At 35.8% G+C, this 144179-nt stretch overlaps 8 protein-coding genes across 12 annotated transcripts; 1 reads left to right on the forward strand and 7 right to left on the reverse strand.

The window, feature by feature from the left end:
• Positions 1-1401: 1401 nt before the first annotated feature.
• LOC142164112 (uncharacterized) lies at positions 1402-16025 on the reverse strand. The gene is made up of 6 exons (XM_075221292.1): positions 15102-16025; positions 4770-5256; positions 3374-3804; positions 2243-2435; positions 2020-2110; positions 1402-1543 (listed from the first exon to the last, which is right to left on the reverse strand). Exons 1-6 carry the CDS (start codon positions 16023-16025, stop codon positions 1402-1404), a joined length of 2268 nt encoding a protein of 755 aa, XP_075077393.1.
• A 10442-nt stretch (positions 16026-26467) lies between these two features.
• On the reverse strand, positions 26468-26968 carry LOC142164113 (uncharacterized). Its single transcript, XM_075221293.1, has one exon. It carries the CDS (start codon positions 26966-26968, stop codon positions 26468-26470), a length of 501 nt encoding a protein of 166 aa, XP_075077394.1.
• Positions 26969-30887: 3919 nt separating this feature from the next.
• LOC107773043 (uncharacterized) lies at positions 30888-34616 on the reverse strand. Of its 2 annotated transcripts, XM_075222369.1 has the most exons (4): positions 34464-34616; positions 32579-33317; positions 31682-32221; positions 30888-31126 (listed from the first exon to the last, which is right to left on the reverse strand). In XM_075222369.1, the coding sequence occupies exons 1-4, from the start codon at positions 34532-34534 to the stop codon at positions 31028-31030; spliced, it is 1449 nt and encodes a 482-aa protein (XP_075078470.1). In that variant the 5' UTR covers positions 34535-34616; the 3' UTR covers positions 30888-31027. The 2 variants fall into 2 exon arrangements, with proteins under 2 accessions (XP_075078470.1, XP_075078469.1); XM_075222368.1 differs by lacking the exon at positions 34464-34616 and having other exon boundaries at positions 32579-33459.
• A 1797-nt stretch (positions 34617-36413) lies between these two features.
• LOC142164114 (uncharacterized) lies at positions 36414-36893 on the reverse strand. The gene has a single exon (XM_075221294.1). The coding sequence runs from the start codon at positions 36891-36893 to the stop codon at positions 36414-36416; it is 480 nt and encodes a 159-aa protein (XP_075077395.1).
• A 5329-nt stretch (positions 36894-42222) lies between these two features.
• On the forward strand, positions 42223-46239 carry LOC107828915 (protein TRAUCO). The gene is made up of 3 exons (XM_016656307.2): positions 42223-43346; positions 45101-45340; positions 45826-46239. Exons 1-3 carry the CDS (start codon positions 42251-42253, stop codon positions 45924-45926), a joined length of 1437 nt encoding a protein of 478 aa, XP_016511793.1. The 5' UTR covers positions 42223-42250; the 3' UTR covers positions 45927-46239.
• Positions 46240-51070: 4831 nt separating this feature from the next.
• LOC107828914 (ABC transporter G family member 15) lies at positions 51071-62266 on the reverse strand. Of its 2 annotated transcripts, none has more exons than XM_016656304.2 (9): positions 61803-62266; positions 59581-59660; positions 58660-59124; positions 57565-57687; positions 55346-55480; positions 54063-54347; positions 52925-53197; positions 51991-52098; positions 51071-51538 (listed from the first exon to the last, which is right to left on the reverse strand). In XM_016656304.2, the coding sequence occupies exons 1-9, from the start codon at positions 62074-62076 to the stop codon at positions 51173-51175; spliced, it is 2109 nt and encodes a 702-aa protein (XP_016511790.1). In that variant the 5' UTR covers positions 62077-62266; the 3' UTR covers positions 51071-51172. The 2 variants fall into 2 exon arrangements, with proteins under 2 accessions (XP_016511790.1, XP_016511791.1); XM_016656305.2 differs by lacking the exon at positions 61803-62266 and adding an exon at positions 60120-60415.
• A 2182-nt stretch (positions 62267-64448) lies between these two features.
• On the reverse strand, positions 64449-71808 carry LOC107828913 (ABC transporter G family member 15). Of its 2 annotated transcripts, XM_075222131.1 has the most exons (10): positions 71370-71780; positions 69393-69523; positions 68945-69024; positions 67937-68398; positions 67713-67835; positions 67186-67314; positions 66486-66770; positions 65652-65921; positions 65441-65548; positions 64449-65155 (listed from the first exon to the last, which is right to left on the reverse strand). In XM_075222131.1, exons 3-10 carry the CDS (start codon positions 68999-69001, stop codon positions 64796-64798), a joined length of 1794 nt encoding a protein of 597 aa, XP_075078232.1. In that variant the 5' UTR covers positions 69002-69024; positions 69393-69523; positions 71370-71780; the 3' UTR covers positions 64449-64795. The 2 variants fall into 2 exon arrangements, with proteins under 2 accessions (XP_075078232.1, XP_016511789.2); XM_016656303.2 differs by lacking the exon at positions 69393-69523 and having other exon boundaries at positions 71370-71808.
• Positions 71809-74324: 2516 nt separating this feature from the next.
• Positions 74325-82626, reverse strand: LOC107811570 (exosome complex component RRP45A). 2 transcript variants are annotated; one of them, XM_075222129.1, is made up of 11 exons: positions 82371-82626; positions 80980-81189; positions 80467-80562; positions 80256-80370; positions 79604-79681; positions 79311-79499; positions 78586-78675; positions 78067-78206; positions 77696-77754; positions 75224-75467; positions 74325-74852 (listed from the first exon to the last, which is right to left on the reverse strand). In XM_075222129.1, the coding sequence occupies exons 1-10, from the start codon at positions 82505-82507 to the stop codon at positions 75253-75255; spliced, it is 1329 nt and encodes a 442-aa protein (XP_075078230.1). In that variant the 5' UTR covers positions 82508-82626; the 3' UTR covers positions 74325-74852; positions 75224-75252. The 2 variants fall into 2 exon arrangements, with proteins under 2 accessions (XP_075078230.1, XP_075078231.1); XM_075222130.1 differs by having other exon boundaries at positions 82375-82521.
• Positions 82627-144179: the final 61553 nt, after the last annotated feature.

The raw sequence follows: 144179 nt of genomic DNA on the forward strand, positions 1-144179 counted from the left end.
TGCTTGAAAAGTACAATTCCATCAACCGACTCGACTGGACAGATTCATAATGCTTATTGGGATCACCATTACTCTTTAAACCTGTGATAATACAAAACTCTGCAAGTTCAAAGCGCAACTTGGTGCTATTCACTTTAATCCATAACTCATCATCTTTAGGTGACACCACTTCCCTAAGCAATAGTGAATGGATAAGTTGGTTTTGTATAAAAAAATTCGGGCAAGTCCACAAAATAACCAAAACATGTTGTTCTTAACATCTCAATATGCTGATCATCCAAAGTATCTTTTAAATATTTCACTATACTGCAGTTTGTATGCACACTGATACGAGTACTATAATGATCACCCAAAGGAATATAGTAATTCCAAAGTTACAGACAATACAAAAATATAAATATATATAAGCTTCATAACAACCACAAATATGCACTTTAAACATTACGTATACACTATGTGGATAGATGATACACTTTATATACAAATTGCATATTACTTATTGACTTGATACAAATTATATACAATATAAAAAAAAATGATACATTTTATATATAAATCTGGAACATAACTGCTATATTGGATAAATTTTCTACATACTAAAATAAACTAAGCGCACACAAGTCAGATTTATATCATTAGAAAATACCTTCAAATCAGATGAGCTAGAACATTTCTGATCAACGTGAACTTTTCTCTTTTTTGATAGAACATCATCCCCATCCCTTTTAGCCTTCCTTTTAGAACCTTTACCCTTATCCTTCACAACATCCTTTCCCACCATTTTAATATTTATTTTTGAACTTGTGCCTTTTTCAACAACTACACGCTAAGCAGTTTGTGACCTCGTTACTCTATCGCTGGGAATCCCGCTATGTGAACGAGTCCTTCTATGAACAGAGGTACTTTGCATTCCTTCAGTAGGGGTATTTTGCATTCCTTCAACAGATTTAGGGGTTCCATGCCCCAAATCGCACCCAAATTCTGGTAAATCTTCAAAATCGTCATCATCATTCCTACTGAAACTAGGGTTATATTTCACTAATTTACCAGCTAATTTCATAGAATTTGGAGATGCCCTAAACTTTCTCTTTTTCTTCAAAGACTTCTTTTCTTCCATTATAGACTCGACTATGAACAAAAATCGGAAAACCTACTGAAATTTTGACTTACATTTAGAGCAAGAGTAAAAATGGAGAAGTTGTGTTTGAGAAAAATGGAGAAGCTGTGTTAGAGAGAACCGAGTACAATAGGAAAAATGTGAGTGAGTTAAAAGCGTGGGTGGGTCAGTGTATTATGGATTGGCTTATGAAATGTAATATGTTTGGGCCGGAGAGACATTTCGAGTTCATAGAGAAAATTATGGGCTATTAAAATTTTGAGGGGATATAGAGGATAGTTTACTCATAAATGAACGGCTGAAAAGAAACCCAATGGGCCGATCAAGCTATTATATATCTCATCTAGTTTACGCTCTCTATACTTGATTCTAGCCTTTTTGGATCCATCCTCATGAATTATGTCACTAACATTCACATCTATCAATCTGGAAAAAACAAAGAAAAAGAGAAAATGAATCCAAATACAAATTTCGTAGAGATTTGTAATATTTACGCAACAAGTAGACATTGAGTTTATTATTCAAATGGTCACTCAATTATCCAAAAATATCTTGTAAAGTCATGTTTTTTTTTATTTATAACAGAAAAAAATTACTTAACTATGTTTATTGCACTTAGAAGATCACTCCACCAGATTTCTCGAACTTTTCATGGTCAAATATATATTTTTACCCTCTAAATTATTAATTTTTTCTTTTTTTAATTTTATAATTTTTTCTCTTTTTAATCTATATGATGGACATACCTATACAGCAAAAAGTCTTATTTATAAAATATAAAATATAAAATAATTTTCAAGCATATATAATAGAACTTTCCGTTAATCCTTGACTGGTCAATGTTTGACAATAAGGTCATTTGTCGTTTTTTTTGTACTGTTAGTATATAAAGTTAAACTCACATAGAAATCTCTGAGAGATTATGGAAGTAAGAAAATATTACCTCAATACGTTTCATTGCTGATGAATAAACATGAATTTCAGAAACATACTCTGCAGAATAATTTCCAGCATATATACAAACAAGCTCCTACTGCTGGAGGCCGTGATCTAGTATATGTTGTATGAAATTCATTTCTCTGAATTTTCTCAATGGATTTGAAGAAACTGGAAATGTCCAGTTACTTGATCTTTTGTGGCATATGGTTTGTTGTAACATTCTTGATTGATCATAATTTGCAGCTTTTTGGTGGAAAACTGATTTTGCACGATCCATAGAGGGAAAAATTGGTTCTACCATGTCTAAATGGTGAAGTGACATTAATAAAGATTTTGGATGGGATGATAAAAATCCTGTTATATCACCATGTAGATCAATCTGCAAGTTAATATCCAAGTATATATTATATAAGTTAATATCCAGTTAGATTTACTGTTTATTTTTTCCTAGTCGGTATACATGAATTGTATACTAATTATACACGTTTATCTACATATTGTAAATGAATTATTCATATAGATATAGATAGATTATACACTAATTATACACAGTTAAATACACATAGTACACGAATATAAATATTCATATATTATAAGGCTATTTAGGTTATTTCTTCTATGTATTAGTAGTAAAGAAGAAACAAGATTAATAAATATAAATGATTGATAAAACATTTCTAGTTCAATTCTCAATCTATGCTAAGGAAAAGCTGCATGTAGTTGGGTAGCTTTCATTTCTTTGACCTTTGGATTCTACTTGTAACATATAAAGCTCACTGCACCTTCAATTAAGTGATATTATTGGACACCGTTTTGAGGATAAATTTAAGTAAATATGTCTATATGAAAATAATTAATTTAAAAAAAATTATACATACGTATAAAAGGTCGACACATTTTGAAAAATAGCAAACGTTAATTAGGATAGGAAATAAAGTTTAAGAACCCCATTAAACATAGATCCACGTTTGTGTTACGTGTATTGATGTAATTCACATAGTAGTGATTAAAGATTCAGAAAGATGAAGGAAGAAGAGAAGGGAAGATGAAGGAGATGAGGCACTCGTTTGCGAGAACAGAAATAAGCCAATGAAAGAGATTATTTCATTATTAAAAAAAGTGCATTGAAAATACAGTTTATTGTTGCCTTTATACACGTTCCATTAAAAGTGTATTTAAGCTTCTTAACTAACTCCTAACAATAAGCTTAACTAACTCTCTAACAGTAATTAACGGCTCTCTAACAGCTTCAATGTACAATGACAGTTATACCATTTATATCCCCCTCAAGCTAGGTGGTGAAAAAATATTGAATACACCTAGCTTGGATTTTAGATACTCATGTTGAACTTTGGCTAGTCCCTTTGTAAGAATATTCGCAGGTTGATCAGTTGTTGAGATGTAATTTGTAGTAATAAGTCCTTGTTGAATTCTTTCTCTCACAAAATGATAATCGATTTCAATGTGTTTGGTCCTTTCATGATATAGTGGATTTGCAGCTATTTGTATAGCTGATTTGCTGTCACAATAAATATCAATAGGCAACTTAATTTGAGTATCAGCTTCTTTAAACAGTTCATAGAGCCAAATTAGCTCCGCTACTTTTGTTGCTAAGCTTCTATATTCAGCTTCTGCAGAACTTCGAGGAACAGTAGTTTGTTTCTTTGACTTCCAAGATACCAACGAGTCACCTAACTTGATTAAGAAGCATGAGATAGATTTTCTAGTCAAAGGGCATGCAGCCCAATCTGCATCATAGAATGTAGTGATTGTATTAATCTGAGTACTGGATAGTAAGATTCCTTGACCTAGCTGATTCTTAACGTATTTGACAATTCTCTAGGCAACTTTCATATGTAATTTTTGGGCTGTTTAAGAAATTGACTAAGTGTTTGAACTCCAAAAGCTATGTCAGGTCTAGTTACAGTTAGATATAAGAGTTTTCCTCTCAGTTTCTGATAGGAAGTTTGATCAACCGATGGATCAATGTCTTCTGAGTCTTTCATGGTCATCATACTGCTATGAGGTTAGTTTGACATTATTGTCAATAGGAGTTACTGCTGGTTTTGCTGCAGCAAGTCCAACCTCTGAAATTAGCTCCAAAGCATATTTCCTTTGATGAATAGTGATTTCTTTATGTGATCTAGCAAACTCAATACCTAAGAAATATTATAATTTTCCCAGGTCTTTCATTTTGAAGGCATTCTACAGTGATGTTTTTATTTGCTCAATAAGTTGTAGAGTCTCCTATGATTAACAAATCATCCACATACACTAAATTTATAGTGATTCCTTCAGCAGTCTTTTTAATGAATAGTGAATGATCAAATTGACTTTGTTTGAAGTTGAATTTCGGTAGAGCCTCACACTGTTTTATATTCCACTATCTAAGAGCTTGTTTAAGTCCATATAGGGATTTAATGAGCTTTCATACTTTATTTTCCCCCTGGCTTCTAAATCCATGAGGCAACTCTATATAGATTTCATCAAATAAGTCACCTTGAAGGAAAGCATTATACACATCAATTTGGTGTATATGCCATTTATTTGAAGCTACAACACTTAAGATAGTTCTCGCTATAACCATTTTCACCACTGGTGAGAATGTTTTTTGGTAATCTATCCCTTCTTTTAGACTATATCCTTTAGCTAATAGTCTAACTTTAAACCTCTCAACATTACCTGAAGCTTTGTATTTGATTTTGTTTCTTACCTTCTGGTAGTATTACAATATCCCATGTATAATTTTTCTCAAGGGCTTTTATCGCTTCATTCATAGCTTCTATCCATTTGGGATCTAGGATAACTTCAAAGTAATTGGTAGGTTCAGCAATTGGGGAAGTTACAGCTACGTATGCTTGATATTTAGGAGATAGTTTGTCATAACTTATATATTGATCTAGTGCATTGGGCATATTTTGATGAATATTTAAAGATACAAAATCCTTCATCCAGATAAGAGGATGCTTATCGCTGCAGGACTTTCTAAGCTCAGGTTGTTGTTGATTCTGAGCTTTTGTAGATGTTTGAGAAGGCCCAGGTTGTTGCTGATTTTGAGCTTCTGTATTTATTTGAGTAGGATCATCATGAACAATATGATCATTTAGTTCAGTGTACATGTAGTCTGCTGGTATGTCTGAATAATTTTCTTCTCTTATGTCTTGATTTGCATTGGATTCTGCTCTTTCAATTCTGTCTGACTAACTATTGCTTGTGGTAATTTCTGATCTTGTTTCAAAAGATGTTTCATTTTTGTCAAACAATACTCTTGTTTTTTATGTGTTATCCACAAACACAGGCTTTGAAATACATTCTTTATTTGTCACGACCCAAAATCTAACTAGTCGTGGTGGCACCTAACCCAACCCGCTAGGTAAGCCAACTTTCACTTATCCAATTCCAATAATAATTATTAAAGCAATGTAAGTAAATAAAGATCTTAATCTTATACATTCCCCAAGAACTGGTAGTACAAATCATGAGTTTCTAAGAATAGAGTATACAAAACTGGTATGAAATAATACATCATCTGTTTGAAATGTACATGAACATATTTTTATAAATCTAAGGCTACCATGAACAAGAGGCAGCTACAACCGGAACGCTATTACATCTTCAGATCCAGCTCCCAACGAACACGGCGACATCAGCAGTCAACATCTGCACACAAGGTGCAGAAGCGTAGTATGAGTACAACCGATCCCATATACTCAATAAGTTATAAACCTAACCTTAGGTTGAAAGTAGTGACGAGCTTATACCAAGGTCTGGTCCAAGACAAATAGTACACAACAGTCCATAACAACGTAAAATAATAATACAAGTAACTCAGAGTCAAAATGCTCAGCTAAATTATTATTTCTAAAAAAATAGTTCTTCCTTTCAAGTACATCAGTGAAAATCCAAATTGTTTACCAAAGTTGCCAAAAATATGAATAAGTTTAAAAATAATAATTTTCCCAAAAAATTCTTTCAATAATAAATAAGATGTTTCATTTTTTTTTTCATATAACCAGTGTAAAACAAATGCATCACTATGCCTATCTACCAACATGTGTCAGAAACCAGCAATGATGTAATATCGTACAACATGAGGAAAAATACATCTCTATGCATGTATGGCATGTGTGCATGTCAATGCAATGTATCTCAGAGATGAACTCATATGCATACTCTCATAGTATCAATTCACTCAGTCCTCCTCATCACTTAGTCCTCACAGTCACTCAGTCCTCACATTAACTCAATCCTCCCAATCGCTCGGCACTCGCACTCAGTAGGTACCTGCGCTCACTAGGGGTGTGTACAGACTCCAGAGGGGCTCCTTCAGCCCAAGCGCTATATCAAGTCAATCATGGCATAAATCAATAAAATATGTTGCGGCGTGCAGCCCGATCCATAAATATCCTCACAATCAGGCCCTCGGCCTCACTCGGTCATCAATCTCTCCAGTCTCTCTCTCATGGGCTCACAATATCATGAAAATAGCCCAAAAATAATGATATGATATATCAATAAATAATAACAGAGACCTAGTATGTGCGTCACCACCCAGAAATTCACATAATACATATATTCAAGGTTCATACCCTCAGCTTCAAGATTAGAAGAGTTACTTACCTCGAACAAGACGAATCCAATTTCGAGCAAGATCAAAAATGGTTCAGAAATTCCATTCTATGCGTATCAACTCCTGAACAGCTCGAATCTATTCACAATTAATTTGATTCAGTCCACACAATTATAGGAATTAATTCCATATCAAAATACTAATATTTTCCCACAAAATCCAAAATTACACTCCGAAAATCGCTCGTGGGTCCCCACACCTCGGAACCCGACAAAAGTTACAAAATATAAATGCCCATTCAACCACGAGTCCAACCATATAAAATTTACTCAAATCTGACATCAACTCGACCCTCAAGTCTTCAAATTAAACCAAGAGGGTTTTCACAATTTTCCAACTTAATTCACCAATTAAATGTTAAAAACAAATATGGATTCGGGTAATTTAACCAATATTGAGTTAAGAACACTTACCCTATTTTTTTCTGGAAAATCGCCTCTTCCCGAGCTCCAATCCGTCAAAAATGGTCCTATTTGCAGAACTTAAACTCACTTCCCGGGCTTTTCTTCTTCGCGAACGCGGTCAGTGCCTCGCGTTCGCGAAGCACAAAATTATTCCCACCCAAATTCCTCCTTCGCGAACACGACATCCCCCTCACGTTCGCGAAGCACAAAGTGACTCTGCCTCAATGCCTTCTACGCGAACGTGTTCAACCAATCGCGAACACGATGCTTCGTTTCCCCTCACTACGCGAATGTGACACCCCCTACGCGAACGCGTAGACCAATTGCCTGGGGTCCTCAGTTGCTTCCTCTCTTCTTCGGGAACGCGTAACACCTCTCGCGTTCGTGATGCACACCCAGTCAACCCTTCACGAACGTGAAGAGAAAATATTGCCAGCCTCTCAGTTCCTTTTCGCGAATGCGAGACTCCACTCGCGAACGCGATGAATGAATCCAGATGGTGCATCAGAAAACTTTCAGCAGAGTTCCAAGACAAAAATCCAACCCGTTAACCATCTGAAACTTACCTGAGGCCCCCGGGACCTCAACCAAATACACCAACAGGTCCTAAAACATCATACAAACATAGTTGAATCCTCAAATCACCTCAAACAACATCAAAACTACAAATCGCACCTCAAATCAAAATCTATGAACTTTAAACTTTCAAATTCTATATCTTGTGCCGAAACACATCAAATCAATCCGGAATGACTTCAAATTTTGCACACAAGTCATAATTGACATAACGACCCTATTAAAATTTCCAGAATTGAATTCTGACCCCGATATAAAAAAGTCAACCCCCCGGTCAAACTTTCCAAAAACTCGACTTTCGCCATTTCAAGCCTAATTCCACTACAGACCTCCAATTAATTTTTCGGACACGCTACTAAGTCCAAAATCACCATACAGGGCTATTGGAATCATCAAAATTCAATTCTGAAGTCGTTTACACATAAGTTTATATCAGGTCAACTTTTTCAACTTAAGTTTTCAATTATAAGACCAAGTATCTCATTTCACTCTGAAATCCTTTCGGACCCAAACCAACTAATCCGATAAGTCATAAATCAATTGTAAGTCATAAATTGAGCAGTAAATTGGAGAACTGGGTTATAATACTCAAAACGACCGGGCGGGTCGTTACATTCTCCCCCACTTAAACATACGTTCGTCCTCGAACGTGCCAAGAGTTGTTTCCAAGCCATCACATCACTATTCTATATTATCACGCACGTACCCGGGGGTGATTCCACGTCACCCTATTCCACATAGGACTAACAACACAATACAACTGAAAATCCTTAATTTAACCTTTGCCCAAAAACCTTGGAATTCAATTCCCAACCTTCAGAATTTCTTTTCAAGACACGAATCTTACATTTACACACTGTATAAGTCTGAACAAGACGTATCGAGCTATAACTATAATCACAGATATAATTACCCAGCATATTACACAACTCGCTCGCTCGAAGCACCATTCCTGATCACAGTAACTTACTCCAAGCCAACCAAGTACTAGCATTAAATCCCATATCGAACAAAACCTCATCCCAACACCTTCGTACACTGTTGATAATAAAAGAACATGCAGAAACTTGTAACCATTCATCAGATCCACCAGTTGTGGAGCTCCCTCTCCTTCAACAAGAACCATTGCAAATTTCTAAGCCGACTTTTAATATTACCCTTCCGAATGTACTATAATCAAACATGATAGTACCCATTCTAGGTCCGATGACCTTATATTATTAAACACAACTGTCCCACCGACATGCCACATCAATATAACTCCAGCCACCACTGCGAAATCTGTGTACGCAAATATGGGATATATCTCAAGGAAGAGAACCATATTGCAAGTTCAACAAGCACCACCACAACCATAATGTTATAACCAACTCCTCAAATTTTGTGAAGAGGATAAACGCAGGCGCATGTGCACAATTGTAGAGGAAGGAAATTAATGAATCAGATAAATTATCATAGAAATAAAATTCCCACACATTGCACGGATAACTCACGTGCCAATAATATGAATCGCCTGGCATGGTCACAGGCCTCCAGTCCCAGCAGACCATACAGGAGCAATTAAACAAGTACACTTGTATATGATAATGAAATAAGATTCTCATGCTCCTCGATTGGTATAAATAACATGCCATAGTGTAAGCATGTGCAAAGTCTGCTATCACACTTCAAATCGGCAATTTAACACAGAAATAGTAACTACCCTGTTTATTCAGGGAATTAGCCTTTTTGTAACCTCAAGAGTAGCCCAGATAGTTCTCAACAAAGTTAAGAACACGAGAAACGCTATAACTTTACGCTTAACAATCAACTCTAAGTATATCATAGCCTAAGTATTCTTTCGAGTATAAATACCTGCTCCAATGCCCGCACATTGGCTCAAACCTCACATATATGCACACTTATAGCGCGTAGCTATCACAAATAATTAACGCAACTAGTGCCTCCACTGAGTTAAAATAAAATACTTACCTCAAATAGGTCGCAACCCGAAACAATATACTTCTGAGAACTCCCAGTCTCCAAATTCATCGAACACATGAATCACCGTAACTGATCCCAACTCCATTACTAGAATGACTAACACATCTTCCATTTACGATAATCCCATGAGGAATACTTTAATAATTCTTTCGTTCCACATAGCAATAATTTGAATATCAGCAGTCTATCAACCAAGCGAGTATTGCAATACCGATAAACATCCGTAAGTCAAAACACAACGCGCCTTCTGAAATGCGCACCCTTCTCAGGAATTATCGAGCAATTATAACATTTATCGAAATGTATGAAACTGATCATGATGTCTAACATTTGTTACCTTCTCTTCAAGACTGAACTATCACCTTGTGCATGTAAATCCTAATCCCGCACAACACACCATATCTATTATGCCATCATGTGACAAGCACAAGAATCTCATTATCAACTATGGGTCACCAGCAAAGTACATATCCAGTTAGTTAGAAACCTTCCTCTTGCTTCCTTCCAGGAGGAAATCACAATAACAACATGTTTCCCACACCAGTAGAAAATATCTGGTTCAAACCATGGTAGAAACCATTAAGAACACTTTGAAATCCATCTACACATAACCAAGCTATTACAACTAAATTCCTTTAACTCGACCAAACCACGTAGGTCATCAAAACCCAAGAATATTGCCACCAAAACATCTATAGAGTCTCACCACATCATAATTACCCCTATAAATACTACAACCGAAACACCCACTCTGAAAATACCTTATTTGAGTCTAAGGCCGTTTCATTCACCTTCCTGATACCGAAATATAAAATTCATAATGATATACAAAAATGCCACAAGTCTCGACACCATCCAACTTAAATCTCAGATTTTAGCCATAAATAAATCCGCCAAAAATTCTCAATTGTTACATATTAATCTCGAATCCATTAGAACTTTCTCGAGAGTCACCCACTTTGCTAAAATCTAAATTGCACTGCCCAAATAGTCTGAAAGACACGTGCCCCATTAGCACAGCAACACTCAAAGAGGTAATCCTGCCTTAACACCACTGATCAAATTCAAACTCTATGTGCACTACACTATTCACAAATAACAACTCACCCACTCCGTGATTTTCGTATACTCATAAAGCGCAATATAACCCGTATCTAGAAATTTCCTAACTCGAGTCATTCTCGAACTCCACCTCTGCAAGTAATCACTGATTCTCAAGTATACTTCAAACCAAAACAAAAAAATGACACATACCCATGAATTAATTTGTCCATAGCAGACTCTCCCACTTGGCTCAAAGCCATAGATTTAAACACTCCATAACTCACAATACCCATACTTTATTACTGTCATAATACCACAGTCAGTTCAACGAAAATTCTTCTCAGGCCCATGCAACACCAACCATAAAATACCTCAATCATCCGCTAATATCGCATTTATTCTCTTGATAGTCAAGTCAACTTTCTCAACTAGATTCAAATTCAAATCTCAACACATATAACCTGCTGGTATAAAAGAAACTCTCTAATCTACATTATAAGAAACACACCTACTTAGCCTCAAATTGGAATCTTGTTATACCCTTTCGCATCCACAATTACTACGCAATCACTTAATCTTTCTAAGTCCAAACTCATTTACCAGACACGAGAATTTAATTTGCCCCAAAAATTAACAATGTGAAAGATCTTTCAAAACATTCACACTTGAGACTGTACGTCACATCAAAATGAAAATCAAGCACCCAATGGACTTCCTTTACACTTCAAGGAAACACTTCTCGCCACATTCACATCGTCTTAACACATCCCTCAGTTACATCATACTCATCACAAAGTCATTTCACCACTCATCGAGCCACAAATTTCACTCGTAAGGACATTACCGGACATATGAGTCCAAATGTATAAGTTACAATTGAATCTATCGAGCTTAAGTTGGGGTTCAACCATAGCCTCAAGTCCTCTAGACTGGCCCATCACCAAAACATAGAATACACATCTCGCACATCATCCCTGAAATCACAAGCCGGCGATGCACAGTTGATACCGAGCGCTCATGTGCACATACGAATGCGTGGAAGGAATTCAAAGAGTTATGTCTCAAGCTAAATCAATTCTGCACGATAAGGAAAGAAAGATGAGAAGTATATATCCTAAATGTCATGTAGCATCTCGAAGATAAGTATAGACGTCATCATACAGATCCACAAGACTCTACTAGACACTTGCTCATGACTCGTAAAACCTATGAACTCAAAGCTCTGATACCACCTTGTCACGACCCAAAATCCAACTAGTCGTGATGGCACCTAACCTAACCCGTTAGGTAAGCCAACTTTCACATATCCAATTCCAATAACAATTATTAAAGCAATTTAAGTAAATAAAGATCTTAATCTTATACATTCCCCAAGAACTGGTAGTACAAATCATGAACTTCTAAGAATAGAGTATACAAAACTGGTATGAAGTAATACATCATCTGTTCGAAATGTACATGAACAGATTTTTATAAATCTAAGGCTACCATGAACAAGAGGCATCTACAACTGGAACGCAGGTACATCTTTAGATCCAGCTCCCAACGAACACAGCGACATCAGCAGTCAACATCTGCACACAAGGTGCAGAAGTGCAGTATGAGTACAACCGACCCCATGTACTCAATAAGTAACAAACCTAACCTTAGGTTGAAAGCAATGATGAGCTTATACCAAGGTCGGGTCCCAAACCAATAGTCCACAACAATCCATAACAACGTAAAGCAATAATACAAGAAGTAACCCAGAGATAAAATGCTCAGCTAAATTATTATTTCTAAAAAGATAGTTCTTCCTTTCAAGTACATCAGTGAAAACCCAAATCGTTTACCGAAGTTGCCAAAAATATGAATAAGTTTGAAAATAATAATTTTCCTAAAAAATCCTTTCAATAATAAATAAGATGTTTCATTTTTTTCTTTCCAGATAACCAGTATAAAGCAAATGCATCACTATGTCCATCTGCCAACATGTGTGAGAAACCAGGAATGATGTAATATCGTACAGCATGAGGAAAAAGACATCTTTATGCTTGTATGTCATATGTGCATGTCAATACAATGTATCTCAGAGATGAACTCATATGCATACTCTCAAAGTATCAATTCACTCAGTACTCCCCATCACTCAGTCCTCACAGTCACTCAATCCTCCCAATAGCTCGGCACTCGGCACTCGCACTCAGTATATACCTGCTCTCACTGGGTGTGTGTATAGACTCCGGAGGGGCTCCCTCAGCCCCAGCGCTATATCAAGCCAATCATGGCATAAATCAATAAAACATGTTACGGTGTGCAGCCCGATCCGTAAATATCCTCAAAATCAGGCCCTCAGCCTCACTCAGTCATCAATCTCTCCAGCCTCTCTCTCATGGGCTCACAATGTCATGAAAATATCCCGAAAATAATAATATGATGTATCAATAAATAATAACAGAGACTGAGATATGATATGTAATGACATGAATATGACTAAGTATGAAGTTTCAATTTAAAACAAATAATTTACAGCAATATGACCTCTGTGGGTCCCAGTAATATTGGCACATAGCCTCAACATGACTTTTAATATGATTCTCAGCTCAATGTCTTTAGCACATAAAACTACATAGAAAATGCCAAGATTATTTGACTACAAAATTCCACAGAAACAATTATGTCACAATTTCTATGGTGCACGCCTGTCACCTAGCATGTGCGTCACCTCCCAACAATTCACATAATACATATATTCAGGGTTTATACCCTCAACTCCAAGATTAGAAGAGTTACTTACCTCGAACAAGATGAATCCAATTCCGAGCAAGATTAAAATGCTCCAGAAATTCCATTATACGCGTATCAACTCCTGAACAGCTCGAATCTATTCACAATTAATTTGATTCAGTCCACACAATTATAGGAATTAATTCCATATCAAAATACTAATATTTTCCCACAAAATCCGAAATTACACTCGGAAAATCTTTTGTGGGGACCACGCCTCAGAACCCGACAAAAGTTATAAAATATGAACGCCCATTCAACCATGAGTCCAATCATACAAATTTTACTCAAATCTGGCATCAACTCGACCCTCAAATCTTCAAATTAAACCAAGAGGGTTTTCATAATTTTCCAACTTAATTCACCAATTAAATGTTAAAAACAACCATGGATTCGGGTAATTTAACCAATATTAAGTTAAGAACATTTACCCCATTATTTTTCTTGAAAAACTCCCGAAAATTGCATCTTTTCGAGCTCCAATCCGTCAAAAATGATCCCATTTTCAAAACTTAAACTCACTGCCCGGGCTTTTCTTCTTCGCGAACGCGGTTAGTGCCTCGCGTTCGCGAAGCACAAAATTGTTCCCGCCCAAATTCCTCCTTCGCGAACGCGACATCCCCCTCGCGTTCGCGAAGCACAAAGTGCCTCTGCCTCAATGCCTTCTATGCGAATGCGTTCAACCAATCGCGAATGCGATTCTTCGTTCCCCCTCACTACGCGAACGCGACACCCCCTACGCGAACGTGTAGACCAATTGCCTGGGGTCCTCAGCTGCTTCCTCTCTTCTTCACGAAGGCATAACACCTCTCGCATTCGCGATGCACACCTAGTCCACCCTTCACAAATGCGTCCTTCTCTTCGAGAGCGCGAAGAGAAAATATTGCCAGTCTCTCAATTCCTCTTCGCAAATGCGAGGCTCCACTCGCAAACGCAATGAAGGAAATCAGATGGTGCATCAAAAACATTCCAGTAGAGCTCCAAGTCAAAAATCCAACCCGTTAACCATCCGAAACTTACCCGAGGCCCCCGGGACCTCAACCAAATACACCAACAGGTCCTAAAATATCATACGAACTTAGTCGAATCCTCAAATCACCTCAAACAATAACAAAACGACAAATCGCCCCTCAAATCAAAATCTATGAACTTTAAACTTTCAAATTCTATATCTTGTGCCAAAACACATCAAATCAATCCGGAATGACTTCAAATTTTTCACACAAGTCATAATTGACATAACGGACCTATTAAAATTTCCAGAATTAAATTCCGACCCCGATATCAAAAAGTCAACCCCCCGGTCAAACTTTCCAAAAACTCGACTTTCGTCATTTCAAGCCTAATTCCACAACGGACCTCCAATTAATTTTTCGAACACGCTCCTAAGTCCAAACTCACCATATGGGGATATTGAAATCATCGGAATTCAATTATGAGGTCGTTTACACATAACTCAATATCTGGTCAACTTTTCCAACTTAAGTTTTCAATTATGAGACTAAGTGTCTCATTTCACTCCCAAATTCTTCCGGACCCGAACCAACTAACCCGATAAGTTATAAATCAATTGTAAGTCAAAAATTGAGCAGTAAATTAGGGAACGGGTTATAATACTCAAAACGACCGGCCGGGTCGTTACATTATTGGCAAATGGAAATATATCTTTACTAAAAGTGACATCTCTGCTAACAAAGAAAGATTGATTAGAGAGATCATATAAGATATTGCCTTTTTGGATTTCTGAATAGCCCATATGGACAGATAGTTTTGCTCTAGGCATTAACTTGTCATGCTCCTGAATAATTTTTGCAAAACATAGGCAACCTAACACTCTAAGGTATTGTATAGAAGGCTTTCTTTTATGTAGCTTCTCAAATGGAGACATATTTCCAATGACTGAACTAGGCATTCTATTTATCAGATAAACTACAGCTAATATGCAATATCCCCAGAACTTGATAGGTATTTGAGCTTGGAATTTGATAGCTCTTGTAACTTCCAGCATATGTTTGTGCTTCCTTTCAGCAACTCCATTTTGCTGAGAGGTATAAGCACAGGTTCTTTGGTGTATAACACCCAAGGTTCTGAATAGATTTTCACATACATAGTTTACAAACTCTGTTCCATTATCTGTTCTGATGATTTTTATTATCTTCTCAAATTGAGTTTTGACAAAGTTAAAGAAGTGCTGAAGTGATACACACACATCAGACTTTTGCTTTAGCAGGAACACCCATGTCATTCTTGAAAAATCATCTACAATAGTCAAGAAGTATATATTTCCATCCATAGTAGCTATTTCACATGGGGGCCACAAATCTACATGTATTAGATCAAAACAACTTCTACTCTGAATACTACTTGTAGGAAAAGACAGTCTAGTTTGTTTGGCACAAGGACAAACTATGCACTTATTTATTCTACTCTTGATAGTTTCTAAATCTACTTGAATCAACTTCTTTAAAACTTGTGTAGATACATGACCACATCTTCTATGCAACAATATTACATCTGATTTTTCAGCTTCAATTGTCTCATTACTTCTTGCAGTTAGTGCCTCCATTTGTCTATTTTTCTCTTGTATCAGTATATAGTAGGTAAAGCACACCATCTTCCTTAACAATCCCATTCACCTTCCTAGTGAAAAGCTCTTGAAACAGACAAAAATCAGGGAAAATGGAGTTGTGCACTGTAATTCTTTAATTAGTTTATAGACTGGCAGTAGATTATATTTAAATTGAGGAACATAAAACACATTTGTTATAACTTAGCTTTCTAATATTGAACTGGACCTTGTATGAGTGTGTGATGACCCAATATGTTATCTTTAATTTTAAATATTTATTTTTGTATTTTGAGACCTCAAAAACTACTATTCATCATTCCTCGACTTGCATATACAGTCTTTAAATTTTTCTGAAAAGTTTTAATATGAAAAATTGATTAAAATGTGAAATAGAGCTTTAACACTCAACTAAGTTGACTACGGTCAACATTTTGAGCCAACGAACCCGGATAAAATGTTTTGACAGTTTTGGTAGGTCTGTCTCGTAATTTGGGACTTAGGCATATGCTCGGAATTGAATTCGAAGGTTCCTAACTCAAATTATCGGCATTTAACGAAAACTAAAAATTTAAAGGTTTAAGAATTCCTAAATTTGATCATAATTGGGCTTCTGTTGATACCGGGTCCCGATTTAGATTCCGAAAGTTCAATCAGCTTCGTAACAATATTTATGACTTATGTATAAAATTTGAAGTTATTCCAAGGTACGTAGGCACATTTTCCGTTAGTTTTTGAAAAATAAATAAATAAAAGGTTTGATTTTATAAAGCTTGAATTTTTAAAGTTTGACCAGAGATTTGACTTTTGAGCAAACGACCCCGAAATAGAATTTTGATCATTTCAATAGCTTCGTATGGTGATTTCGGACTTAGGTGCATGTTCGAATTTGGATTTGGAAGTCCGTAGGACAATTCAGCGCATTTTGGCAAAAGTTGAAAAATAAAGAGTTTTTGAAAGTTTAACCGGGAGTTAACTTTAATGATATCGGGGTCGGAATTCGATTATAGAAATTGTAACATCTCCATTATATCATTTATGACTTGCATACAATATTTGAGTTCATTCCGAATTGATTTGGCATGTTTCGGCACGAGTTATAGAATTGAAAATTTCATAAACTCATAAGTCTGAATCGAAGAACGATTTGTAGTTTCGCCGTTGTTATGTGTGATTTGATACCTCGAGTAGGTCCATAATATATTTTGAGACTTGTTGGTGTGCTCGGGCGGGGTCCCGAGGGGCTCGGGTGAGTTTCGGAGTGGTTTCGGACTATTCTTAGGTCATTTTTAACTGCTGATTTTTGACAGCAGTGTGCGAAATTTCTGATGCACACAACTGACTTTGGAAGCTTATATCTCGCAATATATAAGGAATCTGAAAATTATCAAAACATGAAAGTTGAAGTTCTTTGTTTCTAGTTTCCATAAAGATAAACCATTCATCATTTAGATATTTGTACAAAAAGTTATGACCGATTGACTGAATGCTGGTAATGCAGTTTTTGTTTGCCTAGCAGTGTGCATCGCCAGAAATTTTTGATGACTGGGCTGACTTTGGAAGCTTATATCTCGCAATCTATAAGGAATCTGGAAATTATCAAAAAATAAAAGTTGTATCCATTTGATTCTAGTTTCCAGAAAGATAAACCATTCATCATTTGGACACTTGTATAGAGAGTTATGATCGATTGACTGACGGTCGGTACCACAATTTTTGGCTTGAAAATTTTCAGACAAGTCGCATCTCACAAATGCGACTTGCCTGGAGAGAATATATATGTCCGGAGTCCGACATTTTTGTTCATATTTATAGTTTTAGACCTCAGTTTTGGGCGATTTCAAAGGCATTTTTTACGAGTTTGAGTTGGGTAAGTATTCTTTATCCGAAATTAGTTATATTTCATGATTCCATACTCATTTATATCATAAATCCAGGAATTTATGTAAGAAAAATCATATTTTTATAAAATCTTCCAAAAACGAAAATTTAAGATTTGAAAGCCAATCTGATGTCGGAATTCGATAATTTTTGTATGGTTGAACTCATATCGGAATGGGTGTTCGGATTTCCTGAGTTTTTTTCGGGATTTGAGACGTGGGTCCCATTATCGGTTTTTGAAATAAATTTTAGATTTTAATCCGGAAAATTAGTAATTTCATATGGAATTAATTCCTACAATTCGTGTTGAGAATATTGAATTGTTTATGACTAGATTTGAAGCTTTCGGACATCAATTTGCGAGGCAAAGGTTTATTGGAATCTTGAATTTGGTTGTGAAGCAAGATAAATGTCGTGGTTAACCTTGACTTGAGAGAATAGAACCCTTAAATTATTTTTATGTGAATTTCATGTGTAACGACGTATAGGCGAGGTGACGAGTGCCTATATGTCGTCAAATTAATTGTTTGCACATTTATCTGGAAATCATAAATTATTTTAAATCATGAATTAATTATTATATTAATTATTTCTCTCATATTCCTTACTCAATATTATGCCTTGAATCCATGCTATATTTGCTACATGCTTATTTGATTTACGTGACTTAATTGTTACTTGATATTTAGCATACTAAATAATAAATTGCCTATTTTCTCCTTAATTTCCACAATTAATTGCTACTTGTTATCACTTGTTTCTAAATAAATCATAATTAGTATATGCTCTTTGTCTTACAATTTCATATTAATTGTAGCATTTATTGGAATAATTTCTTTTATAAGAATTGGTAAATTATATTATTGAGGAGCGAGTTACACGCCGCAATAGAAATGAAAGTGCATATAATAGAGGAGCGGGTTGCACGCTGTAACAGAATTGATTGAAAGTGAATATACTGGAGGAGCGGGTTGCACGCCGCAACAAAATTAATTGAAAAGATATATTGAGGATTGGGTTGCACGCCGCAACAAAATTAAATAAAAATAAATATATTGTGGGATCGGGTTGCACGCCGCAACGGAAAGTGATTTAAGTAATAATTGGTTATGACTGCCGAGTTGGCTTGATTGTTGATAGGATTTACCAGTTTAATTTCTATTCATGTTCTCCTATATTGTTGTTATTATTATTATTGCGTACAGGTTAATGTAAGTGAACTGCCTTAGTCTCGTCACTACTTCATTGAGGTTAGGCTCGACACTTACTGGGTACATGGGGTCGGTTGTACTCATACTACACTCTGCACTTCTTGTGAAGATACCGGAGTTGGTCCCAATGACGTATAATAGATTTGCTCGAATTCAGCTATCCACAGGAGACTTGAGGTATAGTTGCACGACGTTCGCACCTCTGAAGTCCACATCTACTTTATTTTAGCTGTCTATTTCTGTCACACAGCTTTATTTTCATTCAGACCTTTATTTATATTATTCTAGTAGCTCGTGCACTTGTGATACCAGTTCTGGGATGGTATTTAGACATCGCTATTATTATGGTTTACTCACTTTATTTCAGATTTTATTCCAGTTATTAGTTTCTTTATTATTAATTAAATTAAATTGTTAAAATAAATGGTTAAAATTATTCTAACGTTGGCTTGCCTAGCAAGTGAAATGTTAGGCGCCATCACGGTCCCGAAGATGGGAATTTCGGGTCGTGACAAGTTGGTATCACAACACTAGGTTACATAGGTCTCACGAGTCACGAGCAAGCTTAGTAGAGTCTGAAGGATCAGTACAAAAACGTATGTACTTATCTTCCACAGGCTATGGAGTTTAGGAACAATTTCACTTCTATTCTACTATGTAGTGTGATTTTATTCTATCATGAACGATTGAACTCTTCTATTCTTGTCCTCTCACAGATGGCGAGAACACGCACTGCGTGTACAGCTGGATAGGAGCCATAGCCTCCAGTGATAGCTACTACTAGGGGTAGACGCCGAGGCCGAGGTCGCGCCAGAAGCCGAGGTAGAGGAAAAGGCAAAGCTCAATATAGAGCTCGAGCAGCAGCATGTAGAACCTCGGGTGGATTTAGAAGCAGAGGTTCTAGCTCAGACGGTACCTGTTGGACCAATTTAGGTTCCGGAAGGATTCATAGCTACTTTAGTACTTTAGGACGCTCTAGTCCGTATGGTGAGTCTTATGGAGGGTGTGGCCCAAAATGGTACATTTCCAGTGGCACCAGTCGTCTCACAGAGACAGACACCTCCCCAGTATTAGGCTCCAGTAGCCCATCCAGTTGGGGTAGTTCAACCAGTTGTTGCATCACAGGCATGTGATAGGCCTGCTTTGTCTTCTAGGGCTTTGTTGAGGTTGGACAATTTACCAAGCTATTTCCAATCCATTTCAGTGGTACACCTTCTGAGGACCTACAATATTTTCTTAACCGATGCTATGAAGTATTGCAGAACATGGGGATAGTCGAAAGCAATGGGGTTGATTTTGTTGTGTTTCAGATGACTGGTTCCGCTAAGAGGTGGTAAAAAGATTACGTATTTACTAGACTAGTTGGTTCGCCTGCAACTCGTATTGGACTCGGTGCAGTATTGATACAAGATGGCAGGGTGATTGCATATGCGTCGCGGCAGTTGAAAATTCACGACAAGAATTATCATGTTCATGACTTAGAATTGGTAGCCATTGTTCATGCGTTGAAGATTTGGAGGCACTACCTTTACGGTGTATCATGTGAAGTATTCACTGATCATCGTATTCTACAGTATCTATTCAAAGAAAAAGATCTCAATTTGAGGTAGAGAAGATGGTTGGAGCTGTTGAAAGACTATAATATCACTATTTGTATCACCGGGGAAAGGCCAATGTGGTGGCCTATACTTTGAGTAAAAAGGTTGTGAGTATGGGTAGCTTTGCATATATTCCAGTTGGTGAGAGACCGCTAGCTACAGATGTTCATACTTTGGCCAATCAGTTTGTGAGGTTATATGTTTCGGAGCCCAGCCGGGTTCTAGCTTGCACAATCACTCGGTCTTCTTTATATGAGTGCATCAGAGATCGATAGTATGATGATCCTCATTTGCTTGTCCTTAAGGACATGGCGCGGCACGGTGGCGCCAAGCAGGTTATTGTGGGAGATGATGAAGTACTGTGGATGCAGGGTCGTATTTGTGTTCCTAATGTAGATGGGCTTCGTGAATTAATTCTTGAAGAGGCCCACAGTTCCCGGTATTCTATTCATTCGGGTGCTAAAAAAATGTATCAAGATTTGCGGCAACATTATTGGTGGAGAAGAATGAAAAAGGATATAGTTGCATATGTATCTCGGTGTTTGAATTGTCAGCAAGTTAAGTACGAGCATCAGAGACCTGGTGGTTTGCTTCAGAAGTTAGAAATTCCTGAGTGGAAGTGGGAGGGTATCACTATGGATTTTGTTGTTGGACTCCCACGGACTCAGAAGAAGTTCGACGCAGTATGGGTCATTGTGGACAGGTTAACCAAGTCAGCACATTTCATTCCAGTGGTAATTACATATTCTTCAGAGCAGTTAGCTGAAATTTACATTCATGAGATTGTCCGCCTTCACGGTGTGCCCGTGTCTATTATTTCAGATCGAGGTACGCAATTCACCTCGCACTTCTGGAGGGATGTACAGCGTGAGTTAGGCATGCGGGTTGAGTTGAGTACAACATTTCATCCACAGACAGACGGACAATCAGAGCGCACTATTCAGATATTGGAAGATATGCTTCACGCTTGTATTATAGATTTTAGAGGTTCTTGGGATCAGTTCTTGCCACTTGCAGAGTTTGCCTATAATAACAACTACCAGTCGAGCATTCAGATAGCTCCGTATGAAGCAATATACGGGAGGCGATGGTGTTCGCCAGTTGGCTGGTTTGAACCGAGAGAGGCTCGGTTGTTGGGTACTGATTTGGTACTGCCTTGGATAAGGTCAAGGTTATCCAGGATCGACTTCGCACAACTCAGTCTAGGCAAAAGAGTTATGTCGACCGTAAGGTTCGTGATGTTTCATTCATTACTGGAGAAAGAGTATTGCTCCGGGTTTCTATGAAAGGAGTAATGAGATTTAGAAATAAGGGCAAGTTAAACCCTAGGTATATCGGACCCTTTGAAATTCTTGAAAGGGTGGGTAAAGTAGCCTACAAGCTTGCACTACAACCTAGTTTATTAGCAGTTCATTTGGTGTTCCGTGTATCTATACTCTGGAAATATCATAGTGATCCCTCCCATGTGTTAGATTTCAGCTCAGTCCAATTGAACAAAGATTTGACTTATGAGGAGCCGGTAGCTATCCTAGCCTGGCAGGTCCGACAGTTGAGGTCTAAAAGTTATCCTTCAGTTCCAGTGCAATAGATAGGTCAACCAATTGAGGCAACTTGGGAGTCCGAGCCGGACATGCGGAATAGATATTCCCACCTTTTCACCAGCTCGGGTATTTTTCTAACTCCGTTCGAGGACGAACGTTTATTTTAGATGTGGAGAATGTGATGACCCAATATGTCATCTTTAATTTTAAATATTTATTTCTGTGTTCTGAGACCTCAAAAAGCACTATTCAGCATTCCTCGACATGCGTGCGTAATCCGTAAATTTTTCAGAAAAGTTTTTATATAAAAAATTGATTAAAATGTGAAATAGAGCTTTAAAACTCAACTGAGTTGACTTCGATCAACGTTTTGAGCCAATGGCGAATCAGTATTTTGACAGTTTAGGTAGGTCCATATCGTGATTTGGGACTTGGGCGTGTGCCCGGAATCGAATTCGAAGGTCCCTAGCTCAAATTATCGGCATTTAACGGAAACTAAAAATTTAAAGGTTTAAGAAATTCTAAATTTGGCCATAATTGGGTTTTTGTTAATACTGGGTCCCGATTTAGATTCTGAGAGTTCAATCAGCTTCGTAACAATATTTATGTCGTATGTACAAAATTTGAAGTTATTCTGAGGTACGTAGGCATGTTTTCCGTTAGTTTTTGAAAAATAAAAAGGTTTGATTTTATAAAGCTTGAATTTCTAAAGTTTGACCGGAGATTTTACTTTTGAGCAAACGACCGTGGAAGAGAATTTTGATGATTCCAATAGCTTTGTATGGTGATTTCAGACTTAGGTGCATGTTTGGATTTGGATTTGGAAGTCCGTGGGACAATTCGGCGCATTTTGGCGAAAGTTGAAAAATAGAAGATTTTTGGAAAGTTTGACTATGAGTTGACTTTATTGATATCGGGGTCAAAATTTGATTATAGAAATTGGAACAACTCCACTATATCATTTATGACTTGCATGCAAAATTTGAGCTCATTCCGAATTGATTTGGCATGTTTCGGCGCGAGTTATAGAATTGAAAATTTCATAAACTCATAAGTCTGAATCTACGCGCGATTTGTAGTTTTGCCTTTGTTATGTATGATTTGAGATCTCGAGTAGGTCCATAATATATTTTGAAACTTGTTAGTGTGCTTGAACGGGGTCCCGAGGGGCTCGGGTGAGTTTCGGAGTGGTTTCGGACTATTTTTAGGTCATTTTTAACTACTAGTTTTTTACAACAGTGTGCGAAATTTCTGATGCGCAGAGCTGACTTTGGAAGCTTATATCTCGCAATCTATAAGGAATCTGAAAATTATCAAAACAAAAAAGTTGTAGCCATTTGTTTTTAGTTTCTATAAAGAAATACTGTTCATTATTTGGACATTTGTACAAAAAGTTATGACCGATTGACTGAAGGCTGGTAATGTAGTTTTTGTTTGCCTCGCAGTGTGCATCGCCAGAAATTTCTGATGCACCAGGCTGACTTTGGAAGCTTATATCTCGCAATGTATAAGGAATCTGGAAATTATCAAAACATGAAAATTATATCTCTTTGATTCTAGTTTCCAGAAATATAAACCATTTATCATTTGGACATCTGTACAAAAAGTTATGATTGATTGACTGACAACTAGTACCATAATTTTTGGCTTGAAAATTTTGAGACAAGTCGCATCTCACAGATGCGACTTGCCTGGATAGAATATATATGTCCGGAGTCCGATATTTTTGTTCATGTTTAGAATTTTAGACCTCGATTTTGGGTAATTTCATAGTCATTTTTTACGAGTTTGAGTTGGGTAAGTATTCTTTATCCGAAATTAGTTATATTTCATGATTCCATACTTATTTACATCATGAATCCGTGAATTTATGGAAGAAAAATCAGATTTTTATAAAATCTTTCAAAAATAAAAATTTAAGATTTGAAAGTCAATCTGATGTCGGAATTCGATAATTTTTATATGGTTGAACTCGTATCGGAACGGGTGTTCGGATTTCGTGAGTTTTTTCGGGATTTAAGACGTGGGTTCCATTGTTGGTTTTTTAAATAAATTTCGGATTTAAATCTGAAAAATTAGTAATTTCATATGGAATTAATTCCTACGATTCGTGTTGAGAATATTGAATTGTTTGTGACTAGATTTGAAGCTTTCGGATATCAATTCGCGAGGCAAAGGTTTATTGGAATCTTGAATTTGGTTGCGAAGCGAGGTAAGTGTCGTGGTTAACCTTGACTTGAGGGAATAGAACCCTTAAATTATTGTTACGTGAATTTTATGTGTAACGACGTATAGGCGAGGTGACGAGTGCCTATACATCGTCAAATTGATTGTTTGCACATTTATCTGGAAATCATATATTATTTTAAATCATGAATTAATTATTATATTAATTATTTCTCTCATTTTCCTTGCTCAGTATTATTCCTTGAATTCATGCTATATTTGCTATATGCTTATTTAATTTGTGTGACTTAATTATTACTTGACATTTAGCATACTAAATATTAAATTGCTTATTTCCTCCTTAATTTCCACAATTAATTGCTACTTGTCATCACTTGTTTCTAAATAAATCATAATTATTATATGCTTGTTGTCTTACAATTTCATATTAATTGTTACATTTATTAGAATAATTTCTTTTATAAGAATTGGTAAATTATATTATTGAGGAGCGGGTTGCACGCCGCAACATAAATGAAAGTAAATATATTAGAGTAGCGGGTTGCACGCTGCAACAGAATTGATTGAAAGTGAATATACTGGAGGAGCGGGTTGCACGCCGCAACAGAATTGATTGAAAAGATATATTGAGGATCGGGTTGCACGCCGCAACAGAATTAAATAAAAATGATTATATTGTGAGATTGTGTTGCACGCAGCAACGAAATTGAATATGAATATATTATGGGATCGGGTTACACGCCGCAACGGAAAGTGATTTAAGTAATAATTGGTTATGACTTCCGAGTTGGCTTGATTGTTGATATGATTTACCAGTTTAATTTTATTATTATTATTATTATTATTATTATTATTATTATTATTATTATTATTATTATTATTATTATTATTATTATTATTATTGCGTACAGGTTAATGTAAGTGACCTACCTTAGCCTTGTCATTACTTCGTCGAGGTTAGGCTCGGTACTTACTGGGTACATAGGGTCGGTTGTACTCATACTACACTCTACACTTCTTGTGCAGATATCGGAGTTGGTCCCAGCGGCGTACAGTAGATTTGCTCGGATTCAGCTATCCACAGCAGACTTGAGATATAGGTGCACGACGTTCGCACCTCTGAATTCCCCATCTACTTTATTTTAGCTGTGTATTTCTGTCAGACAGGTTTATTTTCATTCAGAGCCTTATTTGTATTATTCTAGTAGCTCGTGCACTTGTGACACCAGTTCTGGAATGGTATTTAGACATCGCTATTATTATGGTTTACTCACTTTATTTCAGATTTTATTCCAGTTATTAGTTTCTTTATTATTAATTAAATTAAATTGTTAAAAAAATGGTTAAAATTATTCAAACGTTGGCTTGCCTAGCAAGTAAAATATTAGGCGCCATCACGGCCCCGAAGGTGGGAATTTCGGGTCATGACAGAGTGACTACTGTAATGTCACCATTTGGTAACAGGATTTTCTTTGGATTTTCTGTTTCAGCAACTGTTTCTTTCTTTAACAAGCTGAAATCAGAAACTATGTGATTTGTAGCACATGTATCTATAATCCATTGTCTAATGCAATCAGTAACTAGTAAAGTTGTGTCAATACATGCTACATTAGTTGCGGAGGTAGTGTTATTTGGCACAGTATTTTTGTTCAGCAATTGAAGAATCTGCTCATATTGACTCTTTATAAGTGCATAATTTTCCAGCTAACTCATAGGAATCTCAGTGGTTAAGTTGTTACCACTTCCAATAGTCTGTTCATTCACATTAGTATTTTTTTCCCATAGTTAAATGTAGGCCCTTATTGGTGATCTTGAGCAGCTAAACTATACACAAAATTATCATTTTTTGTTAGAAGATTGACATTATAGGCTGCATTTGTACGTATACCATCATTTCCTCTTCTTTTGTTCTTGAACTCTGCAGGGTATCCAACTATCTTGTAGTAGCTTTATTTGCTATGTCCCTTCATCTTGCAGAATTCACAATATGCATTATAATTTCTTCTAAACCTTTGATTTTGATTCTAATTTCCTCCAATCTTAGAGTACATTGCAGCTTCAAAACTTCCCATTTGACCTGTTGGATTAGCTCCCAAGATTCCTGTAGTAGCAACAACAAATTTTTGTCCCTCATCACTCAAAATTAAGGCATATGCCTGATTAACAGTAGGAGTGGGACTTCTCATTAGAATCTGACTCCTAGCTTGAGAATATGAATCATTTAATCCCATCAAGAACTGATACAGCTTTAATTTCTGTAAGTAACTCACAGACTCCCTTGATTTTGGACAGTCACACCCAGATTCTGGCACCAAGGCTTCAAATTCTTCCCATAGATCTTTCAGTTCTGAAAAGTACACAGACATTGAAGTTGTACCTTGTGATAGAGTAGCTATTTCCTTATTTAGATTGAAAGTTCTTGAGCCATCTACTTTGTTAAACCTTTTTGCTAGATCTTCCCAGACCACTTGTACACTAGATGCATATATGATTCCTCCAAGAAGACCTTTTGCCACAAAATTCATGATCCAAGAAAGCACAATCGCATTCACTCTTTCCTAATGGTTCCACATAATTTCTGAAAATCTTTCTTTCTTGCATGTGCCATCAACCATACCAAGCTTGTTTCTCCCTAACAAGGCAACTCGCATAGACCTAAATCAGATAAAGTAGTTTTCAATCCCAGTCAATTGAAAAGATATGATCTGAATTCCACTCACATCTACCGGAGACAGAAATAGGAGATGATTATAATCAATCCTATTAGCTTGATTCCCGATAGATTGAGTTGCATGTTCAGTAGTAAACTGAGTTCCTATATTTTGACCCAACGAATCATCAGTTATTGCCATTTTCTTGCTAATTCAAGACTTGAACAGATCTGATACTAATTTTAATAGAGGAAGAACATAGATAGGAACTAGTAGTTAGAATCGATATACAAGCTATGAATTTTAGCTTGAAATCTCTGATACCATGATGTAATTCACATAATAGTGATTAAAGATTCAGAAAGATGAAGGAAGAAGAGAAGGGAATAAGAAGGAGATGAGGTAGTCGTTTGAGAGAACAGAGATAAGCCAATGAAAGAGATTATTTCATTACTAAAAAAAAGTGTATTGAAAATACAGTTCATTGTTGCCTTTATACACGTTTCATTAACAATGTATTTAGGCTTCTTAACTAACTCCTAACAATAAGCTTAACTAATTACTCTCTAACAATAATTAACGGCTCTCTAATAGCTTCAATGTACAATGACAGTTATACCCTTTATATTATTTAATATGTATAATACAAATTGTCATTATATATGGCAATAGTTAATACTGCTCGTAAAAAATCTTACGTATACCACAGATAAAGCCCGTTAATAACATAAGGATAATCATGATGTCCATTAATTCATAGCCAACATTTTCAGTACGGAGTTGAATGTGCACGAGGGTTTCCAAGAATAAAAGAAGATCTCCTATTTTATCTATTGGCGAGATACAACTATTTATTCTTGGTTTATTATTCGAGGTTCAAGAGGAAGGAGAGAAATCGGCGTCTAATGATGATGTTTGCGAGAAAACTTACCGGATGAATACCCTGAAGAGGAGAAAGATTGACTCCAATATCAGCAATGCAAATCTTTATAGTTTTATCAGCAGATTTCAAGTGAGAATATCTTTTAAGGTAAGACATTATATTTTTTGTGAATGCTTTAGCCCGAAGGATAACTCTATACTTCCAACTCCACCAAAAGCTTGATTAAATGAGAATAAATAATTTGCCAATATAAATTCTGAGTGTCCTCCTATGTAATAGTACTTCGTATGATCATACTGTGCAAGAATATCAACCATATTATCCATGAAAAATATCGAGTCATCGTACCCCTTCATGTTTCTCTCTAAATACCTCCATAATCCCATGAACCATTCTTAAACTCTTGAATCAACATGTTTGGTTTCTTCAACTAGTTTTGGAACATTATCAGATATTTTATAAGGAGGTGAATTTATTTACCATGGTAAAAGATCATCTTTAGGAGGAACATCTAGTAAAAGATATCCTTTTGTAACATTTGGTCTCCAGCAAGATTCAATATAGGGTTTTCTATTATGCCATGCTTTTCCTGACCCCAAAATTCCAAAAACAAGATGACTAATGTTAGTGGCATTGTTGGTTTTTGCATCATTTGATAATGTACTTGTTTGAGAATTAGGAGGAGAGGTTGTGATTTTTAAGTAAGAGAAAAGATCAGAAGATTGGACATTCAGAATTATTGAAAAAGATAATGTTGCCAATGTATTGGACTAAACCACAAATTAGCACTGTTTTGCAAGTGCTAATCACAACAGATGTTTCAAATCTAGACATTTTGAGAGTATTGAGAATTAAGAATGGAAACAAGTGAACCAATGCTCATTTGATTCTTGTACCCCAATATGAGTTATATCTTCTTTTCAAGGTTTTAGGCAGAGAGTAGAAACACACACACACCCAACAAAAAAAAACTCGCCAACAACACAGAGAATCTTTTTCCTGTCAGGAAATTAACAATGATATACTCCTTCTTTCACTTTTAGTTGTCCATCGTGCACTTTAACGCCCCTTAAAAAATAATAAATAAACTATTCCATATACTTTATAATTCTATCCATAATAATGATAGTATATTCAAATATTTTGGGAAATGATTTGGGAAATAAGTAGTTAATGATGAAGATAAAACAGGAAAAAAAAAATATTTTTTTCTTGATTTAGATAGCGGACAAGTAAAAGTGAAAATACATTTTTGGTATAGTGGGCAAGTAAAAGTGAACGGGAAAGATGTAGTACCATCAAAAGTTGTTGTTGAAGTAATATATATTTATCCATTCTTAATCATACATTTTGGGTTCGAGAAATTATTTTTGATAGGACTTTTTAACAAGAATTCGGATTAATGGGACCTCAAAATAGTTACCGAATAACGAGTGAAAAAACAAAAACAATTGTCATAGCATAATTTGACATGTTTTAATATCTTTTCTTAAACACATTTTGGCTTTCCAAACCCAAACTTTAGAATCTTCAATCCCTATAATTATCTATTTATAGGGTAATTAGTTACATAATCATATTACATCTTCAACTATATATATCAAAACTTTTCATATTCTAGACCTTTTAAAAGAACCAAGTTCCTAATTCCATGTGAGCTATACGTTATGTCAGATCTCTGCATAAGAATTAATTGTATCTCGGAATAGCAAGTTGTGTTTTATTTTGCACGAGGAGATACATTTTTTTTAGGAGATACATTTAAGACTCTACAAACTCATATAAATAAAAAATATTACTGTAATTAATTACCACACATGAGTTGTATGTACCATATTTAGTTAGAGGTGCCAAAACTAACAGGTTGAGTTATGACTAGTTTATTGACTTGACCTAGCCATTTGAAAAATCTAAAATAAAATTACATAATTAGAGGTAAGTGCACAAATAGCCGATTTTGGGATCACTATCTTAGCCATAGTCGCAATGTACAAAACTTTATAAGTTTAGCCACTTCAGAATTAGTTCAGACATACGCAACTAAGTAGTATTCAACAGCAAACTTTCGATATTTTTGTCTGAAGTTTGGTTTGACAAGGCCAATTTTTTGACATTTTTGCCTGAAGTTTGGCTTGCCAAAATCAAACTTACAATAATTTTGTCTGAACTTCAGGCACTTATGCATGAACTCCCGATATTTTGTCTGAACTTTATGAACTTATGCATGAAATTCACGCATAAATGTGTGAAGTTCAAGTAATAATATATGCTTAGAAATAATAATTTGCGCTTCAAATTTTAATCATTCAATGTATGATTCAACTTCCAAATCTACTCCAAATGAGTTCAAATTTAAAATATAAGTTTTAAATATCATAAAGAGCAAAGACCAATCATCAATTTGTCAAAACAACAAAAAATTTAAAAACCCCATTTTGTAACCTTCAACGGTGATTAATTTACTCCATTAGATCATGTATATAACAACTCTTGGAAGAAGAAAATAAGTTTTTCCAATAACACTCATAACACCCACTTAATTTAAACTCATCTTTCACATTTGAAATTCAAGACCCACTTCTTCAATTTTGAAACAATAGTGATCTTAATGGTGAAAACCCTTAATTGGCTACAGATGCAAAAAATTTAAAAAGATGGTTACGCCTTATATGATGCGCACAAATAGGCTGCCTAGAGAAAATTCTCCCTTCAGAATAGGAATTGGGCTTTTGATAAACGGACCGGGCTAAAAAGAAACTCAACGGGTCGCAAACAATTATGGTTGAGTATTTTCAGTACAGATTCTTTTTGTTTCTTCTATAAAATTGAAAGGAAAATATCAAAGCTCGATATTTATTAACTAACAATTTCACTCAGTTAATCTTTCAATAATTCTGAAAATCCAAATTGGAAATTTTAATAAAATGAATGGAATAACATAAATACATCAATGATGGTATGCACAAAGCAATCAAAATTAATTAACCCAAAAAGAAATATAATAACTATCTAAACCCAAAAAGAAAAAGAAAAAGCGTTATAATATTTCACTAAGCAATTATCTCATCCATATGACATTCCCTGAGTTTAACCTTTGCATTGCTTGTGCCACTTTTGTGTGTCACATCACAACACTCGCATCTATCCATCTGAAAATAAAAAATATTAAAAAGCACAACATTAGATATATTTTTTTTAATTTTGTAGCTTTACAGTATCTAATTATTTAGATGGTCATCACCCCTCCCCTACAATTTCACGATCATGGATTTGAGTCATCAAAGGAACAATAACTCTAACTAAGGGAAATCAAAGGGGAGGGGAATAATTAAAAAAAAAAGTAAAAGCTTTACAAGAGTTTGTATGGTTTGGATCGTATATATATATATATATATATATATATATATATATATATATATATATATATTTTATTTTTTTTATTGCATTTAAGTTGACATAACAAGGCAATCTATAAAATCTTTTGATACAAAAGTAAACGCAAACATTGTATCTCAATATGATTTAGAATATATATTATGAGTGACCATTTAATTGGTTATAGCATGTTATTATTTAATTTTTTTAAAAATTATCTTAGTAGGTATTTTTGTGCGTCAACTTAATCTGATAGTGTACAAAATCTATATAATGTCGATGCACATAATTTAAACTATTTCAAATTAAATAGATGAGAAAGAACTTACGTCTATTCGCTTTCTTCTTGAAGAGTAAACTTCAATCTTGGAGATATCATCTGCAGAATGGCTACCACTGTAAGAACAAGCTGGCAATCCTCGAGGCAATGATCGCGAAAACATAGTAAGAATTTCATTTTTCCTCGTTTCAACAGATTCTAGGAAAAAAACATGAGGAGCTTGACATGAATCATTTGTAGGCAACCTTGTATTTAACAAGTAATATGGAGGGTCTTTAGGTGTAACTCCCCATGGTTGAAATGTTTCAATAGGGATTTGTAAATGGCTCCTAGGCAAAATGTTCTCATAAATATGTATTGAGTAACCCCATGAAATAGAAAACGACCAGTTATTTGGCCTGTTGTAGCAGATAACTTGTTGTAACATGCGAGATTGATCGAATTTTGCCGCATTCATAAGGTGGTGTACAGATTGAAGTCTTTCCATTGAAGGAAAGATTGGGTCTGCAGCATCTAGATGATGAAGAGACATTAATGGAGCTTTTGGATGAGACGATAACAAACCCGATATATCACCGCGCAAATCTATCTACAAGTAGAGATAAATATACAAATTTTGAGTCAGTAAATTCAGAACGAGTGTAGTCAATACTGGCTAAGACTTGATCATATCCAACCATTTGGCCATAAATAATATTTTAGTGTTTGCAGATACTAGTTCCCGCTATGTGCGGGGTCCGGGGAAGGATTGGATCACAAGAGCCTATTATACACAGCATTACCTTGCATTTCTCAAAATGTTATTTTCACGGCTCGAACGAGTGACCTTCTGATCATATGACAGCAATTTTATCAGTTATACCAAAGCTCTCCTTCGTCATACTAGTTTTGGAAATCAATGATTTTGTCATACTAATAACTTTACTATTTGAGAAAGAAAATTTACCTGGTGGCTACCTTTAAGAGGAGTAAGATTGACACCAACATCAGATATGCAAACCATAGTTATTTGATCAGCAGATCTCAAGAATGGATATCTCCTCAAGCAGCTTTCTATATACTTAGACATTGCTTTTGCCAATGGATAACTCAAAATAAATCCAGCTCCACCAAAAGCTTGATTAAATGAATACCAATAATTCGATAAAAGATACTCTGATTGACCCCCCAAATAGTAATATTTCGTATGATCATACTGCGCAAGAACATCAACCATATTATCCACAAAAAATATTGAATCGTCGTCCCCCATTACTACCCATCTCACCCCTTCATGTTCCTCTCTAAACACCTCCATTATTCCATGTACCATTCGTGCCATAGTTGGCGCGACATGGTTAGTTTCTTCAATTAAGTTTGTTATGTTATCGGATACTCTATAAGGCGGGGAAGACGAGGACCATGGCAAAAGATCATCGCCCGTTGGAGTTACATCAAGAAAGAGATAACCGTGCGTTTTATTTGGTCTCCACCATGATTCAATATATTCTTTTCTATAATGCCATGCCTCCTCAGAGCCAAGAAGTCCAAATAGTAGATGGCTAAGGTTGGTAGGGTTAGAATCATGACCAAATTGTGGGGTTTTAGATCTTGAGAAATATAAGAGATCAGAAGATGAACAATTGGAATCATTGAAAAGGAAAATTGAAGCAAAGTAAAGAACAACACCTGAAATCAGCACCACTCTGCAAAGATCAGTAACAAAGAACTTGTCAAATGAAACTCTAAGCTTTTCTTTGATTGTATTTAAGAAATTGGAAGCCAATGCAGATGCCATTGTTTGGTTTATTTGAGTAAAATCAAGAGGGAACTTTTATATCTGTAGCTTAGTCCAAAATGCAAAGAAGTAATAAATTGAAGAATTAACCCTTCTCTCTCTCTCTATATATATATATATATATATATATATATATATATATATATATATATATATATATATATATATATATATATAATATGTATATAACTGTGTATAATTAATGTATTATCTATGCATATCAGCTAGAAAAAATAAACACTAAATTTGATCAGCTATTTGTGTAACAATAAATTTCTTCTGTGTTCAAAGTATTATTGACAGGCAGGTATATTTGTCATGTTGCAAAAAAACAATCAGTTTCTTTACTGTGTTAGAAGTATTTTATTGACTAATCATGTGACAATTAAGATTAAATAATTAATTAAGATTTTTGTTAGTTTAAGTCCTTCAAGAGCACACCTATGGAATAGGCTATTAATAATAGTGGCTGCTAAACTCACCCTGATTTACTAATTTTTTTATTTATAACAGTGGTATACAGGCAGTTTGCGTACACATTTATATTTTACCGGATACTTACTGTCTCTTATCTTATCAGCACAAATAACATATAACTTTGAGCACAAAAGCTTAGGCAAAAAGGAAGAAATCAAGTACTCGGTGACCCTAAGTTACTACTCCTTAAAAGAAATATTCCACTTTGTTCCATTTTGTATGACACCTTTATATATTTAGAAACTCTTTAAAATTTAAATTTCTGTTTTATCCTTAATGACATGCTTTTACAGACATAAAAATGGCATGGCATAACAAAAAACCATAAGTTCTAGGAAATATTTATGGTATGTGCAAAAAGTTTATCCTTCTTTGTTAAACTCCATATTCAGTCAAACACGATTATATAAAATTAAAAGGAGGGATATTAGAGAAATCATTTTCAAGCATATCATATTCATCAAGTCGAGGCTAAATTCCAAATTTAGTTTTTGTTGGTATTGCGTAAAAACAAAAAAACAAGAGGAAAATAATAACTTTAGAAACAAAGTGATAGAAAGAGAGGGAGTAACCAGACAGGGGAAGAAGCGATATAATGGAGCCAACGATCTTCAGAACAGATAATTTCAACGTATTGTTCGAAGCCATGATATTAATCCATCATTTTCTTTAACTTTCAGGGGAGTTTCTGAACTTTAGAGCAAAAAAATAAATTAAAGAAAGAGAAGAAAGAAAAAAAAAGATTAAATTTTGCACATAATGAAGAAGAATATGACACAAATCATTAACTCAGTCAAGAGTTTGTTATGGAAATCCAATGATGTACCTTAGTAATCGTGTGGTTAGCACTAGAGGCGGATCTAATATCCTATAAATTAAAGAGATAATAGTAAATTTTGTCGCTTAATTATCGATAAAATTTTGATTTTTGTTCATGTAATATATGATTAAGTACGTTTAAAATGTGTGTTCTTGGTCATGCTATTATATTTAGTCTATTTTGGTTAGAACTTTTATTGCTTTTATTGGTTGTTCAAAACCTCAAGTTGATGAATGTTTCAAGTTAGGGTCTCCTTAGGTAGTTAGGTCGGAGTTTAGTGTATTTAATCTGAGAAAATTACGCTCAAGAATATGATATTTATTCTCCTAGCAGACTTAAGCTTTGTAACTTATGAAAGATATTAAAGAATTTATTTAGTTTTTCCAATGTGCCAAAAAAGAGTATGACGGAAAATAATAAATAAACTGTATTCTATCGAATTATTGCAAGTTGCAAAAAAAGGAATAATTTGGGATAAACAAAAAAACGCAGAATTATGTATAAAAAATAGTTAGTAAATTAATGTAAGAGACAGTAAATTAGTGTAAGTTGTACATCTGGGTTGACGTATTAAAGGCACCTCTTTCCTAACCACGGCGCAATATAAGGATCTGAGAATCCCTTCCCAAATCAAATTGTAGTAATTAATTTAATACATGATTAACAGAAATTAATTAGGTTTGTAGCCTTGTGATGAACCAATTAGTCTCCGGTTCCCTTGTTATTATCCTTTCCAAAAATAGTAAAGAAAACAACCCACTAAACAATAATGTGTTTAGCAAATTTCGACTTATGAGTTACTCCCTCCGTTCACTTTTACTTGTCTAGTATTCTAAAAATAGATTCTCACTTTTATTTGTCACTTTTCGCATATCAAGAGAAGACAATTTATTTTTTCATGTTATACCCATAGTATTAATTATTTATTTCAAATCATTTTTTCAAATCTATTAAATATATGCATCGATTAATATTGGTATCATGGTAAATTATACAATTCATTTATTATTTTTAAGGGGCGTGCAAAGTCCATAATGGATAAGTAAAAGTGAATGGAGGGAGTATTTAATAAGAGCTAGACAAATTTGAGTTACTTCTTTTTTTTCTATTCTAAATATTATGCATATAAAAACTATTTTTTGGGCGATCAACCAACCCAACTTCAACACTGATTTAGCTTTAAAAAAAGTTTATGTATTAAGTAAATAGAAAAAAAGAGACTTACTTGTGGTCCATCGGTTGCTTACGATATTAAGGAGACACTAATAAAATATAGTAGCTAACTGCTCGTAAGATAGTAATAACTTAATTACAACCCTACCCACCAATGGTTATAATATCACACTACACTAGTCTTATTGATTTAATTAGCTTATCATTCGCGGCGAATTTCGTGTATGTAAACTAAAAAGGGATCTTTACACAAATAGCCGGTCAGATTATTTATTTTTTCTAATCATATATATAGTTTATACATTGATTAGACACAATTATACATATATAATACATAAACTATACATATATTATACCTTTACCGGCTATTTTTAATTTAAGCGGTTTGGTGGACGGCTATTTGGGTTAATTTTTCAACTAAAAACTGCAATTGCCAAACAAATATTTTCACTTGCAAGTTATTTGAACATTAAAGAATTTCATATATTTCTTGTATATATGTTTTTTTTTGTAGAAATACGAAATTTTCATTCATTAGCTAATTCTATTACATAAAGCTAGAGTCACATTGCGCTCATTAGTAGATACGGACACTGTGTTGTTTTCATTTGGTTTACAAGTTACAAAAGAATTCCCAAGTTCAGCCAAGCTAGTAAGTACATTACTAGATACAAGCCTAGGTTCAGTAGAGCCAATTTTGTCGTCATGGACTATTTTCAAAAAGGCATCTGGTGGTTGCTCCCAAAGAGATAGAGGGATGTTGTTTGCTTGCTTGGATCCTTGGGTGGACAAAAAGTGAGCAACCTTGTTTCCTTCTCTGAAGTTATGCCGGATCGGCGGATTCTCCAGTTTCTTCAGTAGTGACTTGCACTCAGTAACCAAGTTAGAATACATCGAACAAGTATCTCTATCATGCATGTGAATGATATCTGTAGCATCAGTTTCAATTTCTAAGCTTAAAAAGTTTTTTTCACAGGCTAATTGTAGCCCAGTTTTGAGAGCTAGTAGCTCCATGTAAGCAGGGGTATAGGCAACGGCTTAGGTGCAAAAGCCCAAAATCCAGTCCCCGTGATTATTTCTAAAAATTATGTTGATATCCCCTTTCTTATACTTACCCTTGGAGGCACCATTAATGTTGAGCTTAATGAAAAATGTTTCAGGCGAAAGCCACTTTATTGTGATGGTTGTAGTAGGAGGGGTGTAACTAGGAGAGTTTGTACAATATTTGAACTCTTTGCAGCGCATGATAACCATATCTAGAGACAGTTGGCTGCATAGATTGTTAAACGAATTGTTATTTCTATTGAGCCAAAGATGCCAAATAGCAAATGGGAAGAATTCTTCCCATGAGGTACCCAAATGATCCGATGCTATGTTTGTGTCTTTTAATAAGGTGAGCCAATGCTTAGAATTTTGATTAATGGGAAGAAAGTTTAGGTGCGCATCGTTCCAAAATTTCATGGCTATAGGACATTCAAAGAAAATGTGGGTAATTGTCCCCTCTGCCCCTTTGCATATTGAGCAAGTAATGTCAATGTTAAAGCCAATGTGATGGAGATACTTTTTTGTAGGAAGCTAGTTATGGGAGCATTGCCAAAGAAGGTATTTAATCTTATGGAGAATTTTTAGCTTCCAAATCCAATAAAACTTATAGTTAGTAGGTGTTAGAGCGGAGAAAAGATTGTAGGTAGAGTTCGTAAAACAAATACCGTTTGGGATATGTGCCCAAGTTGGGATGTCTCTAGTATTGTTGGTAGTGGCGTAGTTAATGGAAAAAGTTTTGTTCCTTATATCCGGAGGAAGAAAAAAGGACAGTTTGGAGAGGTCCCAATTATTAGAAATCCAAAGATCCTTGACTTTGAAGGTTTGGTCAGATTGGTTCAGCGGCCCTTGGATAAGAGTATTTAAAGGTGAGAGACCAAGTATCCATGCGGAGAGCCAACAACTAACGTTTCCTGGACCAATTATCCATTCAAGACCCTTACTACAGATTTTTCAGCCTGTCAAAATGTTATTCCAAATGAAAGAGTGGGAGGTGGGGTTTCTCTTATGCTATATTTGCTAATTAGTGTGTGGACCCATATAGAACCTGGGTTGGTGAAGAGTCTCCAAGAAAAACTGGCAAGCGAGACTATATTTTTTTCAGCCGCTTTCCAAAGTCCCAGGCCCCCAACGTGCTTAGGCTGAGTGACGGTGGACCATTTGATGTAGTGATTTTTTTTTTCCAGAGTGGCGGTGCCCCAGATAAAATCTCTTTGGATTTTGTCAATTTGCTTGAGTATGGAGGAGGGGAGTAGGAGATATTGCATTGCATGATTTGGGATATAGTTGAGAGTTGATCTAACTAGGGTTGTTCTCCCTGCGATTGAAAGAAATTTTTTTTTCTAACTGGCAAGCTTAGAGTTCATGTTGTCAATGATGTAGAGTAAGTCAGAGACCTTAGGCTTACATGTGAGAATAGGGAATCCCAAGTATTTACAAAACTATCACTGATTTTAATGTTAAGAATATTTGCGAGGTGAGTTTTGGTTTGAGTGTCACAATTTCGGGAGAAGATGATTTTTGATTTGGTATTATTAATTTTTTGTCCTGAAATTTGAGAGAAGAAAAGAAGGCTACCCTTTATTGTGTGGATTGACTTTAAGTTGGCATTAGCCGAAAGAGTTAGGTCATCCGCATAGAACAGATGCGAGAGTGATGGACCAGTGGGGTTGAGCTTGATTGGATCCGAGAGTCCAATATTAACCCGATGGTTAATATATTTGGATAGTAAGTCCATACAAAGAATAAAAAGGTATGGTGACATTGGGTCGCCTTGTCGTATACCTCTTGATGGATGAATTTTTTTTGTTTTAGACCCGTTAACCAAGATAGCAATTCTAGATGTATTGATGCAGCTCATAATAAGCTTTGTGATTTGTGGGGAAAATTTAAAGAAGAGTAGAGCACGGTAAATGAAAGACCATTCAAGCCTGTCGAAATCCTTTTCCAGGTTGATTTTTAGTAGGACCTTCCCTTGGCGACCCTTAATTTTTTAGAAATGGTTAGTGATATCTTGAATAATAATGGCGTTGTCACTAGTTCTTCTACTTTGAGAAAACTAGATTGGTAAGGGTCAATCAGTCTATCAAGGTAGGGCTTGATTATGTTAACAATAATCTTAGTAATAACCTTGTAAATAGTATTGCAAAGTCCTATATGGCGAAATTTATTGAGAATATTCGCATTGTGAAATTTTGGGATGAGACAGATATAGGTAGAGTTTAGAGCTTCAGAAATTGAGAGATTCTTGAAAATATTATTGGCAAAAAGTTAAGACAGAATTTTTAACTACATGCCAATATTTTTGGTAAAAAAAGTGGATGATTCCATCAAGGCCCGGGGCCTTAAAGGGTTTAAAGGAAAATATAGCACGGGTAACTTCAAAATCTTTTATCGGGCAGTCCAGTTCGGAAAGATCTATATTTTCGAAGTTAGTTTGTGAATTAAGGATATTTTCCAAGGGTGTTTCTATATGGTCAGTTTGAAAAACTTTTTGGAAATATTGAGTAGTGTGATTAAGGATTTGTGCTGGATCATTGATCCAATTACCATCACTATCTTTGAAAAGGGAAATACTATTCTTTCTTCTACGATTTACAACACTTAGGTGGAAGAATTTTGTATTTGCGTCACCATCGTTGTAACTGGTCCAATTTGTATATATGTAACTGTTCCAATTTCATAAGTTTCTTTAGTTATTTTACCTTTAAAAAAATAGAAAAAGGGCAGGCTGGACGAACCTCAAGAAACTCATCTATGCTGAAATTATTTAAAGAGTTAACCTAAATAGTTGTTTATCCAATTGCTTAAATTAAAAATTGACGATCAATATATATGTGGATAACCATGCATGATCAATGTATAATTTATGTATACCGATTAAAAAAGTAAACAGAGTATATTAGCGGCTATTTATGTAAAGATACCAATTTATTTCTCTTCGTGTTTTAGTTAAAGGAGTGTTACACAAATATCCAAATTCACTATTTTTTTCTAGCCGGTATACATATATTATATATAATTATACATATATTATACGTAAATTATATATTTATTATACATAATTATACATATATTATATGTAAATTATATATTAATTAAACATCCGTCGGCTATTTTTAGTTTAATAAATTAGGTGGACGCTTATTTGGGTTAATTCTAGGAAATCTTACCGAAATGTCCCAAATAAGTTCCAACTTACTACCCTCAAGCCATTAATCATAGACTTACTAAAACTAGTCAAACACATATAAATATTAAAAACCTAAATAAATAAGGTTCTTTCTCTCCAAGAATCACAACAAAGATCTCCTTCTATAATATTAAGCATGATTAGGAACATTAGATACAAGACGGAAAGGAAATTTCATGGATTAGGTAGCAAATAAGGTGATGAAATACGAAAATATATATATACAATATTCCAAAAATATAAGCAAAAAGGACTTTTTTCATTGGATATGATTGAAATTCATTGAAAACATATAAATGAATCAATATACAAATTTTGAGAAAGATTGGAGTTGATTTGAACTGATTTTGTATCAAAATTCGTAGTTAAAATCACGTTCAAAAAATTCCTCTGTGACACATGTACACGCATGTATCTCACACACATGTATACATGAATATACATGTGATACATTTGATATAAATATGATACATATGCGATATACAAATGATACACAGTGTGATACATATATCATTTTTTTCATGTTCAGCTTCTACTACTTCGAATTATAAACTCAAACCACCTCAAAACTCCACCAAATCATTCCAAAAATGAGATTCAAGCTACTTAAGATGTACCAAATCTATTCTAATAACATCCACTCAAAAAAAAAGTAAAAAATTGACCTTTTTAGCTACAAATAGCGAATTGGCTAATATTAGTAATGTTTTATGAATTGACCAATTTTTGTAATAAGCTACTTATAAATGTACGTAGTCGGTAGTTTCCCTTAATTCTATTTGGGTTAATTCTTGGGATCTTTACACAAATAGCCGGTCATATCCATTATTTATTTTTTATAGCCGTATATAGAGATTATACAATGATTATATATATATACCTCAATCGGCTATTTTTAGTTTAAGCAGTCGGGTGTGCGATTATTTGAGGGGATTTTGGCATAGTATGACAATGTGCCCACATAATTAGCAGAAAAAAGCCCCATTTATAGATATTGGCATTAGATGACTAATAAATGTATATCACAACTTTATTTCCTTCTTTGTCTATATCAAAATATATATTAAAATTTTATTTTCCTTCTCTGTATATCTAAAATATAAAATTATAAAAATAGTTATTTAAAATTTATTGTTGTCTCTATATCAATGTATATCACAATAAAAATAATTATATTATTCCTGTATATCGTAATGTATAACACATCAAATAATGTGTATACCAAAATGTATATCACAAGTTTATTTTCTTTCTTTGTGTATATCAAAATATATATATCAGAAATTTATTTTTCTTCTTTGTATATCAATTTTTTTCCCTTTGTATATCCCAGTGTATCACACATAAGTTCTTGTGGATATACACAAATATATATGCTAGAAATACATTGATATATAAGATGAGAATTAGAACTATTTTTTAATTAAAAAAATAATAAAGAGGACAGAAAAAAGAATGAGGATGAATTCACCCATCAACACCAAGATTTGGCCGTGTGACAAATAACATAAGAAAATTCACAGGAAAACATCTATTTTTAAATTAGTTTGAGGAACTTTTTATTAGTTCAATTTGGGTTGTACTAGAGATACGAGAAATCAAATGGGTTCACACTTCACATTAGGATTGTGTGTATTATAGCAGTGTCAATCGGTCCCTTTACTATTCGCAAAAGCGTTCGCTCTCTGCTTCTCCTCATCTCCATGAACCCATAATATTTCTGAAAAAATTATCAACCATTACAACTTTCCGAACATTATCAAAGAACATATGCCCTTCTAAATCCAGATTGAAGAAAAAAATTTGTTAGATTGAAGAAGAAGAAAAAGAAGAAAAGATTGGAGAAGAAATACGGGGAGAGAGAATAAATAAGAAACTAGGGTTATTTAGAATTTGGCTATATAATGCTAATTTTTTGGAATTACCTTTGCCAAAACTAATATAAGGCTAAAATATTGCCAATTCTCTACGTGTATGTCATGCCATTCTTTCTTATTTAAGTTGATTCTTCTTAATTCTTCTAGTTAAATGTCTCGTCGCGTTTGGGCTATATAATAAGGCCCACAGGAAATTGGGCCTACAAAATTATCCAATCTATTTAAACACCATCCAGATTCTGCCATCTCAAATCCTAACAATGGAGAATCTCATGGCCACTTACCAAGACGACGACGAAGAAGAAAGCACCGCCGCCGTCGAAGCTCCACCGTCCGCCGCCGAAGCTCCACTAATCCCCGTCGAAGCTTCACCATCCTCCTCCGAAGCTCCACCATCAGTTGCCGAAAATGGCAGTGCGAATACTCCAGAACCCGAACCCGAATTGCCCATCACCGACCCGAAAATTCCCCCTAAAGAAGAAGAATACGACGACGACGATGATGACGTGGACGAAGATGAAGAAGAAGAGCCACCACCGAAGAAGCAAAAGCCACTTTCCACTTTAACCCTAACACCACCAAAAGTAGAAGAAGAGGAACAGCGAAATGGTGAAATGACCAAATTGCCCTTGTCAACACCCACAATTACAGCAGCAGCAAAGGAAACTCCGACCCCCACAAGCAGCAAGAAAGCAAAATACAAGAAGAAAAACAACAACAACAACCTCTGGACAAAACCCAGTTCACGCAAAGGCAAAAAAAAGAAGCAAAACAACAACAACAACAACAGCAGCAACACAAAAAACAACAAAAACGGCGCCGTTTCAGCACAAGAATCTGAAGACAAAGTTTACATTACACCGATCCCAAGATTCCCTGACAAAAATGACGACAGCCCAGATATGAAAATCTGCCTTTCAAAAGTTTACAAAGCAGAAAAAGTGGACATAAGTGAAGATAGATTAACAGCAGGGAGTATTAAAGGTTACAGAATGGTGAGAGCAACAAGAGGAGTATTAGAAGGAGCATGGTATTTTGAGATTAAAGTAATGAAATTAGGTGAAAGTGGGCATACAAGACTTGGGTGGTCAACTGATAAAGGGGATTTACAAGCACCTGTTGGATATGATGGGAATAGTTTTGGGTATAGAGATATTGATGGTAGCAAGATTCATAAAGCTTTAAGGGAGAAATATGGGGAGCAAGGGTATGGTGAAGGTGATGTTATTGGTTTTTACATTAATTTGCCTGAAGGTAGTCAGTATGCCCCGAAACCGCCGAGACTTGTTTGGTATAAGGGACAGAGGTATATGTGTGCTTCTGATCCTAAGGAAGATCCCCCCAAAATAATTCCTGGTATGTCACTGACACCCAGCTCAAGTGCTAGATCTTTTTTAACATTTCTTGCTGTTGTTTTGTTAAAGGTTCAATTTTTATGTTGAATGCTTTCACTGAGGATTCATATAGCTGACCCCAACTTGTTTGGGGCTGAGGTGTAGTAGTTGTTGTTCTGAACTTCTGATAAATGTTCAATTTTTATGCTTAATGCTGCTTGAAATGATGAACTATGATTCATATAGCAGACTTCAACTTCTTTGGAATTGAGGTGTTGTTGTAGTAGTAGTAGTTGTTGTTGCTGTTTCGATAAAGGTTCAATTTTTATGTTGAGTGCTGCTTGAATGCTGTCATTGAGGATTCATATAGCCGACCCGAACTTGTTTGGGACCGAGGAATAGTCATAGTTTCTGTTATTTGAATAAAGGTTCAATTTTTATGCTGAATGCTGCTTGAATGCTGTCAGTGGATTATATGGACAATCCAACTTATTTGGGATTGAGGCTGAGTAGTTCTTTTTTTTTTTTGGAGTAAAAACTAGGTTGTTTTTGTTGTTGTTGTTTGCTGCTTCTGTTTTGATAAAGGTTTAATTTTTATGCTGAATGCTGATTGAAATGATGATTTAAACTTTAGGATGGTCTAATTAAGAGTTAACTTGGACAACTTAGGTTTATAAATGAGGAGCTGATGCTTTGGTACCTTTAGATTGCTGTTGTTTCAAGAGCTGATCACAAATGAATAAGAAAAAATTGATGTGTTTTGGTGCAGTTTTGTTTTTTATGCAGGGAGTGCCAGAACTTATGCTTTAAACTCCAAAGAGATCTAATTAAGAGTTACATTAAGGTAAGATATGTGTATAAGAGGAGCTAATGCTTTAAGGTTAATAAACTTGGGAAGAATGTGTGGAAACTACTCAAATATAGAATCATAGCAAACCTCTTCTGATAAGTTAGGATATCAAAAAGTCTTATTACCTTGTGTCTCAGTCAAATCACCCACAGGTCTTCTTTTAATTGATTGTCTTCTTCATGTATCTACTAGTTTTATAGGTTAATGGGGTTTCTGAAGGAGTCTGGTCAAGGGATTAACTTTTTGAGAGTGAAGATGAATCACCATGTTCTTCGTCCAAATTTGCTAGTGTTAGAATTTTGCAAAGACTTTAGTAAAGCTATTAACTTATTCAGAATTCAAGAAGAAGCGCACTACTATCTCACAGTAGTGATGGAGGGGGTCTCATTACTCCCATCTCCTTCGTGTCAGCATCAAAGAGCAGACCTTTGGTGTTTTTGATGGTGATGGTGGTATTGGGATATCACAATGACAAATGTGAATGTTCAATTGTTTAGATAGTATGGGTTGCTTAGTTGCTGCATTTGTGAACTATTATGAGCAAGAACGTTGTTCTTTTCTTACAGTTGTCAATCAAAGATGTGAAGTTCTAGTTCTTATGGCGGATTTGATTTAGCAATTTACATTACATGTATTGGTGCGCTCATCTTTGTATATATGCGTGTGCTGACCATCTCAATGAGTAGGATCTCCTTTGGTGTAATATTCAAACTCTATTTCACTATGTACTCCCCATACCAAAATGCTGAAAAACACGATCTACTTACAAAAGATATGTTTGTAAAGGTATCTCTGGGGAAATCAAGTTTGAGAAATTCCAGTAACCCCTGTTTCCTCCTTATGTGTTTGGCAAATTCTTTTTCTTGTGCTGTCAAATTGTCATGTTCATTAAGCTGTGTACAAAATATTGTATTTTGTCTGAGCAGGGAGTGAGATGTCTTTCTTCAAAAATGGAATATGTCAAGGTGTTGCTTTCAAGGATCTTTATGGTGGTCGTTACTACCCTGCTGCTTCAATGTATACACTTCCCGACCAACCTAATTGCATTGTGAAGTTCAATTTTGGCCCTGACTTTGAATGCTTTCCTGAAAATTTTGGTGGGCGCGCTGTTCCGAGACCGATGGTTGAAGTTCCTTATCATGGCTTTGATGGAAGAGTCGAGAATGGTGTGTCCAATGAACAAAAGAATTAGCTATTTCTCTTTTACCATGTTGACCAATACATAGAATACTGGTTGTTTGACTCCGATTTTCACTGTAATTTTTCTGATTTTACTGATTTAGACTGCTACGCGACAGTCAAACCTTGTAAAAGATTCTTTCTAAAAATTGGAATCGTTGAATTTATTTATTCAATTTTGACACGTCATGATTAGTTTTACAGCTATCAACTTCAGCTGTTCCTCACTGCAGCTGAATCTGTCACTTTTATTCTCAAGCAAGATAATGTTGTTGCCACACAGTACTAAAATCAGACTCATACTTCTTTTTTCCTTTTTAGCTCGCAAGTTTTAGTCCATCCTACTATTTTACATCAAAAGTAGTTTAGGAAGAGAAAAACAACTACCTTAAGTAGCAGTTGCATCTGCCTAACTCCATTTCATCTAAGCTATCTTGGCAGATTGAACATGATTTAAACTTTCTGATTACAGGTGATTCATGGCATTCAACTAGGATGTGCCCTATGCTCAAAGTGGTAAAAGAGCACGTAAATAAAATTGGAGAAGCTGCTGAAATGGTCAGCAAAGCTTGAGCAATGAATGCACTCAGGTTGGTTATGTTCAACTTCTGTAAATAGAATGTAGAGTGCTACTTGGCGTGATCTCCTAGTTGTTCCAACTTTTGTAAGTGGTAAACTGTTGAGTGCTGGAAAATGGGTGATCAATTTCATTTGGGTAGCCTGCTGTACACTTTCTACTTTGTTGTTGTCTTCTTGTAGTTGGCTGAGACCCCGATTCTAGTCTTTAGTAGCTCTTTAAGGTATTAGAGAAATGTGCTGTCTGATGGAAGAAATTTCTGGTTGATGAATTTAGCGGTTAGTGCCGTGAGACTGATGCTTGACCTCATGTCCATTTTCTCGTATTTAATTGTGCTCTTTATGTTTTGAGTTAGGAAGCACGGACATAGTTGGATATGATCACGTGGGTATATTTGTTGTTGTTGTTATTGTCTTTATCGTATGGACACGCGCATGCCACTCTTTGGATAGTTGTAGCATTTAAAGGAACACAGTATGGATACTTTTGTGGCCACGCAAAGAAATTAAAAAGAACAAGTACCAAAGAAAGGTATGGTGTACTTAAAGAGTCTACTTGTAACAAAAGAAATTTTAGGAATTAAAGATCCACAGGGTGTTCCATATAATTATAATGTTGGTGGACTTCAGTATTCCAACTTATGCAAATTTTAAATGCAGTTGACATTCAAATTTATATGCTACATTAAAATTTTTGTTGTTCATTGTTTGTGATGTTTATTCATAAATTTAAATAAAATGTGTTTTTGCATGTCTTTTTAATTTGTGATTTATGGAGCTTGAATTTGTCATGAGTGACTTCTTGGGAAAATAAAGCAAGGTTTTGGAATGGCTGAAGGTCAGGGTGGGAGAGGTTAGGGAGGAAGGAGTTGTAGAAGGGGTATGGTGGAAAGGGCAAGTTGTAGCAACGACGCAACTGGGCAACTGCACATGATAGGGTTACCGGAGGATGGGACGAGCAAAGAAGTTGGTTTTAGGTGGAAAGACGAGGCAGTGCAGCAAAGTGGTTGGGATTACATGATTAAGATCATAAAGGAGGGTTTTTAAGGGTGCGACTTAGTGGTTAATAAAGTGGGATGAAAACAATGGGAAATCAGGGTTCAAATCTCACTAAAGACAAAAATACTAAGCGATTTTTCCAATCTACCTAAATCTTGTTGGCAGATTTACTCGATATTTGTGTTGGTGGAGATAGTAAGTGTAACAGCTCAACCCACTAGTGTTATTGTCCGCTTTGGGCCTAGGCCCGCATGGTTTTAAAATGCGTCACTAGAGTCTAAGGCCTCTCTACTTATATACCCAACATCTCTCACGTGTTTTGTCGATGTGGGATTCGCCTATGGTGTAATATACAGCCCCCTTAGGGACTCAGTGTCCTCGCTGAGGTTTGCCTTACCACAGTTAAAGGTTGCACGCAGAGTGGCTCTGATACCATATGTAACAACCTAACCCACTAGTGTTATTGTTCGCTTTGGGCCTAAGTCCACACGGTTTTAAAACGCGTCATTAGAGTCTAAAGTTTGTTTATATACCCAGCATTTCTCCTTTGTTTTGTCGATATGGGATTCGCCTAGGATGTCACATACACCCCCTTAGGGACTCAATGTCCTTAGTAATGTTTGCTCCACCACCGTTCAAGGTTGCACGCGGAGTGACTCTGATATTATATGTAATAACCCAGCCCACTAGTGATATTGTCCGCTTTGGGCCTAGGCCCACAGGGTTTTAAAGCGCGTCACTAGTGTCTAAGGCCTGTCTACTTATATATCCATGATCTATCCCGTGTTTTATCGATGTGGGATTTGCCTAGGGTGTCATAGTAAGTACTTGGTAGATTAGTTGAGGTGTATAAGTTGGCCTAGCAGCACCATTATATATAAGAGTGTTGGTGGAGATAGTAGGTACTTGGTAGATTTGTTGAGGTGTGTACAAGTTGGCCGAGCACTACTATTATATATGAGAAGAAGAAAAATGATGAGGGGTAAGGGCTAAGTAGAGTGGAAAACGAGCAAGTCGGGACGGATATGGACAAGTCGAAAATGGGTAATGCAAAAATAGATAAATTATTCGATCCAATCCATATTTAATATGGATACAAAATGGATAAACCAACAGATAATCTGGGTATCCATGGTTTCTTGAATATGATCACTTTTGGGAGAATTCCTAGTCACCCAAACTTGAAGTACCCCCAATTTGAGTTTTTACAAATATAAAAGTTAAAACTCATTAATTATTCATTGGTTATCTATTTTCGAAGTGGATAATATAATTCTTATCTATAGTTGACCCGTTTTTTAAAAAGTTCATAATCCAATTTGTTTAGTAGATAATATGGATGGATAATTTTTTTTTTTTAATCTATTTTGCCACCACTAGAGCTAAGCATTGTCATTAAAAGCCATCGCTTCGTCGATTAAAGTGATTCAAAACGAGAGGTCATTGCTTTATGGATGAAGTCGTGCGCTTTTACAAACAATGACGCGGAAAGTGATCCAACAACGATGGTTGATTCTTTGAATCTCATTAGGAGTTCTATTAATATCAGCATTATTGTATATTAGAAGACTAATCATTTATAATTTAATTGAAATTTTATTATTATAGTACTAAAATCATATATGTATTGTACTTTTAAATTGTGTCAAACTATGTACTTCACTGAAGTGTGCGCCTCACTTCTCGCTTTCGCTTCAAGCTTCATTAATCTTGTTGTTTCCTAACTTTCACTTTTAGAAACATGAGGGCTAAGGGATGATTAGCATTTAGAGTTTGTAGTGCATGGATGGCACCGATGATTGGAGATGATGGTCGGTGTTGGGCAAGGGTAATTTAGGTTTAAGGTTAGTCTAATCTTTCTTCTATTTTTTAATACATTTGTTGTCTCTTTATATGGTCTCGGACTCATGAGCTAAATTTTGGGGTTGAGTTAGATGTCCGCTTCTTGTCATGGTATCAGAGCCAGACCAATTGTTATTCTTGGTTTATCCAATATTAGGTCGCAATGTTATGTTGTTCATGCTCCAAATGTCTAGTCTTGGACATCGGGGGAGTGGAATGTCAAGTATTTCATATTGGTGGAGGAAATGAGTTATAAGGATCTTGGACAACTTCAATAACTAAATCGTGAAGTGACGGTTGTCCAAGAGCTTATAGATAATAGACGTTTGGAGCGTGGACAACATAACATTGTGGCATAATATTGGATAAACTAGAATAGGGATGATATTTGCTCTCATAGTACGTTGAATTGTATAACCATCTATAAACTTAAATTATTAGAGAGTATATAGTTTTTATTTAATCACGTATATCTTCAACTCCCTCTTAACGCTTTCGATGTCCATAATGTCACATGTATGTTGGATGTGATCATTTCTAATTAAGAATTGTCTGCTTTAGACGTTGCAGTATTATTTAATCTTGTTACAACTTTATTTTTGTCTTAAGGGGGGTTAAACTTGTCCCGTAACTTGCAGTGTATATACTTTTACCCTTTCATTAATCCGAAAGAGAGTATCAAATATAGAAGAGTTTTGAATTTTCGTTCTGGTCCTTCATTGATAGTTGAGGCTCTTTTGTGTGATTTTCCAGAATAGTTGACATCTGGATCTTTTCATATTGAGTTTCCATTATAGACGTCTTTGACTTTGTTTGGTATTAAGTAACTAGTTAGTCATCCTTCATATTTGAATTATTTTAATTTTTTTCCTCGTCTTCTCTTATGTTCAGATGCTATCTTGCTAATTTCTATCAAACTTAAATCCTTGCAATTTCATGTCAAGTACTTATGCCATCTCAACTATTGAAACAATAATAATGGTGGTGGTGGACATTCTTATGCACAATTTTTAACGCATTTCGTCTAGCTCGGACTATATATATGCGAGTGTGTCTGGAAAAAAGTTCAGCACATATTTAAAAGCAAATTCCAATGAATCTACTACATCATCGATTCGCTACTGTATCGGGAGGATACTAAGTTCTGGCCCTCATAATGGTGCCTTGTTAAATGGTTGTCTTGGTTGGGAAGAAGGAAAATCATGGTTTACTTGATTTAGAACAAACTATACTACATTCACTTTCTTAAATTTTTGTTACGTCGACAGCGCATACAACGTATAAGCTTATTCCGACTAAGTGATTCATTGGCGAAAAGAGGGCCTTCCTCCTCCTTGCTTGAATCTCTGTCAAAGAAGTATTCTATTCCGAAAAGGATTAGGGCTAGGCTAAACCTCCCTCAAAGCCCCCATAGTTCTTATTCCAAGAACCGGTAATATTTGCTTAACTGTAGATTCAATAGCACCGGTTATGAACCCCAAAAACAACAGGAAAAAGAGCACATCTACTAAGACTATATATATATTTATTTATTCCATAAATGTGTATTATAGAAAGGAGAGCACATGCCTTGTAAATTCATCTTAGAGTTGAAACAAAGGAAAAATATCAAAACTTCACTATAAAATAAATATATATATTATATTGAAACTATTTTCTACATAGCCATACATAAATCACCCAAAAAGTACACGGGGAAACAAAAGAATTGTATTACACTGACTACTAAAATCTCTTTTACGAATGCCTGTGGGAGAAGGGGAGGTTTTACGGAGGAAATCTCCCATTTTTCCTTCTCAAAACACTAATATTACATAGATATCCGGAGCCCGAGTTTATCCCTTGCACTTCAGACAGTCGTCCGTAGCATCATAGCAAGAACTCCCTTTCGAGGTACAAAAAGAAATCAACGGGTATTGATAGATTTCCACTAGCACAACGGTACTTCTGTTACAACTTGTTTGGATTGTTTTTACGTGTGTCGTTTCATAATGTATCGTATTGTATTGTTTGATGAATACAACGTTTGGATAGATTGTATCGTTTGTTGTTGTTTCATGGTGTTACGCACCAACAATATAAAGAATAAACTTGCAATATTACTAAGAAAAAATAGGATATAGAGTAGAATTATTATATAAAAAATAGGGTAAAACATAGGATATGATTATTTAATATTAAGAAAGGACAAGATGAGAGAAAAGCAAGGTAACGATGCTATCATACCAAATTCGCCGTTCCATAAAGTGACACTTTTCGTCATTACGTAATGATGGATTTAACGATGCGATACAATAAAATTTAAGTAACAATCAAAACAAATATTATATTTAAAATAACAATACGATACAATACAATAGATAACAACCATCCAAACAATATATTAAACTCTGATAATATTCTCAGTGGAGAGGAGAATTAAGGCCTTCTTGAGAAGACAATGAGTGAACATTATAGTGTCTTTTTGATGGAAAAGGTGGTGGTGTTTTCCTAAATGAAGGCCTTTTACTAAGATGTTGAAGAGTTTTCTTGGTGTAAAATGTGTGCAAAACTGGTAAAGCTCTCTCCTTTAGCTTGAGAACTATGTAGAAAAGCAATCTGTATGATATGAGAATAGCTATTACAACACCCAAATCCCACCATTTTGAATGCTTTACTGAAAATCCAAGCACTGAGCTTATGATTACTTCACCCTTCAGCTTCATAGTTTGATCACCTGGGATTATACCCTCAAACTCTAATCCTATTAAATCGTTCTTATACGCGCCCTGCCATTGCAAAAACAAGAGGAAATATCGTTAAAACGAATATATAGAAAGAAAGCGTCTATAACTTATATCCACAGTCAAAAAGGGCAGTCCAATGCATTAAACATCTCACATTCATGTAGGGTTCGGGGAAGGTCTGCACACCCCAAGGGATGTGATATAGATAGCCTAACTTAACGCAAGTACTAGTGGCTGCTTCCACAGTTCGAACCCATGACTTATTGGTTACACTGAGACAACTTTACCGTTTCTCCAAGGCTCCCCTACAACTTATATCTATAGTCAAAGTTATGACTTTACAGTAAAGGTTACGAATTTCACTTACGATTAGTATTTACGGACAATTGCCTTTTGGATATTGACTTAGATATTTAGGAGATGTGTATTGGACAACTAACTAATGTGTAATCTTAACTAAGTTATTGTATAACTTTATGATTTAGAAATTTTACCTGTAAGCCCCATGACATGTAATTAACATATGAAACAGGATATTTCCAAAAGACTGTTGGAAGATCAGGGATTAGCCTGAAAAAGCCAGCTGATGCCATCATAGTTCCCTGCATATAACAAATAATTATACCAAACGAAAGAAATCAAATCATAACCTTTGGTATATACAGAAGGAATTTAAGTTATACACTAATACTTTAAAGACTTTTTCACTATCAGTGCAATTGGATGTAACAAGTTCTCATTCTAATTTCTAGGTTACCATATCCGACTTGATATGAAGAGTTAGCTACATTATTATAAGTCAGTTTTACCAAAATGGTATAAAAATTTATGCACTGTCAGTAATTTAGAACTTAAATTTTTCAAGAAAAGAACGGAACAAAGAAAATGAAAAGTTAGCTTTTATTGTAGGTCAATTCTACGTGATGATGTAAAGAGCCTATAAATTATCTGTGAATAGAACTTAAACGCTTTCAGGAAAAGATGGTAACAAAGAATTTTTACATTATTCATCAAATATACTATCAGTATAGGTTGTGATAAAATGGTAAGTATTCCTCCATCTAGTGGCGGAGCTATGTTTAACTAAGGGGTGCCAACTGACACCTCTTCGCCGGAAAATACACTATGTTGCTAGGTAAACTTTTTTATTTTATGCATATATATATCTCGAATCCCCTTGGCTCTTTTATATGTTTAATTATTTATATTTTAACACCCCTGAGTAAAAATCATGGTTCCACCATTGCTTTCATCCGAAGGTCTTGGGTTGGAACCTTAGGTATGGAGTCGCTTTGGTAGGGAGCACTTTATCCCAAATTGAGACTTCCTGACGCGAATCTGAATCAATCAGACTCCAAAGTGGATACCGGATCCCGAATACCGGATAAAAATAAACTAAAAAAGCAAGATAGGATACTTGATACTTACAAGAAGTCCAGCACCAATAACAAGTCCCAAAGTGAAATTGGGAACAAAGCAAGCCACAAGCATCATACAACTTTCAACAACAGCAATGGAGCTCAAGAGATCAATGGCAGCATACAAAAAATGGAAGAAGCCAGGGTGAAACTTCACTAAGTTGTATGTAATGGCTGCTGAGCACAAAGACATAACAACTAGGAATGGGAATGAAGAAATGAAGTTTGAAAGAATGAAAACCCCAACTCCATAGTGTCCACTCTTCCTTTCTTTGCTAAATATCTACAAAAAATTAATGAATTGTTAATATTCAAATGATACATAAACATTCAAGAATGCAAAAAAATGAAAATATTCTTTTTCCAATATTTAAGTATAGAAAGTCCTTAAAAATATATAATCCAACATGGCGTTCTTAAGCACTAACAGTTAGAATTTTGTTACTATGAGTATCTTAATCTGTTTTTTGTAACTAGTAATTTGCCTTATTTTTCTGGTTACTAATTTCATTTTTTTCGGACAGTTACTTATAATTATCTTTTAAGACATGGTAGCTCTTTTACACTATTGGGATATAAAAGCTAAATCCTACTACTATTTATGGTTAGTAGTATTTCTCCTTTTTAACAGTGTCTTTGATACAAAAACTTTTAGTTTCATGCATAAAAAGGAAGAAGAGAGCAAAATCACAACATAGTTGTACTTAAGTATAGAAAAAAAAGGCAAATATTGTAAGACCAATGTCTAGCTAATTAATTACTGTTCTAAATTAGATTGTAATCTATGTTGCTCGAACTCTTCAAAAATACAGTTGAGAACGTATTGAATCCTTCAAAAGTAGTGTATTTTTAGAGGATCCGACAGGGTGCAACAACATTTTTGGAAAGTCCAAACAAGAATATCAACAACAACAATCACAACATATCCAGTGTAGTCCTACAAGTGGTGTCTGTGAAGTGTAAAGGGTACGCACCTACCTTGCAGATAGGAAGACTGTTTCCGATAGACCCTCGATTCAAGGTAATCATAATCATAGTATTACTTTATAAAAGAAATACGATCGTGAAGAAGCCATAAAAAAAACAATAACAACAAGATAATAAGAAAACCTCGGAGCAACAATATCGTAATAAGGAAATGTATTTACCTTCATTTCTTCAATGAAAGATGGGAAGCCTCCAATGGACATGAAAGTCATGAAACCAGAAATGAAACCAGCACAAGCTCCCCTTGCCAATATTGCATTATGGCCAGTTCCAACATCATAAAACACAGTACCAACACAAATAGATAGTATTATATACACTATAATCCTCAACCAATAATACCCAAAATCTCTACTCATATTTTTCAATGATCTCTTTATCAATGTACACAGTTGTTTTAACCATGTTGCTTGGCTCCCTCCACTTTCCTTAATCACAACATCCTTCTGCCCAAAATAGAAATTCAATAGTTAAGGATTAATGCTATATTCTACAGCTTGAAGCTTAAAGATTAATATAATTTGTTGAGAAAATAACAAAAATGGTCCTTTAAGTATATTCCTGAGCAATTCTGGTTCTCTAAATTTGTCAAAAGTGAGCAGTTTTGATCTCCGTAAAATATTTAACAGACTATGGTTGTTAGAGTTCACGGGAACTGTGAAAAGTAAAACAATTAACCAGAAGCAGCAGGAAAGTCCCATCAAATTCTAGAATTTGCAATACCAAGAATTGTACCCGACACCAGAAATAGATATAAAAAATACTCCCTCCGTTTCATATTAACAGTCGTGGTTATTAAAAAAGTTGTCTCAAATTGTTTGTCATTTTAGAAGTTCAAGACAAAATTGATTATTTTTTTCCGTTTGTACCCTTAGTAATAATTGTTCTTGAAGATGGAGATAACACATAAATAGAATAAATATTCAATGAGGAGAGATTATATCTTAAGACATAAATAAGGATAGAACAGTCAAATCTCTTTCCTAATTAATATTTCTTAAGGAGCGTGTAAAAGAGAAATACGACACATAATATGAGACAAAGGGAGCAGTAGAAACTACATCTCGAATAGCTGCAGAATTCATAAATAGACCAAAAGTAGAGTAGTAGAAACCGATATAATTGTACCTCCAATTATGAGTTCGTGTTAAATCCTACTCTTTTTCACAGTTCTGGTTAAATCTAATAGAGTTCGTTAAATGTTTGACGATAGTACCAAAAAGCTCGTTTTTGATATATTTAAGGATCAAAACTGCTCAAGAATATATTTAAGGAACCATCATAAACTTAACCCCAAACATAAGGAACCATTTTCGTCATTTTCTCATAATTTGTCAGTCAAACTTTGCAGCTCCTTAAATGTATTAGTAAAGTGATTTTGAGTCTGAATATTATTTTGAATACTAATATTAAAGAAAAGAAAGAAAAGCTTGTGAAAACTTACAATATTTGCGAGTTCGAGAACCCTAGCTTTTGCCCTCAATCTATGTTTAGAGCATTTGTATTTTTGAATAAGCCTTACTCTACACTCTGCTGCTGTTGGAAGATAAACCAGTGAACCCGAGGACTCTTTGATATCCTGAATAGAAAGAATAACATATATATTTCCACAATTATCATTTTTGATTAGAAGGTTTTGACCTGTATTTTAAGAGTACATATTCTTTGAAAAATAAATTACAACGTCGAAAATTTAAAATCATACAAAAAAAATTCAAATGTAGGAGATTATTAATAAGAAATTATTACAAGAATTAATTGGAAGGCAAAAGCCAAAAAGTACTCAAGTTTCTACTGGATGTAATATAAAAACTACAACGGACCCGGTATATTCCCAACACGTGGGATTTGGATAGGGCAGTCTAATATACAGAAACTTATTGAAAGTAAAGGGGAAAAAAAAGAATTAGTTGAAGGATTCCAAGAAAAATGTTTCATAATCCTCCTTACCAAAATAAATGTCCTAGAAGTTTTTTCATTGTATTTAATTAACGGAAAAGGGTCGAGAATGCTCTTAATGTATTAGAAATTGTTCAAAAATGGCCTCCTTCCACCTATGGGTTCAAATTTGCCCTTAATGTTATTTTTAGACTTAAAAATGTCCCTCTCTTAACGGAAAGATGACATGACATTGATGAGCATTTTAATTAAACATGTAACATTTATTTAGTCCGGAAAAAGTGAACTTTTTTTTACTAAAAACTAAAAAAACGAAAATATTTTTTTTCTAGTTTTTACAAAAAAACTGCTTAAAAAAAAAGCTGAAAAATATTTTATATTTTCTAAAACTATATTTTTGTAAAAACTGAAAAGCAATTTTCTAAAGCAATATTTTTGTAAAAACTGAAAAAGAAGAGGAAATATGTTTTTTTACTAAAAACTGAAAAAAAAACGAAAAATATTTTTTTTTCAAGTTTTTACAAAACACTACTTTAAAAAAAGCTGAAAAATATTTTCTAAAATAATTTTTTTGTAAAAAATATAAAAAAAAACTAAAAAGTAATTTTCTAAAGCAATGTTTTTGTAAAAGCTGAAAAATATTTCCTCTTCTTTTTTAGCTTTTACAAAAATATTGTTTTAGAAAATTATTTTTCAGTTTTGTTTTCAGTGTTTACAAAAATATTGTTTTAGAAAATATTTTTCAACTTTTTTAAAAAAATATTTTCGTTTTTTTTCAGTTTTTAGTAAAAAAATAATATTTCCTCTTTTTTTTTCAGCCTTTACAAAAACATTGCTTTAGAAAATTATTTTTCAGTTTTTTTTTCAGTTTTTACAAAAATATTGTTTTAGAAAATATTTTCCAGCTTTTTTAAAGCAGTTTTTTTTGTAAAAACTGGAAAAAATAATATTTTCGTTTTTTTTCAGTTTTTAGTAAAAACAAATTCACTTTTTCCGGACTAAATAAATATTACATGTTTAATTAAAATGTCCATCAATGCCATGTCATCTTTCCGTTAAGAGAGGGCATTTTAAGCCTAAAAATAATATTAAAGGTAAATTTGAACTCATAGGTGGAATGAGGGTATTTTTAAGCCATTTCTAATGCGCTAAGGGCAATCTTGGCCCTTTTCCGTTTAATTAAATTGAAGATTTTATACATTTTAAATACAAAAGAAACTGATTGGACTCACTTTTACTCTTTTCAAGACAACAATATCATAAAATACATTACTCTTTAACATAAATAAATAAATATGTCCCCACATGATAATACTGTATTCAATAACTTGTACTCCTATCCAGTTTGGCCAAGTTTTGTTTTGCTAAAAGTAATTTTTTTTTTCTAAAAATTGTTTAGTTTTTGATAAACATGAAAAAATAATTTCTCCGCTTTACACTTTTTTGAAAAATACACTTAGTAGTATTTTTAAAAATTTGATCAAATACCAATTGCTCCTCAAAAATATTTTTAAAATTAATTAGACAAAGACAAATTGTTTCTCACAAAAAAATACTTTTTTAAAAAATACTTTTTTAAAATAAGCTAATTTTAAAAGTTTGGCCAAACATACTTATAATATAATCTTTTTTCCTTGAAAATGTTATAAACAATAAAAGTAAAACAACAGAACACCGTAAGAACGAGTGAAAAAGATCTGCTATAACATGTAAAAGTAAATTAATAATGCTAAAAACATTTATATTAACGATGCATATACGTACATTTATTCTCTGCGACCCAATTAAAGCGGCGGTAACATCGTCAAAGTCCGAATTAATGCATCGAAGAAAATGGTCAGCAGGATTTCTTCTTGTTGGACATGGAAATCCTGAATCAGCATAGAACTGCAAACATAAAATCAAATAAATAGTACAACTTTGACCTATATACAGTTTAATCGTGATTTTATTCTTCTTTAAGGTTCTCACCACATTTACTTTTCGGATTTAAGTTATACTCTATCAGTTTTAATTTATGTGAACCCATTTGACTGAGTACGAAGTTTAAGAAAAGAGAGAAGACTTTTGAATTTGTGGTATAAAATGAGGCACATATATTTTTTGTGGCTATAAATCATTGGATAAATGTAAATTATTTCTAAATAAGGAAATAGGTCATTCTTTTTGGCACAGACTAAAAAGAAAATAAGTTCACATAAATTGAACCGGAGGAAGTATACATTAAAAAAAAAAATCAATTGTCAGTGCAATTTTAGCGAAATTTATTTGCGTTTACCTTATAATTTTGTACAAAATTTTTTACACTGTTAGAATATAGACTTATACGCCTAATTTTAATGAGTTTTAAGTTCTACGCATTGAATGCCTAAAATACAGTACACAATCATGTCACTTAAAAGGACAACTATATATAAACCCTAGCTATAAAAATAATTGATTGTGTAGAGAAACGGTAAGTAACCTGCTATAATCAATTAGAGTACAATGACGGTGTATAACAACAATAACAAACTCAGTGTAATTTTACAAGTGGGGCATGGGGAGGGTACACTACTAAAAAAATAGGAAATAGTAACGGACAAATTCTGTAGCTAAACAAAAAAATATTTAGCGACAGAATATCAAGAAACTGTGTTAGCTACGAGCAATTTAACGACAGATTAGCGACGAAATTCCTAGTTAATTTCGGTTTTTTTTTGTAGTGGTAGTGTGTATGCAGACGTTACCTCAACCTTGTGAAAGTAGAAAGGTGATTTTCGATAGACTCTCGGCTCAGAAAACGCATAATCACAATATTATTAAAAAGAAATACAATAATGAGAAAGGACATATAAGAGTAAAGTCAGCTTGTCCTACCTCAACAGCCATTTTAGCTTCTCCAAAATATAACATTTCACCGGAAGATAGCAAGAAAAGGTCATCAAATAGTGCAAAAACTTCACTACTTGGCTGATGAATTGAGCATATTATTGTCCTTCCACCACATAATGCAATGTTCTTAAGAATTTGAACAACAAAATAAGCTGAAGCACTGTCAAGTCCACTTGTTGGCTCATCTAGAAATAAGAGTTGAGGTTTTGTGATAATTTCAAGTGCAATACTTAGTCTCTTTTTTTCACCACCACTTATTCCTCTCAAATGCCAATTTCCAATCAAATTTTCTGCACAATCTTCTAACCCCATCTCTGATATAACATTGTCCACAATCTTGTTTAGTTCTTGTTTGGTCATGTTGCTTGGGAGTCTCAATTGGGCTGAGTATTGGATAGTTTCTTTCACTGTTAGAGTTCCCATTAATACATCTTCTTGTGTCACATAAGACTGGTAACAATCTATGTTGGTCGGACTCTTCGAAAATGTCACCGGATGCGTGTTGAATCCTCCAAAAATAGTGTATTTTTGGAGGATTAGATACGGGTGCGGCAACATTTTGGAGAGTCCGCGCAACATAGCCCACAATAACATGAATTAATCAGTGACGGATTCAAAACTTAAACGACGTTGGTTTTGAAACTATATTTATTTATAAATTTCATTTATTTTTCACAAACACAATTAACTTAAGTGGCTTGGTCAAATTGTATTGTGATTTATTAACATTAAAATATTACAATTTGATCTGCGCCACTTAAGAAAGTACCAAAATTTGCTTAATTTATGTATTTGTATGGAGTACAATATTTTTTGGTGCAAATGATAATGGCTTAGTTAAATAATTCAAAGTAAATAGTAGAGTCAATTTAACCAAATTTTCATAATATTTTGGATAGCACTTACGAAAACACCATGGTCAAGCCTTCTCTTCTTTCCATTGAGAAGAATATTTCCATTCATTACGAGATTTGTCGAGAGTCTACCTGCTAAGTAAAACCAAGTTCAGTAAATATTTCTCCATCTTATTTTCAAAAATACAATATTACACAAGTAATTACTCGTACTATTATTCAGCCATCCAAGAAAATCCTTGGCAAAATGGCTATTAGACTTTTGCATAATATATAATGTGAATAACATACAAAAATAAAAACAAAAAACAATTGATCTTTCATAACATGATTCCAAATATAAAAACTGTATAATTTACTCTACGTATTATAGCTGTAGATAACTAGACAAGCGGAAATACTATCAATTTACTATTGTACTACTTTACCAGCAAAAGTTGTGGTGTAGTGGTGACCGGTGAGTATTATTTCATCCTTAACTAGAGGTCTCGGATTCGAGCAGTGGCGAAACCAGGAATTTCCTCAAGGGTGTTCAAACTTGAAAAGTAAAAAAAAATTTCCGACAAAGAGTGTTCGATATATGTTATGTACCTCTAAACCTGATATATGCAGTGTAATTTTCCGACAAAGGCTGTTCAGTTGACCACCTTTACCAAAGTGTGGCTTTGCCCCTGTATTCGAGTCATGAGTATAGAGTCGCTTTTGTTAAGAAACTCTTTACTCTCAAAGAGAGATTTTCTTGTGCGAATCTGGATTTAGTGGGAGCGTAATACGGGTACCGACAACTGACCGAGAAACAAAAATTTTTACTATTATACCTAGAGGGATTATAAATACGCATAGGATTGAATATTAGCTAGAGTGTTAGCTAGATGAGGCATTTATAATATTTAATTAGGTGACCTGCTGCATTTATAATATACGCCTTATTTATCTCTTTCTATCTACCACCTGTCCTATAATATTATTACTAGTCAGAGGAAACAATAAAACTCACTGCTACATATATTAATGCACTGCTTACACTTACTTTTCAATCTCCTATTTTTGACTTTCCACGTGTACAATGAATTGGACTAAAAGAAAATGACATATACAACATTGTGTTACTTCATTAAATTTCCAACAACAGATTTTACCTACTCCCCCCATAGCCCTATGGAGCCCCCCATGCCATCTTCTGTTTCTCTGCATGTGTTACTATAAAGAATTTGATTTCTGCATTGACAGTATATAATTTGGAGAGGTTGTTTCCGAAACATAGGCGGATCCAGGAATTAAATTCTATGGGTTCAAATTTTAAGACTTTTAGTATTGAACCCATTATATTTTTAAAGTTATGAGTTCGTATGTACTATTTTTATAATTTTAATAAATTTTTACATACAAATTTTTACCCCACGTCGAAAATTATGGGTTCAGTTGACCCGTCGGTAGAATACTACATCCGCGTCTGTTTCGAAAGATCCTCAGCTCGAAAAGAAGAATAGAAACAAGTAAATATAAACAACAAGGCCAGAAAAATGATATCAACAATGAAAGAACTGCAAAACATATGGAATAAAGTAATAGCAATAGCAATAGTAATAGCAACAAGCAGAAGATAGTACTAAAAATAACCCTAATACTAGCACTATGATAATCAATGACAAGGTACTAGCGGGCTACCCCTAATAAATCCGGAACGGATCCGAAAAATACCCTACAACCTATTATCCTTCTACCCTTCTATCAATGGCTATGTTCTCGGTAAGCCGAAGAAAATAGTACATGCAGATTCATATTGATTAACATTTTGCATGCTCAAATAATTGAGGCAAATTTATGTAATGCTTCAAACACCATAACCTTGCTTTATTTCCATAAGTCGGTGTTTAGTTACTTCAGATATGGTTGTTTATTCATACGAGGGTGTATTAGAAACAACCTCTTTACCTCACACAAGATAAGGGTAAGGTCTGCGTGTACCTCACATTCCCGAGACCTCACTTATGAGAGATCACACTGCGTATGTTGTTCTCTGCGTATGTTGTTCTTGTAGATATGGTCTTTTATATCTTGTGAACATCAAAACAATCATTTCATATAAAAAATTTACACTATAAGTATATAAGGTAACTTGTTGTAATAAGAGTTAATTTACCTTATTTTCCAACTTACTAATCCCACGCTATATGAACGGTTACCGGTATATATTTTAGATAATCTGATAGTGTAAAAATTCTTCTAAACTGTCAGTAAAGTAGTTAAGAGATATGAGGGACAGAGAAAGACCTGCTAAAGAATCAAGAAGGGTGGATTTGCCAGAACCAGAAGGACCCATAATAGCCATGATTCTACCTGGTTCAGCATAACCAGTAATCCCATTTAATAATCTTTTTGTTGGTCCATTCCCAAATTTTGGCAACATTACTGTTACATCTTCCCAAACCAAATATGCAGCATTTTCAATTCCAGATAATACAGTATTCTCTGATAATGCCACCCCCTTTTCAAGATCAAGACAATTTTCACCACTTGCTGCTGTACTTGCTACCTCTATCTCCATACTCTTTGTTAAAACTCTTTATAAGAAAAAGAGAATGTGCTACTAGAGTTTTGTGTAGCAGAAGTCAAGACAGTATTGATGTCTGAAATATCTCATTTTGTTGAATATATAGCAGAAGATATGTACAGTTGATAGGGACGTACATACTGTGGATGATAAAAACCAGCTTGATGAATAGGCACGATCAAACGCGTGTAATTTCTATGTAATTAGGCTACTTATAATGTAAGGTAAATCTCTATGATAAGTATAGTAACTAGTAATCTGACAAAATAGTAACTTCACATTATAAATTTGATACTCATCTTACTATAATGTTTAGTAAATAATATACATTACCCTTAAAAAGAAAAACTTTAGCCAGAGCACTATAATTGAAGACATATTCTGTGACTAGGGTGGTTTAAAAAGTTATCACCAAACAATTTTTTAATGCAGTTGCCATTACGAGGGAGTTGAGAAGTACAAGATTTGGATAACCTAATTGTTTCAACATTTTTGCAATTTATTTTCTTTGTCCTCCTTTGCTTGTTGAGCCGAGGGTCTATCATAAACAACCTCCCCATCTTGCCTGTCACAACATAGGGGTAAGGTCTGTGTGCACCCTCACTTTCAAGACCTCACTTATGAGATTTTATTGGGTATGTTATTGTTGTTGTTTTTCTTACTTGTAGGGGTGTCAATAGATCTTTAAAAACCGACTAAATCGACCGAACCGAACTGTACCGAACCGATTATTAGGTTTCTTTCAATAACCTGTAGGTTTTATATAAATATATAACCATACCAATAATATGGTCGGTTTAAAATTTTATAAACCGAAGGAATACCGAATCGTACTGAATAAATTTATATATAAAACATATATTTTATATATTAAGTTTAAAACTAACAAAGCATTAAATTTTTTCCTTTGAGCGTTGGAATTATGGAAATGGCTATAAGTGACCCAGTAATTAACACCCAAAAGTCCCAACTTTTAAATATGTTTTGCTACTCTTATTGAAACTAAATTAGTTCTAACATCTTGAGTTGCAAGCCACGGGATATTGGATGTCTTTCATCTTGTATGATGTAGATTTCTCTCGTCGGATGCTAATCTTCTAATAAATTCTGTTCTTGAGTCCCAACATGATTAGTATCTTTCCACTCTATTTTTTTTATTTTTGCTTAATTTATTTTATGCTACCAAAGAATAGTGGGATGAATCTTCATTATGGACATCTTAATTCATCATTTTTTTAAAATAATAAAAATATCTAAAGAGTTTTGCCAAAGTCCCATGCAAGTACACATTTATCCCATTCTAACTTCTACTAGCGATTGTTACATGACGTTTTAAAAAAATACCGAAAAATTAACCAAACCGTACCGATATCGAAGAGAAACCGAGATGATTGGGACGGTTACGAAAAGACTAATTTTGGTTATATGAAGTGAAAAAATCAAAAAATAAGTATAGCTCAAATTTTATAAAATAACCGGCCGAACCGAACCACTGAAACACATGCTTGCTTGTATGCCCCTCTCTTTTATTTTCTGTTTAGCTATATATGGATGATAGAATCATTTGAGAATAAAGTGGGAATAAAGGAGACAAATAATTCCACTCCCTTTTATGTTTTAGTAAAATTTCTGCGTTTTATTGCAGTTCAATTATTTCCATTCTAAACAGCACAGTAAGTCTCTATCACTTCAGTCGAGACCCTTTCAACCAGAGACAAGGTAGAAGGAGCCGGCGTTCTCTTGATTCTATTTTAGAAAGATCTCTTCTTGACAAAGAGAATGTTGAGTTTGTTTTGTAAATAATAAAAAAAATAATTGAGGGTATTTACAGTTTTGAACCTAAAGCAGTGGCGGGGTCTTGGCGGGGTCACATAAACTCAAAAGTAGACAATCGAACACTACTATCGAAAATTATAATGTGCATATAGATCTAATATTATTTTCTCGAAATATATATTAGAAGGGCAGTTCGGTGTACTAAACTCCCGCTATGCACGGGGTCCGAGGAAAAGTCGAACCACAAGGATCTATTGTACGCTCACTTACCTTACATTTTTGCCAGAGGCTTAAGTTTTAAATTGTTAAAACACACTTAGCGAAATTCTAAATGGGAGGATATCAGCATTTGTTCCCTTAAAATTAAGCTATGGAAGAACAAGGGGTCCGACACCCTCGGGCTGGGCGAAACCCAGCCCTTTAACCACTAACCAAGAATCAGGGCCGTTCCTTTAATGGGCAGGTTCGGACCTGGGTTAGACTATACGTAGGATAAACCCATTAAGAATTTCAATCATGCCACTATACTCCTATATATCAAAATACATCAAGACAACAAAACATGCTTAGTTAAGCAGTAGTCACTTCAATTTAGTTAACAGCAAAAGAAAGGACACTTCTTTTGTATATATATTTGATAATACAACAATTTGTCTGGCTCTTTAATGGAAGCAAATTTATTGCAATGTTCAACAAATGAAACCTCAAGGACAATGCAATTTACCAGAATTCTATTATCTTATGAGATATTAACAGTAGTATATGTTGAGAATCAGGTAAGAGCCAGATCGAGGCGGATCTAAAGCAGATTCAATTGAACCTACAACTTTCAGCTTGATTCCCTAATTTTCATATAAAAGACATTACATTGATTCTGAACCCATTGACTCCAACTCCTGTACTTGCTTCTGGTGCAAGCATTTGAGATTTATCGTTTCTATGGGATTGGAGAGCTAAGACCCTCTTGAGAAGACAATGACCTGAGAGTATGTTGCCTACTTGAATAAGATAAAGATGGTTTCCTCTTGAATGAGGGCCGCTTTTTGAGTTGATGCATAGTTCTCTTGGCATACATTGATCGGAAAAATGGCGTTGCTCGCTCCTTTAACTTGAGAATAATAAAGAATAGAAGCCGATACATCAGAATGAGGGCGTATAACGCAAGTAAATCCCACCACTTGGAATGATCCAATGACAATTTGAACATATTTGTGATGACATCTTCCCCTTTTAGTTTCTCTCCACCTGGAATTAGTGGATCAAATACAAGTCCAATCATGTCATTCTTATATGCTCCCTGCAATTGCATCATATATCATCTTCAATGTATTTGTCAAAAATATTCTTTAATACGCGTAGAATATGCTACTAGTCTCCAACATGGACATAGCAATATAATTGATCAAAACCTCTATGGTACAACAACAACAACAACAAACTCAGCATACTCCCACAAGTGAGGTCTGGGAAGGGTAGATATACGCAAACCTTACCCCTACAGTGAATGTAGCTATTTCCAATGGACCCTCGGCACGAGGAAAAATGAGAAAAGAGAAGTAGCAAATGCATCTTTATTTGTTACCTGTAAACCCCATGCCCCGTAACCAAGAAATGAAATCGGATAGCGCCAAATTGGCTTTGGAAGATCTGGCAGCAAACGGAAAAATCCAGCAGTCATCATCATGAGTCCCTGTATACAGAAATATGGTGATGAGTGTAATTACTCGACAGCTATAGCCTATAGTGTGATAAAATAAGATGAGAAGTAGTAGTATTAAGCAGTTTGGACGTACAAGCACGCCGGCTCCTGTTATGATTCCCATTAAGAAGTTTGGAACAAGCGAAGCTACAATCATCATGCAGCTCTCAACAACAGCGATACAACCAAAAAGATTTAGGACAAAAAACACATAACGAAAGAATCTAGCCCGAAACACCATGTAGTAGGTGATGGTTCCGGTGAGGAGTGAAACCGCAACTAAGAATGGAAATGAAGAGAGGAAGTTTGCTATTATGAAAGCTCCAACACCATAGTGCCCGTTAAGCCTTTCTTTGGTAAAAACCTGTAAAATGAGATATAATGTCAGTCCTAAATTGTTTCAAAATTCGCAACACAAAAGAAACAACTAATTGCCCCTGCAGGCGCGAAATAGCTGTCCTATCTTGTACTTAGTAATCAAATCAAATGATCTTTTGCTAGCTGAAATTTTAATTTTTGTTTTCGAAAGACAAATTTAATTGAAGTTCAGTTTGTCGTAATTGAGAATCATTAATTAAACTTGTATAAGCAATTTAGGACTATCTACTTTCAATAGGATTCCAGTGTTATAAGTGGCAGTCTTGCATTCTAATATTGTAGATCTCTATCATTGTATGTTGTTTCTTTCGCTTCGTTTTCTTTTTATCTTGTTCTCGTTACGGCTTGTTGCTACTGCTCTATTTTCATTTTTTTTCGTGCCGAGAGTCTACTGGAAACAACTTCTTTACACTCACTGTAGGGGTAAGGTCTGCGTATTCACTACCCTCCCCAGACCCTACCCGTGGGATTATATTGGGTTTGTTGTTGTTATTGTTGCTACTTTCAATAGAATGTTAAGTAGTTAAGATAGTAGTAAATGGTTGTTTACCTTCAATTCTTCTATGAAGGAAGGAAAGCCTCCAATGGACATGAAAGTCATGTAGCCGGTGACGAATCCACCACAAGCTCCTCGAGCCAAGATTGCTGTGTAACTGGTGCCGACATCATAGAAGAGGGTACCAACAGCAATAGATACAATGATGTAAATTACTATGCGAGACCAATAATATCCTTTGTCTCTTGACATGTTTACAAATGATCTTCGCGTCAATGTTGAAAGTTGCTTTCCCCAGCCAGCTTGACTTCCTTTTACTGTTTCAATCTCAACTCCTTGCTGCGAACAAAGGATGCATTAGAGCGGCTTTAAAAATAGAACAGTTTTAAAGCATGGACCTAATAATTCTAAAGTTATTGTATTTCTTGGAACTCTTCTCTTGGATATGCAACAAAATTAGTAAAATGTTCATAGTTTAGCAGCTTTTAATGTCACTTTGCAAGTTTAGTAGCCTATATTGGAATGGTAATCATTTAGAAGCAAGTATTTACATATTTTTTGTGATCTATACATGCTTGTTGACAGAATCCTACAGCACATTATTCAACAAATAAAATTGGATTATAAGAAAATCAAATCAAAATACAGCACTCTTTCTCAGTTTGCACGTAGTGTAGCCAAACTTGCAGTTAGAGGAAGATATCAAACTACGGAAGAAAAACACATATGAAGGGTGGGATGAGGAGGAACTAACAGTGGCCAAGAGTTCTCGCATACGTGACCTGGCCCTTGTAGCATATGCTGAGTGCTTATATTTGCTCGCAAGCAGTTCTTTAATTTCCGCTGTTGCCATATTCATTAAATAGTCACTCTTATGTGTTTCCTGCATCAGAAACATAGATTATCTTTCTTGAGTATAAGCTGTTGAGAAAAGTATACACAATCTATATCATCCAAAACATGGATACTACTGTCGAAGTTCTGAAATTACAATACCGGAAGTCTTAACTTAAAATTTTCCATTTATATGACAATGAACTAGTTTGAGAATGTGGAAAACATAAGGCGAAGGCTTTATGTGCCGGTGCTTCAGGTCCTCAGATCATCAGAAAAACTACTGTCACAAAATCTAAATCCTTATACCTAACGGAAATAGTCATTTTCTAATTTGAAGTAAAACTTGACATAAAAATAACATCCATCAGCCACAGCAAAAGGACTAATAACTAGTAATAAGAGTGATTATAAAAGGAGACAGCATAGCTATAGTAGTAGTCATACCCGGAGTCTTTGTGAGCCTTTCAGTGTGGCTGTCACGACATCAAAGTCCGAATTAACACAGCGTAAGAAATGATCGGATGGATTTCTCCTACTTGGACATGGAAACCCCGATTCAGCAAAGAACTGAAATATCAGTATGTATAGATTAAATTCAATCTCATTAGATAGAAAGCAAAAGACTTTGTAAATCATGTTGTAGTTATACAAATTTGATCACTCCATACCTGTACTGCAGATTTTGCTTCACCAAAATATACAGCCTCTCCACCAGACAACAGAAAGAGGTCATCAAACAATGCAAAAACTTCACTACTCGGCTGATGAATAGACGAGATAACCGTTCTTCCATCACGGGAAATATTCTTAAGAGCTTGAACAACAAAGAATGCTGAGGCACTGTCAAGACCAGTGGTAGGCTCATCAAGAAAAAGTATACGAGGTCGCACAAGGATTTCAAGTGCAATGCTTAGTCTCTTTTTCTCCCCGCCACTTATTCCTCTTAACTGCCAATTTCCTACCAGCCGATCAGCACAATCCCCTAGCCCCATTTCCATTATTGTTCCCTCCACAATGTCGTTTACCTCTTCTTTTGTCATGCTAGTTGGAAGTCGCAGATGTGCTGAATACGTAATTGTTTCTCTAGGCGATAGAGTTCCCAACAGTGTATCCTCTTGAGTAACATAAGCCTGTAAAATTCCAGCAGCTCATCAAAAATATAAAGAAGTATATAACTTCTGCATTCAAATATGTACACATTATTTTCACTCGGACGATGGTGTTCTTATCACATTCAAATCTGTTATCTACAAAATGTTTCTGATAACGAAAATGTTGCTTTAGAAAGGGACAGTTCGAATATTTGTGTAATATCCTTATGTTTGTTGAGCTTTTTGGAGATTTCTGTAACATCGACATGTTTATTAAGACTCCCTCGTGACAAACTGATAGAAAGCATAATGTTTTTTTCTAGAAAATGAAGAAAATGCCATAGTATAACAAATTTTCGCGAATCTTGAGAAAACGACATGCTAGCTTTGACATCTTTTTTGGCAGGTAGAAAATTTCCATCTATTTTGGAGCAAAAGGAAGTAAGTACATATATAGGAAATAGCACAAACTTCTACATGTCCTGCTTAAGTGAAAAAGGACACTTTTGGCGAAGTTCCAACGCGCAAATGCTAGTGCCTAAAATGTGGTGTGCACAAATTAAAGGCTCAATCAGAGTAACTTACAACAACACCATAGTCCAATCTCCTCTTCTTCCCATTGAGAAGGATATTTCCAGTCATTACCACATTTGACGATAGTCTACCTGCAGTCCAAACCAAGCATATGATTTAGCAAAGTGCAGATGTTATAATCACAAGAAGTGAATTGTCATTCTCAATTTTTCCCCTCTTTTTACATTCAGCAATAAACTAAGTATATGCATTAGCGATGATATCAAATAAAGGTTTAGATGACAATTTTTACAGCACATGACTACCTGACTAGCATGCAAAACATATTCTACGAGAAACATCTTTAATTTATACCTATCTTGAATCACATTGGTATGACAACGAAAAGTATAAGTCAAAGAAGGAATTAGAGAAGACGGAGATGAAGGGCAACAAGGTATATGAAAAGAATTCTCAAGACTAAGTATAGAGATCAAGACATGACCAAAAGAAAATATACCTATTATTCAGAACCAAGGAGGTTAACTTGGCTGCAGTAGCCTTTTGACACAGAACCAGCAATGCGCAGACACCTCAAAATATAAAAATAGGGCAGCTCGGTGCATGAACCATCCCGCGTTCAAATAGGATCTGAGGAAGGGCCGCAAAATATTCATAGTCTGTTATTTTGAGATTATTTCAAGCCGTTAATGGAACGACAAGAACTTTTGAAAACATTAGGTCCCTTGACCATGAACACCAATATTTCTAAGTTTATGTTCATACACTGGTTTTACCTTTCTATCATCAAAGACATCTAAACTCACAACACTACTAATTCTATCCTCTGTATTTCAGCAAAGATCATAGATTACTCGTTCAGATTATCAAATTCAAACCAACTTCAGATTTTATTTGATATAAACAACTTCAGGTTTTATTTGATATAACATAATCAATACTTCATTTTCACTAGCTCACCAAGCCAATTGAATACTTGCAATGAAAACCTTGCAATCCAAAATTCTATTTTGTTAAATGTAACTCATAAGAAAAAGGGTAATTCAAGCCGTTTATTGGGGTTTTAACCAAATAACGAATGATGAATGGAATGAATTCCACATCTGAGATCCCTGGTCTCCTTATAAGGCTTGGGCAATCTTCCTCCCTTCGAGCTAGCTTTATGGGTGTGAGTTAGGGCCCAAGGCTTATTTTGACACGGTATCAGAGTCCGGCCCGTGATCTATGTGGGCCCTCAAAAGAGGGGGCGGAATGCCCCAGGACCAATTGAAGGGGCGTGGAAATACCCCAGTTCATGATTGAGCATGTTCCAGACCGAGCATTGGACCCCCTAATAAAGAATGTCCGGATCTAGGCGTGAGGGGATGATGAATGGAATGCATCCCACATCAGTCCAGGATGAGATCCCTGGTTTCCTTATAAGGCTTGGGCAATCCTTCTCCCTTAGAGCTAGCTTTTGGGGTGAGTTCGGCCCAAGGCTTATTTTGACAATGAACAAACTAAAAGTTTTCCAGCAATGGAAATGTCCATTTTTATCTAGCATGACTAAACCTAACACAAACAACATCATTAAATGTGAAAAATACAGGTTTCCACTATTCTTTTTTTCCAGATAATCTGAATATAAGACCCACTGTAAATAGAATTTTGTCAATTTTAAGTATAAAACAGAGTTATAAGTATGTGCCTAGCTAGAAACAAAGCTTAATGAACTGTCCCTCTCTACCTAACTACCCTTGCCGACATTTAATTAAAGCTATCGTTTACTTTAAGTGAATACATTATTTACATACAGATCTGCCATAATAACCCAATAATAGACAGGTTTATTCAATTTTTTTCACATTCTTGAATAACGACCTACAAATCACGGGTCGAGTCATGGAAGCAGCCACTAATGCTTGCAATTGGGTAGGCTATCTACGCCACATTTCTTAAGGTGCGGATCTTCCCCGGACCTTACATGACCGCGGGATGCCTTATACACCAGGCTGTCCTGGCCTTTTCTTGAACAAAACATGGACAGGCAAGTGAGCAAGAAAATAGAAAACAAAATAGGAAAATATTTTAAAATAAATACAAACAAACACAAGCAAACAAAAAATCCCAATCATATTCAAGAGAAGTGGAGGCACTCAAATCTATGGCCTAAAAAACAGATTTCTTCCTACCTCCCTAAGTCTTGGCAAGCAAAGTTACCTAATGCATATACTAACGAAAGACAACAAGTATCAAGTAATATAGTCGATATACTGGACCGGACATCACCAAAAGGTAGCCCGTCGCACTAAGCTCCCGCTATGCGCGGGTCCGGAAAAGGGCTAGACCACAAGGGTCTATCGTACGCAGCCTTACCTTGCATTTCTGTCATGACCTCCCGGTCACATGGCAGCAACTTTACCAGTTACGCCAAGGCTCCCCTCCTGGACCGGACACCATCATTATTATTAAAAGTTTAAGAAGTTGGAGTAAAAACCTGCTAAAGTATCAAGAAGTGTAGATTTTCCAGAACCAGAAGGACCCATAATAGCCATAATTCTACCAGGTTCAGCATAACCACTTAAACCATGTAGCAACTTCTTTGTTGGTCCATGTCCAAAATTTGGTAACATTACTGTTAAATCTTCCCATACTAAATATGCAACTCCTTGTTTATGCATTACCCCTTTTTCAATATCTCCACCACCATTTGTCACTTCTATCTCCATCCCATCCATTTCCAAAAAACAAGAAAAGAAAAAAAAAAAAGTACCCTTTGGACTATATATATATAGACAAGATTGCTTTGCTATGAAATGATGACTCTAATCAGTACATATATTTTTTTTTCAGTTAAACTTCCCAAAAAGTGCAACTCTCTAATATGTTTGCATCTCTGTGTATATATGGTTTTGAATATATTTTTGGAGTTAGATAATGGACATTATTGCAAAGGTTTATGTCAAAGAGATAGGTGGGAAGTGAAGGGAATTAAATGTAATGGGGTCCAATTTACTACTAGAACTACTACAATGCATGCAGGTTACAGTTGCAATAAAGAGATGGTTGCCGCCTAGGCTATGACTTTATTATTAATATTTTGATATTTTTATTTTGGTTCAAAATAATTTTTTTTTTTACATAATCAAGAATGAATTAACTTTAGTTTGTCAAATTTGTACTTATTTACGTATCTCAATGTGTCAAGTTAACCATATATAAATTGTAACTAAGAATAATATGGTCAAGATACTTTTTTTAAGAGTTAGTATTTTATTAAGGAGTGCGACAAAGGCAAAAAAGTTACTTATCGTGGATAGTATTATTTAGGCAAAAAAAATAAAAGTAGTACTATTATTTAGTTTTTCTTTTGAGTTTATGAATTTTGAGATTGTTTTCTTACTTGTCCATTCTTGGACCATTATTTTCCGTGATGTGTGCTTGCAACTACAATTTTAAATGAAATATAAATGCTGCCAATGACTGATGAAAAAGATGGCACGTGTCATTTCGGTGGATCTAGGAATATCTTTTTCATGTTATAATACGATATATTTTGTTGATATTTCTTTAATGCTTAATATGTGTACCCTTATTAACCTTCATTATTATAAGTAGAATCAGAAAAGAAAAAAGAAAAGGAAGAGAAAATGATGCTTCCTCTTATTTATATTACTTACTTTTTAAATTTTTCTCATAGTTTTTTTAAAAGAAATTTAACAATCTTAATCATAAAAGTATTTATCTAACGAATTTGTATTTCTCCTTGCATGTTTCACTTAATTAAATTGCGGTAATTAGGACAACAAATCACAGGTTTTAAAAATAATAATAGATGACTTTTTATTTTTATAATACGTCAAATGTTTCAATACAAATTTAATTTGACAAAACAATTATATTTTGGATGGAAGAAAATGATAAAAATGTATTTTCTAAATTGAACTATGTGAAATGAATTTAATTTGGGTCCAACACGTATTTCTGACTTGAGCAAAGTCAGACCGAAAACTCAACTTAAAAAGGCTGTCACAAACTTATTCAGATAAATTCTTCTTGATATAAATTTTTGAGAGACATATAGATAGCAAGTCAATTTTTTTAATGAGTAAAACAACTTCCTTATAAACTTAATAAATAGAAAAATATACTTCCTCTATATTGGGAAATCTGGATATCTCTACCAGTGAGATGATAATGAAACAAATTGAAGAGAAATGAATTTCTTACTTCATGGTTTTATAATTGAACTATTATTGAATTTCTATTGTTTTGTAATAGCTCATTCTCTATTTTTTTTTTAATGCTCAATCTTTCATTTTTCCTTTTTTCAGTCTAAATCTAGTCTCCCTTTGCTTTACATCTTTCTTCTGGATTTCATTAGTGTTCCTATTTTTCCTATGATTGTTGTGATGATACTAACATTGTCTCCTTTTGTCTTCTTGAGCCGAGGGTCTTTCGTAAATAGTCTCTCTACTCCTTCGGGGTAGGGGTAGGGTCTGCGTACACACTACCCTCCCAGACCTCATTAGTGGAATTTACTGGGTTGTTGTTGTTGTAGTCTAAATCTAATGATAGTCAGGAGTGCTTAGTCTCTCTCTCTCTCTCTCTCTCTCTCTCTCTCTCTCTCTCTCTCTCTCTCTCTCTCTATATATATATATATATATATATATATATATATATATATATATATATATATATATATATATATATATTTGTAAAAAATATTTGTTAAGAAAACGAGCCTTTCAAGTAGGACTTGAAATACTCTTTTATTTTAATTTCACTCTATAAGTAGGTATCGGCGGGACCTGCCTAATATAATTATAGTTAAGATTAAGGAATTTTTAATTTTATAATATCTATTGAAGTACCAAAGACAAACGGGGATTATGTAAATAGAAAATGTCTATTTGCCCACCCTCAAAATGCTTTTTAATTTGATAAAAAATTTGGTGAGGTGATGTCCTAATTCTAGTGATGTTAAAGAAGTTAAAGATATCAAAGCTGTAAAAGAATTATCAATTGACTCTATTGTTTCTAGCCATTAATTCATTAAGTACCTCTAAAAAATTAATTGTTGCCTAATTAACTTTTTTTTTAACTTATAGTTTATGTATGACTAATAAGTATTGCCCCTATCTGCTAGGCAAAAGCATATATCCTCGTTGTTTTGTTAGGACCTTTCAACATTCAAAGTTAATTTAAGGAGCAATATTTCTTGCACAAATATGTGTATATTGCAACTTGCTATTTTGAAGCTTCAATTGGACTTTGACATTTTTATATAAGAGGAAGAAGAGCAATAGGCACATAGAGCTGAGAAGCCTTTCTGTTAGAAAGCAAGGTATATGTACTTCAGAAATCTCATTCCAATTATTTAAAGGTAAATAATTGGATGATCCGACACACAATCAGCGATATTAGCTCTGGAACTGGTGTAGAAGGGTGAGAATCCAATGTCTCGACTCGTATATTTTGCCATGTCTAAGTATAAATTCCAAGTGTTGAAATGACAAGCTTAGGTCAATCAAATACAATTGCTGCATAAATAGTTTAATTAGCTGAGTGACTCAAGTGAGCCTCAAATCCAGAAGAATGATTGTCCTTGCTCTACAACTATAAATAAAAATCTTCTACATGGTCAAAGAACACATAGAAAGCTAAATAGAAGCTAGAGAAAACTCTAAAGAACAAAGCATTCTAAGTCTTCCTTCGCGGCCTAGTTCAAATCAAGATTCAAAGCGAGGATGCCACAAGTTCTGGACACGATCAAGTAATTGGAACTCAAGCTAGGTGACTTTACAAAATCCAGCATTCTTTAATCCTCCATTCACATAGAACATCGATAGGAATGCCTTCAACTCAGGATCTTCAACTTGAGGACAGAGATTTAGGTGCTACTATCAAGAACTTCATGTGCTGCTCCAACTTTGCAATTAGACACAGAATTTACTTATGCCAGGCGGACAATTTCAATCTGAGAGAAGACAGTGAATGTAGTTAGATGTATCTTATTTCGTAAAACGGATATAACAGAATGGTGATACAGCAATGCGTATTAGCATCCAAGTTGTTTACAATATAAACTTCCCCCAGCTTAATGCGAGAAAATGGCAAAAAAAGGGCTCTTATGTTCGGAAGTAGGTTTAAAATAATCCCTTAAATATATACTCTTGAGCAGTTTTAGTCCTTGTAAAAATAACTGGTTAATCTCCGTCAAATATTTAACAAACTTTGAAGGTTAGATTTAACGGGAACTGTGAAAGAAAGATCTAACCAGAACCACCATGAAAGTCCCGTCAAAATCAGAAACTGCAACATCAAAAACACCATACATCAATCACGTACCTAAAAAAGACAGATGACACATGCATTCTCTAAACTGCAGAATTAGACGATTTCTTCTTTCGCCGTCTGTTTTTAGGCTTAACAGCATCTTGTAAAGTCTTCTCTCTGCTTGTTGCCATTTCTTTTCCAGCTGACTCAGTCAATGATGATACTGGACTAACATCTGAAAGTGGTTCATCTGATTTTCTTTCGTCTGTAATATCATCACCTAAATTGTCTAGCTTCATAGGCACTGCTGCTGAACCTATAAAGTATAATCATCAATATATCAAGCCAGCTTATTCCCAATCTTTCATATTTGTTTCAAGAGAGAATGATCAAACTTTGACACAATTTTCATGTTCTCACAAGCTCCTTACTTTCTTGGTGGTACCCATTTTCATGTTCAAAGATCAGGATCATAGAATGACAAATCTAAAATTTGGCTCAACCATGCAGGGACAAAGAATTGAAAAGATGTATCCTTCAAAATAATAACATTCATGCAATAATTAGGTGCTAAAAAGAGAAATAGTCAACACCAGACGCATAACCTCCTATGTTTATTTGTAAACATATCACAAGATTGATTAGAAGATCAATTTCAAGGCAATACACGCCACTGTGCTGTCAAATGCCTTGATTTTCAAATTCCAGGCATCAAAATTGTAAATGGCCACCACCCTCCCTGCCAGAATCCCTCAACGAACCTTGACTGACCTCTCTACTCTACTAGTCCAGGTATCACTGACACTTCTAAATCTCTCTCAAACATCTATTTAAGAATTTAGTCTAGATTTAAGAGGGTTCTCAATTGTGATGTAGTTTCCTTCTACCTCTTATGGATTCACCAGCTTCACATCTCCTAACGGTCATCCTTTAATAGAAACAACTCGTGTGAAGGACAAAACACCTTCTCTTACCCTAAATTCCAAAGTTTTAACATTTTGTGAGCAATTTCCCATCCAATGTCATGTACAATCTCCTGAGATGATCTTCTTCGATCCCCTGTACCATCTTTATTCTTATGAAGTGGTTGTTGAATTTTTCAAACATGTAACTGAAGATCCGTTCCTCTCCACCTTTTGCATATTTAGCCAGCAGCTTCTGAGGCCAGCTTCAAAATAAAACACCACCACCCAGTGATGTTACTGAAATGAATGTTGCTAGCTAAGTTCTTCTCTTCTCTATCAAATCAAACCATCCTATAGAATTCCTGCTATTTTCTCTCAAGTCAACGGATTTTCCACTTGCTGCATAAACAGTTCTCCGTTGATCAGCGATAAATTTGAGCTATTATGGTTTGAATTACATTTCATGTTACTGTATCACAAGACTTTAGTTATTCTGTAAACCAACGCCGAAGCTCTGTATTTAATGGAAAGACGGGGCTTATCCAGTAGAGTTCTTAGCTAAAACAATGTGAAATATTGGAGGAACTAACTTTGGGTAGGTCAATATTGATTAAAAGGATAAGGAAATCAAGAAAAGTTGGGGTCATCAGAAAAGAGGAGCTGATTGGGGAAGATGTGATGATCGACAAGGGAAGGTTTTTTAAAATTCAAGATAGAACAAAGAGCTTCTCTTTAGCTCTTGAGTAACACAATGTTGAAATTTTTTTATTTTTTATTTTTCATTGTTTGATTATAATGTCAATTTTTTTTTATTATTATTTTTTTATATATTTTGACTGATAATGTTGAATTTTTTATGTTAAGCCATGTTAAATTATTTGAAAATTCTTATGGTTTATAATGTATGCTTTTTCTTATAAGCTTAATATAAGCAATTTTTGTTACTTGGGGTCATTTCTTTAGCAAGTACTAACTGACACATGAAATTGATGGAATGTGATTTGTATAGCTGACAACATACATAAAATTTCATATCTTCCTATCTAACATTGTTTGCATGCCACAGAGAGTTTTTTGGATAACCGAGAAATCCCTAAGACAGTGGCGCACAGTTCGAAACTCGGTGGATAATGAGCCTGCCGCTCTACCCTTCTCTACTTAAATACCAAGCTTTTGCTTGCGTGCGGGTTCGAACCTGTGACGTGCGCCTAACAAACACATCATGTGTTGCTCTCTTACCGCTAGAACAAAGATAGTTTTCCTTATCCGCAAATCAAGAGACGTATCAGACTGACATTCTATTTGTAAGCACTTAGATTAAATTAAAAATTGTTTGATAGTCCTCGTATAATTTCTAAATTTCCTTTGACAAGTGAAGCTGGACAATCCCACAGAAATAAAGTCTCTCCCTGTTACGAGATTAGCAAAGTCTTTGAATCTTTAACAAATGTATAATAAACCATGCATACAAAGAATACATGAATTATCCAAAAACTATACACAGTTCAGATTATCAATATCCATAAAAGCTCATTTAGTAATTCACATTCAGTCCTGTTTGCAGTATGTTGAGCCAGAGAACAATCATAGCACACAAGGAACTCCAAGCTTACACTTAAAACTAAATCATAAAACTCACCACGAGAAGCAAGAGTAGCTTTCAATTCATCTGTGTTAACACCCTCTGAATATGGATCCCTAAGCAAGAGAAAGGAAATTTTTGCAGTGAGTTAGCAAAATCAACTATTAACATGTCCAAACAAGTTTATAAGTGCATTTTAAGATGGAGATATGCATTAGTTCTTTCAAAGCAAGAATATACGAACTGCTTCTCTGAATGATAGCTTTGGGTTTCCATGCTAGATTACACTTGTGCATGTAAAGAAGCAAACCTCTTAGCCCAAAGACAGCAGCCCGGGGCATTTTGGCAACTTATATATGCATTAATTGCACCGCATATGAATATTTTTCTGGTAAACAAACTCAGAATAAGACAGGACCAAGATTTACCAACTGGAGGGCCCGCCTGTGAAACGCTGGTTCTTATCACTCCTCTTCTTGACTCTACCTTGCTCAACATCCATGTCATCGCTCTGACTAACACTGCACTCTTCTGATTTTAATTTTTTCCCCTCCAAGATTTGCTTAGCCTTATCAGTAAGGAGATGGAAATAAGAAAACAGAACACTGAAGTCTTAAGACTGAAATTCAGTTGACTGAAAAATCTTAGTCAAAATTCTAACTGCTGAAAATTAAGTTTGCTTCAGCTAAAGACTGAACATTGTAATGAAACACATACTTTCTAACAATTTACTGGCAAATACACGATTTGATAGAATTGTGATTTCTTTTCCTAGCAATATACACCATTTTTCAGATTTTGGTGAGAATGGAACTTGATTTCAAAAGATAAACCATTTTAACTAATCGTCACTACCCTTATTGAATAAGTCTAAGGGTAATGACTCTAATCAGTCAATACAATGGGTTCTACACATACATTTGGCTAATGAAAATGCCTCCATGTACCTTTTGATCTGGTTCATTGACATCAACTGCATTAATATTTGTATGTCGCTTGACCATTTTGAGAGCTCTCTCTGTGTTGTAAGATTCAACCTACAAAAAGAATACATTACAACCTATTAGGCATCAATCTACCAACCACTTGTACAGGTTGGTCAACACAAACTTATCCCAACTCATAAATGCATCCAACATGTAACAAACTAAATCATACTTTCGCCATTCATGATAACACTAACTTGAATATTTTTTATTTTTTGACTCCATTTCAGAAAAAATAAAAGAATAAACAAAAAGAGAAACAAAATTGAATTGCCTTCTTCTTCACAGAGCTTTCATCCAAATACAAAACCAAATTTATGTAATTCCAAATAAACCAAAATATAGTAAATTATAACAAAGATATTTTCACCAATTTAAGTGTAAGTTCTTGATAGTCTCAGAGAAAATGAAGTGGCACATGGTAGTGGCAAGGGCAAAGCAGAAAGATAGACCAATAGTAGCTCTAATTGGGAAAAGAAAGGGGCTACGGATTTAAAAAACCAGTCATCATTCAGCAGAAAAGGCATGAAGATTACAGAACCAGACTCCAGTAGCACTTGAAAATTAGTCTGCACTACCATATACTTACAGCGGTTTTAATTTTGCTAGTTATTAGTCTGCACTACCATATACTTACAGGCGGTTTTAATTTTGCTAGTTATTAGTCTGCACTACCATATACTTACAGCGGTTTTAATTTTGCTAGTTATATCTCCGGCCTTCACTGAGGCTATGCGTAGACACTGCATGACAACACTTTGCATGGTACCCTGTCCTCCAGGCTTTTGAAATGCACAGACTTCGCCATTTGTGTTAAGGGTGACGGACATTCTTCCTCCCATAACAGCTTCTTCATGATGTGTTGGATCTATAACCTACCAATACTAGTTGATTAGAAGAAATTTGCATTTGATTTTTTAATACCATGCAATTAAACAGCATAAAACAATTAAAAGAGGAAATTTTAACAGTTGCATACCAAATTCTCGTCTCCAATAAATGCAAAAGTTACTGCTATAGGTAAATGGTGTATAATCAAAGGAAGTGGCTCCCTCACCTGCCAAAATTCAAGAAGCACTCAAATAACTCAACATGTAACATTTTCTAACAAACATTTCAAACACATCAAGTAATAGCAACAAAATAGAACATTTCCCATTACAAGCAGATACGGAATAATGCATAAGTCAGTGATACTCTGGAGGAGCAACATAGAAGCGGACATAAAAAGGCAGGAGGAGTAGGTGAAGGCTAAAGCAAAAACTAGAAAAACAATTAAAATAAAAAAAAGCAGCAAAAAAATGCAGAAACTATTTCAGAACTAAGAGCTTCCAAATTTCGACAAGCTAATAAAGAAAACCATAGCACACACCATAATATATATATATATATTTGGGGGATGATTATATTTACAACATAACAGAATGATATTCGTAAACAATGACAAAGGCAAGCGCTCAGATAGGAAATCTCAATAAAGGAAGAACATATAGGGAAATGTACGACTCTAAGGTAGTTGTTTGAAAAAACATTTTCTTTTGAAGAATTGGTTTAACTGATGATTATGTCCAAGGAAATATTACTTAATGCAACCCCCAAAAAAATTGAGGGAAATAAGCAAGAAAGGGGACCTCGGGCGGATGCAGTATCACTTCCTGCCTGTCATCTCCTCCTAGTGTACATTCAGGCCTCCGAAATGTCAAAAGAGCAGCTAAAGCAGCAACATTGGCAGCATCAACAAGATTACTGCACTTGTAGAAATCACATAATTAGTTTCATAAATTCAGATGGAGACGTAGATGGGCACTTAACTGGGCCCAATTATGAACCACTGCAACTCACCCTCCATTGTCCAAAATATGGAGATCAATACGAATTGACCAAACCCACTTCCCAGCCACAACACAGAGTGATTCAGTGTCCACAGCTCTGCTTTCCCTGCATTTGGCATCAGCATAAAAGAAGACTTAACCAAAGACAACAATGTCTTTTCTTCAAATTATGTACTTATCTCAGCAAAACAAAGCAAGTGAGCTTTATTGTTCGCTTTCTACAGACAAATAACAATACATGATACCTTCAAAAAGATCTAATGCAAAAGCTCAAAAAGCAAACAAGTACTACTACAATGGAAAAGAAGCAGCAGTGCTCAAAAGTTATAAGCACTTCTCAACCGCAAGACAAAGAAATACTATATTTCTCCATGGGATAGTAAAACCTTTTCTTGTAAAATATACATCTTATAGTTTTTTTAAAAAGACCATATATATCTCATAATATATTTCTCGATGCGTAACATTCTCTTGTCGAAGGGAGACATATGCTTCTTGGAGAGAATAGAAAAGGAAATGTTACCTTAACCCTCTGTCAATTATGCGACCCAGCTCCACAGCATACTCTGAAGGACGGCCTGCCTCAAATGAAGGATCAGCCATCGGAGAAAACTCAGTAAATACTGAAAGGGTTCCTTCGTTTGGTCGATCTCGATAAGGTTGCACTAGTTGCGACGTAACAAATCCCATAACATGAGTTTGCCCCAGTTGAACTTCCGACGAGCCATCTTCTCTGCAAATCAATAACCCTTAGCACTTATAACACAAGTTCTTATATGAATCGCACAAGCATACATAGCTAAATTATCTCCTTATACCATAATATGCCAAACATGTGCGATATAAAAGTTATACTGGAAGCGCGACACTGAGAGGTACAACAAATAACAATTAAGGATACAGAAAGAACTTTAATCCATGGGATTACTCAAATCATTTGAAATGAACGTAACTTATGATAAGAAGAGGTTGAAAGTTTCAAAAGCAGTCCATAACATAAAACCTACAACTGTGATAGATATATCCGTATGGAGTCTTCTTCTCTAACATTAAAGTTCTATCTTTCCAAATGTGTTACAAAGCGACAACCAAACAAACAGAAGACTACACTCGCTGATAGTTTCTGTTTCAATACCTCCACATACTATGTCCAGTATCCATCTCAAATTCCACGTGTCCGGGCTAGCTTGCGCGTACCTCAACTAACTCTACGGAATACCGGCTACCTCCCACCGGCAGAGGTACCTCAAAAAAGCAATTCCCTAGTCGAATTAAGGACGGTTACTATAGCTTAATGGCTAGAGTAAAAATTGACGAACTACAACTTAATATAGAGGATTCATAACCGACTTCAACTGATATTGGATTAAAGCAATTTTTTTAACAGCAGTATCTGGGGCAGCTAGTGGCACCTAACTAATTCTATGTGATACCTGCTACCTCCCACTAGGTACCTCAACAGATCAATTTATATGTGTATATTTAGCTTAATGGCTAGAGTAAAAATTGATGAACTACAGCAAATCCTCTTAATATAGAGGCTTCAAATAGCCGACTTCAACTAATTTTGGATTAAAGCAACAAAAAAAATGTGGTGTTCGGGCCAGCTTGCCCCCACCTAACTAATTCTTAAAAAAAAAAACCTTTGTATTAAAGCAAAAAAAATAAAATATTAACTATGGTGTAGGGCCAGCTGGCACGCACCTGACTAATTCTACAAAAGAATACCTCCCACCAGCAAAGGTACATATTTACAGCAGCTTAATGGCTAGAGTAAAATTTGATGAACTACAGCAAATTCTCTTAATGTAGAGGATTCATATAGCGGACCTCAACTGATTTTGGATTAAAGCATAGTTTTTTTTTAATTCTAAAAATCAAGGTAAAAAACGATATTGAATTCCAGATTCTTACCTACCGAACTTGATTGTAAGCCTCCGATAATCAAAGGGACGGCGACCGTCTATTCTCAGTTCAGATTCTAACGCAGATTCTATGAACTTCTTCTCATTCACTGTCATTCGCCATGTATTTGCTAATCTTTGCTCCATTCTCTTTTTAACTTAATTGTATTTTCAGAAACCCAAATCAGAAAAGAGCAGAGGATTATATTGTTTTTTTCCCCCCAAGTGTAGAGTTGGAGCAGGGTTTAGGGTTTTACGCCGATGTATGGCCGTTGAGTCGAGTCGGGTTTGAAATAAGCGGTTATGGGTAACGGGTCGGATTAACCTTATAATGATTTAACGTGTTATTTTAACACTTTGACCAAAAATATAGCAAATTTATAATAATGTGAGATCTGAATGGAAAGGAAGGAAAATCTACGGAAAAAGGAAAAAATATGGACGAGAAAAAAACTAATGTAATAGAACTATGAAAAGAATTATATGGAAAAAGCAAAAGTAAATATAATTAACTAGGCGATTATGATGTGTAAAAGTCATGTTTGTAGCGAGCATAGCCTTTAAAATACTCTTTTTTTTGTTTCTTATCTTGTGTTTGGTGTTTACATTGGAGCCTCGACTAATTCGGATTTGTGTCGTATAAGGCCAATTAAAGATGGAAGCGCTCTCTAACATGATATTTTTTACACCCAAAGCTTAAATTCGATACATTTTTGTGTATGTTTCCTCCTAATGATTTGGTTGTTCTGCCTTAACCAGAACTCTTGTTGTCGATCTTGATATCCTTTTTGAAAGTGCAACATACAATTGTTTAGGCAAGAAAATATATTGCGGTAAATATAGTCCAATATTTAGGATGTTTGTCCTTGTGCTTTATTTATTATATTTGCAAAACATAAACATTCTAAAAATTATTTTCACACAAATTTAAAAGGATATTGCTTAGTTTGGAAAGACGAAAGTTGAATTCAGGGATAAGAATATACTTAAGCACATTGACCAGTATTATAATTTTTGCATGTATGACATTATTGTCAAAAGTTCTATATATCATATGTGTGCTATTACATAAGCTATTAGGCTTATCTAAGTTTTTCAATAGCATGATAGGCATATTTTTCTTCAAAATTAACCTATATACAATAGAAGATCGATTTTAACTTTGTCTATTATATATACGGTGACACTAACATACGTAAGAAATAATAAATTTGACAACAAACATGTATAGTAGAAGGCCATTTGGTATTAAAGTATTTAAATATTCTTCTTGGTAGTAATTATTGGTATCATTTTATGCTGAATCAAAATCTGAAAAATATTTTATTTTTACTATAAAATTTTGCAATCAACCTTTTATTTAGTTGATCAATATATTCGTTCCTGCTAACTAAGATATCTTTTAAATTATGTCGTACAATTTACACAAATTGCGTTTTAATCTAATGATAGAAATATTTCTCTTATTAAATGCACTACAATTACCATTGGGATTGATAACCAAGTGTTCAGGAAGAACCAAGTGTTCCCGACGCGAAGCAAAAAGATACTGAATACTGGATCTGTTCTTACTTTATATTTTTTGTCAGTTGAATTTTTTTTATTTGAGGCGAGAAGTATAACTTTGGCAAGATAGCTTTTACAATCTCTGCTTTTGTCGATTTTGGAACTACTGGTAGTACTTGACAGAAATCACCTCCCAGACCATTAATTTTCCACCAAACAGTTTATTAATGTCCAATATATCTCTAGAACTCTGGGCAATTATTTCAATCATTTGACACTTAGCCATAAGTGCTTCATCCCATATTATTAATTTTGCTTTCCTTATAAATTTAGCACAATTGCTCTACTTTGATATATTTGTGATGGTTGTTTAAATTGTTTGAAGAGGTATATCAAATCTAAAGTAGATGGCCTCACAATAAAATTATTGTTGGTACACCACTTGCTATTATTGCTAATAGTATCATGCCTCTTAATATGATATTTGCAAATAATGCATGATATAGAAATATTATTTTGATTCCGCCGGAGGTATCTACAAAGAATAATCCCGTTATACCAGAGTTGACTCTTTATAACATAATCTTGAAAGCTTGTTCTTGATTAGGATTTAGCTTTGATTGTGATTCCTCAAATACTTGTATAGCATTTTGATTCTTAATAATATACTATACTTTTTACTTTGTGTTCTAACATTCTTTTATGGAATAAATTTATGTACCCTAAGATTTTTTAAAACTTGAATAAGAATTTTAATCATATGATGAATTTGAAAAATAACCGAATTAGATTCTCTTGCTAAATAATTAATTAAAAGATTTAATTATTTAGTTTTAACATAAAAAAATAATTTTTTTATTTGATTCAGATCTTAATATCAGTTCATCTCTTGTTTTGAACATTTAATCTTAATTATAATTTTATCCACCAAAAATTTTATTTTCAAGAGAAAGATTTATATGATATTTCATTCTTAGATCGTTATGTTTGTAGAATCATTAGTGGTATTGTAACGACCCGGCCGGTCGTTTTGAGTATTACAGCCCTGTTCTCTCCATTTTTTGCTTATCCTGTGTTCAATTATAATTATGTGACTTGTTGGAGAGGTTTCAGAATGAATTGGAATACTTAGTTCCAAGATTTAAAGCTTAAGTTGAAATAGTTGACCGGATGTGACTTATGCGTAAACGACACCGAAATAGAGTTTTGATGTGTGATGACCCAATATGTCATCTTTAATTTTAAACATTTATTTTCTGTGTTCTGAGACCTCGAGTAGCACCTTTCAGCATTTCTCGACTTGCGTGCGCAGTCCATAAATTTTTTTCAAAAAGTTTTTATGTGAAAAATTGATGAAAATATAAAATAGTGCTTTAAAACTCACTTAAGTTGATTTCGGTCAATATTTTGATCAAACGGACCCGGATCAGTGTTCTGATGATTTCAATAGCTCCGTATAGTAATTTTGGACTTAGGAGCGTGTCCGAAAAATTATTTGGAAATCCATAGTTAAATTAGGCTTGAAATGGCTAAAATAGAAATTTAAGTTTGGAAGTTTGACCAGAGAGTTAACTTTTTTATATCGGGGTCGGAATCCGATTCTGGAAATTTGAATAAGTATATGTATGTCATTTATGACTTGTGTGCAAACTTTGAGGTCAATCGGTTTTAGCGTTCGCGAAGAAGGGATTGGGGTATGATTCATGGTTTTAGCATTGTTTGATGTGATTTGAGGTTTCGACTAAGTTCGTATGATATTTTAGGACTTGTTTGTGTATTTGGTTGAGGTCTCGGGAGCCTCAGGTGAGTTTCGAATGGTTAACGGGTTGAATTTTGGACTTGGAACTTTGCTGGATTTTTTCTGATGCACTGTCTGGTTTTCTTTTTCGCGTTCGCGAGAGAGGTCTCGCGTTCGCCAAGGTGAACTGGAGGCAGGCGAGTTTTGTTCTTCGCGTTCGTGAAGAAGGGACCGTGTACGCAAAGTGTCGACATCAGTGTTCATCGCGAACGCGTGAAGGCGTTCGCGTTCGCGTAGAAGGGCGAGGTCAGGCCGGGTAATGGGCACTAAAGCTTCGCGTTCGCGAAGGGGAGATCGTGTTCGCGAAGGCCAAGCTTGGTAAGGCATCGCGTTCGCGAGGTTGCCTTCGCGTTCACGAAGAGTAATTTTGGGCAGCACAATTTTGTGCTTCGTGAACGCGAGGGACCTGTCGCGTTCGCGAAGAAGAAATCCTTGGACAGCAGAACTTAAATTCTGGAAATCCGTCCCATTTTTCATTATCCGCGATTTAGAGCTCGGTTTGGGCGATTTTCAGAGAGGTTTTCACAAGTTCGAACTGGGTAAGTGTTCCTTATCCTATATAGATTAAATTTCATGATTCGATACTCATTTACATCATGAATCCACGAATCTATTGAAGAAAAATCAGATTTTTATAAAATCTTCCAAAAATATAAAATGAAGATTTGAAAGGCAATCCGATGTCGGAATTCGATAATTTTTGTATGGTTGAACTCGTATCGGAACGGGTGTCCTGATTCTGTAATTTTTTCGTCAGGTTCCAAAAAGTGGGCCCCACGTTGACTTTTGTTGACCTTTCCGAAAATGACTTAAATTAATAGCCCGTTTGGACATAAGAAATTTTTTTCTTTTTTCCAAAAAAAATTTACTTTTTCTAAATCAGCGTTTGTTCATAAAATTTTTAATTTTTACTTGAAGATGCATTTTGAAAATTTTCGAAAAATTAAAAAAACTCCAAAAAGCTGTTTTTCAAAAATTTTCACTCAAATCACTAACAAAATTTCAAAAACAATCCAAAATTATATTTATGTCCAAACACAACTCTAAATTTCAAATACTATGTTCACTTGGAAAACAATTCCCCATATTTTGGATTTTTTCAATTCTTATGTCCAAACGCCCACTAAGGACCCGTTTGGCCATAGATTTTGCCAAAATAAATTTGGATTTTATTTGGCAAACACATGTTTGGCCATAGATTTTGCCTACATTTTGGCAAAATCCCAAATCTCAAATCCCAAATCCCTTTGGGCCAAAATATCACTATTATATTTTTTAAAAATTGCCCAAATCTTTTATATTTTATATAAGAGCCCACCATTTATTATTTTGTAATAATGTTGATTCGTCTTCTCGGTTACCTGATAGTGTATCATGTAATTCATTATAAAAATGATAATTTTGTAATAAATTTATTTATTTTCAAAACTATGGTTTGCGATAATATAATGAATGTTATTGATAATGGTACTATTGGGTATTTGTAATAGTTTTTAGAACTTATGGGTATAAGTCATGTTTCATGTTTTTCCAAAATAAATTTGGAAAATATGTTTTGAAAACTGATGTCCAAACACATTTTCATTTTCAAACCAAACTTCACCCAAATCAGATTTTTCAAAACAAATTTAGGAATCTATGGCCAAACGCTAGCTAAGTCTCTTTCGAATTGTGAATAATTTTTAAAGCTCAAATTGAATTATTGATAAATAATTTGCTAGGTTTGATTGGTTTGGAGGATAATTCGAAAGGAAAAGCTGTGGTCGAGTGATCACTTGAAATTTGCAAAACAAGGTAAGTGTCGTGGTTAACCGTGTCTTGAGGAAATATAACCCTTGAATTATTTGTTAAGTGAATTTCATGTGTAATGACGTATAGGCGAGGTGACGAGTACCTATACATCGTCAAATTGATCGTTTGTATATTTATCTGAAAATCATAAATTATTTTAAATTATGAATTAATTATTATATTAATTATTTCTCTCATATTCCTTGGTCAATATTATGTATTGAATTCATGCTATAATTGCTACATGCTTATTTGAATTATGTGTCTTAATTGCTCATTGACATTTAGCATATTAAATATTAAATTGATTATTTTCTCCCTGATTTTCACAATTAATTGCTACTTATCATTACTTATTTCCTAAATAAATCATAATTTTCGTATGCCTTGTTGCCTAATAATTTCTTATTAAATATGGTATTTATTAGAGTATTTTTACATTTAAGAATTGTTAAATTATATTGTTGGAGCGGGTTGCATACCGCAACAGATTTATGTTAAATTTATATTGTTGGAGTGGGTTGCACGCCGCAACGGAATTAAATTGAAAGCTTATATTGTTGGAGCGGGTTGCACGCCGCAGCGAAATTTAATTAAAAGATTATATTGTTGGATCGGGTTGCACACCACAACGGATTTAATTCTAAGTTTATATTGTTGGAGCGGGTTGCACGCCGCAACGAAAATTAATTGAAGATTTATGACTGCTGAATTGACTTCAGTTATTAATATGATTTAATGGTTTTACCTCTATTTTTGTTACTATTATTATTATTATTATTGCGTACATGTAATGTAAACGACCTGCCTTAGCCTCGTCACTACTTCGTCGAGGTTAGGCTCGGCACTTACAGAGTACATAGGGTCGGTTGTACTCATACTACACTCTACACCTCTTGTGCAGATACCGGAGTTGGTCCCAGCAGCGTACCGTAGATTTGCTCGGATTCAGCTATTAAAGGAGACTTGAGGTATAGTTGCACAACGTTCGCAGCTCTGAAGTCCCCTTTCACTTTATTTTAGTTGTGTGCTTACTTTCAGATAGCTTATTTTTATTCAGACCCTTATTTGTATTATTCTAAAAGGTCGTGCACTTGTGACTCCAGTTTTTGGATGGTATTTAGACATCATATTTATTTTGGTTTGTTCACTTAAATTCAGATATTATTCCAGTTGTTGGTATACTTTACTATTTAACTAAGATGAATTGTTAAAAATAGTTAAATTATTCTAACGTTGGCTTGTCTAGAAAGTGAAATGTTAGGCGCCATCACGGTCCCGAAGGTAGAAATTTCGGGTCGTGACAAGTTGGTATTAGAGCACTAGGTTACTTAGGTCTCACGAGTCACGAGCAAGCTTAGTAGAGTCTGAAAGATCGATACGGAGACGTTTGTACTTATCTTTTAGAGGCTATGAAGTTTAGGAACAATATAACTTCTTTCTTATTCTATCATGCGATTTTATTCTATCATCGATGATTGAACCATTCTACTCTTATTCTCTCGCAGATAGCGAGAACGCGTAATACATCTACCGACGGACAGGGGCCAGAGCCCTCGGTGGCAACTATGACCAGGGGTAGAGGCCGAGGTTGAGGTCGTACCAGAGGCTGAGGTAGAGGCAGAGATAGGGCTCAGTCTAGAGTTCGAGAAGCAACACCTATTGTAGAACCTCAGGTGGATTTGGGAGCGGAGGTTCCAGCTTTGACTGTACCTATTGGACCAGTTCAGGTCCCGGAAGGATTCATAGCTACTGCAGTACTTCAGGTCGCTCTAGTCCGTTTTGTGAGGCTCATAGAGGGTGTGGCCCATAATGGTACATTTCTAGTGGCACCAGCCGTCTCATAGGCTGGGGGAGAAGCACAAACTCCCACTACTCCCGCTTCGGAGCAGATAGCTCCCCAGTATCGGGTTCCAGCAGTTCTGCCAGTTGGGATAGTTCAGCCAGTTGTTGCGGCACCGGCCGGTGATAGGCCCGCCATATCTTCTGAGACTTTATTGAGGTTGGAAAAGTTTACTAAGCTCTTTCTAGTTCACTTCAGTGGTACACCTACTGAGGACCCACAAGATTATCTTGACCACTGCCATGAGGTGCTGCAGAACATGGGAATAGTTGAAAGCAACGAGGTCGATTTTGCTGTGTTTTAGATGACTGGTTTAGCCAAGAGATGGTGGAGAGATTATGTAATTACTAGACCAACTGATTCACCTGCACTTGCTTGGGAGCAGTTCTCACAGCTATTTCTAGAGAAGTTTGTTCCTATTACACTGAGAGAGGAATACCGCAGGCAGTTTGAGCATCTCTAGCAGGGTAGTATGACTGTTACCCAGTATGAGACCCGATTTGTGGACTTAGCCCGTCATGCCATCGTCTTGCTTCCTACTGAAAATGAGAGGGTGAGGAGATTCATTAATGGACTCACTTATACTATCAAGCTTCAGATGGCCAAGGAGACATGGAGTGATATTTTCTTCCAGACAGCTGTGAATATTGCTAGGCGAATCGAGTTAGTTCATGCTCAGGAGAGAGGGCTAGTGTCAGATAAGATGCCCCGTCATTCCGGTAATTTCAGAGGTGCCTCATCTGGAGGCAGGGGTACTTATGGTAGGGGTCATCCTCCCAGGCCATTTTATTCAGCACTTCAGGCATCTCACGGTGCTTCAGGGAGTCATGGTCCTATTATGCCTTACTCTGGGCAGCCAACATTTAGTGCACATCCAACTTCTATCAGTGTACCACCGCTCCAGAGTCACTACAACGGTTATCCGGCTCATTCGGGTCAGCTTCAGCTTCAACAGCCACAACAACAGGATGGGTGTTATGAGTGTGGGAATATTGGTCACATCAAGAGGTATTGCCCTAGGTTGTCGAGCAACATATCTAAGCAGGATTCTCGTGCCATCATACCGGCACCGGTTGCTCCACTGCCCGTCCGACCAGCTAGGGGCAGGGTTCAGATAGCTAGAGGTAGAGGTCAGGTTGTTAGAGGTGGAGGCCAACCAGTTAGAGGCCGTCCTAGAGATGTAGCTCTGAGTGGTGGGGCCCAGCCCCGATTTTATGCTTTTCCAGCTAGGCCTGAGGCTGAGTCATCCGATGTCGTGATCACAGGTATTGTTCTAGTTTGCCATAGAGATGCTTCAGTTTTATTTGATCCAGAATCTACTTATTCCTATGTGTCCTCCTACTTTGCTTCATATTTGGTTGTGCCTCGTGATTCTTTGAGTGCTTCTGTGCACGTGTCCACGCCGGTGGGGGATTCTATCGCTGCAGATCATGTCTATCGTTCATGTGTGGTTACTAATGGGAGTCTTGAAACTAGCGTAGATCTTCAACTTCTTGATATGGTAGATTTTGATGTCATCTTGGGTATGGATTGGCTGTCAATTTATCATGCTATATTGGATTGTAACGCCAAAATGGTGACCTTAGCCATGCCGGGGTTACCTTGAATAGAGTGAAAAGGGACTCCTGACCATTCTATCAGCAAGGTTATCTCTTATGTGAAAGCTCATAGAATGTTTCGAAAGGGGCATACGTACGACTTTGACTAAACGATTAACTAAGGCTAACTGAATTACATAATCGGAAGTAGACGTAATCGAAAGAAAGCTTGGGCCGAATGGAAGGGGCTTGTAACGATGGAAGGCTTACGGGATATGGGCATACTCATATAAAACATTTCCTAACTAAACCAATTTGGGTGATAGACCCGCGAAGCAAAAGCATTTTTCCTAGCATTGAACCTTACTTCAAAGACTGAAAAGCTTACAACACAGTTCAAATCCGACTCCGAATCGATGTTCAAAACTCGAAAATTCATTTTATGGAATTGTAGAAAATTCCTCTGATTTCTCTTGAAAAATCAATAATCTAACACCGAAAACGAAGATTAATTCATGGAATATAATCACGAGGGAATCAAGAACACTTACCCCAAGTTGTGTGGTGAAATTTACCTCTGAAAATCGCCCAAACCGAGCTCCCCAACTCTGTTTTTGTCAAAAATGGCAAAACCTCCCATTTATACGAATTTTTAATGTTCGATCACCACAAGTGGCGTGGGGCGCTGCCTGTGGTGCTTTTCCAGAACCTCTAAACATCCCAGCGCCAGGGCTAGCGCCCCACGCTACCCTGGGCGCTGGTGACGGGATTTTGTTTTTTTTCGTCACGGAAATAAGCATAACTCTCTCATACGATGTCTGGATCTAATGATTTAATCAAAACTGAATTTGGAGCTCATTTGCTTAATGTGATACCACGTATTCTTGAAGAATCGACGTCGAAACATTCTAGAAATATCCAAATTAAATACCGTTAACCATCCGAACTCCACCCGAAGCCCTCGGGACCTCAACTAAATATACCAACAAGTCCTAAAACATTATACGAACTCAATCGATGCCTCAAATCACATCAAACAATACTAAAAAAATGAATCACACCCCAATTGAAACTTAAATGAAAATATCGAATTCCAACTTCTATATTCAATGTCGAAACCTACCAAATCAAGTCCGATTGACTTCAAATTTTGCACACAAGTCATAAATGACACAACAGACCTATTCAAATTTCCAGAATCGGATTCCAACCCCGATATCAAAAAGTCAACTTCCGGTGAAACTTTCAATCTTTCAATTTTCTATTTTTGCCATTTCAAGTCAAATTTAACTACGGACTTCAAAATAAATATCCGGATATATTCCTAAGTCCAAAATCATCATACGGAGCTATTGGAACCATCAAAACTCCATTCTGGAGTCGTTTTGCAAAAAAGTCAAACGTTGATCAACCATTTGCCTTTAAGCTTCTAAACAAGGATTGTTCTTTCAATTTAATCCCGAATCATCCAAAAACTAAAGCTGATAATTCACACAAATCATAATACATATTACGAAGCTGCTAGAGACCTTAAGCCACCGAACGGGACGCTAATTCTCAAAACAACGTTACAGGTTATAGGGAGGATCTTCAGTCTTGCTTGAGCTAATGTGCTTACATGGGTTGTGGTGGTACGGGTAGGTGCACGAGGTGTTAAAAAGTGATTTTGGACAACTCCAGATCAATTCTTGGCATGTTCGAGGACGAACGTATGTTTAAGTGGGGGAGAATATAACGACCCGACCGGTCATTTTGAGCTCTAGCACGTCTTTCGACGGTTTGAGACCTTGATTATTTTCACTTCAGGTATTATGACTTGTACGTGTGGTCGGAATTGAATTTCGGGAAGTTCAGAGTTAATTCGGATGGAAAATTCTAAATTCGGAAGCTTTAAGTTGGAAGAGTTTACTAAGGTTTGACTTTTGAGTAAATGACCTCGAAATTGGGATTTGAAGGTTCCAATAGGTTCGTATGATGATTTTGGACTTGGACGTATGTTCGGGTTGAGTATCGTGTTGCCCGGGAGCATTTCGGCATTTATTATGGAAAGTTGCCATTTTGAAGGTTTTAGAATTTCTTAAGTTTGGTTTGAGGTGGACTTTGGTGTTATCGATGTTCGTTTGGGGTTCCGAGCCTTGGAATAGGTTCGTATCGTGATTTATGACTTGTGCATAAAGTTTGGTGTCATTCTGGAATGTGTAAGTATGAATCGGACGCGTTCGTCGAATTTTGAAACTTTGAAAGTTTAAAGAAAGATTTCGATCGTCGATTGTATTGTTGATGTTTATTGGTGTGATTTGAGGCCTCGAGCAGGTTTTGTGTCACATATTAGGACTTGTTGGTGTGATTGGATGGGGCCCCGGAGGCCTCGGGTGTGTTTCAGAGGGTCTACGGGTCATTTCGCCATGTTGAGCTGCTATTTTCTGAGATCTGGTGCGCCCTTCTTCACGTTCACAAGTAAAGGGTCGCGTTCGCGAAGAGAAAAATGGGAGAAAGGGGTCTGTGAATCGCGTTCGCAGAAGCAGATTTGCGTTTGCGAAGAAAAAATTTCTGCTGCACAGGGCTGACTTTGGAAGCTTATATATTGCAATCTATAAGGAATGTGGAGATGATCCAAAAAATAAAAGTTGTAGCCCTTGGTGTCTAGTTTGTCTAGTTTTCAGAAACTCAAACCATTTGTTATTTGGAGGTTTGTACAAAAGGTTATGATCATTATGCTTGAGGCTGTCTGGAGGAGTTGGGCATATTAGTTTTCCGCGATCGCGAAGGGCAATTTTGAGCTGAGAAAAGTTGTGCTTCGCGATCGCAAAGCATTTTCCACGATCTCGAAGGGTTAATACCTGGGCAGAAGCTATATTTCGGGGGTTTGACTCATTTACACCTCATTCCTTCCATGGGAGCTTACTTTGGGGCGATTTTGGAGTGCCATTTTCATCATCAAACTTTAGGTAAGTGATTTCTATATCTTGTGAGTTAAATACATGGTTTATATGTGGATTAAAACATGAATATTTATGGAATTTGTGAGATTTTAAAAGAAAAACCTAGAATTTGGTATTTTTGAATTTTTACCACGAAATTAGATATGGAATTGGGAATAAATCATATATTTGAGGTCGTAGTATTATGGGTAAAGTTTATCTTAAAACAATTTCGGAATCCGGGCACGTGGGTCCGAGGGTTGACTTTATTGACTTTTCGAGCAGAGTTGGGAATTGTTATAAATTGATTTATTATGAATATTAGAGTGTATTTTTATTGGTTTGCACATTGTTTGACTAGTTTTGGAGCGACGGGCATCAGTTTGAGGTGTAGAGTGGCGTTGGAGCCGGTTATGGAACTTCAGAGCGAGGTAAGTCTCCTGTCTAACCTTGTGAGGGGGAAGCTACCCCCTAGGTGATGTAATTGTTATGTGCTACTTGTTGCGGGGGCTACGTACGCACGAGGTGATGAGAGTCCGTACGTAGCTAAATTCATGTTATGTCTGGGTAGGCTTAGGTTCACGCCATACTATACTTGTACTATTGGAGTTATCTTTGCTTGTTTAATTCCTTTATTTGGCATCACGACTTGAGACTAGACTTGCGTAGAGTGATAGACTTGCTATTGTAGTGATTTGACGAGCTTCATGATTAGTCGTGAATAATAGTGCTCCTTTTACAGATTTCTCCCCCGCTATGCGTTTTTATCGAAAGGTTTTCCTTAAAAATTCATAACTCACACGTTTATTCGTGAGTGGGGTCAAGGACCCGTTAAAGCATCTCATTCTAATGGGATCGGGCTGTTTGCCTCGGCAAGATTATGTACCACACTCTTATGGGAGAGGGTTGTTCGCCTCGGCAGTATCATAGATGCATCTATGGTTCGTGTCGTTCGACCCTCGGCAGTGCACACAATATGATGGGATCGGGCCGTTCGCCGTGGCATTTCTATAAAACACTCTTGTGGATCGGGTCGTTCGCCTCGGCAGCGTCGTACGTAATATCTGACAACAAACCAACACATCCGTGTAACTGCTTAGTGAGAGCTTGAGTTTACCATTCAGAGGAGGATTGTACCTCGTAATTATATTTGTTCATACCGTTTATCTGCTCTGCCCCATATTTGTTTACTTCTTACTGTACCTGTCTTATTGGACCACTAGTAAGTGTCAATGTCGACCCCTCGTCACTACTTCTCTGGGGTTAGGCTAGATACTTACTGGGTACGCGTTGATTTACGTACTCATGCTACACTTGCTGCACTTTTTTATGCAGGTACTTATATGTTTGATGGTATTTTGGGTATATATATGTTTCTGGTGGTTCTCTGGGCGCAATAATTTAGGGGATATATATATATATACTTATTGTGCAGGTATATATATATTTCTGGTGGTCCTTTGGGCACAGAGCCGCGACTATTGCGGGGACTTTATGGTGAGCTGCATTCCATATTACGACTCGCAGCATACAGAGTCTCCATCAGAGTTATTTATATTCTTCTGTCTAACTTGTATTCCAGACAGATGTTGTATTATTATTGTACTCCTTAGTATATGCTCATGCACTTGTGACACCGGTTTTTGGAAAGTTCTAGATGTTGTGGTGATTTTACTTAGCATTTACACACTTTTATTATCTATTCTATTTAAAGTGTAAGTTTTCATGATTTTAATGCGTTGATTTCTTCATCTAAATAAATGCACGATTTCGAAAATAATAAAATGTGTAATCAAGTTGTTAGTTCACCGTTGGCTTGCCTAACGACGACGTTGGGCGCCATCACGACCTATAGTGAGTTTTGGGTTGTGACACTTCATTTATTATTTCTTAAGGGGTGTGCCAGGTCTATTGTGGACAACTAAAATTGAACGGAGGGAGTAATATTTGAAGTCAGAATTCGCCCAAAGGATCGCCATTAAAATAGTTACATGTAATTTTTAGCTACATTACCTTTATTTATTAAAAGATACAAACATGTTATTGATCCTTTTTTTGTGTGTATATTTTTGTTGCACTTTTATTGATATCACTAAGGCGGTGTCGCTCGCAGGGGTGAAGCTACATTGTCCTAAGGAGGGTCAATTGACTACTCTTCGTCAAAAACTTATACTGTATATATAAGTAAAATATTAGATTTTAGAGGTATATAACATGTTTGTTTTTAGCAAATATACTACTAGGTTATTCACCTAGTAGCTGTTATATATAACAAATCCCAAATTGGGTAAAACTTACAAAATGTTCAAGTGAACTACAAACAAACAATACGACAAGGAAATCCAATGGCTATTGCTATCAAATACAATATAGCAGTAGTATAATGAAAGATGGAAAAAAACAAAGCTAGTAATTTGAAACGTCCAATTGTTGCCGACGACCATGAATGCACACACAAGTTGCCAATAATTTGTTGTAGCACCTACAAAGCTCTCATCAGCCGCCATTTGTTGCAATCCAAAGGAGTAGGTATGTTTAAATCCAATAGTTGTAAAGCAAAACAGTTTGGACATTGTGAAGTTGGGGCTGAAAAATTCCAGCATCGTTGTTGATACATTGGAAATGAATTCGAGATGAATGCAGAATAGAGACAGTACTGCCTGCTTGAGACATGAGGACAATATAATATTTTCTCATCTCCAGATTGAGCATGCATGCACACTAATACTACTAGACAATGATATGACACTATACTGTAAATATTAAGAACAGATGTAAGCAGCACTTTTCCTTGTATTTCATGTGAATAGATATCCTCAATTTGATAACAATTCATACACCAAGAAGCTGATCATATGTGCAGCCATACAATTCTGTGAATAAATACAGCAGAACCAAATCACAACTAGTATATCTGTGTTGCTGAAGTGTTGTTGCAGTAATGTGTTGATCAACACCCATAATGAGCATTGTGGCACTGCATCAAATGCAGCTGCAACAATGATGTGTGGTGGATTGGTAGAGCAGCTTGATCATCCTTTGAAATGATGGTTTGTTGATGCAGTTGTAGAAAAAGAAGTGTTGCAGCTATAGCGTCAATGAACACTTTTGTATTTGTGCTGGTGAATTCCAATTGTTGTATTTATTAGCTCCAATTGAACCTGGTACAAGTATATGAAATTGGTGACAGATGCAGGAGGTTGAGAAAAGAACTATTTGCAGATGCCTCAATACCCCGAGCTTATCTCTGGATCCTGCAAAATGTAGCAAACAAGTTAGAAGGAAAGATTGTTCCCCCAGGTTCTTGTGTGTTCTGGGGATGTGAAGAAGGCTAGGTTGTGGATGAAGGGGGAATTCTGTTGGTGCTGCATCTTCTTTGAATTCTTTATTTTGGAATACTATAGGAGAGCAAGATGAAGCAGTTGGGCATTGGTTGAAGTAGGTGATGGTAAGTAATAAGAGAGCACAATGTTCTCCAAATGGCAGTGTAAATATAGCAGTTGCTGAAGCCATGTAGAGCAGTGTATTGATATCTTCCAAATTTGTGCACAGTTAATCCCTTCCAAATAACAGAGGCAGCTGAGATCTGCCCTTTTGAAGTATTGATGTTGTAATTTATTGACCAACACCCAGACTGAGCATGTTAATATGCTAATACCATTGGGAATTGACACAACAAGAGACAGCCAGTCAGTAACTTTAAAGCCAAAATTGTTGTGCATCAACAATACTGTTCCATATTGCTGTGACTTCCAGGTTCTCAAACAGCTCCTGCTCGAGTCCTGCTTGATCTTTCTGATGAAATGTCTTCTGTTGATGTATTGTGAGATGCTCAGTTGCAGCCTCAGTGTGAATGAGTAATTATGTGTTTTTGCTAAAAACACCATCACTTGTAGCAAAATGTCAATTGGATCCACTCCATGCAGATGAATTAAAGTTCTGAACCTATCTGTGCAACTTACAAAAAGTAACAAACAAGTTAGGAGTAAAGATTCTGCTACCAAGTTCTTGTGTGTACTGGTAGCAGTGAATAAGATTGGGTATTGACTGTCGAGGTAATGTTGTTGGTTGTGTCTTGTTGGTAATACCACTGGGAAGTAATTAGATTGCACACAACCATGTAGTATCTTCCAAACCACAGTATCAGTAGTGTTGCTGTTGTAGTATAACTTGGTTGTCATGTTGGTAGATTGCACACAACTATGTAGTATCTTCCAAACCACAGTATCAGTAGTGATGTTGTTGTAGTATAACTTGGTTGTCATGTTGGTGGAATTGAAGATGGTGTACTCACAGTAGCATTGAAGAACCATTTGCCAAGATACATTTGTATGATTTTGTGGACATGCAGAAGTAATAAGCCAATAAAGAACTGGTGAATTCCTTAGTGAACTGCTGGATAGTATATTTCCAGTTGCTGCTGTAGTAATAACAGTAAGGTTCCAGTTGCTACAATCCTTGAAACAAACCTGTGGTAAGCCCCCAATTTGTTTTGAGAAGCCCAAATACTGTCATACTCTTCCAGTAGTAAGGTACATTATGCACTTAGGAAACTGCAGTTTTGAATTGGACACTCCAATATTCATACCAGTAGAATGTGACATGCGTACACAATGCAGCTTGATTTTCCTGTCAACAGTTGTGCTGCTGATGTAGCACACTGCAAGTAGTATCCCAAAGGTAACCTTATTTGTTTTTGCCGATGCTCTTATAAAGCACTGATGTTTCCTATACCAGTAAATCATTGACCCTGTTGATACAACCATCATCATCAAGTAGTTGAGCAGTAGCAGTCCAATTGAAAAATTGGCAAAACTCTGTCGAAAGCCAGTCATCCAGCAACAAGACTTCCATGCACACTGCTTGTGTGTGTGTGTATGTGTAGCAAGTCAGTGCTTTGATAGCTGAAGGTGAATCTGTGGGTAGTCATGGTAGGCATCATTATTAAAAAGTCAGACATGGACAGTATTTCTGTTTCTTGTGACCCTAATCCTTAGATTATGTATTTGACTCTTGTCTTGATTTATCAGTGTCTTTCCAGTCTTAGGCAATTCATTGAATGATTGGAATTCTAATGTACCTGCAAAAGAGAACACAATGTTAGCTAGAAAATCAGTCACGGTGTTTCCCTCCCTAAGGATGTCACGATCCAAAATCCCACTACAGGCGTCGTGATGACACCTAGTCTCTAAGACTAGATAAGCCGATTTCAATTATATTTTGAAGCTATTTTTGTTTTTATAAACGAAACCAACAGCGGAAATATGAATGTACAACCTCCCAAGACTGGTAGTACTGAGTCACGAACTCTAACTGAATACATGGAATGATCACGAGGACCGAATATACAATACTGTTTGATTAAAAATTAACAGTACAATGAAATGAAAAGACTCCAAGGGACTGCGACGACCAAGCAGCTCTACCTTGAATCCTTACGATCCCGCTTTAACTCTGCTCAAGTCCGATATCTCCAATACCTGGCTCTGCACAAAAATGTGCAGAAGTGTAGTATGAGTACACCACGGTCGGTACCCAGTAAGTATCGAGACTAACCTCAGAGGAGTAGTGACGAGGTACAATCGAGACACTCACTAGTTAAATAACCTGTGCAATATAGCATGCAAAAATAATATAAAACAAGTAGCAGTAATAGCAACATCAATCATCTGATGATTTAAACAGCAAGGTAACAGGAACACCATAAATATTGCTCAAACGGGTAATAAACACAGGTACAACCAATTAATCAGGTCCTTCAGAATATACATCTTTTATCTAAGTTATTCAATAAAAATCTTTGAAATATAATCCTTTTCAATAAATATATTTTCGAATATAATTCCTTCAAGTAAATATCTTTCAAATATAATTCTTTCAAGTAAATATCTTTCGAATATAATTCTTTCAAGTAAATATCTTTCAAATATAATTCTTTCAAGTAAATACCTTTCGAATATAATTCTTTCAAGTAAATATCTTTCAAATATACTTCTTTCAAGTAAATATCTTTATAATATAATTCTTTATAATATAATTATTTCAAATAAATATCTTTCTAATATAATTCATTCGAATAAATATCTTTCAAATATACTTCTCTCAAGTAAATATCTTTATAATATAATTTTTTCAAATAAATATCTTTCTAATATAATTCTTTTGAATAAATATCTTTCAAATATACTTCTCTCAAGTAAATATCTTTATAATATAATTCTTTTAAATAAATATCTTTCTAATATAATTCTTTCGAATAAATATCTTTCAAATATACTTCTTTCAAGTAAATATCTTTATAATATAATTCTTTCGAATAAATATCTTTCTAATATAATTCTTTCTAATAAAAGTCACCATGTGACGTCTCATTTAACTTTCCTGGCGTGAGGAATACATTCAACATATCACATCAAATAGCATGGCAATACCTTCGTGCACTTAGCTCATTCTCACCCAATATATATATGTGATTCAAATCAATTGGCACGGCAACACCCTTCGTGCATTTATATCTTCCTCATAGTGCATACATATAATAGTACCAACTAGGTGGAAGAAATGCCAATAACAATAAAAGAAATAAAGTGGAGGCACACATGAAGCAACAACGACTACAAGTCACATAGAAAACATAGGTGCACAATAACATCTCAAGATAAAGGCATGAATGTATACACAACAAAACGATATCACAATATAATGTATGTCTCTCGTCCTCGCCTGCACGGAAACACCCTTCGTTCCATGAATATATGATAACATAAAAATAATTGCACGACATCACCCTTCGTGCTTTTACTCTCATCCTCACCTGATGATATAAATGAAATAGCACGGCATCACCCTTCGTGCTTTACACTCTCAATGGCACGGCATCACCCTTCGTGCTTTACACTCTCAAATGGCACGGCATCACCCTTCGTGCTTTACACTCTCAAATAGCACGGCATCACCCTTCGTGCTTTACACTCTTCCTTACTAAGCACATGTATATCATTAACAAGCAAGGTAGGAAGCATAAATAACATCAAGGAGAGTGTTTAAATCACAACACAATACAACAATTCATATCGTAATTTTTCACTCACCACAACCAAATTTCAAATCTGTAGCAGAATCAATAAATTTCTCAACAAATAGCCCAAGGCTACACACCACGTATAATAAACCTCAAAACAATCAACAGAGGTGAAAAATACTCAGTATAGGGCAACACCTTCATTAATCTAAATTCTTGATAATTATATTAACTCCTCAATTTAAATTTATTAATAAATATTTGCAGATAAGGGTTCCATCATGGATTTAATTCCAAGAAAATATCAAATCAAAAAACACACGGAATTCACGTAAAATCCAAGTTATAATAACACCAAATTTATTATATAAAATACAAACTTGACAAATAAGGAACGGGGCGTGATAATTCAAGGATTTACTAATGCCAATAATTATCCAATTTAATACATAAAAATGTCTAAATTTTAACCAATAAAATTTTCACATATAAGCCCGAGTACGTACTTGTCACCTCGCGTACACGGCTTCCAATCACACAATTTCCACATAAGACTCAATGCCTAAGGGGTAATTCCCCCACTCGAGGTTAAGCAAGACACTTACCTCAAACTGCGCTCAATCAGTCAAGTAGTATGCCCTTTCCTCGATTTTTCCGACTCGGATCGGCTCGAATCTAGGCATAATTAATTCTATTCAATCAATACAAATTGTAGGAATAAATTCCATATGAAAATACAAATTTTCTACAAAAATCCGAAATTTAACCCAAAAATGGTCCGTGGGACCCACGTCTCAGAATCCGATGAAACTCACAAAATCCGACAACTCATTCAATTACGAGTTCACCCATACCAATTTTATCAAATTCCGATATCGGATTGACCTTCAAATCTTCATTTTATATTTTTGGAAGATTTTACAAAAATCTGATTTTTCTTCCATAAATTCACGGATTCATGATGTAAATGAGTATGGAATCATGAAATATAATCAATATAGGATAAGGAACACTTACCCCAATGTTTACCCATGAAAATCGCCCAAATATCGCCCAAACCAAGCTCCCCAACTCTATTTTTGTCAAAAATGGTTGAAAACCCCCGTTTATAGGGCCTCAACTGTTTCGGGCGCCACAGGTAGCGTGTGGCGCTATTTACAGTACCTTTAAACATTCCAGCGCCAGGGCTAGTGCCCCACGTAACCCTAGGCGTTGACGGCGATGGAAAATTGTTCCTGACACGGAAATGTGCATAACTTTCTCATACGATATCCGAATTCGACGATTCTTTTTGCTATGGCTCCAAAATTTCAATACGGATCTAATGCTTCAATCAAAACTGAATTTGGATCTCATTTTCTTAATGTGATACCACGTATTCTTGAAGAATCGATGTCGAAATATCCTAGGTTTGATGCTGAAACATAGCAAATCAAGTCCGATTGACCTCAAATTTTGCACATAAGTCATAGTACATCATATGAAGCTATTCAAGACTTCAAATAGTATAAAGGAGAGTAATAACTCAAATCGACAAGTCAGGTCGTTACATTCTCCCCCACTTAAACATACGTTCGTACTCGAATGTGCCAAGAGTTATTTTCCAAGTCATCAAATCACTATTCCCTCTTACCGCGCACATACCCGGGGGTGATCCCACGTCACCCTATTCGACATAAGCCCGACAACACCATCTCAATTGAGATTATTCCTTTTTTTCATATTTGTAAACTTTAAGACTAAATTTCTTACACTACAAACATTTTCAAAAGGCCTGATTTTTCACATCAACACACGATATTAGTCTTAACTGGCTATAGCAACTTGTGCCTACGCACACATCAAGTTTCTTGATAGTGTTGAGGTACTTCAATTTTTTTTTTTCGGGGTGTTACATTCTCCCCCACTTAAGATCATTCGCCTTCAAACACATAACATAACTTATCCCTTCTTTTGCAAATCTCACTCCCCCAAATTTTACTAACTCCCAAATTTTTCAGAAATTTCGACAGAGTCTCCCCTGTAATTGGGCCTCTCCACCTGCCATAGTAACACCAAAACAACTCCTAACAACACCTCCACAACCTAATAAAACACCACAAGGTATATATCCATAACACTAATCTCAGCATTACAAGCATTGCATTAACATAATGATATCAGGACATGAAGCACATCATATGTATGCTCATCACCACATCTCTAGTCTTCAAAGCTGTTCATAATTAATTCCAGCATCATCAATTAATCTCATATTAACCAATACCTCATTTCGAATTTTTACAACACTGACAACAGAATGTGAGGCATGAAGACCTCATAACTATTTACCCGACTTAATGAGTCACATTTAACGCCACCTGGCTACTCACCTCGTAGGCTAAAGCTTAATAATTACAACACAATTATGGCACAGAAACACATAAAAGAATTATCACATAAGCCTATCAGGCATAACTCCCTATTAGTACCATAGTACAAATTTAGCTTCACAAAGGGAGAATTTAAACTCATAAATATTTTACCACAAGGACCTCGTCCTTATATAACTTCCACCGCAACTTGTAGCCCAGTTTAAATATTTCACAATATATAAAAATGCGAGGATCTCATCCTCAACTCCGAATCACAAGTATTTTGCACATTGTACCAACTGAAATTTTCAATTTCTTTTCTTTTTTCTTTTCAATAAATTTTGTAAATAATTTTTCACAACACATAATGAACCCCCATACCGGTAGGGAATATAATTCATAAAATTAAAATCAAATATCCCTAAATCACATCAAAACCCACTGTAGTGAGTAATAAAATTTACTTTTGGACTTATAGTCCTTAATGGTGCCAAAAAATAAAATGATAGACACAGACTAACATCATCAAACCTTCCAACAGGGATAAACATATAAGTGGTTCACAATATTACGATGCTCACCCATAAGCGGAGCATAATAGGAGGACTCACCTCAATATTCAGAACCAAATTAAATTAAGGAAAATTATCCATTTATAACAAATCAGGATCATACCTGTAATGACACCATCTGGTGTATCAGTCTCAGCCAAATCATAGCGATTATATCAACGGGTCGGGCCTCCACCTCTTAGGCGCCCTCTACCCGTCTTTCCTCCACCCCTAACTAGCTCTGCACGTCGGGTAGTAGCTGCACTGGGGGCCATAGTCTGAGTGTTCTGATAAAATCTACCCCTCTAGATTCTGGGACAATCTCTCATAATGTGCCTAGTGTCACCATACTCATAACAGCCCCTCTGAGGTCGCGACTGCTCGTACTGAGTCTGTACCGGATAACTGGAATAACCACTGTAATAATCTCGTGTCGGTGATGCACTATAAGAACTTACTGGAGCACCCCGAGTAATCTGATGTGCGGACTGAGCTGGCCGACTGTTCGAGCCTCCACTATAATGGGTCCTAGCTGAAGAGTAAAATTCACTAAACCCTCCAGATCTTCGAGACCTTTTGGCCTCTTTAGACTCCCTTTCCTCTCCTAAAACACCCCCAGTCTTCCTTGCAATCTCCACTACTTGTTGAAATAGAGTATCAGTTTGCAACTCTCGAGCCATGCATATTTTAATATCATAATCGAGCCCCTCAATAAATATGCGGACCCGTTCTCTAACTGTAGGAACCAAGATAGATGCATGACGGGCTAACTCACTGAACCTGATAGCATATTCTGACACTATCATAGTGCCCTGACGCAACCTTTCAAACTCAGTGCGCCACGCATCTCGGAGAGCCTGGGGAATAAATTCTTTCAAGAATATTTTTGAAAATTGAGCCCAAGTTGGTGGTGTTGCATCGGCTGGTCTACCTTCTTCATAGATTTGCCACCACTGATACGATGCGCCTGACAGTTGAAATGTAGTAAAGGCAACTCCGTTCATTTTCTCAATACCCATGGGCATAACTTTCTCATACGATGTCCGAATTCGACGATTCTTTTTGCTATGACTCCAAAATTTCAATACGGATCTAATGCTTCAATCAAAACTGAATCTGAAGCTCATTTTCTTAATATGATACCACGTATTCTTGAAGAATCGATGTCGAAATATCCTAGGTTCGATGCTGAAACATAGCAAATCAAGTCCGATTGATCTCAAATTTTGCACACAAGTCATAGTATATCATATGAAGCTATTCAAGACTTCAAATATTAGAATGGAGAGAAATAACTCAAATCCACAAGTCGGGTCGTTACAAAGGACATGTTGGAAAAGCACATTGAATTGCCCCTTCATTTGATTAATCTTCTTCACTTCTTTGCTGATGCACCAGGGCACCTCCCATTCTCCTTCAATGGTTTTCTTCATAACCATTGAGTCAGTCTCAATGATCAGAGGATGGAGATCCATTTGAATACAATAAGAAAGTCCTTCCATTATTACTTCTTTTAAGTTTGAACAACATTAGAGAAATCATCCATATTTAGTTGGTTAAACTATTATCACAAGCAAAGAAGAAATTGGAAGGTTTGAAAGCTACGATATTTCAACAAAAAAAGATAATAATTCAAAGTTGGATAAATTTGCATGTGATATTTAATATTTTGTTCAATATTTAGGACGTCGACTTCAGCTAAAATTTATTATTTGACCATAATTGTGTAATTGGAAATTTAAAGCTAAATACACTAGACTTTCCCCTAGGCTAACGTGGGTCGTGACAATAAATCATCTTGAAAAGGATAATACTTGATAGATCTTTTACTGAAATTAGAATCCTAAAACCAATACGTATCATTCTACTAAGCCAATGTCCTCTCAATTTCCAAGATTCCCGGGTTGGTTAATGCCTATATCTCTTCGTAGTTGAATCCTCTTTTTACTTTCATCTAATAAGTAAAAGAGCTTGCACATACAAATTTACTCTACAAAACCTTTGAACTTTATGAGATGAATGTACCTAATAAAGTTGATGTACTTTAGTAATGGTTCTGAACTTTAGTTTTCATACGAATTTAGAGTCTGATCCTCGTGTTATTTGCTTAGAAGAAGATGATAAAATTTGAAGTTGATTTTTGTCATCGTAGGCCTGAACAAGGTAAATCGAGAAATTAGATCTATATCATTGGGATTCAAGGGCCAAAAAATTAGTAATAAAAAAACCAAGCAAAAAATCTAAGAAATAAGAAGAACATGAGATAAGGGCTAACAGAAAGTTTGAACACCTATTGATATTCATGAAGCAAATAATTTGAACGGGGTGAAAAGGTTATTTTTCTTAATTTTCAGAGAAACTTATACTCTCAAGTAAAGTTGTAAGCGTTGGGGAAGGTGAAAAAATAAAAATTATACTCAAGATAACTAAAAGATTCAAAGAAGTGAGAACATGTAATAGATTGCAAGAGAATTTCGAGAATGCATTTTTAGCATATCTTTGTCTAGTCTATCATCTTCGTGCTCCAGTAACATAAATATATATATTGGGATATATTTGCACCATAAATATATATAACATAAGCAAATATCTGGATCTAGCTAGTCATAGATAATACAACGTGTTAATGCCATACAATAATGATAAGATAAACATATAACATCATCATTATTTATCTAGTTAACAGCAAAAAAAGATATAAAGAAGGAATTTCTAATAATTCATATCACCCCAAGAGACCTAAGAACTCATTAATTCCTAAAAAATTGATGTGATTAATCTAATGTCGTATAATAATAAAATTGTTACTGTTACTAATCGTACATTTCGAAAACTTTGCCCGAGAATAAGTTTTGTGTGATATTCCCTAAAAATCTATGATGAAATAATGGCTTCTTTTATAGAAAAACTTGGCTTATCCTTATTATACATGAACTCATGCAATAAATATAAATCATATACAAACAAAAATCCGAAGTGTATTAAATGTCTCCAGGTTTGCATGTCGGCAAGCCACCTATTGTCACGATCCAAAATCTCACCACAGGCATCGTGATGGTACTTAGTCTCTAAGACTAAGTAAGCCAGTTTCAATTACATTTCAAGCCATTTTTTTTTATAAGTAATCAAAACTAACAGCGGAAATAATCAAATAACCTCCCAAGACTGGTAGTACTGAGTCACGAACTCTAAGTGAATACATGCAATGATCTCAAGGATCGAATATACAATACTGTTCGAATAAGCGTTGACAGTGAAATAAAATGGAAAGACTCCAAGGGACTGCGACGACCAAGCAGCTCTACCTTGAATCCTTGCTATCACACTTTAGCTCTATCCGAGTCCGATATCTCTAACACCTGGCTCTGCACAAAAATGTACAGAAGTGTAGTATGAGTACACCACAGTCGGTACCCAGTACGTATCAAGACTAACCTCAGTGGAGTAGAGACGAGGTACAGTCAAGACACTCACTAGTCTAATAACCTGTGCAATATGATATACAAAATAATAGAAAACAAATAACAATAAGGGCAACACAAATCAACCAGTAATATCGCTCAACAATTAATAAATATAAGTACACCCAATTAAATCAAGTCCTTCAAATAAATATCTTTCACATATAATTCCTCCAAATAACTCTCTTTCAAATATAATTTCCTCAAATAAATATCTTTCAAATATAATTCTTTCCATAAATCTCTTTCAAACATAATTTCCTCAATTAGGTATCTTTCAAATATAATTCTTTCAATAAATACTTTTTGAATAAAAATCCTTCTAACTAAATATTCTGAATATAATTCTTTCAATAAAAAGTCACCATGTGACACCTTATTTCATAATTATAAAAATACGGGTTTCAGCCCTTTTCATATTTTTCGTAAATACGGGTCTCAGCCAACTTTTATATTTTTATGGCACTTCATGCCCATAATTAAATTATCATATTTTTTCGGCACCTCGTACCCATTTTTCATATCACATCTGCACAGATAGTTCACATGCCAATAATAATCATTATTCTCGTGCCCACATTTCTTTATCACAACCGCCTGACTATAGCCACAGGCTCCCAATTTCAACATAAGTAAGACTATTATCAATTTACCAACAACAAGACAAATTGTACAAGGTATAAAAATAAACATAAGGAAAATTACAACATCACATAAAAATCACCAATGCAACCACTCCACATAATCACATATCATCCCTGACAATAGCCACCCTTATCTCTCTTATAGCCACCCTTATCACTCTTATAATAGCCTCCCCTATCCCTCCGCCCTGACAGTATCAATAGCCACCCTTAACGCTCCTATTGTAACGACACAACCGGTCGTTTTGACTGTTAGAACCCCGTTCTCCTAAATAAAACTTCTCGTATGTGTTTTTAATGATTTATGACTTGCGGGGATGGTTGGTTCGGGATTTGAAAGTGTTCGGATTGAAATCGGAACACTTAGTTCCTTAAGTTAGCCTTAAATGGACAAGTTTGACTTCGGTCAACATTTTGAGAAAATGACCCCGGAATTGAGATTTAACGGTTCCAATAGGTTCGTATGATGATTTTGGACTTGGGCGTATGTCTGAATCGGGTTTTGCATAACCCGGGAGCGTTTTGACGCTTATTAGTAAAAATTAACTATTTGAAGGTTTAAAATTCTTTAAATTTGGTTTGGAGTTGGATTTTGAGTAATTGAAGACCGTTTAGAATTTCGAGTTTGGGAATAGTTCTGTATAGTGATTTAAGACTTGCACGCAAACTTTCGTGTCATTACGAGTAGTTTAAGTATATTTCGGCGCATTGGAAGTAAATTGAAGAACTTGAAATTCTTAAGTTTGAATCAATTTGGTTTAGGGTATGATTCTTAGATTTGATGTTGTTTTACGCGTTCCGAGAGTTCGAGCGAGTCCGTTATATGATTTCAAACCTGTTGGTATGTTCGGGCGGGGCCCCGAGGGTCCCGAGTGTTAACCGGACGAGGCTCGGACAAATATTGGGAAATTGAGCAAGGACTAAAGCTCCCAGCTACTGTCATAATCGCACCTGCGCTTGGACAACCGCAGGTGCGAGCCACCAATCGCATGAGCGAAATAGAGGAGCCTGCCCAGCCATTACAGATGCAGAGTAATTTGGCGCACTTGCGAACGTGCAGGTGCGAAGGTCTTGTGCTCAGAAGCGGAGGGATGCGCAGGTGCGAAGGAATGGGCACACATGCGCTTGCGCAGAAGCGAGCTCTTCTTCCGCAGGTGCGGAACCAAGGAAAAGAGGGAAAATGCGCACCTGCGAGGAATTTCCGCAGGTGCGAAAGCCGCATGTGTGATACTCCTTCCGCAGGTGCAAAAAATCTGTCTGGGCAGAACCTTAAAACGGACGAAAATTCAGTCCATTTCTTTCTATTTTTTATCCATTGTTGGGCGATTTAAGAGCTTTTGAGAAGGGGGTTTCAACTAGCAAATGAAAGGTAAGTTAATTCCATACCCCTTGAGTTAAATACAAAGATTATAGATAGATTATAACTAGTAAATCTTAGAAATCAAAGATTTAGATGAAAAACCTAGATTTTTATAAAAATAAAATTTTAACCACGAAAATAGTTGTGGAACTGGGTAGAAATTATATATTTAGGTTCTTGAAATTATGGGTAACGTTTTCATCCGAAAATTTCTAGAATCAAAGCACGTGGGCCCGGAGTGAATTTTAGGAATTTTATCATTTTGGATAAGGTAATTTATTTAATAGATAAATTTTAAATCATTTAGCATATATTAATTATTTTGTATAATATTTGGATAGTTTTGGATTTTCGGCGTCGAATCGAGAATTCAACGCGACGTGGTAATCGGAAAGTTGACTTTGAGACGAGGTAAGTCTCTTGTCTAATCTTGTGAGGGGGAAATTATCCCATAATATTAAATTGAATAATATTTGCTAATTGTGGGGGCTACGTACGCACGAAGTGACGAGAGTCCGTGCGTAGCTACTATTAATGCTAAAGTCCGGGTAGTCTAGGACTCAAAGCATGAATTACTTATGTAAATTGTATTCTTTATTTAATTAATATTAATTGATATCTATGAATATATTGTGAATTGTTAGATAAAGATATTAAAGGATGGAAATCTCATATGCTTGATTTTCTGTTTAAATTAATTAATTATTAAAAGAAATCGTTCTTCTTCCCGAATTTATCTTATAATAAATATACTCTCCTTCCGGAGGTACATAAGAAAATGTCCTCCTTTCTCGTGGAGCGGGCCGAACACCTCGGCATGATAGATGCATCTATGGATCGTGCCGCACGTCCCTTGGCAGTGTACACGACACTCTGGATCGGGCCGTACATCCTCGGCAGAAATCGTGCTTAATAATAATAATTACACGATACCTTAATAGTTTATTTCAGCTTGTGAAACTAATTGATAAATTGGAAATCTTTGAAATTTATTGAATTATTATTCCTGCTTGTTAAGAATTGTTGTTATTCCTATAAATGAGACTAATTGATAAATTTGAAAATTTATTTGAATTGAAGGAATTTAATTAATATATTGAGAATTGCTGCATCTGAAGGAATTTAATTACTTCTACTGGTCAATAAAATTACTGTTAACTATGTGAATCACGTTGATATAAATATTTCTATTTCATGATTATTTAATATTATTGACCCATAGTGAGTGTCAAAGTCGGTCATCTCGTCTCTACCTCTTCGAGATTAGGCTTGATACTTACTGGGTACACGTTATTTTCGTACTCATACTGCACTTACTGCACATTTTATTGTGCAGGTACATATATGTCCAATGGCCTTTTGGGCACAGAGGTGTGGTTAATAATTGTAGGGACGTACGTGAGCTGCATTCTGTATTACGATCCGCAGCCAACAGAGTCTCTTTAAGGGTTATTATATTTTTCCTGTCTAATTTGTATTCTAGACATATGCTATATTTTATTTTTAATTCCCTAGTAAATGCTCATGCACTTGTGACACCGGATTTTTGGGAATGGTTGTGAATTGTTTAGAAATTTAGTTGCTAAAAATATTTATCATTTACTCTATGAGTTTTATCTTTACAATTTCATTAAAGAAATTTAGCTTCAAGCTAAGTGGGAGAGCCCACCGTCTATGATTGGATTGCGTAGTGTCAACTTGTGCGGTTTCTGGTTATCGGTGTATTGGTGGGTCATTGCAACTAAGGAAAAAAAATATTAGTGGTAATTTGAGGAAAGTATTTGGGGAATGTGTGCCATATTTGGCCTTATCAATTCACATTCAGGTTTTTGGAAGACTCAGAGTTTATGCTTCGTGTAGATGTAATGCACAGAAAAGTGAAACAGTCGGATATTTCCTTGATAAAGTGTCCATGTGCTAGCAGGGCCTTGGAATTGATCATATTTGGGAACAAGACAGAGCAAATAACTCTCAATAACGGTCCTAGTGGATCAAAAATTTAAAGTGTGGTGTCTAAGGATCTCAAGTCTATAGTATTGTTGAGTATCGAGCTTTTGCAGCAGATTATGAAATGGGGCTTGGAGTACTCTGCGTTATCTTCAGGTTATGGTGCAGCATTAGAGAAACGGAAGAAAATAACTTCGGATTCATAAAAGAAGTATCAGAATGGGTGTACTGGTTGAAGATGTAAAAAATGCGCACAAGAAGGGATATGAGATAATTAGTGCGTTTTGAAATAGCGTGGTCTCGTGAAATAAGGTCACTTGGGATGAGTTCGGATTTGAGTTCGTGATGTAATGAATGGAGCTATTATTATTTCTAAGACAAGTTGAGAGTAAATTGAGAAAAGACGGATCGGCTAACAATGGTTGAATCGGCACGAGGGTGGCAATGATCAGTTCCTTCAGTGCATTGAATTATGCATGTGATTTATGGTGGTACGTGCAAGGCTTGACGGCCGCCGTAATTGATTTTATTTGGAGAAATTAAAGTATTATGACATGTTATGTGTAGAGGGATCCCATAAGAGTTATGGTGGTTTAGATCACTACTTGAGGCCAATAGTTTTTTTTTTTTTACGGATATGGAAATTCAGTCACGTGTTGCAATGGTTCTCTTGAAATGAGTTAAGAAGAAGGTTTCTATATGATGAAGTGTTTACCGTATTAGTGGTTCGGGAGTTATGATGGAATTCTTGTACTCCTACGCATTGGCGTGGTTAAGTGCACTAAGTAGCATGGGATTCAAAAGTTGAGGATTTAAGATTTCGGTTCGGTGTTGACAGGGATGTCATGAGCTCGGATGAGCAGGAAAGGGATTTAGATATTTAAAGTAAGATGGTATTATTTTTGGTATCATCTAAGGTTGTTGTCAGGTGTAAGAGACTTTGTGTATTGATTTGTGGATTCTTGATATACTTTACACCATTAGTGTAACCGGTAGCATGGATGTGCAGACTTGTTACCTGGTGTAGAAGGTCGTGGGAGCGTGTCTCACGGAAAGATTGTGTAAGAGTGACATGTAGTCACTTGATTGAGTGAAGATTGAAACCAAGTATGAAGATTGTGGTAATATCGCTGATTCGAGAATTTATGCCTGGAGGGCGCTCGGTTTATTTGGTTGTGGACTGTGGAAATTTGTTCCGATTATGACGGCTATTCTTGTGTGTTATGGGAAAAAGTGGGTTATTATGGATCCTTGAAAGGTTTTAGCCTAGTTCGGTGCGATCAGAATCGGCTTGAGGTCTGTGGATGGATTTAAATATGAATACGGGCTCTATATTAGGCCGGATGTGTTCATTTCAGCATAAAAGCTCCCTATGGAGGAGTATTCGAACGTTGGATGTCGTTTCGTCATCATTTATTTCATGTAATACTAAATTGTTCCGTGTGAGTTATGAAACGGCTTGACAAATTTCTTATGTGATGAGGTTTCGCATAGCGATGGTGTTATGTGAGCAGGATGGCTCTCGAGATTCAGATCATATATCGCACCTTAGTTGTGCTTGAGTTTTGTAGTGTATGGCGCTGTTGGTCCTTCCAGGGATGAAATTATGCATTGAGCGTGCTTGTGTCCGATATTCAGATATTTTGTAAGTAATGAGCATTCTAGCTCGGTAAGTATTTTCTCATAGATTCTTTTTATACGGATCGGGTGGCACGCCGCAACGGTATCATGTGTGAATCGGGTTGCACGCCGCAACAGTGTGATGTCGAGTACAGTCACCTATATTCTATTTTGTGTGTTTTGTGTCCCGTTTTCTGAGAAAGGTTGATGACACCTTTTCAGTTGTTTAATTAGTCACGTGAGTTGAGTAATCCTTTCCATAGTCTGTTTTCCTTATGTATCACAATCGAATCCGTAGCTTATTAGCTTATGGTGGCGTCATATGAGACTTTTTTTGTCATGCCTAAGGTGGCTTATTGCCTGAGCAGCTTATACTAAGTGAGACGAGGTTATTGGATCCGGGATCAGTACGATCAGATTATATGAAGTATAATAAAGAGCAAATACCATTATTTGGTCCATAATGAGGCAATGGTTCTTGTCAGAAGGAGAAACTCAATAATTTGTTGACTCAGCAGTTGGTTATGAATTTCTATACATTTCTTCCATCGTGGAAGCAGTTCAAGAGTTGGAACAAGAATTATATGTATCACGAAGTGTGTTGTGAACATCAGATTCATGGAATTTCGGCTATTAGTATCGGATGATGATATTATGATCATGTGAATGGTGTTGTGCATGGTCTAAATTCAACCAAGGTATGCAACCTTGTATTGGTGCATCGTGTAGTGATTGATACTGTGTTCATAGGTTGGAAACAGGCATGGTGGAGCATTCTGGATGTTAGAATTGGGCTCTAAGGCTTAATCGCCTAAATAAAGGGGAGAATCTTCAGATTGGCTCGAACTAATGAGCTCAATTGGGTGTGGTAGCACGTGTAGGTGCTCGAAGTGTTAAACTGTGATTTTGGACAACTCCGGAACAGTCCTTAGCACGTTCGAGGACGAACGTATATTTAAGTGGGAGAGAATGTAACGACCCAACCAGTCGTTTTGACTGTTAGAACCCCGTTCCCCTAAATAAAACTCTTCGTATGTGTTTTTAATGATTTATGACTTGCGGGGATGGTTGGTTCGGGATTTGGAAGTGTTCGGATTGAAATCGGAACACTTGGTTCCTTAAGTTAGCCTTAAATTGACAAGTTTTACTTCGGTCAACATTTTGAGAAAACGACTCCAGAATCGGGATTTGATGGTTCCAATAGGTTTGTATGATGATTTTGGACTTAGGCGTATGTCCGAATCGGGTTTTGGATAACCCGGGAGCGTTTTGACGCTTAATAGTAAAAATTAACTATTTGAAGGTTTAAAATTCTTTAAATTTGGTTTGGAGTAGGATTTTAAGTAATTGAAGTCCATTTGAAATTCCGAGTTTGGGAATAGTTTTGTATAGTGATTTAAGACTTGCAAGCAAATTTTTGTGTCATTCCGAGTAGTTTAAGTATATTTCGGCGCATTGGAAGTAAATTGAATAACTTGAAATTCTTAAGTTTGAATCAATTTGGTTTAGGGTATGATTCTTGATTTGATGTTATTTTACGCGTTCTGAGAGTTCGAGCGAGTCCGTTTTATGATTTCAAACCTGTTGGTATGTTCGGACGGGCCCCCGGGGGTCCCGAGTGTTAACCGGACGAGGCTCGGACCAATTTTGGGAAATTGAGCAAGGACTGAAGCTCCCAGCTACTGTCATAATCGCACCTGCTCTTAGACAGCCGCAGGTGCGAGCTTGCAGGTGCGAACCACCAATCGCAGGTGCGAAAGAGAGGAGCCTGCCCAGCCATCATAGATGCGGAGTAATTTGACGCACCTGCGAACGCACAGGTGCGAAGGTCTTGTGCGCAGAAACGGAGGGATGCATAGGTGCGATTGAATGGGCGCACCTGCGCTTGCGCAGAAGCGAGGTCTTCTTCCGTAGGTGGGGAACTAGGAAAAGAGGGAAAATGCGCACCTGCGAGGAATTTTCACAGGTGCGAAAGCCGCATGTGCGGTACTTCTTCCGCAGGTGCGAAAAACCTGTCTGGGCAGAACCTTAAAACGGACGAAAACTCAGTCCATTTCTTTCTATTTTTCATCCATTGTTGGGCGATTTCAGAGCTTTTGAGAAGGGGGTTTCAACTAGCAAATGAAAGGTAAGTTAATTCCACACCCCTTGAGTTAAATATATAGATTATAGGTAGATTATAACTAGTAAATCTTAGAAATCAAAGATTTAGAAGAAAAACCTAGATTTTTATAAAAATGAGATTTTAACCACGAAAATAGTTATGGAATTGGGTAGAAATTATATATTTAAATTCTTGAGATTATGGGTAACGTTTTCATCCGAAAATTTCCAGAATCTGAGCACGTGGGCCCGGGGTAAATTTTAGAAATTTTACCATTTTGGATAAGGCAATTTATTTAATAGATAAATTTCGAATCATTTAGCATATATAAATTATTTTGTATAATATTTGGATAGTTTTGGATTTTCGGCGTCGAATTGAGAATTCAATGCGACGTGGTAATCGGAAAGTTGACTTTGAGACGGGGTAAGTCTCTTGTCTAATCTTGTGAGGTGGAAATTACCACATAGGGATTAAATTGAATAATTATTGCCAATTGCGGGGGCTACGTACGCACGAGGTGACGAGAGTCCGTGCGTAGCTACTATTAATGCTTAAGTCCGGGTAGATTAGGACTCAAAGCATGAATTACATGTGTACATTGTATTCTTTGTTTAATTAATATTAATTGATATATATGAATATATTGTGAATTGTCAGATAAAGATATTAAAGGATGGAAATCTCATATGCTTGATTTTCTGTTTTAATTAATTAATTGTTAAAACAAATTGTTCTTCCTCCCGAATTTATCTTTAATAAATAAACTCTCTTCGCGGAGGTACATAAGAAAATGTCCTCCTTTCTTGTAGAGCGGGCCGAACGCCTCGGCAGGATAGATGCATCTAGGGATCGTGTCGCACGTCCTCGACAGTGTACACGACACTTTGGATCGGGCCGTATGTCCTCGGCAGAAATCGTGCATAATAATAATAATAATCACACGATACCTTAATAGTTTATTTCAGCTTGCGAAGCTAATTGATAAATTGGAGAATCCTTGAAATTTAATGAATTATTATTCCTGCATGTTAAGAATTATTGTTATTCCTGTAAATGAGACTAATTGATAAATTTGAAAATTTATTTGAATTGAAGGAATTTAATTAATATATTGAGAATTGCTGCATTTGAAGGAATTTAATTACTTCTACTGGTCAATAAAATTATTGTTAACTCTGTGAATCACGTTGATATAAATATTTCTATTTCATGATTATTTAATATTATTGACCCATAGTGAGTGTCAAAGTCGGTCATCTCGTTTCTACCTCTTCGAGATTAGGCTTGATACTTACTGGGTACACGTTATTTTCGTACTCATACTGCACTTACTGCATATTTTATTGTGCAGGTACATATATGTCTAGTGGCCTTATGAGTGCAGAGGTGTGGTTAATAATTGTGGGGACGTATGTGAGCTTCATTTTGTATTACGATCCGCAGCTAACAGAGTCTCCTTAAGGGTTATTATATTTTCCTATCTAATTTGTATTCTAGACAGATATTGTATTTTATTTTTAATTCCCTAGTAAATGATCATGTACTTGTGACACCGAGTTTTTGGAATGGTTGTGAATTGTTTAGAAATTTAGTTGCTAAAATTATTAATCATTTACTCTATGAGTTTTATCTTTACAATTTCATTAAAGAAATTTTTATTTCAAAAATACTAAAATGGGTAATTAAGTTAATTGATTATGGTTGGCTTGCCTGACAGTGCTGTCCGGCGCCATCACGGCCTTTTTGGATTTTGGGTCGTGACACCTATAGCCACCCTTATCTCTTCTATAGCCACCCTTATCGCTCATATAGCCACCCTTATCACTCCGCCCATACAATATCCCAACATACATAACAACAGTGAAATGCCTCCCTTATACCCACATAATATCAACAGTGAAATACCACCCTTATATCCTCAAAATAACAACTCACACAACACAACAATTTACACGAAAAATTATCACGGCAACATAACAAAATCAATTCATATCACAATTTGCCCAATGGCCACAACAAATTTCAAAGTAAAACAAATCAATTAATTTCATAATAAATAGCCGAAGGCTCTACACAATGTGTATAAGACCTCAAAAATAATCAATAGAGATAGAAATTACTCAGCATAGGACAACGCCTTCATTAATCCAAATTCTCAATAATTATATAAACACTTCTTCTTAAGCTCATTTAATTAATTATTTGCAGAGAAAAAATCCATAATGAAATTAAATTCCAAGAAATATCAACCCAACAAACTCACGGAATTACATAGATATTCAAATAACAATCACATCAAATTGTCAGATAAAAACAAATTCAACAAATATGGATTTAGGCGTGGCAAATAGATGATTTAATAAATACCAACAATTATCCAATTTACTACACAATAATGCGTAAGACTTTAACCCAATAAAAGCTGCGCATATAAGCCCGAGTACGTACTCGTCACCTCGCGTACACGGCTTTTCACATTTCACAAATGGCACATAAAATTCGATGCCTAAGGGGTAATTCCCTCACTCGAGGTTAGGCAAGACACTTACATTTTTGAACTTATGCCGATATTCCAAAATTGCCTTCTAGCTTGAATTGACCTCCGGACCGCTCAAATCTATCCAAATTAATTGTATAACTTCATTAAAATTCATCGAAAACAATTTCGGATAATAATACGCCGAACCTTCCAAAAATCAAACTCGACCACACCCGCGGGTCATAATACATATTACGAAGCTGCTCGAGACCTTAAGTCACTGAACGGGGCGTTAATTCTTAAAACGAAAAGTTGGGTCGTTACATTCTCCACCTTTTAAACAAACGTTCATCCTCAAACGTGCTAAGAATTATTCTGAGGTTACCAAATTGATGATTTTTCTTTTCCACATATACTCACGGTTGATCCCACGTTACCGGATTTGAGATAAGCCCGACAATACCATCTCAATTGAGATTATTTCTTTTATCCATATTTGTAAATTTTAAGACCAAATTTCTTACACTCCAAACATTTTCAAAAAGTCCGATTTTTCATCAACGTACGGTATTAGTCTTAACTGGCTATAGCAACTCGTGCCTATGCACACATCAACTTTCTTGATAGTATTACATTTTCCCCCGCTTAGGATCATTCGCCCTCAAATACATAACATAACTTATCTCTTCTTTTGCACGTCTCAATCCCTCAAATTTTTACTATCTCCCAAATTTTTCAGAAATTTTTGCAAAGTCTCCCCTGTAATTGGGCCTATCCACCTGCCAGAATAACACCCAAACAACTCCTAACAATACATTCACAACCCAACAAAGCACCATAGTGTATATATCAATAACACTAATCTCAATGTTACAAGCATTGCATTATCATAATGATATCAGGACATGAAACATATCATATGTATGCCCATCACCACATCTCTGGTCTCAAAAGCTGTTCATACTTAATTCCAGCATCATCAATTACTCTCATATTAACCAACACCTCGTTTCGAATTTTCACAACACTGACAACAGAATATGAGGCATGAAAACCTCATAACTATTTACCCGACTTAACGAGTCATGTGAGCACCTAATTTTTGACTATATTTGAATTTTTATCACCTTGTACTATGTAAATATTTTCATATATATATATATATATATATATATATATATATATATATTTCTATACAAGGTTCATTCGAAATAGTCAAATTTAATATTATTTTTCTTATTATTTTTCAAAAAAATTATTAATAATTTAAAAGGTCAATTATTACTATTAGTATTATTTTTATTATTATTTTTATCTTTATTTTTAAATAAAATGAATTAAAAACCGAAAATAAATAAAAATTAATTATTATTATTATTTTAAAACAACAAATTTCGGATGGGAATTAAAAAATAGGAAAAGTAGAAATATAAAATTAAAAAGTAAAAGTAAAAGTAGGTAGAAATTGTTTAATAAAAAAAGTAAAAGAAAGTGGAAAATTAAAAAAATAAAAGTAAAAGAATGTGGAAATTTAAAAAATAAAAAGTAAAATAAAGTTGGAATTAAAAAATAAAAGTAAGGGTATTTGATTTATTTTTTTAAAAAAGTAAAAGTAAGTGGGAAATAAAAAAAGAAAAGTAAAATAAGTGGGAAATAAAAAAAGAAAAGTAAAAAAGTGGGATTTTAAATATATTAAAAGTAAAAAACAAAGTGGCAAATTAAAAAATAAAAGTAAAGGAAAGTGGAGAATTATTTTTTTTTAAAATAAGAAAAATAGGAAGTGAAAATTCTTTTTAATTAAAAATAAAAAAATAAAAAATAAAAAACTGAAAATTTCGAAATTTTTTTCTATAAATAGAAGAGAAATGTGATGAAAAAAAGTGAGAGAGAGAAAGGAAAAACTAGGGAGGAAGGAATTGAGAAAAATTTACTTTTCTTCTTCTAGGATAAGGAAATTTCTATTCGTGTCATTCTTTCTTCGGCTTTCTTTTGAAAAATAAAGTAGCTTCACCACCCCAAAATCACCAGCCCTTGACCACTTTTGAGTCATCATTAACCCATCATTAACCCCCCCCCCCCAAAAAAAAAGCTCCAAAAATAGCCACTAAATCGTTAGTTTTGCAAGGGCCGTATTTGCAAAAAAAAAAAAAAAAGGTTACGAAATTTACTAATTTGGATTTTTAAAATTAACCACTTTGTGTTTTTGGAAAATGTGTCGATTTTGATTTTTGTCCTCTATTTGTGTGCAGAATGAGCACCGTTGAGAATGTACCTTTTCGGGTCGTAGATAAAATTCCACTGGGACTCCACATGTGGTGGAATGACCTGGGGGAGGTCAACAAGCTTTATGTGACAAAGGCTTTAGGTGGGCTCACCGGGCTTCTGAAGGGTTGATATAATTGAAGCTTTGATACCGTTTTGGGACCCGACATACAATGTTTTCCACTTCTCTGATTTTGAGTTGACCCCTTTGCTAGAAGAGATGGCAGGTTATGTTGGTCTTGACGGGAAAAGATGTTCCACCAGCCACATTTGCAAAAGCAAGTTGCAACCCTCAAAGAACTTTGTCCCAGCTCGACAGGCAGTTAGAGCTCGATAGATTTGTGCGAGAATCATCGGTATAAGAGTGCCGTTGGCCTTTTTCACCATAAAGTCGGCCATTCCTGCAAGTCCTAGCTCTATATGTCTGTCACTCCTTGAGAATATCAGAGTGCCTAAAAAGGCAACTACGAAGGCTAAACCTTTGCATGCTTCCCATTTGTTTTTATTTCCCTGATGACTCAAACCATTGTCCGGAGCCTCAAATCCTCGGGGATCCCCATACCGGCTGTATAAGAAGTGGAATGTGCAAAATCCTTTGGCCAAATTTCCATCTTTAACCTGCCGGCTAATGCTCAGAAGGTCCAAAAACTTATGAGGAGTTACGGGTCTTGGTGCTACTGGATATCGGTGCCCCAATTCAAGTGCGCATTTCACGCGACTTGACCATAACTTCAAATAATAATAAAAATAAACATGTTGTAAATCGCGGGTGCGTTTCACGTGGCGCGGTTTGCAATGTGTACCAAAACGACAAGTGTGCGATATCGCGACTTGTTCAAATAAATTCCATAAATATTAAAAAGCGGTAAAAGACAAAAATGCACAATGGGTTTAAAACATGTAATAAATCAGATAATTACGCCAAGTATTAATTGTTAAGCGACTGTGCTAAAACCACAGAACTCGAGAGTGCCTCACACCTTCTCCCAGGTTAACAGACACCGATGGAGCGCGAGAACAGTGGGTTTGGTTAGCTAAAGAAAAGGAATACCGGACCACCATAAGCAAGCTAGGGGATCAAATCAAAAACCTCAAATTTAACAGTAGTTTGCAGGCTGCTGAGGATGAAGGAGAAAAGAAAAGGTTGGCCCGAGAAAATAAAGCCCTCCGAGCTCAGATTCAGAAAATAAAAATAGTTGCTGAAAATCCGGTAAAAAGCAAAAAAAATGAAAGACTCATAAGCAATCTGAGACGGAAAGTTAATGATTATGGGTTTGATTTGACAAAGGCCGAGGATGAATTGGCAAAAGCTCGTGCAAAATTGGCGAATAATGCAGAAGAACAGGCAAGGTGTGTTCAGCATTTAAAGCAAAAGTATGATAGAGGGGTCGCGATCTTAAGGGAAAAGCTGACTAATCTCGAAAATAAAATGGTCCAACAGACAGAGGATTTCAAAGCTGAAAGAGAGCATTGCTATACATCGATTTCCCGATTGGAAGAAGTCATACAAAAATTGCAAGACCAAAACCATACGACCACACAAGTATTGGAGGCTCGGTCTCAGCAAATTGGACACTTGCTCCAAGAAAAGGGTGTCATTAGAATGAGGATTAAAGAAATCGCTGATTACGTCGTAATGAAATGCCATGAATGCAAAGATATGACAAGGTCCATGTTCTTTACTTCTATGATGACTTTTGTCCGTCATGTGATGGATGATTTAGAGTACCTTCAAGAAGAGATTGCACGCAGCCCCACGTCGAGACTGACTGATGTACCACGGGGCCCCGGAGTAGTATTAGAGGCTCTTATGTATTCCTGATTTTTTTTATTTATTATTTTTGGCTTTGAGTCTGTATTTTACCTTTTCGAGTCTGTTTTTTTTTGTTTTGAGTATGTATGTTTAATCATCAGTATTTCCAAAATCTTTGTAATAGAAAAACCCAAAAAGATTTTATTTAATGAAATGTTGAAAAAAAAAAAACCAAAAACCAAAATTTTCTTTTCTTTTATTCTGCATTTATTTTCTGAACTACGTAATGATCTGATTCATGCGACGTCATGATACGTAGGCAATCCCCATCGGATTCGATCGTAGCTATAGACAATCTAGGTGAAAAATAATGAAAAAGAGAGAAAAAGAAGGAAAATTGAGTGAAAAAGAAAGAAAAAAGAGTGAAAAATAAAAGAGCAAAAATAGTAATAAGGGAAGGAAAAAGAAATAAGGATTCGAAATTTGAGAAAAGAGATAGTAAAGCCGGGATAAAACATACAGCCGTTGCAAAGACATTTAGAAATATTTAATTGTTTAAGTGCATTGCATCCCCAGTATGCGATTCCTTATCTGTTAAATATCTCAAACTAAACAGGTTGTTGTGTGTGCAAATAACAAAGGTCCTGTTTAGGTGGTTGGTTTTGTGGTAATCTGGCTTCCCATCCTTACTTCACGAGATCTAAAGGCAGTGTTCCTATGGCCTCTGAAAGTCATCTACCAATTATTGAGCCTGAGGATAGTCCTGTATCGGCTATTCCACAGTCAGAGTCCGCACCCACTGAGAAAAATAGGAGGCTACGCATCCGCATATTAGAAATATGGGACGCTTGGTCTAATGGAAAAGAACCGCCCAGTATAATCCCCGGATTTCCTGAACTGCTTCCCAGGACGAGTGGAATCTCTAATGTCCCCATCCCCGTAACAAACCCATTCATCCCGTTTGGATACCCCCACTATATCGGCCAATTTCACCGGTATGCCTTCTGAGGTCGAGATATCAAGCTTATCCCATATAGGCAACATGTGGAAGATCTTAGCAAACGATTCAAGTCCGTCGAGTTCATGTATATTCCTCGATTCCACAACGAGTTAGCTGATGCATTAGCTACTTTGGCCTCAATGCTGTCGTATCCGGGCACTGTCCATATTGACCCGCTGGAAATCCAAATTCGAGAGAGGCATGGTTATTGTAATAAAATTGAAATAGAACCAGATGTTCAGCCATGGTATCATGATATCAAAAGGTTTATGAAAATAAAGAAATATCCTGAACAGGCTAGTGGAGACCAAAAGAGAACCATTAGAAGGCTTGCCAACGGTTTTTTCTTGAGCGGAGAAATCTTGTACAAAAGAACTCCAGATCTGAATCTCTTAAGGTGTGTAGATACCCTAGAAGCTGAAAAGATCATGAACGAAGTGCATTCGGGAGTATGTGGACCTCACATGAATGGATATGTCCTTGCAAAGAAAATCCTTCAGGCAGGTTATTACTGGATGACCATGGAAAAAGATTGCTTCAGTTTTCTACGGTTAATTTTATTGATGAGTATGTATTAATTCGTTATTTTTCTTGTTTATTCAATGAAGTAATGGCTTTCCATTTTAGCATGCTTTAGTTTTATTTTGTTCTCCTATCTTAGTGACTAAATTGATCCTGCCTGTATCTATCTTTTCCTGCCATAAATTTAGTCTAATTTCAAATATTGGTTAGCAGTAAAATTATAAGAGATTAGGTTGGGCCATGATTGGTGTAACACTTTAATTGAACTTCTCTAGCGTATTTATGGGCTAATTTTTGCACATGACCAAAAACAAATAAACATTCACAAGCTAGCCAACTTTTTCCATAATTAATTTACTTCATTTCCTCCATAACAATATACATACCTCATGACCTTATAATAATGTCAAAATTAGTAACTGAATAATATTCGAACACCGTAGCTTGATTTAGGCGTGATTAATAATAAATCATCGTGACTATGGGTACGGTTCATGTGGCATAGTCATGATACGTAAACCCCAATTCAAGTGCGCGTTTCACGCGACTTGACCATAACTTCAAATAATAATAAAAATAAACATGTTGTAAATTGTGGGTGCGTTTCACGTGGCGCAGTTTGCAATGTGTACCAAAACGACAAGTGTGCGACATCGCGACTTGTTCAAATAAATTCCATAAATATTAAAAAAGCGGTAAAAGACAAAAATGCACAATGGGTTTAAAACATGTAATAAATCAGATAATTACGCCAAGTATTAATTGTTAAGCGACTGTGCTAAAATCACAAAACTCGGGAGTGCCTCACACCTTCTCCCAGGTTAACAGAATTCCTTACCCAGTCTTCTATGTTCGCAGACCAAAAATAAGAGTCAAATTTCCTCGATTTGGGATTCTAAAATAAATCGGTGACTTGGGATACCATAAATTATTCCAAGTGGCGACTCTGAATAAATAAATAATCCCATTTCGAATACTGTCACTTAAATTGGAAAAACTCCCTATCCCCTATCCCCTCGGGAAAAAAGAGGTGTGACAAGTCACATTTAACGCCATCTGGTCACTCGTCTCGTAGGCTAAAACTCAATAATTACAGCACAATTATGGCACAAAAACACATAAAAGAATTATCACATAAGCCTATCAGGCATAACTCCATATTAGTACTATAGTACAAATTAAACTTTACAATGGGAGAATTTAAACTCATAAGTATTTCACCACAAGGAACTCGTCCTTATATAACTTCCACCATGGCTTGTAGCCCGATTTAAATATTTCACATCATATATAAAAAAAATGCGAGGATCTCATCCTCAGCTCTAAATCGCCAGTATTTTGCACATTGTGCCAACTGAAATTTCAATTTCCTTTCTTTCTTCTTTTCAATAAATTTTATAAACATTTTTCATAACACATAATGAACCCTCATACCGGTAGGGCATATAATTCATAAAATTAGAATCAATTAATCCGAAACACATCAAACCCACTGTAATGAATAATAGAAATTACTTTTGGACTTATAGCCCTCAATGGTACCCAAAAATAAAAATGACAGACACGGGCTCACATCTTTAAATCTTCCAACAGGGATAAACATATAAGTGGGTCACAAAATTACGAAACTCACCCATAAGCGGAGCATAATAGGAGGACTCACCTCAATATTCAGAATCGAATCAAACTAAGAATAGTGCTACCTTTTTTTTTTTTGTAAATTGATTCACACCTGTAACGGCACTATCTGGTGTATTGGCCTCCGCTAAATCATAACAATTATATCAACGGGCCGGGCCTCCACCTCTTAGGCGCCCTATACCCGCCTGTCCTTCACCCCTAACTGGTTGTGCCCGTGGAGTATTAGCTACACTGGGGTCCATAGTCCGAGTGTTCTCACAAAATTAACCTCTCCCATGTCTGGGACAATCTCTCATAATATGCCTAGTATCACCACACTCATAACAACCCCTCTGAGGTCGCGATTGCTCGTACTGAGTCTGTGCCGAATAACTGGAATGACCATTATAGGAATCCTGTGTTGGTGATGCATCGTAAGAACTTATTGGAGCACTCCGAGAAATCTGATGTGCGGACTGAGATGGCCGACTGCTCGAGCCTCCGCTATAATGGGTCCCAGCTGAAAAGTAAAATCCACTGAACCCTCCAGAGCCTCGAGACCTTTTGGCCTCTTTTGACACCTTTTCCCCACCTAGAACACTCTCAATCTTCCTCTCAATCTCCACTACTTGTTGAAATGGAGTATCAGTTTTCAACTCTCGATCCATGCATATTTTAAGATCATAATCAAGCCCCTTAATGAATCTACGAACCCGCTCTCTGACTGTAGGAACCAAGATAGGTGCATGACGGGCTAACTCACTGAACCTGATGGCATATTCTAACGATGTCATAGTGCCCTGACACAACCGTTCAAACTCTGTGTGCCACGCATCTCGGAGAGTTTGGGGAACAAACTCTTTCAAAAATATTTCCGAAAATTAAGCCCAAGTTGGTGGTATTGCATCGTCCGGTCTACTTTCTTCATAGATTTTCCACCACAGATACGCTGTGCCTGACAGCTGAAATGTAGTAAAGGCAACTCCGCTCACTTCCATAATACCCATGGTGCAAAAAATACAGTGACAATTTTCTAGAAATCCTTGGGCATCCTCTATAGTTGTGCCACTGAAAGTAGGTGGACTATACATCTTAAACCTCTCAAGTCTCTTTTGTTCTTCTTCTGATGCCCCTGGCCTGACCTCAAGCCGAACCGGAATCACAGGTTGTACCGGTACTACACCCAGAACCTGACCAACGTGAACCTGCTGCTCTGGAGTTGTGGTAGGAGTCTGAGCTACTCCCCCAATCTACTAAATATTTGGCGCAACTGAGATTAATCCCGCCTGAGTTAATGTACCAAACATACTCAGGAACTGTGTTAAAGTCTCCTGAAGTCCGGGGGTAACAACATGTGCTTCTGGTACCTGTCCCCAAACTTGAGCTACTGGTGGCTCCTCCACTGTTATTCTGACAGGTGCTCTAGTCGCGGCACGTGCCCTTCCTCGGCCTCTACCTCGGCCCCGACCTCTTGCAGCCCTAGCAGTATGTGCGGATGCCTGCTCAGCTAACCCGGTAGCACGTGTCCTCACCATATGTGAGAGAATAGAGATACAAAAGGCTCAAATTCCACAATCAACAAATCCGCACGATAGGAATGAAAGAAGTTGAAATTTCCTAACCGTTCTGTAGCCTCTCGAAGATAAGTACAGATGTCTCCGCACCGATCCGCAAGACTCTACTAGACTCGTTCGTGACTAGTAGAACCTATGAACCTAGAGCTCTGATACCAACTTGTCACGACCCAAAATCCCACCACAGGCATCGTGATGACACTTAGTCTCTAAGACTAAGTAAGTCGATTTCAATTACATTTCAAGCCATTTTGTTTTATAAGTAATCAAAACTAACAACAGAAATAATCAAACAACCTCCCAAGACTGGTAGTACTGAGTCACGAACTCTAACTGAATGCACACAATGATCTCAAGGATCAAATATACAATATTGTTCGAATAAGAGTTGATAGTACAAAAAAATGGAAAGACTCCAAGGGACTGCGACGACCAAGCAGCTCTACCTTGAATCCTAGCGATCACACTTTAGCTCTGTCCGAATCTGATATATCCAACACCTGGCTCTGCACAAAAATGTGCAGAAGTGTAGTATGAGTACACCACAGTCGGTACCCAGTAAGTATCAAGACTAACCTTAGTGGAGTAGAGACGAGGTACAGTCAAGACACTCGCTAGTCTAATAACCTGTGCAATATGATATACAAAATAATAGAAAACAAATAACAATAAGGGCAACACAAATCAACCAGTAATATTGCTCAACAATTAATAAATATAAGTACACCCAATTAAATCAAGTCCTTCAAATAAATATCTTTCACATATAATTCTTCCAAATAACTCTCTTTCAAATATAATTTCCTCAAATAAATATCTTTCAAATATAATTTTTTCCATAAATCTATTTCAAACATAATTTCCTCAATTAGGTATCTTTCAAATATAATTTTTTCAATAAATACTTTTTGAATAAAAATGCTTCCAAATAAATATTTTGAATATAATTCTTTCAATAAAAAGTCACCATGTGACACCTCATTTCATAATTATAAAAATACGGGTTTCAACCCTTTTCATATTTTTCGTAAATACGGATCTTAGCCCACTTTCATATTTTACGGCATTTCGTGTCCATAATTAAGTCATCATATTTTCCCGGCACCTCGTGCCCATTTTTCATATCACATCTGCGCAGACAGTTCACGCGCCAATAATAATCATTATTTACTCACGGCACCTCGTGCCCACATTTCTTTATCACAACCGCCTGGCAATAGCTACAGGCTCCAATTTCAACATAAATCAGACTATTATCAATTTACCAACAACAAGACAAATTGCACAACGTATAAAAATAAACACAAGAAAAATCACAACATCACATAAAAATCACCAATGCAACCACTCTACATCATCACATATCATCCTTGACAATAACCACCCTTATCTCTCCTATAGCCACCCTTATCACTCCTATAATAGCCTCATTTATCCCTCCGCCCTGACAATATCAATAGACACCCTTATCACTCCTATAGCCACCCTTATCTCTCCTATATCCACCCTTATCGCTCCTATATCCACCTTTATCGCTTCTATAGCCAGCCTTATTATTCCGCCCAAACAATATCCCAACACATATAACAACAGTGAAATGCTGTCACGACCCAAAATCACATTACAGGCGTCGTGATGGCACCTAGTCTCTAAGACTAGCTAAGCCGATTACAATTACCTTTTGAAGCCATTTTTAAAAAAATAAGTAATCAAAACTAACAGCAGAATAAATATGAATATACAACCTCCCAAGACTGGTAGTACTGAGTCACAAACTCTAATTGAATACATGGAATAATCACGAAGACCAAATATACAATACTGTTTGATTACAAATTAACAGTACAATGAATTGAAAAGACTCCAAGGGACTACGATGGCCAAGCAGCTCTACCTTGAATCTTTACAATCATGCTTTAACTCTGCTCAAGTCCGATACCTCCAATACCTGGCTCTGCACAAAAATGTGCAGAAGTATAGAGTGAGCACACCACAGCGGTGCCCAGTAAGTATCGAGACTAACCTCAATAGAGTAGAGACGAGGTACAGTCAAGACACTCACTAGTCTAGTAGCCTGTGCAGTATAATGTACAAGATAGTAGGAAATAAATAACAATAAGGATATCATAAAAGAACCAGTGACATGCACAGCAAGATAACACAACACCATTTAATATCGCTCAACAAATAATAATACAAGTACACCCAATTAAATCAAATTCTTCAAAATATATATCGTTTATCTATAAGTTTTTCAATGAAAGTCTCTAGAATATAATCCTCTTCAATAAATATATTTCGAATATACTTCCTTCAAATAAATATCCTTCCAATATAATTCTTTCAAATAAATATCTTTCAAGTATAATTCTTTCAAGTAAATATCTTTCAAATATACTTTTTTCAAGTAAATATCTTTCTAATATAATTCTTTCAAATAAATATCCTTCTAATATAATTCTTCCAAGTAAATATCCTTCAAATATAATTCTTTCAAGTAAATATCCTTCAAATGTAATTCTTTCAAATAAAAGTTACCTTGTGACACCTCATTTAACTTTCCTGGCGGGAGAAATATATTCAACACATCACATCAAATGGCACGGCAATACCTTCGTGCACTTATCTCATTCTCAATTGGTACGGCAACACCCTTCGTGTATTTATATCTTTCTCACCGTACATACATATAACAGTACCAACTAAGTGGGAGAAGTGCCAATAACAATAAAAAGAATAAAGTAGAGGCACACAGGAAGCAACAACGACTACAAGTCACATAGAAAACATAGGTGCACAATAACATCTCAAGATAAAGGCATGAATGTATACACAACAAAATGATATCACAATATAATGTATGTCTCTCGTCCTCTCCTGCACGGAAACACCCTTCGTGCCATGAGTAAATGATAATATAAAAATAATTGCACGGCATCACCCTTCGTGCTTTTACTCTCATCCTCACCTGATAATATACATGAAACGGCACGGCATCACCCTTCGTGCTTTTACTCTCATCCTCACCTGATAATATAAATGAAGCGGCACGGCATCACCCTGCGTGCTTTACACTCTCCCTCACATGATAATATAATTCAAATGGCACGGCATCACCCTTCGTGCTTTACACTCTTCCTCACCAAGCACATGTATAACATTAGAAAGCAAGGTAGGAAGCATAAATAATGTCAAGGAGAGTGTTTAATCCACAACACAATACAATAATTCATATTATAATTTTTCCACTAACCACAATCAAGTTCCAAATATGTAGCAGAATCAATAAATTTCTCAACAAATAGTCCAAGGCTCCACACAATATATATAAAACCTCAAAACAATCAACAGATGTGAAAAATACTCAGTATAGGGCAACGCCTTCATTAATCCAAATTCTTGATAATTATATTAACTCCTCAATTTAAACATATTTAATAAATATTTGCAGATGAGGATTCCATCATGAATTTAATTCCAAGAAAAATATCAAATCAACAAACACCCGTAATTCACATAAAATCCAAATGACAATAACACCAAGTTATTATATAAAATACAAACTTGACAAATAAGGAATGAGGAGTGATAATTCAAGGATTTACTAATGCCAACAATTATCTAATTTAATACATGAGAATGCCCAAAACTTTAAACCAATCAAATTTTCACATATAAGCCTTAGTACGTACTCGTCACCTCGCGTACACGGCTTTCAAATCACACAATTTCCACATAGGACTCAATGCCTAAGAGGTAATTCCTTCACTCGAGGTTAGGCAAGATACTTACCTTTTTGAAGTTATGCCGATATTCCAAAATCGCATCCTTTCTTGAATTGACCTCCAAACCGCCCAAATCTATCCAAATTAATTGTATAACTCCATTAAAATTCATCGGAAACAATTTCGGATAATAATACGTCGACTTAAAAATTTATTCCAAAAGGTCAACCCGGGACCTGCCCCTTGGAACCCGATATAATTTTCATGAAATCCGAACACCCATTCCGATACTAGTTCAACCATACCAATTTTATCAAATTCCGATAACAACTCGACCTCCAAATTTTAAATTTTTGTTTTTGGAAGATTTTGCAAAAATCTTGATTTCTTCCATTAAAATCCGAATTAAATGATGAATATAATCATAGATTCATGAAATATAAATACTTTTGGATATAGAACACTTACCCTAATCCATTTGGTGAAAATTCGCCTCAAAAATTGCTTCAATCCGAGCTCCATAGCTCCAAATATGTCAAAAATGACTGAAACCTCGAAATATAGCTATTGCCCAGGTATTTACTCTTCACGATCGCGGAAAACCAATCGCGATCTCGAAGAAGAAACTTCTCAACTCTTCCGGACAATCTCTAGTATAACGGTCATAACATTTTGTACATACCTCCAATTGATGAATGGTTTACTTTTTGAAAACTAGATTTCAAGGGCTATAACTTTCATTTGTTTCTCATCTTCCAATTCCTTATAGATTTCGAGATATAAGCTTCCAAAGTCATCCCTATGTAACATCAATTTCCAAACTCTTCCCGCTTAGCCTGTAGTTTATCCATCATAACTTTTTGTACACACCTCCAAATTACAAATAGTTTACGTTTCTGAAAACTAGACACAAAGGGCTACAAATTTTATTTTTGGATCATCTCCAAATTCCTTATAGATTGTGAGATATAAGCTTCCAAAAGTTGGATCAATGCAGCAGAACTTTCCTCTACGCGATCGCGAAAGGCCTTCCGCGATCACGATTCACTGGTCAGTTTCCTCCATTTTGTGCTTCGCGATTGCGGCCAATTCCACGCGATCGCATAGCACACTGCTATAGCCAAAGACCAGCAGCTATATATGGCCTAGAAATGGTCCGAAACCACTCTGAAACTCACCCAAGCCCCTCGGGACCCCGTCCAATCACACCATCCAGTCCCATAACATAACACGGACCTGCTCGAGGCCTCAAATCACATCGAACAACATCAAAACGATGAATCACATCTCAAACCAAAATCTATGAACTTTGAACTTTCAAATTCTATATCTTGTGCCGAAACACATCAAATCAATCCGGAATGACTTCAAATTTTGCACACAAGTCATAATTGACATAACGAAGCTATTCAAATTTCCAGAATCGGATTCCGACCCCGATATCAAAAAATCAACCCCCCGGTCAAACTTTCCAATAATTCAACTTTCGCCATTTCAAGCTTAATTCCACTACGGACCTCCAAATAATTTTCCGAACACGCTCCTAAGTCCAAAATCACCCAACGGAGCTAACAGAACCGACGGAACTCCATTCTAGAGTCGTCTTCACATATTTTCGACTATGGTCAAAATCCTAAGACTTAAACTTTCGTTTTAGGGACCGAGTGTCCCAAATCACCCTGAATCATCCGATAACTGAATTTAACCATGCACGCAAGTCAATACATATAATACAAAGCTGTGCAGGGCCTTATGCCGCCGAACGGGACTTAAATTCTCAAAACGACCGACCAGGTCGTTACATTCTCCATCTCTTAAACAAACGTTCGTCCTCGAACGTGCTAAGAATTATTCTGAGATTACCAAATTGATGATTTTACTTTTACACATATACTCACGGTTGATCCCACATTACCGCATTAGAAATAAGCCCGACAACACCCTCTCATTTGAGATTGTTTCTTTTCTCCATTCTTATAAGATTTAAAGCAAAATCCCTAACTCTCCAATCATTTCCAAAATGCCTGATTTTCATCTTGACGCACGGTATTAGTCTCAACTAGCTATAGCAACTCGTGCCTATGCACACATCAACTTTCTTGATAGTGTTGAAGTACTCTGGATATTACATTCTCCCCCGCTTAGGTTCATTCGCCCTTGAATGATGAGTAGAGTCCGCCCTCAAACACATAACATAACTTTTCTCTTCTTTCACACATAAAAATCTCCTAAATTTTTCTAACTCCCAAATTTTTCAAAAATTTTGGCAGAGTCTCCCCTGTAATTGGGCCAATCCACCTGCCAGAGTAACACCAAAATAACTCCTAACAACACATCCACAACACAACAAAATACCACAAGGTATATATCAATAACACCAATCTCAGCATTACAAGCACTGCATCACAATGATATTAGGACATGAAGCACATTATATGTATGCTCATCACCACATCTCGGGTCTTATAAGTTGTTCATAATTAATTCCAGCATCAGCAATAAATCTCATATTAACCACCACCTTATTTTGAATTTTCACAACACTGACAATAGAATGTGAGGCATGAAGACCTCATAACTGCTTACTCGGATTAATGAGTCATATTTAACGCCATCTGGGCACTCACCTCGTAGGCTAAAACACAATAATTACAGCACAATTATGACACAAAAACACATAAAAGAATTATCACATAAGCCTATCAGGCATGACTCCCTATTAATACTCTAGTACAATTTAAACTTCACAAAAGGGAGAATTTGAACTCATAAATATTTCACCACAAGGATCTCGTCCTTATATACTCCTACCGCGGCTTGTAGCCCGATTTAAATATTTCACATCATATAAAAATGCGAGGATCTCGTCCTCAACTCTGTATCACAAGTATTTTGCACATTGTGCCAACTGAAATTTTCAATTTCCTTTCTTTATTCTTTTCAATAAATTTCGTAAATAGTTTTCACAACACATAATGAACCCTCATACCGGTAGGGCATATAATTCATAACAATTGGAATCGATCATTCTGAAACACATTAAACCCACTGTAATGAATAATATTAATTACTTTTAGACTTAGAGCCCTCAATGATGTACAAAAATAAAATGACAGATACGGGCTCACATCTTCAAATCTCCCAACAGGGATAAACATATAAGTGGGTCAAAAAATTACGGAGTTCACGCATAAGCAGAGCATAATAGGAGGACTCACCTCAATATTCAGTACCAATCAAATTAAGGGAAAATATCCTTTTATAACAAAATCAGGATTGTACCTGTAACGACACCATCTAGTGTATCGGCCTCAGCCAAATCATAGCGATTATATCAACGGGTCGGGCCTCCACCTCTTAGGCGCCCACTACCCGCCTGTCCTCCATCTCTAGCTGACTGTGCACGTGGAGTGTTAACTGAAATAAAGCTTGTAGGTGGAGTGATCTGATGAAATCCACCCCTCCCAAGTCTGGGACAATCTCTCATGATGTGCTTAGTATCACCACACTCATAGCAACCCCTCTGCGGGTTCGGCTGCTCACACTGAGTATGTGCCGGATAACTGGATTAACCATTACAGGAATCCCGTGCCGGTAGTGCATTGTAAGAACTTACTGTAGTACTCTGAATATTCTGAAATTATTTTTGTGACCCCGCTGGTACTAACATGTAGAATTATTAAGGATGCGAAAATACCGCAAGCCCCAACATCATCCCATACAATCTCACCTCCTAATCATATACATGTTTCGGAGAACCTTTCAATACCATATAAATACATCTCAGGTCCCAACTGATATAGCACATGACCTCGCAATTTGATCGTTGATAGTGGACTCCCTTCACTTGGTGCGAAGCCACATGATACATTTCGATGATCCACAATACTAACCTTCATCGGTCATAGGATACCGGTCATAAGACACCTCAAGCCATTTATTTGGCGCATGTCATCTTCGTGACAGTTAAACTCGCTTCCTCTAGTGCCTTGGCTATGTATGTACCCTTCGCTAAATAGAAATCCCATACGAACTATATAGTCTCTAATACCACCAACTATTTAAGATCTACATCCACCTCGTGACCCTACCATAATTGTGATGATTAGGCAATTAATTAAACCTTCTTAAGATCATACTTATTAACTGGCTATCAGAACCTGCTGCACCTCAATGTACACAACTGAATGATCTCTCAATACTTCTGCATCCTCGATCTGGATGACACGTTGTAATAATGGTTGAGCAACCCTGGCTCCCTTATAACCCCTTTATAGTATCACGAACCGTTGGCGCATAGTTGATACCGAGTGCGCAATTTCATACACAAGTGGATGCAAAAAGACATAAGAAATATGCTTCAAGCAGAATAAATGTCGCATGATAAGGAATGAAAGAAGTGAAATTTTCTAACAGTTTTGTAGCCTCTCGAAGATAAGTACAGATATCTCTGTACCGATCCGCAAGACTCTACTAAACTCGTTCGTGACTCGTAGAACCTATGAACCTAGCGCTCTGATACCAACTTGTCACGACCCAAAATCTCACCACAGGCGTCGTGATGGAACCTAGTCTCTAATACTAGCTAAGCCGATTACAATTACCTCTTGAAACCATTTTTAAAAAAAAATAAGTAACCAAAACTAACAGCGGAATAAATATGAATATACAACCTCCCAAGACTGGTAGTACTTAGTCACGAACTCTAATTGAATACATGGAATAATCACGAAGACCGAATATACAATATTATTTGATTACAAATTAACAGTATAATGAAATGAAAAGACTCCAAAGGACTGCGACGGTCAAGCAGCTCTACCTTGAATCTTTACGATCACGCTTTAACTCTGCTCAAGTCTGATACCTCCAATACCTGGCTCTGCACAAAAATGTGCAGAAGTGTAGAGTGAGCACACTACAGCGGTGCCCAGTAAGTATCAAGACTAACCTCAATGGAGTAGAGACGAGGTACAATCAAGATACTCACTAGTCTAATAGTCTGTGCAGTATAATGTACAAGATAGTAGGAAACAAATAACAATAAGGATATCATAAAAGAACCAGTGACATGCAAAGCAAGACAACACAACACCATTTAATATCGCTCAACAAATAATAATACAAGTACACCCAATTAAATCAAATTCTTCAAAATATACATCTTTTATCTATAAGTTTTTCAATGAAAGTATCTAGAATAAAATCCTCTTCAATAAATATATTTCGAATATACTTCCTTCAAATAAATATCCTTCCAATATAAATCGTTCAAATAAATATTATTCGAATATAATTCTTTCAAGTAAATATCTTTCAAATATACTTCTTTCAAGTAAATATCTTTTTAATATAATTCTTTCAAATAAATATCCTTCTAATATAATTCTTTCAAGTAAATATCCTTCAAATATAATTCTTTCAAGTAAATATCCTTCAAATATAATTCTTTCAAGTAAATATCCTTCAAATATAATTCTTTCAAATAAAAGTCACCTTGTGACACCTCATTTAACTTTCCTGGCGTGAGAAATATATTCAACATATCACATCAAATGGCACGGCAATACCTTCGTGCACTTGTCTCATTCTCACCCAATACATATATGTAGATCAAATCAATTGGCACGGTAACACCCTTCGGCACGATAACTCCCTTCGTGTATTTATATCTTTCTCACCGTGCATACATATAACAGTACCAACTAGGTGGGAGAAATACCAATAACAATAAAATAAATAAAGTGGAGGCACATAGGAAGCAACAACGACTACAAGTCACATAGAAAACATAGGTGCACAATAACATCTCAAGATAAAGGCATGAATGTATACACAACAAAACGATATCACAATATAATGTATGTCTCTCGTCCTCTCCTGCACGGAAACACCCTTCGTGCCATGAGTATATGATAATATAAAAATAATTGCACGGCATCACCCTTCGTGCTTTTACTCTCATCCTCACCTGATAATATAAATAAAACTTGTACGGCCTCACCCTCCGTGCTTTTACTCTCATCCTCACCTGATAATATAAATGAAACGGCACGGCATCACCCTTCGTGCTTTTACTCTCATCCTCACCTGATAATATAAATGAAACGGCAAAACATCACCCTTCGTGCTTTTACACTCTCAATGGCACGGCATCACCCTTCGTGCTTTGCACTCTCCCTCACATGATAATATAATTCAAATGGCACGGTATCACCCTTCGTGCTTTACACTCTTCCTCACCAAGCACATGTATATCATTAACAAGCAAGGTAGGAAGCATAAATAACATCAAGGAGAGTATTTAATCCACAACACGATACAAAAATTCATATCACAATTTTTCCACTGACCACAATCAAGTTCCAAATATGTAGCAGAATCAATAAATTTCTCAAAAAATAGCCCAAGGCTCCACACAACGTATATAAAACCTCAAAACAATCAACAGAGGTGAAAAATACTCAGTATAGGGCAACGCCTTCATTAATCCAAATTCTTGATAATTATATTAACTCCTCAATTTAAACTTATTTAATAAACATTTGCAGATAAGGATTCCATCATGAATTTAATTCCAAGAAAAATATCAAATCAACAAACACCTGTAATTCACATAAAATCCAAATAACAATAACACCAAGTTATTATATAAAATACAAACTTGACAAATAAGGAATAAGACGTGATAATTCAAGTATTTACTAAAGCCAACAATTATCTAATTTAATACATGAGAATGCCTAAAACTTTAAACCAATCAAATTTGCACACATAAGCCTTAGTACGTATTCATCACCTCGCGTACACAGCTTTCAAATCATACAATTTCCACATAGGACTCAATGCCTAAGGGGTAATTCCCCAACTCGAGGTTAGGCAAGATACTTACCTTTTTGAAGTTATGCCGATATTCAAAAAATGCATCCTTTCTTGAATTGACCTCCAGACCGCCCAAATCTATCCAAATTAATTATATAACTCCATTAAAATTCATCTGAAATAATTCCGGATAATAATACGTCGACTTAAAAATTTATTCCAAAAAGTCAACAAAAGTCAACCCGGGACTTGCCACTTGGAACCCGATATAATTTTCATGAAATCCGAACACCCATTCTGATACTAGTTCAACCATACTAATTTTATCAAATTCCGATAACAACTCGACCTCCAAATCTTAAATTTTCATTTTTGGAAGATTTTGTTCTTCCATTAAAATCCGAATAAAACGATAAATATAATCATAGATTCATGAAATATAAACACTTTAGGATATAGAACACTTACCCTAATCCATATGGTGAAAAATCGCCTCAAAAATCGCTTCAATCCGAGCTTCATAGCTCCAAATATGTCAAAAATGGCTGAAACTCGAAATATAGCTATTGCCCAGGTATTTACTCTTCGCGATCGCGGAAAATGCTTCGCAATTTTTCAGCCCCAAAATTGCGCTTCGCGATCGCGGAAAACCAATTGCGATCGCGAAGAACAAACTTCTCAACTCTTTCGGATAGCCTCTAGTATAACGGTCATAACTCTTTGTACAAAACTTCAAATGATGAATGGTTTAACTTTCTGAAAACTAGATTCCAAGGACTATAACTTTCATGTGTTTCTCATATTCTAATTCCTTATAGCTTTCGAGATATAAGCTTCCAAAATCAGCCCTATGCAACAGAGATTTCCAAACTCTTCTCGGACAGCCTGTAGTTTATCCACTATAACTTTGTGTACACACCTCCAAATTACAAATAGTTTACATTTCTGAAAACTAGACACAAAGGGATATAACTTTTTTTTTGGATCATCTCCAAATTCCTTATAGATTGCGAGATATAAGCTTCTAAAGTCGGGTCAATGCAACAGAACTTTCCTCTACGCGATCGCGAAAGGCCTTCCGCGATCGCGATTCACTGGCCATTTTCCTCCATTTTGTGCTTCGCGATCGCGGCCAATTCCACGCGATCGCATAGCACACTGCTGTAGCCAAAAACCAGCAGCTATAGATGGCCTAGAAATGGTCCGAAACGACCCCGAAACTCACCCAAACCCCTCGGGACCCCGTCCAATCACACCATCCAGTTCCATAACATAACACGGACCTGCTTGAGGCCTCAAATCACATCGAACAACATCAAAACGATGAATCACACCTCAAACCAAAATCTATGAACTTTGAACTTTCAAATTCTATATCTTGTGCTGAAACACATCAAATCAATCCGGAATGACTTTAAATTTTGCACATAAGTCATAATTGACATAACGAAGCTATTCAAATTTCCAGAATCGGATTCCGACCCCGATATCGAAAAGTCAACCCCCCGGTCAAACTTTCCAAAAATTCGACTTTCGCCATTTCAAGCTTAATTCCACTACGGACCTCCAAATAATTTTCCAGACACGCTCCTAAGTCCAAAATCACCCAACGGAGCTAACAGAACTTCATTCCGGAGTCGTCTTCACACATTTCCGACTATGGTCAAAATCCTAAGACTTAAACTTCTGTTTTAGGGACCGAGTGTACCAAATCACCCCGAATCATTCGGTAACTGAATTCAACCACGCACGCAAGTCAATACACATAATACGAAGCTGTGCAGGGCCTTATACTGCCGAACGAGACTTAAATTCTCAAAATGACCGACCGGGTCGTTACAAATGTCTCCCTTATACCCACATAATATCAACAGTGAAATGCCACCCTTATATCCTCAAAATAACAACTCACACAACACAATAATTTACACGGAAAATTATTACGGAAGCATAACAAAATCAATTCATATCACAATTTGCCCAATGGCCACAACAAATTCCAAAGATACAACAAATCAATTAATTTCATAATAAATAGCCGAAGGCTCCACACAATGTGTATAAGACCTGAAAAACAATCAACAGAGATAGAAATTACTCAGCATAGGACAACGCATTCATTAATCAAAATTCTCAATAATTATATAAACACCTCTTCTTAAGCTCATTTAATTAATTATTTGCAGAGAAAAAATCCATAATGAAATTAAATTCCAAGAAATATCAAACCAACAAATTCACGGAATTACATAGTGTCACGACCTAAAATCCCACCACAGACGTTGTGATGGCACCTAGTCTCTAAGACTAGGTAAGCCGATTTCTATTATATTTTGAAGCCACTTTTTTTAAAATCTAACAGCGAAAATAATTACATTACACAACCTCTCAAGACTGGTAGTACTGAGTCACGAACTCTAACTGAATACATGGAATGATTACGAGGACCAAATATACAATATTGTTTGATTACAAATTAATAGTACAATGAAATAAAAAGACTCCAAGGGACTGCGACGGCCAAGCAGCTCTACCTCGAATCCTTATAATCGCGCTTTAACTCTGCTCAAGTCTGATATCTTCAATACCCGGCTCTGCACAAAAATGTGCAGAAGTGTAGAGTGAGCATACCACAGCGGTGCCCAGTAAGTATCAAGACTAACCTCAATGGAGTAGAGACGAGGTACAGTCAAGACACTCACTAGTCTAATAACCTGTGCAATATAATATACAAAATAAAAGGAAACAAATAATAATAAAGGCAGGATAAAACAACCAGTGATATGCACAACAGACAACAAGAACACCATTAATATCACTCAACAATTAATAAACACAATTACACCCAATTAAATCAAGCCCTTCAAATAAATGTCTTTCACATAGTTCTTCCAGATAACTCTCTTTCAAATATAATTCTCTCAAATAATTATTTTTCAAATATAATTCTTTCAATAAATCTTTTCAAATACAATTTCCTCAAATAAATATCTTTCAAAATACAATTCTTTTATATGATACTTTCTAAGTAAAAATCCTTTTAAATAAATATTTTGAATATAATTCTTTCAATTAAAAAGTCACCATGTGACATCTCATTTCAAAATCATCAAAATACGGGTCTCAGCCCATTTTTATATTTTTCGTAAATACGGGTCTCAGTCCATTTTCATATTTCCACGGCACCTCGTGCCCATAATTAAATCATCATATTTGCCCGGCACCTCGTGCCCTCATTTCATATCACAATTGCACGGACAATTCACGTGCCAAATATCATTATCATTTCATCACAGCACCTCGTGCCCACATTTTATATCACAACTGCACCGACAATTCACGTGCCAATATCCCCATTTCATATCACAATTCACGGCACCTCCTGCCCACATTTTATTTTATAAACCGCCTGGCAATAACCACAGGCTCCCAATTTCAACAAAATCAGATTATTATCAATTTACTAACAACAAGACAAGTCGCACAAGGTATAAAAATAAACACAAGAAAATCACAACATCACATGAAAATTTTCAACGCCACAACCCCACATCATCACATATCGTCCCTGACAATAGCCACCCTTATCGCTCCTATTGCCACCCTTATCGCTCCTATAGCCACCCTTATCACTCCGCCCAGACAATATCAATAGCCACCCTTATCGCTCATATTGCCACCCTTATCGCTCCTATAGCCACCCTTATCGCTCCGCCCAGACAATATCAATAGCGAATAAATACAACAGTGAAATGCCACCCTTATAACCACATAATATCAACGGTGAAATGCCACCCTTATCTCCCCAAAATAACAAATCACACAACATAATAATTTACACGGAAAATTATTGCAACAACATAACAAAAATCAATTCATATCACAATTTGCCCAATGGACACAATCAAATTTCAAAGCTACAACCAAGTCAATTAATTTTATAGCAAATAGCCAAATGCTCCACACAATATGTATAACACCCAAAAATAATCAATAGAGATAGAAATTACTCAACATAAAGCAAAGTCTTCATAAAAGATCAAAATTTTAATAATTATATAAACACCTCTTCTTAAGCTCATTTAATTAATTATTTGCAGAGGGGAAAATCCAAAATGAAATTAAATTCCAATATTTATCAAGCCAGCAAATTCACGAAATTTCATAAATAATCAAATAACAATCACATCACATTGTCATATAACAATAGAGTCAACAACAAGGGTTTAGGCACGACAAGTAGATGATAAAATATATGCCAACAATTATCCAATTTACTACACAATATGCTCAAGACTTTAACTCAATAAAATTTGCACATATAAACCAAGTACGTACTCGTCACCTCGCGTACATGGTTTGTAATTACCCAAGTTGCACATAAGACTCAATGCCTAAGGGGAATTTTTTCCACTCGGGGTTAAGCAAGACACTTACCTTTTTGAAGTTAGGCTGATATTCCCAAATAGCCTTCTTGCTTGAATTGACCTCCGGACAGCTCAAATCTATCCAAATTAATTGTATAACTTCATTAAAATTCATTGGAAACAATTCCGGATAATAATGCGTCGACTTAAAATTTTATTCCAAAAAGTCAATAAAAGTCAACACGGGAGCCGCCTCTCGGAACCCGACATAATTTTCATGAAATCCGAATACCCATTCCGATACGAGTTCAACCATACCAATTTTATCGAATTCCAATAAAAAATCGACCTCCAAATCTTAAATTTAAACCAAGAGGGTTTTCTAAATTTTTCAACCCAATTCACGAATTTAGTGATAAAAACAACAATAGATTCATGTAATTTAACCAAAATCAAGTTAGAAATTCTTACCCCAATGTTTTCCTCGAAAAACTCTCGAAAAATCGCCTCACCCGAGCTTCCTTGGTCCAATAATGGAAGAATGACACGAATTTGGACTTTATTATGCTGCCCAGGGGTTTGTTCTTTGCGTTCGTGAGACTCCCCTCGCGTTCGCGAAGAACAAATTCTTCAAAAGTCATTTTCAAACTCTTCTCAGACAGCCTTTAGTATAATGGTCATAACATTTTGTACAGAACTCCAAATGATGAATGGTTTGACTTTCTGAAAAAACTCCAAGATCTATAACTTTTATTTGTTGCTCATCTCCCAATTCCTTATAGATTACGAGATATAAGCTTCCAAAGTCAGCCATATGCAACAGAGATTTCCAAACTCTTCCCGGACAGCCTATAGTATATCCACTATAACCTTTTGTACACAACTCCAAATGATAAATGGTTTACCTTTATGAAAACTAGACACAAAGAGCTACAAATTTTATTTTTTAATCATTTCCAAATTCCTTATAGATTGCGAGATATGAGCCTCTAAAATCAGACGACGAACAGTAAAATTTCCTTCTTCACGAACGCGAGAAACTCTTCGCGAACGCGAAGAACAAAGCCCTAACAGCAAAATCCTTCTTCGCGAACGCGAGAGGCTCCTCGCGAATGCGAAGAACAACACCAGAACCAGCAACCAGCAGCATCAAAACACCCAAACTTGGTCCAGAACCACCCCGAATCAAACCCGAGGCCCTCGGGACCCCGTCCAATTGTACCAACCAGTCCCAATACATAACACGAACCTGCTCGAGGTCTCAAATTACATCAAACAACATCAAAGCCACGAATCATACCCCAATTCAAACCTAATGAACTTTAAAATTTCAAATTCTATATCTTGTGCCGAAACACATTAAATCAATATGGAATGACTTTAAATTTTGCACACAAGTCATAATTGACATAACAAAGCTATTCCAATTTCCAGAATCGGATTTCGGCCCCGATATCAAAAAGTCAAGCCCCCGGTCAAACTTTTCAAAAATTTATTTTTCGCCATTTCAAGCGTAATTCCTCTACGGACTTCCAAATATTTTTTCGGGTACGCTCCTAAGTCCATAATCACCATACGGAGCTATTGACATCATCAAAATTCTATTCCGGAGTCGTCTTCACACAGTTCCGACTACGGCAAAAATCCTAAGACTTAAGCTTCCATCTCAGGGACTAAGTGTCCCAAATCTCTCTGAATCATTCGTAAATCAAACTCGACCACACACGCGGGTTATAATACATATTGCAAGGCTGCTCAAGACCTTAAGTCATTGAACGGGGCATAAATTCTTAAAACGACAAGTCGGGTCGTTACACATAGATATTCAAATAACAATCACATCAAATTGTCATATAAAAATAAATTCAACAAACAAGGATTTAGGCATGGCAAATAGATGATTTAATAAATGACAATAATTATCCAATTTACTACACAATAATACCTAAGACTTTAACCTAATAAAATTTACACATATAAGCCCGAGTACGTACTCGTCACCTCGCGTACACGGCTTTTCACATTTCACAAATGGAACATAAAACTCGATGCCTAAGGGGTAATTCCCCCACTCGAGGTTAGGCAAGACACTTACCTTTTTGAAGTTATGTCGATATTCCAAAATTGCCTTCTTGCTTGAATTGACCTCCGGAACGCTCAAATCTATCCAAATTAATTGTATAACTTCATTAAAATTCATCAAAAATAATTTCGGATAATAATACGGCGATTTAAAAATTTATTCCAAAAGGTCAACAAAAGTCAACGTGGGACCCGCCTCTCGGAACCCGACATAATTTTTATGAAATCCGAACACCCATTCCGATACGAGTTCAATCATACCAATTTTATCAAATTCCAACAACAAATCGTCCCCCAAATCTTGAATTTTCGTTTTTGGAAGATTTTTCAAAAAATTTGATTTCTTCCATTAAAACTCGAATTAAACAATGAATATAACCATAGATTTATGAAATATAATCACTTTAGGAAATAGAACACTTACCCAAGTCAAAGACTTGAAGAACTCCTCCAAAATCGCCCAAGAACCGATCTCCAAAATCCCAATCGAAATATGGCAAAATGACCAATTTTGGTCCTTAATGATTCTGCCCAGTTTCGCACCTACGGACACAGCTCGCTTTTGCGAGACAATTCTCCCTTCTGCGATGTTCACTGACCACTGCCCTCTCGCACCTGTGGAAGAGTTCCGCTTCTGTGGTTACGCGGGTGCGGAAAATGCATCGCACCTGCAACCTCTGCCTATTCAAGCCCAGGCCGCATCTGCGACCATTTTGTCGCTTTTGCGGTCGCGCACCTGCGACCATTTCCATCGCAGGTGCGGTTGCACCAGAACTAGAAAAATTTCCGAATTCCTTCAAGCACCATTTTAGTCTGTTTAATCATCCGAAACTCGCCCGAGGCCCCCGGGACCTTAATCAATTATACCAACATGTCTCAAAATATAATACGAACATAGTCGAGGCTTCAAATCACGTCAAACAACACCGAAATTACGAATCGTGCATCAAATCGAATTATGAGTTTTTCAAATCTTTCAACTTCTATATTTTGCGCTGCAACGTATCAAATCAATCCGGAATGACTTCAAATTTTGTAGACAAGTCATAAATGACGTAATGGAGCTATTCCCATTTTCGAAATGGAAATCCGACCTCGGTATCAAAATTTCACCCTTCGGTCGGACTTTCCAAAAATCTTCTATTTTTTAA

The sequence above is a fragment of the Nicotiana tabacum genome, chromosome 9 (assembly GCF_000715075.1).
Source record: "Nicotiana tabacum cultivar K326 chromosome 9, ASM71507v2, whole genome shotgun sequence".
Classification (NCBI taxonomy): domain Eukaryota; kingdom Viridiplantae; phylum Streptophyta; class Magnoliopsida; order Solanales; family Solanaceae; genus Nicotiana; species Nicotiana tabacum.

Bases quoted from the DNA above. Each gene is read 5' to 3' on its own strand.
- LOC142164112 (XM_075221292.1), bottom strand. From the start codon at position 16,025: ATGGAGGCACTAACTGCAAGAAGTAATGAGACAATTGAAGCTGAAAAA. The intron at 2,111-2,242 runs GTAACTGGACAT...ATTATTCTGCAG, and splicing joins CATATGCCACAAAAGATCAA to AGTATGTTTCTGAAATTCAT. The intron at 1,544-2,019 runs GTGAGTTTAACT...TGTTTTTTCCAG, and splicing joins AATCTCTCAGAGATTTCTAT to ATTGATAGATGTGAATGTTA.
- LOC142164113 (XM_075221293.1), bottom strand. From the start codon at position 26,968: ATGAATTTTGTGGCAAAAGGTCTTCTTGGAGGAATCATATATGCATCT.
- LOC107773043 (XM_075222368.1), bottom strand. From the start codon at position 33,409: ATGGCATCTGCATTGGCTTCCAATTTCTTAAATACAATCAAAGAAAAG. The intron at 32,222-32,578 runs GTAAATTTTCTT...CTCTACTTGTAG, and splicing joins CTCTTAAAGGTAGCCACCAG to ATAGATTTGCGCGGTGATAT. The intron at 31,127-31,681 runs GTAAGTTCTTTC...TTTTATTTTCAG, and splicing joins CAAGAAGAAAGCGAATAGAC to ATGGATAGATGCGAGTGTTG.
- LOC142164114 (XM_075221294.1), bottom strand. From the start codon at position 36,893: ATGGAGCTACTAGCTCTCAAAACTGGGCTACAATTAGCCTGTGAAAAA.
- LOC107828915 (XM_016656307.2), top strand. From the start codon at position 42,251: ATGGAGAATCTCATGGCCACTTACCAAGACGACGACGAAGAAGAAAGC. The intron at 43,347-45,100 runs GTATGTCACTGA...TTGTCTGAGCAG, and splicing joins TCCCCCCAAAATAATTCCTG to GGAGTGAGATGTCTTTCTTC. The intron at 45,341-45,825 runs GTGTGTCCAATG...TTCTGATTACAG, and splicing joins TGATGGAAGAGTCGAGAATG to GTGATTCATGGCATTCAACT.
- LOC107828914 (XM_016656304.2), bottom strand. From the start codon at position 62,076: ATGGAGATAGAGGTAGCAAGTACAGCAGCAAGTGGTGAAAATTGTCTT. The intron at 59,125-59,580 runs GTAAGTGCTATC...GATTGTTACCAG, and splicing joins GGCTTGACCATGGTGTTTTC to TCTTATGTGACACAAGAAGA. The intron at 55,481-57,564 runs GTACGTATATGC...CTTTCTATTCAG, and splicing joins TTGGGTCGCAGAGAATAAAT to GATATCAAAGAGTCCTCGGG.
- LOC107828913 (XM_016656303.2), bottom strand. From the start codon at position 71,610: ATGGATGGGATGGAGATAGAAGTGACAAATGGTGGTGGAGATATTGAA. The intron at 67,315-67,712 runs GTATGACTACTA...TTTCTGATGCAG, and splicing joins AAGGCTCACAAAGACTCCGG to GAAACACATAAGAGTGACTA. The intron at 65,549-65,651 runs GTACGTCCAAAC...TTCTGTATACAG, and splicing joins TAACAGGAGCCGGCGTGCTT to GGACTCATGATGATGACTGC.
- LOC107811570 (XM_075222129.1), bottom strand. From the start codon at position 82,507: ATGGAGCAAAGATTAGCAAATACATGGCGAATGACAGTGAATGAGAAG. The intron at 79,500-79,603 runs GTATGCAACTGT...TAGTATTGGTAG, and splicing joins TTATTGGAGACGAGAATTTG to GTTATAGATCCAACACATCA. The intron at 78,676-79,310 runs GTAAGTATATGG...TTCTTTTTGTAG, and splicing joins CTAGCAAAATTAAAACCGCT to GTTGAATCTTACAACACAGA.